The sequence below is a fragment of the Corvus cornix genome, chromosome 2 (genome assembly GCF_000738735.6).
Source record: "Corvus cornix cornix isolate S_Up_H32 chromosome 2, ASM73873v5, whole genome shotgun sequence".
Classification (NCBI taxonomy): domain Eukaryota; kingdom Metazoa; phylum Chordata; class Aves; order Passeriformes; family Corvidae; genus Corvus; species Corvus cornix.
Genome location: NC_046333.1, coordinates 29,511,479 through 29,655,657, shown reverse-complemented (window position 1 = coordinate 29,655,657; position 144,179 = coordinate 29,511,479). Strand labels below are relative to the sequence as shown.

The 144,179-nt window shown below is 39.1% G+C and overlaps 2 protein-coding genes across 7 annotated transcripts; one reads left to right on the top strand and one right to left on the bottom strand.

Moving 5' to 3' along the window:
• The first annotated feature begins 34,212 nt into the window (after window positions 1–34,212).
• On the top strand, window positions 34,213–82,635 carry EZH2 (enhancer of zeste 2 polycomb repressive complex 2 subunit). 5 transcript variants are annotated; one of them, XM_010398658.4, is made up of 20 exons: window positions 34,213–34,297; window positions 53,533–53,656; window positions 54,158–54,259; window positions 57,248–57,364; window positions 58,710–58,848; window positions 60,992–61,135; window positions 61,701–61,803; window positions 62,368–62,531; window positions 69,103–69,194; window positions 70,152–70,392; window positions 70,820–70,989; window positions 71,357–71,451; window positions 77,046–77,086; window positions 78,245–78,370; window positions 78,694–78,872; window positions 79,705–79,800; window positions 80,426–80,507; window positions 81,300–81,380; window positions 81,493–81,577; window positions 82,300–82,635. In XM_010398658.4, exons 1-20 carry the CDS (start codon window positions 34,260–34,262, stop codon window positions 82,358–82,360), a joined length of 2,280 nt encoding a protein of 759 aa, XP_010396960.2. In that variant the 5' UTR covers window positions 34,213–34,259; the 3' UTR covers window positions 82,361–82,635. The 5 variants fall into 5 exon arrangements, with proteins under 5 accessions (XP_010396960.2, XP_010396957.2, XP_010396961.2 ...); XM_010398655.4 differs by having other exon boundaries at window positions 54,158–54,286; window positions 60,992–61,123; XM_010398659.4 differs by having other exon boundaries at window positions 34,214–34,297; window positions 58,710–58,830.
• Window positions 82,636–84,547: 1,912 nt separating this feature from the next.
• Window positions 84,548–138,094, bottom strand: CUL1 (cullin 1). Of its 2 annotated transcripts, XM_039570973.1 has the most exons (22): window positions 138,014–138,094; window positions 121,076–121,368; window positions 109,267–109,441; window positions 108,418–108,585; window positions 107,304–107,354; window positions 106,258–106,348; window positions 105,379–105,542; window positions 101,931–102,093; window positions 98,193–98,323; window positions 95,382–95,489; window positions 95,176–95,282; window positions 93,987–94,035; window positions 93,326–93,457; window positions 92,677–92,794; window positions 91,626–91,702; window positions 90,877–91,008; window positions 89,951–90,043; window positions 88,738–88,785; window positions 88,565–88,647; window positions 86,986–87,091; window positions 86,107–86,220; window positions 84,548–85,181 (listed from the first exon to the last, which is right to left on the bottom strand). In XM_039570973.1, the coding sequence occupies exons 2-22, from the start codon at window positions 121,213–121,215 to the stop codon at window positions 85,101–85,103; spliced, it is 2,331 nt and encodes a 776-aa protein (XP_039426907.1). In that variant the 5' UTR covers window positions 121,216–121,368; window positions 138,014–138,094; the 3' UTR covers window positions 84,548–85,100. The 2 variants fall into 2 exon arrangements, with proteins under 2 accessions (XP_039426907.1, XP_039426900.1); XM_039570966.1 differs by lacking the exon at window positions 84,548–85,181 and having other exon boundaries at window positions 85,188–86,220.
• Between the last annotated feature and the right edge of the window lie 6,085 nt (window positions 138,095–144,179).

The following is a 144,179-nucleotide window of genomic DNA, read 5'->3' as shown; positions in this document are numbered from 1 at the left end:
AAAGGTTTGGGCAGCCATCATGCGTTTCTGCTATTTATCCTTTTGACTATTACATTAATCTGTGAAAACCGTGCTGTGTATTAGAAATGAAAACCATGTAACTAAAGCAGAATCTCAGGTAAGTGACTCCTCTTTCCTCCTCTGCCCCCAACAGTGAGTAACACTTTCAACTGCTGTTGCACAAATGCCTTTGAAGCACAGTGCTTGTGTTGTTAACAATGGCAAAAATCAAGTAAGTAGTGGGTACTGGCTGTTCCATGAGGGATTAAGATTAAAATATATATGCTTGACTGGTTTCTCATTTATTCCAGAAAATCAGAGGCTAACAAAAGAGATTATCAGCTTGCAAATTAAAGGGAATATTTTAAAAAGGAGGACCTTCAACAACAAAAGACCAGTCAAGTGCAGCAGTGGGTGTGGAGAAAGAACAAAGAAATCTGTAACTGACTGTGATCAATTATAAATACCACTGCCATCGGACCAGCCGAAATGCTGTCTGGTAGGATAGGTATTTATAGCTCTGAGAAGGGAGAACTTCTTTGCTACGATGGCATTACTAATATCCCGATCTTGCAAAACCAAACGGTTGCGGGTTTCTCTTTCAAAACCAACACGCGGAATTTCTCCCGAAGTCCCGTGAGTGTTATATTTCGTGTGGGCATCCTGCCGGCAGCATCCCCGGGCAGCGCTGCATGCTGGGTAAGCGCTATGCAGATGAGCCGTGGGCTGGAAGCTGCTGCGGGAGGATGCTGAGCGGCAGCTCTTCCTCCCGGCGGCGGAGCTGACATCGCAGGTGATCTCTGATACAAGAAAAAAAGCCTGCTCACAGATAATCTTTAACGAGTGAAGCGTGCAGAGTTTACTGTGTGAGTTTACTGTGTGGGCGGAGACAAACAAGCCGTCTCACAGGTGTATCTGAACGATTATATTCTTCCAGTTGCCTCTGCTGTAGCTCGTAACAAACAGCGCGCACCTTTCTCTGTTCGAGAGAGGCTGCCGAAGCCTTGGCTCTCTGCTCCACACCACATCAGTGCTGCAGATGAAAAGATGCAGAGGCCAGGAGCAAATGGGCCTGGGTGGGATCCGAATCTCAACAGCTACTAAGAAACTATTGTTGTAAAATAGAATTTTTATATTAGGGGTAAAATAAACACCTAAAAAAAAAAAGTCGTGGTGAGGTTTTTTGTTTGTTTGTTTTGGGTTTTTGGGTTTGCTTTGTTTTGTTTTCCCTTTTCTGACATTATTAGAACCAAAGGGCATCAGTGGAAAAGCAAATCCAAAAGGTAGCGTTTCAGTGAAATGCTCTCCTTGCAAAAAAAAAATCAGCTGCAGAACAGTCTTCTTCTTGCCCCAGGCATTCCCACATCCACCTGCCCCTCAGCAACTACTTCTGCAGCAAACCCTCACACCCTGGGAGAAAGCAGTCTCAACTTTGCAAACCAAAACCCCCATGAAATATGTGGAGGGTCCTGGTTAGTGCAGACCAGCTCAGCCACACAGTTTAAAGTCCAAAGGAGCACAGCTGCGAGAGCAATGCACCGCAGCACTGGGTGTAAAGGTTTTGTGTGGGATAGGGTTGATTTTATTCCTAGCAGCTGGTACAGTGCTGTGGCTTGGATTTAGTGTGAGAATAACACTGATAGCACACTGATAGGTTAGTGGTTGCTGAGCAGTGCTTACCCTAAGTCAAGGACTTTTCAGTTTCCCATGCTCTGCCAGGGAGCAGGTGCACAAGACAGGACAACTGACCCAAACTGGCCAAAGGGATACTTTTTGGCAGAGAATGTCATTCCCAGTATATAAACTGGGGGGAGTTGGCAGGGAGCCATTGATCGCTGCTGGGGGATGGGCTGGGCATAAATCAGTGGTGGGTAAGCAGTAATGTGCATCACTTCTTTCTCTTGGGCCTTTTTCCTCTCTCTCTTCTTCTCATTATTATTAACTTTATTTCAATTATTAAGTGATTCTTACCTCATCCTGTGTATTTTATTTTTCCCATTCTCCCCATCCCAGAGGAGGGGTGGAAGAGTGGGGGGTGAGCAGGCGGTTGCGTGGTACTTAGCTGGCATCTGGGGTTAAACGTCAACACTGAGACAGAAGTTCTTCCACCTTCCAAAACCAGCATCTCACTCACTGCTGTTTAATTGTGCTGCAGTTCTTTTCATGTCCCCTTTCTGGTCACTTTACAAAGGAGACCTTTTGAGCAGCTCTACAGCCTCTTCTGCTGACCTACATCTGAGCTCCTGAGGTCACACCTTTGGTTCCTGATTTCCCACCTGCAGTCCCACCCTCTCCCTTGTATGGACACATTTAATCTTGGAAAGTGATACAGTGGCAAATAGAAGTTCAAATGTTACCTTTTCAACCCAAGAGTGCACAGTAGCAGTGAGGAAAAGAAGGAATTGCCTTGGAAAATCTTCAGGAGCCTGATTTTAGATTGTCTTCAAATTGCTGTGTACACAGTAGTTCACTGTCTCATCTCAGGAGTAGGTTTAATAATCCTAAAGAGAGTAAACATCACTCCTAGTGATTTTGGAGAGACTGGCTTTAAGTATTCCAGAGACTCACTTCAGCTTGATGTCTGTGATCTATCAGGATTCTTTGGGCTACAAAAAGTGAAAATACAGTCATTCCTTGCTCCAAAAAGAGAATAGAAAATGGAGTTATTTTCAAAAATTTGGAATAATGTCTGCATTTCAAAATTTGGGCTATTTGGCCTCTGAATTTGTAGCATTAGTTTGGAACCAGAAGAAGAAGTTTTAGGTTGGGGTTTTCTTGTAGAAGAATACTGGTATCCTGATGGCACCATGATTAATGGCTGAGTTTCTTCAGAGCAGCACTGCGCTTTCATTCCAATACCCACTGAGTGCCAGAATTTTTATATTCTGAAACCAGATAAGCCAGGAAGTGAAGAGTCAAAGCTTCATCCAATTTGTTCTTTTTGAATGCATAACATTCTGCTGTGCTTGAGACCCAGCAGGTTCAATCTGGGTTTGAGAAAGCTTAAAATAAAACAAGCAGGGGCACCAAAGCAGTGTCTCTTTCATGGGAAAGTAGTTTCCAGCCATAAACAACAACCAAATCTCTTGTCTTTGGCCTTCCTCCTTAAACTGAAGACATTACCTTTCCTGATTTATCAGAAAATCAAAAGTGGTGGTTTGGTTTTTGTTTTTTTGGTTGTTTGTTTTTGTTTGTTTGTTTGGGTTTTTGTTTTGTTTTTTTTTGTTTTGTTTTGTTTTTTGGTTTTTTTTAAGTCCTGCAGAGTTCTCTTTGGGTACATAAACATACTGAGCATAAAGGGAGGCAGGAAAAAAAAAAGAGCATGTCATTTATAAAATCAGCTAAAATGCAATGCAAGGGATGCACACATGTCCTGGGTTGCAGTGTATTCTATTACCATCCTCAGGAGCTGTTGAAATCAGGTGGGGCAGTGTTTCCTTGCCTCCTCCCCCCAGACTATCTTTCTGTTAATTGCCCATCATTGTCCTGCCGCCTGACTCAGAGATAACTCCCTCCGGACCATCTTCTGTTAATGAGCCTAATCAACACTTGGCCTCATGACTCATTACCCCATTGTGAGATGCTCCACCCAGAGGGAGGAACCAAGCATCCCATCGTGGATATAATCTGAGGCTGAACACCAGAGACACCGGCTTCCCACTGGATTTCTAGAGGACAGGAGCTACACAGCCACCACTGGACTTCCTGAGGAAGAGCAGACTGTTTTACTACAGGATCACTGCTTCAGAGGACTGCAGCCACCATTCTACCAGACTGCTACCACCACCCTGCCTAACAGGGACTCAGGTTGTACCTTGACTCTGTCAGTTTGACAGTGTTTTCTTTTACCTTTTTTTTCCCCTTTTCTTTAATTTCCATTAAATTGTTATTCTGACTTGGTGCCTCCCACTGGTTGGTTTTCAAACTAGTACAACACACAATTTGGAACAATCCCTGAGATTTTTTGCTACGTCTCGTTTCTGTCAAATACTTTAGTAATGATGCAAATATGTTTGGTTAGGGATTTGTTTATGCAATGCAGCCTGTTCGCACATGTTTTGCATCAGTAATATTGTATCCAGGCTTTTTCAAACAAGTTCCTAATCTGACAACAACTTTTTGGACTTTATCACAGTTGGAATCCGTTTCACTTGCTACTACTTCAAAATCGGTGGGGTTTTTTGGTGGAATTTATTTTCTCAAAAAAGTTACAAAATTGGGCCACTCTCAGCTGTCTTTCAATGCTTTTGTGCCATTGTTGCAGCAGGCTCCAGCAAGTGAATATGACTGGAAGTTATCTCTTTTCCCCCTTGAGAGGGACTGTGTATTTTCCTTGAGTTTTCATACCCTTTCCTCATGTGTATTGTTTTATAACAGGGCCCTACTTACCTTCACAGATACATCTTTTAGCTATTGCAGATATTTACAAGGGATTAAATCCTTGATTCTAATAATCCCTTATCATGAAAAAAACCCAAAAAATTTGTTAACCCTGGCAGAAAATGGGAACCTTAAATCAGCCCAGAGGGTTGTTCTGAAGGCTTTGTCTTTGCTCTCCTTCCAGCCACATCCCCCAGGCCTCAAATTTGGTATTATGTTATCACACTAATTAGATACCCAGCAGTATGAGCTGGGCTTCAGGGTTAAATTTTGGGGTATGTGTCGTCCTCTATATCACCTTTTTGAATGTACATTTGAAAACACAGGCTGGAGCCCTGCTATGTGTTCCAGAAGAACTCATCTACAGTGGAGACCCACTCTGAATGTAGTAAGACAAGTTTTTCTAATAAGAGCTCAAGAGGATTTCTTTATGTGGCTTGTGTTAGTTTGCTTGCTGTGAAACACTGCTCTTCTGACTAGCCCTGTTTGATGCTGACTTCTTGTCTCTTGTGACCCACTGTCTCTGTGTTTAGCTGTGTCTTCAGAGACTTAACACACAGTCAAAATATTTGACATGTTAAGTCAGAGGGTTAATGCTGCTACAGGAACCTTTATGAGTACTCATGTAAGGTTACTTTTAATTAATTTTTACAGACTGGAAAAAAGGTGACAAAGATTCTACAATGTGCTTCAAATACAGTGCACCACAGAGCACTTAAAAATCCAATGTTAGTGACGGCATTCACTAAAATGATTTCATGTGACATTTCAACACATACTGTAGGCAACATTCCTAAGAGTGTCTGAGGAATGCAAGAAGACACACTATTCAATGAGCATCTTCACATCATCTTTACACCTGCCAATATAAAGAATGAGAGGTGTCTCCTTCTACTGTGTAGGAAGGAAAAAGTAACTTACGTTAGTCAAAGCATTTTCCTCATGAGAAGTAAATCCTAGAAAAGAAATGCTTGATGAATTTTGCTGATTTTAGCAAACAATAGTATAGCTAGTATCTCAGAAAGGAATTTTGTTAATCAGGATACTCATTCAAAGCACTGAGAACTAAAACTTCCTTGATTTCCATACAGCTCTAATCTATCAAAAGAAAATAAAGGAAGCCAGTGACCCTGCCAAGGGATTTATGCTGGATTTTCCCAAGTGAACTAATCTGGCAGTAGGGTTGCACTGGGTGGAGAAAAGGTCCCAAAACCATCTCCTTCCTCCTTTACCTTATAATTCCTAAGAGAACCATGGTTTGGTTTGTTGGTGGGGACATTTTTTGGGTTGGTTTTTGTGGGTTTTTCCCCCGCAATGTCCCTGAATTCATAAAGTTTTAAAAAGCATCATAAGTGTAGCCAAGAAGCAGTAGTAAAACCAGTGTGCTCGGTGATTAAAATTTTTCCCACTGATGGCTGAACTTTCTGGTCAAAATCAACTAAATATTACTGTATGGCATTCATTTTCTTTGAAACAACTTCTTTTTGTTCTCTGTAACATAAGCTCTCTAATTCACTGCAGAGTTGCAGGTGTCCACTGAAGACAAAATGATTTACTGAATAACTTAATTTCTTGCTAGTGTATACTGCTTCCGCCTTCTTCCCAGGAGTTTCAGTAAGGCCATAACACTACGGAATTATCAGAGGCCATATGTAGCAGCAGAACAACTGCTCTGCTGTTCTGCTTTTGGTTTGTGCCTATAAATGCAGTAGTAAATGGCAGGATATTTCAGAGATTGAAGAAGTGATCAGACAGGGACATGATGAGTTGGGCAGGGAGTCTTTGTTTTTTCACCTAAGGGAAAAGCCTATTAATTGGCATTTATGTTATTGGAAATTTGAATACTACTTTTCAAGCTTTTCCAGACATGGGGAAAAATTATTTCCTGATTTCTCCCTTTCTGTTTAAAAGGTACAGCACAATTTAGTAAGGTGAGTAAATTAAACGTTGCAATTTATTAAGAGTATTTAATGGAGCAACAAGTTTTCTCACCTCTACAGGCAAGAGATCACAAGCAAACATTTAAAGGCTCGTGATGTTCATGGTTATTAGCCACTTGAAAATTATCTTCTCAAGGATTAAACCTAATTTTCTTTGCTTCTGTCCAGACAACTTTAGGAAAAGTCACCTGAAAATTGATTTCTATCAATTTCAAATAAGAAAATGATTATGCTCTTTGTTTTCTTCTGACATCCCTGGCCAAGTCCACTCAGAAATTTTTATTGCAGTTTAAACTGCCTACCAAGAAGTCTCTTGATAGTCTCTGTACTTCATCTTTCTAATCCAACTTGTTCTTCCAAAGCTAAATTGATATTGCAATTTCCTAACTTATGAAGTCATGTTGTCTTATTCAAGAACCGACAGATGCTGAAATCTTAATGCAGTAGTAATGTTACATCCTGTATAAACTGGTACATCAATTACATTTGTCATTTGGAACATCTCAGCTGAATTGCTTTGGATGGGTCTGATCAGGGAATAAAGACTGTTGTGGTGAGAATAGGAATTTAAATACAAAAATATAAATGATTGGCAGGGATGCCAATACAATAATGTTCCAAAATATCTCTGTTCCAGCTAATAAAGATTTAGGGCTGTCCTTGAGAAGTGCTCAGTATATCATAGTTTTAACTTAGTGTTTCAAATAATTTTCACTCTCAGTACTTGGCACTCAGCTGGCTTTCAAGTAAAAAAAAAAAAAAAGGATGCCTCTTTGCATTTATAGTGTATTTATTTATTTACTGTTTTATTTACACTACATGTCCTTATTGAAGTTGCCACCTTTTACTCTACAGGCAGTTTATGACCGTAGGCAAACAGTTCAATGGCTTATGGCAAAGCATCACTTAATCAAATCTCATTTAACCACAGTGTCAACTGAAGTCCTGATCCAGCAAAATATTTAAATATTGGCAGTACTGTAAGCATGCAGCTATTCCTTTCACTTTTGAAAATATTTTGCATGAGCTTAATCCTGAATCAGGGCCTAATAATGTTTCATCTGTGCTGGTTGTCTAGACTCCGTTACAGATGTTTTCCTGCAAAGGCTTTGGCATGTTGCGTATTTGTGCTACAAGTGGAAGCCAGTCCTCCTCTTGCTGTTCTCACAGCATCCCTTCCCAGAGGATTTTTTTCCTTGCTGCTCTCACAGCATCCCTCCCCAGAGGATTTTTTTCCCTCCGCAGAACCAGAGTGTTAGGAAAGGTCCAGGCTTAGAGACACAAGAAAATTAGGATAATTTAGTCCTCAGCAAGCAGATGTTGAGTACTTCCTAAATTTTATATGCCTAAATACCTCTGCAAAAGTGGGTCCCAATGAGTTCCTGAGAGGCTGTAATGTAAACAAAACAAAAATAGCTCTTATTTCTCCTTTCCTCTTATCTCACCTGCACCTTAGGTTTATTGTTGACATCAAAATTAAGACATCTGGTATTCTAGAAACCTAAATAACAGCTACTTTCTGCACTTCAAGAAAGCACTATGGAATATGAAAGCAGTGTATTTTGACAGACTGCAGTGAACTAGCAAGGAAGGATTCAAATTTTACAAAGATACTACTGTGTTTTTGTATCAGGGGAAAAATAATAATCAGTATGTTACCCTTAAAATAACAGCTTCATTTAAAAAGCTTTTATTATAAGGAGTCAGTCAAGGCTAATGAGGAAATTTAACATTAGTTGAAGGTCCTTGAGAAAGATAAAGTTATGTGATCCTCGAGAATGTACTTTAATCAGGCATTGAATAGCATTGGGCAAGCACATACACACACATTACTGCATATATTTGAGCACAAGTAATGTTTGTGTTGCTACAACACCCAGGAACAACCCAAGGAGGCCTCATTTGGAGTTTACTTTTTATAGTAATGTAGACTGTTGCCCAAGTTTAAGCCAGAGATTCTTATTCTGAAGGTTTTCCTTCCAGACTTTCTTTCCTTGTATTGTAAATATTATTTTTTTCCTGATCAGTTACATTAAATTAATGAGAAATTGAAGTTCCTTCTGAGTTTCAGGATTGTGATTTCTGCTGTCTTGCACCACTGTTGCAAGGGAAAAAAAAGTCCCCAAAACTTTGAGATATTTGATACGTTTTAGACTACTAACTACAAACAATTTTCCTTTATGTGTTTGTATTTCATTTCCCCCCCTACCTAGCAAATGCTACCTGACACTCAACTGCTGTGAGGACAACCAAGTTAATTAAATAATATACTCAGCTCATGCTACTGACATTTAGAAGTTTTCATTAATTTTGCATGGTGGTCCCTGAATCTTCCTGACTTCTGGAGAACAATGTAAGGAATTCTTACATTCTTAAATTCTTACAGTTTGAGGAATTCTCCAACTAAAAATCACTGGAAAAAATCAAAATGTGTCTGAGAAAACAAAGATATTGAGAAACAAGCAAAGTTTTTCTCAGAGATCTACAGAATATTTATCTGGTATGATAACTCCTAACCCAGGCAAATAACCTAGAGACCAGTTCCTACAGAGGCAGGCAAGAATCTCTAATCAATAAAAAGATATTTTTTTCCAATCCTCAGCTTTTTGTTGTTGTATTAAAAAAAAAATCTTCTGTGCACGATAATTACCCACACAAATGCCACATCAGTATTGTACCCTTGATTCTACTTTGGTCACAAAGCCAGATTTATCATCTCTATTTTTAGGTAGTCTCCTTTATTGAGTATTATGCCCCAAGTACCTAGAGTCATGGAGTTATTACTTCTGCCGAAGAACCATAGAAACTTGGAAATTCAGTGCTCCTTACACCATATGTGGAACTACTATCCATTTTTGTCGCAGAGGCAAATGCACCACACAGTGAATTTTTGCGTTCTGTAAATATCACAGCGGGTAGCGGGACTTGACAGTGGCAGCACAGAGTTCACCTGGGAAGCTACAACCTCACTTTAACTACAGATTGATGGACGTGACCGGCAGCTGCCAACCTGTTAGGAAGAGCAGGTATGTAAAAGGCTTTAAAAAGACCAGTCGAGGTTAGCAGTGAGGTGGAATAGAGTTAGGGTAGTTTAACTGACAGTAATAATTTCTGTGTACCCACTACCATCGGACCAGCCGGGGTTGACGGTGCCCTGGCGTTTATATAACTCTCTCAAATCTCTGTTCCACTCTAGTTAGGATGATCTATTCAATTCAATATATACAAGCAAAGAAGATGATTAACGGAGAGTATGTACTTTGTGTCACGAACACCGGTAAACCACGCCCCTGTCCCCTCTGCAATTTCTTTGGCAGTTCAGAGAGCAGACCTCGTTCTTGGCTTGCAACAAATTTGCATGATGGGAAATATAAGCAAATGACTGAGTTGTAAACCCTCCTGTGTGTGCTGTGAAAACATCGTTTGAGTTGGGCGAGTATCGAGAGAGAGGTTTAGTTACCGAATTAAAAAGAATACAGGCTGCTTTGAAACTGCTGCGGAGAGATGGATTTGTGGGGCTCGTTCTACTTTCTGAGCTCTTCCGCATATGATTAAGAAAAAAACTCACTCCACGAGCCTGCTGATGAAATGCAGCAGATGGCAGCAATGCACAAAGGAAACATGGCCCTGGGCTTATCTCGGGATCACTCTGAGCGCACAGACTTCGCCCTTCCTCACACCGACTGCCTGGCCCAAAAGCTACTAAATGTCTCCATTTTATTGGTCTGGATTTCAACTCACTCTAGTCTATTTGTCAGCAAGTGTTTTAAATCAAGAATCAGACAGGAAGATTAAAAGCTGAACGCCTTTACAAATTCAAAAGAACGTCACTGAAAAGTTATCATTATAAATAAATAACCTGAAAAGGAAGAGCTGCTGACATTAAGACACACCTACTCAGAAAAAGAATGTCATCTTGACTTCATTTTAGTAATATTTTTAAAGCCCCTGTGCCAGCAAAAGGGTGAAGCAGATAAATTCCATTTTATGGCTTTTAAGAAACAGTACCTCATGGATTCACGTTTATTTGAAAAAGAGCAGTACAGCTCTCCTCAATGCCATCAGTTACAGAATTTCGTTATATATTTGCTGCAAAAAAGTATAATAACTTTCAGCAAAATAGGGTGAGACTTATAGAGAAACATAAAGTATTATTGACATGTGTTGGGAGATTATTACATAATTTTTAGAAATATTTGACTAAAAATGGAGGGAGAAAAAGAAATCCTCCTTTTGATGCCACTTAGAAGACCTTCAGCAGGTAGGTGTCCAAAGTCATTCCCACTCCCGGTTTCCATGCTGTCCCTGCTCATTCTGTATTCTGTCAGATTGATAACTCTGGGTTCCAACGCACAGCTGGAGCAGTGCATGACCCAGCTTTATGCTGCAGACAGATTTAGAAGAACTAGCTGAATGGTGCTGCATCTGATCTTCAGCCACTGCTGAAATACACATCAAACCTGAGATCAGTGATGCTCTGCGTTTAAAGGTTGGGCTGTGACCTGTGACAAGAGGGTTGTGGCCACCCTGGTGATTTGGCTCTGGAGTGGAGAGAGCCAGCACTGGCAGGGGTGATGAGCTGCAAGGTGGCTTTGACATGAGTTGTCAGGAATCATGAATTACGGGCTTGTATCTGCTCAGATTTCAGCCACTCTGTAGCTGCCTTTTCAACTGCCCATGATTTACACCCTGGCAAATCTTACAGCACCACTATGATCTCATTGCACATGGAGGCAATTGCTTTCAGCACAGCAGTGCCTGAATTCCCTATAGAGGGATCCACGTGGCCAGTCCCAGAAATAAAACTATTACCAATCTGTCTCCAAAAAAAGCACAAGCATGGCTTTGAGATCAGGAGCTAGGAAGGAAATGGGTTAAGAGTATATACTGCAGTTTTCTGACCTCTTTGGGCTCCTGATTTTGTCTGTGTTTAGGACGGAAACAAACTGTTGTGAGTTAGCAAAGCCCAGGCAGCACCTAATGGAGGATACTGAAGGTCCCTTGCTTCTCCCCAATAAATCTGCCCTTGATTTTAACCAAGAGGTCAAGAAATGAGGTTTAAAAGAAAAGGCAGATGAGGTTCACTGTTAATCACAGCTCTCATTAAAAAGCACCCACAAGGAGTTAATTTTCTCTCCCTGCCTCTCTTTGTACCTGTGGCCCAACTGCAGGCGTGCTTTGACTTTCTCTCGGGAATGCCACCAGTTTCCAGTGCTTGAGTAAAGTGCCTTAACACCTGGAAATGAAACCAGTTTTGGTTACTGTATTTCTTGAGATTTTTTTTTCCTTAAGGAACAGTGATTCTTCTTTCTCTTTTTCAGTGGCCAGGAAAGTAAATTAATAGAAAACAAATGAACACTAAATAAAAGCTTAGTTTCTTTTTCTTTCTAAAATGACATCCAGATTTTTTTTGCCTCAGACAGCCAACTCCACTGCAAAATAGACAAACTAATTAAAATCACTGGATGATAACACTCATCTCCTGCAAGCCAGTGGCAACTAAGATATGACAACAGAAACTATGCTGCAGGTAAAACTTAGGAGTATAGAGCTGATTTTCATTAGGTCTATCAAATCTAGTAGGTACAATACTTAGAATTAAGTTTAGGCAAAAATATTTTGATAAAAGGAAGCTGATCTGGAATAGTTCTGCAGAATTCAGTCCCTTTCAGAAGGGAATCAAGCAGAGCCCAGTCCCAGAAACTTCAACGCAGAAAACCGTGTGTCTTTTCTCTCTGTCTGGCATCAGCTCATCTCACTGATAGTTCAGCTCATTGTGGAGTACGACACTTTCCTTTTCACAATAAAAAAAAAAAAAGGTGTTCTTACAATGAGTCTTACTTTTCATATATCTACATATTGGTTGCAGTTCATCAGAAAAGCAATTTCTGGAACAAACTAGTCAATGAAAATGAAAGTAATTATTTCATGACTCTAACAATAACCTGGAGGCCAGCCTGTTGGCATCCCATCTAATTACTTCATATAACATCTTTTATTCTTCGGGGCTTATTTGCTTAAAAATTTCACTGTAATGTTATTCACACTTAGAGAGAAGCAAAGCTCTAATTTCTGCCGCTATTGTGACGGATGTAAAGCAATACTACTGGCTGTGAAATAAATTAATTGAAATTATGTACAACCCTGTCTTGTTCAGATCTGCATTCAGAATGACTATCTAAGCATTTATGTAAAATCATCTACAGGCTTCACATTGAATAAAACAACAACTCTTTAACCTTTACAAAATGTATATCAAACAGACACAGAGAAGATACAAAGATTACTCACGTAACCTCAGCTATCTTGGATATGTCCTTAACATAAAATTTAATCTTCCCATTTTTCCCAGCCAGCAAGGCATATAGAGTATGATCTGCTGCTGCTGGGCAGAATGCTGAGGTACATCTCTGTTAAGAGAAAGTGCTCTTCCCATATTTTGGGGATTTTAATTTCAAGTTATGACTGTCACTTAACCTTAATGTCCTTTTATGGCCTATTTTTTATTTTTATGAGGAGCATTACACGATGTTTTCTCAAAACCCCAAACCAGTTATATTCAAAGAGGTATCAGAGACAAATTCATAGTCCAAATACTTTCAATTTTTTTTTTTTAAATAAAAAATTCTTAATTTTAGCTTTCCTTTGAATATGGTAAAGCAGAAACGATTTGCCAGTGATAAGCCATACTGCAGAGTAGTTTCTCTGGGTCATTCAGTGTGTAAAAAATAAGGCAGTGCTCAATTTCCTCTGCAGATGAATCCAGAGATATTAGAAAGGATAATTACAAGAAATGGTGACTCAAAGAGGAAGAATATATTCTCTTAAATACAGCAAAATACCAAAAGAACAATAAAAACCCCCAAACAATGAAAAAAAAAGTCAAGTTAAAAAAAAAATAGGATCTAGAGTATATAGTCTTCTTGTATTTAAAATTATTTACTCCTTCTCTGCGGGAAGCAGGGAAAGAAAATAAAAAACAGGAAATGCATTGGCTTGCAGGAGTTTGTTCTGTGGATGTAAAAGGTATGCGTCATATGGAAATTCTACCTGCTTATTTGATTACTGTTTTAACTGTTTTACTTTAAATCATAGCATGTACTATTTATACAGGCTTAAACAGAATATTAATTAGAAGTGACGGTTAAGCCTGAATATAAATCAAGATGTTAAGTGAGTAGTCTCAGTGGACATCTATAATTAGCATTCGAATGTGTAAGTAGATATTAATTGCAAGCGAAGAACCGTAGATAAATCTATAGTTGTGAGTATGCAGGGGGTTAGATTTTACATGACTGCGTTCACCCACGCAACACATTGGGATAAACATGGATTCTCTCGGCTCTCAGTCTCCCCGAACCCACAGAGAGCAGCTTTTCGTCGTGTTCGTCCAGACAATGACTGGGGGTTTTTTCTCAATCAAAAAAGAATCTGGCTGGGATTCCCTTGAGCCGGGGATGCTGGGTGGCCTTTTTACAAGCCCCGCACTGAGCGCAGCTGTGCGTGTGCCGAGTGGCATTGGAGGGACACGTTTCAGCAGCGCCCAGCTCCCGGCGCCCCGAGCAGGACGTGGCGCGGGGGCCCGAGCCGAGCCTCGCAGCGCCCCTGCCACCACACGGCCTTGCGTGCTGCGGCCTGACAGTGACGCCGGCACTCTCTCTGCTTCACCTATTGCCGCTGGTAGGGAGGGAATTGGGGATTTAAGTGGTTATTTCATTAGGGATTCATAAGTCTCATTAAAGCCCAGCCGACTCTCCATCAGCTCTGCAGCTCTGTGAGTGCTAACAAGTAGTTAAGGGTACAGTTTTGTCAGCAGTATAAGGATGCAAAATTCAGGGAGAGATGAGATACCTCACGATGCAAAATAGCGTTCTTTAATATTTTGAAAACAAATACTTAAAATCCTTTATGTTGTCTAAATATCGATATTATAAATACAGTATTCTAAAAATAATGTTTTAGTTATTAATAGAAACATTTTAACTGCATTTTTTGGAAACTATTATTTTTCTAAGTAGAAACCTGCTTCCCAATCAATTTTTTAACACTATGTTTTTGTCTGCACTAACAGAACTCAAACCAGAAAATAACGCTATTATTAATTTAATCCCTTGTCATTATTACCACTGCGTAACTTGCAGTAATTCACCATATATGTGAAAAATTCCACTTTTTTAGAATATACTATAGAAGGAATAGATTATAACTTTCTGCTTAATTTCCCTGCATAAACCAATAACTGAAATTTATATGAAGCCAGTCTGAGCGTTTGCATTCTGACATATATCTAAATTTTAGTTTCATTAAAAAGAGATTAAAAAAAATAGAAAAAAACTTAAGTGCAGTGAGCTGTGAATTTTCATCATCATCTTTGCTATTATTACTACTACTACTACTACTACTACTACTACTACTACTACTACTACTACTACTATTTTTGTAGGGAATATTTGGTATTAAAAATCATGTTGGAAAATTAAAACAATTTTTTAGCTAATAGTTATGCTAATTTTTAAGCTAATTATGTTTCTGATGTTCTGCCAGCCAAGGTTTATGAGGTGTTTTACAAAAGTCTGCATTTCATCTGTATTTTCTGGTAAAAAAAATAAACAAAGAGGTGTAAAAACTGAATTTCCCCAAAAGCCAAATATGTCTGGGGAAGTGAAGAACAAACCCAAAGCCTCTGGACTTGCATCCATCTCCTTTGTTGTGTCAGCAATGAAACAGAGCACCAGTGAGAAATGAAAAGGATATGTACGCTTTACATTTCTATGACTGGATTTGAACAGGAGGTAATAGTGAAAGAGTGCTGGAACTTATTTTCTTTATGCTTGGTAGACAACCTTTTAATTTTCCTAAGGCCCATCAGCACAGACTTATTATCAACTAGAGAAAATGAGACCAAAGGCAAAGAGAAAATAATCAAGCAATGCTATACCCCACAAAGTAATCCCCCAAAGACTGAAGTGCTACTAAGATGCTATATTTAGGACAGAAGTCTTCAAGGTATTTTCTAGCTCATCAGGTCTTACAGTGGCTACCACAAGCACTACATCTTGCAATTTATATTTAAACCCTAGCTGACTCCATAACTCTTTCTCCTTTTGCCTATTTACAGCCTACTCAACATCTCAATGTCTTCTGCTCCCCTTTCTGTGCATACCCCCTTTTCTCTGTTTTTCACTGATTTACACTCAGATGTTTGTATTTCCTTCTTCTTTTCCACACTGACTTCCTGACAGGGGTGCAAAGAAATCCCTCCCTTCCTCCTGCTGCTTACTTCTCTCTTTTGTCGTTAGCCCTTTTTGGTTGCATCGGGGCAGCTCCATTTCAGGGAAAGCTCTGCATAACGTTTAACACTTCACTGTATTTGAGGAACACCAGAGCCACCTAAAAATGCTGAAACAAACTGAAACGCTGGAAATGCCCAGCTACATAATTAATTCTTAAATGTGTACTTGTACTAGACAAAACTTACCTCAGGTGGCTTTCCTCGCACACCTTGCAGCTGAAGTGACATCTCAGTTATCTATGGGATCACTAAAGTAGGGGTTACTTCACATTTGACACAGAATAGAATCTTATGATTTATTAAATGCATTCATTTACTGCTAAGTAGAGTTTTATTCCACCAGTTAAAGACAGACTTTATTTAAAATTTATTTGCATTTGTACTAAATTAGAAACTGGACTGCTAGTTTATCTACTAACTATAAAAACAGGGTCTGTAACAAATGTCCTTTTCTGTTTATACCTTCACTGATATATACAGGTACACAGAAGCACGGCTTCTGCTAAAAATAGCTTCTTTCTAACATTAAGACCCAAGTTTTGATATTGTTTCCTGATCCCCTAGAAGTATGCAACTTTCCTGTCTTCTCCTGATCAGTTGGGGACTAGCAGAGCTCTGGGCAGGTCTCAGCATCTGGAGCCCAAAGTCTGGGCATGTGACTAAGGTACTGGCTGGCTCTTCCAATAAAAGAGGTGAAGGCAAACAACCTCGATTCTGTAAATTAGAAAGCAAATCAAATGGTAAATACCTCTTTCATTTTCCAACAAAATCTGGCAGTCTATAACTGTTTTAAATCTGCTGCACAGCAAATGTGTGCTTCATACTGCAAATAACCTTTACAGTTTATGCACTTTGTAAAATATCAAAGTTGACCAGCTGTACTACAAACATCTTCAACCCTTTCTGGTCTATTATACATTTTATTGCATATTTTGAATGTGCGTGCAACATATGGAAACAAGTAACAGGTGTTGGTTCCTTGTTTCAGACCACAGTGTAATCACATCATTGTGGTCCTGAAGGCATTGTTGACTTGCTAAGCCTGACCCACAGTGCTCAAGAGCTGACTGTGAGGATACTCAGGCAAGAGAGAAAAGATAAGGTGTGGATTCATCTATGCTTGGGTAAGCTTAAGTAAAACGCACCAGAAAAAAAAATCGGGGAGAAGTAACTGGAAACCAGTGATTAGAAAGGACAATAATTGAATAAAACAAGAAATCAGTGAAAAGCATGAGTAATTCTAAAACTGTATCTATCATTCTCATTTAACCATAGAACGAAATACTTCATGAGAGCACCATACAATCTGACAAAATCATAGCTTTCGACGTTTCAGACCACACTGGTTTTGTAAATTTTATCTTTAAAGATAAATGCTGTTCCTCTTGGCTCTTTTTCCAGTAGAAAACAGTGTGTGTGTGGTTTGCACAGGTGTGATAATCCTGCCAGGAAATGGGTCTAACAGTACAAAAGCACTTGAAGAGATTAGTATACAAAAAAAATTGTCAAATGGTAAATGCTACTAAAAATACTTTTATTCGTAACTTGGAAGACATTTTTGCTTGCTATCCAAAAAGCCTAAATTAGTTAATACTTATAAAACAGGTGTAGGTATTAGCACAAACCACTTAGCCAATAAAGCCACTAAACCCATGGATGAAGAGAAGTGTCATATTCTTACAAGATAAAAATTCCTATCAAATATCAAGGAAGACAAATCTTTTATATTGGACACAGTATGCTTGTAATTTTGCAAATTTTGACATTTCAGCTGGTTGATCTCATTCAAAAACTGAGGCATTTGGAAACAATCCAGAAAATTATTAGGATTGTTCCATTTACACAGCACTATGGTTTTATTGAAGCTAGGCAGATACCAATAATTAAATTAAATTTTGAAAGATGCTGAACTAAACTGCTACATCTATTACTGCTTTCCAGTAATAAGGAGATGCAAAGTCCTTTCCCGAGTTTGTCGTGATGTCTTTGGCTAACAAATATATTGCTTTCTTTTTTTTAATAGGTTCTGTAATTAGAAGTAAGCTGTCCCTTTTATTACAAAGATACTCATGATTACAGAAAATGTTATTGACCTCAAGGATAGAAAACATGCATTATTTTTGGTTATTCCCAGTGCTAACATTTTGGTGTAATCCATTTTAGATCACTGGCAGACATTATTTCTTAAATCAGGACACTAGCAGCTTATGAGGTAGGATCGCATCTCACTGCCACATGTGATGCTGAAAGAATTTAAAATCAGACTGTGATTTCATGACAGCATAAACTTAAATTTAACACTTAGACCAGTGCTGTATGAACCCCACAATGGCCATTGCAATTTGAAACACCAACCCAGTATAAACTCTCTCAATGTTTCAAGAATGTTGATGGCCTCGGATGAAGAAGTTTGCAGTGGCAGACTTTGGTGCCAGAGCAGGGAGTCCCTCTCTGTACTACTCTGACCTTGAGGTGTCTTATGGAGCCTCTGTTTCACCATGGCTGATGCAGAGCCTGCACAGAAAACAGTGTCAGAATAGGCACAGCTTCTCAGTAAGCCAAGAGCAATATGATCACGGGCCCTTTCACCTGGGTTGAACACGCACTCGTGGAGACAGCGCAGTGAACTGATGAGAGAGTGATGGCTGCTTTTGGGGAACCACTGCTTCACCAAAAAATATACTCAGTTCAACAGCTGCTCTTCTGAAAATAAGATTACAATCTTAAGTGGTTGCAAGTCTTTCTGCAGCCTCTGTCAAAAGATTGCAGCACTAGGGAAAAAATTAAATTGTTTAGGCTTTTTTACATAGAGGGAAAAAAATGAACGGCCAAATAACAGCAAGGTCTCCACTTGCTCCTGCAAGCTGCATTTTTTTTTAATCAGCACTCACAGCAGACTTACACAAGAAGCTTGGGACTAGCTGTTAATTTGAAACATTCACATTTTCGAGGCAGGCTTATTTGCAAGCTAGGTTGCAAATCCAGCTCTAACATACGACTTTTTCTTCTAAACAGATCAAAATGATGTGACTCTTGGCAGACTTGACCTCAACTAGAAGACAGGACTGTAAGCAGGTTTTGGGATCAGCAGAGCAGTGTTTATCCTAACATAATTGGGGATTGTTTTACATGCTATTTCTATTGGTCCTTTCAGTCAAATGAAATATCCTCTCTCAAATTCAAAATAATAATAAATAGTAAAGGTTCAGATGTTTCCTCCCTTAAAAAAAGTAAACAAAACCAGGGACCACACTCCTCCCAGGGGCTACCCTTCCCCCAATACCTTCTTATAAACATACAATATACACTGGACTAAACCAGTTAAAGTAAAATTCTTCGTATATTTGGCATTGTAAGACATTGGTGATCAGTCACATTATAAACATGCTGTAGAAAGATTGTTAACCAGTTAACTCAGGTCTCAAACATTTATTTATACATTATTGTGTTTCAAAAATTGTTCAGATAATAAATTTCCAAATACTGTACATTTTTTAATGAAGAACATGCTAATTAATGAAGATATTTCAGCAGTCCTTAGAAGGATATATATTTTGAAGCTCCTTCAGCAGAGAGGTGCTGGAATTCCTCTCTTTGTTAGTAACTTGCTGGATGTTGTTCACTTTGGGCTAATGAGTAGAAGATAATTAAAAAACCCAAATCTGACAGCACAGAATTGTTCTCTAATTCACTAATGCAGGATGTTAGCAACCAGAAAATGCAAATATCAAGCTTCTACAACAATATTAATTTGGTCACAATATACATCTGCTTTCTTTTACAGCACACATTAAACAGCAGAAGTATAGCAATTAATGTATTAATTTTATTGGAGTTCTATTTTATTATTAAGCAAAGGCTTAATCACATTTTTCCAAACAAGTGTGGGCAGTTTACTTGGTTTGATCCAGATGTTAGTATTTTTTTCTCAAAAGCTGTGAAGTTTGTGCAGTTTGAAAGGGGCCACAATCTTGAATAAATGTAACAAGGAAAACAAGAGGAGAGAACTGTCTCCTTTCAGTGCAGCATTGCTGACACAAGAATATTAACTTTTGCATTTCCTGACTCCTTACATTTTAACTAGGTAACTGTATGTGTGTATGAATGTAGGGCTTCATTTATTTATTTTTGCATCCAATTACCTAAGTTTGATGTTTTTTTAAATAAGAAGGAAAGCGAATAAAACCACAAAGCCTTCTGTTTGTGCAGTCTAATGAAGCTGATTTAGTGTTTTTGATGTGGTATTCTCTGATTCTCTGGGTAAGGCACACAGGGATAAGTGTTTCTCAGCTGTGCAGTTTAGAAAAGCCCTCTGAACAGCCAGTGTCCTTTGGATATAGCTTGAATCCCAGGATTAATAAAGCTTCTCTTTACCTGCCTTCATACAGTTTCTCAGGAAAACACTGTACATGCTATAAATAATTGAGCTGCAGCTCTGAGAACATGCAAAAAACATGGATCTGAAGCTGTTCATGCTGGACATTCCTGTAGCATTGTACAAACGGGTTTTAATGATGCAGCTTCTGTAGCAGTTTTCTTGTCCCTTGAGTCTATACACAGAGAATGGCAGCAAAAGCTGGTGAAATAAATTTGGATACTCATGTGTCAATGAGCAGCTGTCAAATGACAGCAGTTCTTTATTATTGATCCTCTCTATCTTCACAGTGATGTGAACTTCTCGACCTGTGAGAGGCACTTTGTGAAAGAGGGGCTGGGAGAGAGTATGTGACGTGCAAAGCCTACGCATTCAACTTCCACGCTCTGAGGGAGCACGAGGAGAATTCTGAATAGGTTACATGAAGTATGGGCTAAGAAGGTGGAAAAGTGCAGCACTTCCAGATGGTAGTCCATTATCTTTAGTAACCTCATGCACAAAAGTATTCATGAGGTTCTCCTTTTGTGCAGGAAATACTATAAGGCCAAATATAAAATACAGAATTAATAATTCGGATTTTGATTTAATTTTGTCTATTAGTCTAGTTTAAGAAACAGAGTGCAATCTGATAGCTTGTCACCAGAGGAGGAAGTAACATGTGCTGAAGAGGCCCCACCGCATAATAAATTATCAGAAAGAGAGAAGCAAAGTGCCCTGTTTACTGATGGGTCCTGTCATATTGTAGGGAAGCATCAGAGATGGAAAGCGGTTGTAGAGAGTTCCCTGTGACAAGTCACAGAAACTGCTGAAGGAGAAGGCTTGCAGATGTGAAAGCTATCCAGCTGGCTTTAGGCATTGCTGAATGAGAGAAATGTCCAGCATTTTATCTCTACACTGACTCATGGATACTGAAAAATGCTCTGTGGGAGTGGTTGCAGTGATGGAAGCAGAATAACTGGCAGCACTGCCATTGTGGCATTGACACTGCTGTGGCAAGATACTGCTGCCTGGGTGGAGAACCCGGGTTTGAAAATACATCATGCAGATGCTCCAGTACCCAAGAGTTGGGTCACTGAAGAAAATCAGAATAACTAGAAGATGGATTAGGCTGCTAAGATTAAAGTGTCTCAAGTGGATCTGGGTTGCCAACATAAGTGTGAATTATTTCTAACTCAGTGGGCCCATGACACCTTGGGCCATAAAGGAAGGGATGTTACACACAGATGGGCTCATGACAGAGGGGTGGAACTTATCCATGGACCCTCTCACAAAGGTTATCCATGGATGTGAAACATGAGCTGCAATGAAGCAGGACAAGCTTGTGTGGAGGATGGTGTCTGTGGTAAAACCTGGGAGGGCCTGGCAGATTGGCCATAACACACTCCTAAAACCCACCAGGGCCAGGGCCATGTGCTTGCAGTGATGGAAGCAGCCACTGGATGGCCAGATAGAGATCCTGTGTCCCATGCCACTGCCCAGAACACTATCCTGGGCCTTGAAAAGCAAGGCTTATGGTGACATGATACCCCAGAAAAAAAAGTGAGACTCATTTCTGAAACAACTTCATAGACACCAAGCCTAAAGAACGTGGCATGGAGTGGGTGTGTCACATCCCCTATAATGCACCAGCCTTCAGGAAAATCTACTGATACAATGGACTGTTAAAGATGAAACAGAACAATGGGTGGTGGGACCTTCAAACGTTGGGGGACACTGATCCCTGCTGGGAGATGGGCTGGGCATCAAGCAACAGGAGGTGAGCAAATATGTTGTGCATCATTTGTTTCTCTTGGGCTTTATTCCTCTCTCTCTCTCCTTTTCATCATCATCATTATTATTATTATTATTGTCATCACCATTATTATCAACTTTATTTCAATTATTTAATTGCTATTAGTTCATGGAGTTTATCTTTTTTTCCACTTCTCCTCCCCATCCCACCAGAGAGGCAGGGGAGAGTGAGCAAGCAGCTGTGTGGTATTTAGCTGCTGGCTGAGGTTAAACCATGACATAACTTCAAGAAGCAAATGCTCCTCAGTTAACCTCCATGATCCATGGTGGATGTCAAGCCACAGCCCGACTGTGACCTTTTGAAGATCTGCAAGAATTACATGCAGACAAGCATTTGCTTGCTCTATGGTGCAACATTGCCCTTTCTTATCTGAAAAGTTGACCCAGCTGTGGGCAGGGTTTCTCTCTCCATGTATTTGGTCACCCAAAATAAATATGGCATGATTTAACTCCTACTAACCTTCCAATACTGTATTTCAATATTGCATTCAAATTGTCCAATACAGAATTTATTTTGAAAATAATTTAAATGTAATTTTCCACTCTAACAATCAGATCCTGAGATCTAAAGCATCCCTTCCTCTTGGCATGAAAAGCACTTTATAAACATTCATTAATCCCATCCTCATCTTGAAAATGTGAGAAGTAGCACATGCAAATGTAGTTGCAAAAAAACCACAAAGTAAACTAAAGGAAGAGTAAATCACATCTGTTCCCTGGACCATCTACTCCTCATACCTCAAGCTCCCAGCAATTAATCCTCAACTGAAGAACTAGACTGAAATAACCCACAAAACTTCTCCTTTGAAACACAGTACATTTCACAGAAATGTTGTTCAGCCTTCTCTATTCAGTAGCACTGTTTGGAATTGGTAGAAGGAGACTCAGAGTCTCAGAAGAACATCTGCCAATTTTCAGTTTTTAATAAAGTGGCTGCTAATGGTAGCCTTAGATAGCAATACATGTTTTGATTGAAGAAGATTTTCACCCTTTATTGCTCAGTTTAAAACATAGACTGATAATTCACTGTTTTCTATAACACAGTTTTGCCATTTAAAACTTTTTCAATAATTTTAACCTTTGTTTGTTCCTGAGTTTGATCATTTTTGTCATGAGACCTGAATGAAATCCTACCCTCGTTTTACCACGGCCTGGAAAACTAGGACACTCTGCTTCCATCAGAGCGTAAGTCACAGATTTTTACCTTTGGCATTGGGCTTAAACACACATCAGTGACAACTTTGTTTGTAAAGTCAGGTAACTCTTTTGGCTAGGAAAACCCAAGAGAATCTGAAAACTGCTACTCTCTGTAAAGCTGGCCACATAGTCTAAGGCATTCAAATCAAGACCAAACACACTTGGAAAAAATGGCAGTATATGCAGATCATCAGCATTTTGCTTAATCACTTTGTTTGCCAAATCATGTCCTTCTCTGGAGGACTGCCATCTGAACCTGGAGGATGAAAAAGCAAAGGATTCGTGCTTTTTAAAGAATGGCAAAATGTTGTCAGATCATAAGATATATGAAAAAATACTGCCAGATGCTCAATTTACTGAAACATTCTGAGAGAGTGTAGTGCAGATGAGAGTGCAGAAATTGGCTTAGGATCAGGAAATATCTTGTACTAGAACAATCAGCCAACATACAAGAAAGACCCTGAAAAAACTGTAGGATTAATTACGTAATATACATATGTTTCCCATAAACTTGACTTTCAAATTCAGAATAATTTACAGCAATTAAAAGCATTCTCCAACTCAGGTCAAGACATCAGAGTTGTTGAATTGCTGGTAACAACTAATGCTTGATATATTTTCTTTGACCGTTTCTACTACTGGAAGTTATGTTTCTTTTTCTTTTTTTTCTTTTTTATTTTTTCTTTTTTTTTCTAATCTTTTTTTATCTTTTTTTTTTTTTGAGAGAAAAGGAAAGATAAGCAAGCCTTCAGAAAGAAAAAAAAAACTATAGGGGTAAAAAACTGTAAGTTTTTTCAAAATCCTAGACCATTTCTTTATATCCCCGCATCATACCTATGATTTGATTGGATTTTAGCATAGTGTTGACTCCTGTTTTCTTAATTGCATGCAGCTATTGAATGAGAAGTGACAACAGAACATGATTTATATGTGACATAATAGAACAAGGTTTTATTCTGCTTCTGTTTGTGCTATTTGAAGGAATAAGTTTTTAGGGTGCCAAAATTATTGCTAGCCTTGTTAACTACTTTGGAAGCAAAATAGTTGACATAAGGACAGCCAAATCTGTTCTTTTATGAAAGTGTAATAAGACAGAAAATCATTTCATTGTCAGATAATGCTTCGGTTTATATGACACAATTAGATTTGCAATAAACTACAAACAGATTTGATAATGTCACTTGCAACAACAATCCTGGAAGAAGCAATAGTGTAGCATTCAGCTCCCTGACGCCAATGAGCTGGAAGCAACCTGCCAAGGAGCAGCTGATTACCCAATCGAGAGTTACACGTATGAAACCGAAAACAGACTTTGACAGGCTATAGATCATATTTTTTAAATTTGTCTCCCAACTACATAACAAGCTTAGCTCCAGTCTACATGCATTAATATTCCAAACACTCGGCTCATTAGTCTAATCAAGGGATGGGAAGACCACACAAATGTATGGATTGTTCAGCAACTCTGACCCCACTCATTCACACACATGTAATAGCCCTGCCATTCACTCATGCATAGAAATGATCACAAAAGCAAACAATGCCGTGCTCACTCATTCACTTAATTAGTTAGTCACTGTTTCACTCACTTGGTTGACTCAGTCCTTCATACTTACAGCCTTAGAATCTCATCTCACTTTCCCAGTGAGTAATGTCAATTAAAATTCACTTAAGGCCCACATAGATTGAGAAAATCAGAATGACACCCTCGGTCTGACAGATACTAAACTTCATGAAGCAATCCTTCAATGTGACTTGGAGTATTTTAAGATCTTAAGTAGAAATTTAGTGCTTCACAGGCCTTGCACAGCCTTCTCTTTTTCTCCTCTTTAACACTCCTGCTTTGAAAGCAAAAGATGGGTTTCTGCCCTCAGTATTATTTAAGCAAGCACTATTGAGAGCTAAATCAGACTTTTTGTATGCAAATTATAGACAAGGTTTCAACACTTATGCAATTGTCAGCCATCTATCCTTCAAAAAACATTTCCCAGCGTCAGTTTGCGCAGACATTCAGTTATTTCATAATTTACTTGGCTAAGGTCCAGCTCCCTTAATTTCTCTTAGCTGTGTGTTTTGTACCCAGCATGAAGACTTCAGAGAGAAAAGTGATATGTAACATTTTTAAATTGTTAAACCAATGACTTTTTTTTATTCTATGATACAAGTTGGATATAAATTCAGATTGGTCATTTTTTCCATTACATATCTGACCAGCATATTCAGCTGACACTTAAAATGTAATGTCTGTCAGTCTCTTGACCAAGTCTTGCATCCCTGCATAACAGAGTTTAATGTACAGGTCTGTCTGTATTTGTACATACACATAAATCACTGCAGCAGTGATCCTTTCATAAAGCATGGTCATAAAGCATGAAAAGCTTACCAACTTCTGGTTTTAGAAATAGATTATTTTCCCAGTAAAAGCTTTCTCAGACCAGCAGAAGAGTGTACTTTTTTTACCATTTTGATCTTCAGAGGTGTGTATATTACAAAGACCTGCATATTTGGCAAAAAATAATTAGAAATAACTAGAAATCCTTTTACCTAGGAAGTAAACTCACTGACACAATGTCACACTAGTGAATGGGTCTGTGTAATCCCTTTTCTAAACCTGCATTGATTTGGATGTTTTTATTGGGGGCTAAGACTGGAAAAGAAAAAGTCTGGGGTGCAAAAGGGATAGACATTTTGTACTTTGTACATCTCCATAAACTTTTGTGAACATTTTATTTTCATGACTTGCATTAGACAGTTTATTTAATGGGTGGATGAGTATCATTATCCTTTTACTTTCACTGTGAAGTCTTTACTGTACATCTTCTTAAACTGATTTTTGATGATATCACTTATGAATCCTGGCTAGATATAACAGTTTATCAAATCCACTTTCAAATTATAGGTATTTCTAGTCTTATCCCATAAAGGCAAGAAGACTGGGTATTTTTCTTTCAGTTTAATCAAGTTTATGTTGATAAACATTATTTTCATTTTTACATTTATGAATTTACCAACCTTGAATATGTCAGATCTCATGTGTATATATATAACATAATATGCATTATTGTAAAACAGGCATGTAGGGTTGGCATAAGTGCAAATACCTCCTACTATTTTAGATGTCAGGATTAGGTGACTCTAGGACAGGACAGGACAGGACAGTACCTTTACAAAGTAGGATCTGAAAGTAGACATGACATAAACATCAAAGAGAGAATGGGGCGGGGGGTAAATGATGCTAAAAATGGAGGCATATGAATGGCAAATTCACACAGAGATGAAAGGGTGGTTACATTTGGAGGTAATCCTTTGGAGGCGAAATGATGAACAGAGGAAAGATTTCACGACTGTATTTGCTTTTGCAAACAGTCTGACTTATCCCCCCATGCATGTTGCATGTGGCTGCCTGAAGAAGTACCTTCTGCAGCCAAACATGATGATTTGATTCTAGTCCGTGAACCCTGTCCCTCTGCTAGGGTAATTTAGCCACTGCCACCAGAGAACTTTGACACATCAGAAACACAATATTCAAATAGAGATCAGGCTTTTAATCTTGGATGTGGTCTGATGGGAGACCATTATCCATCAACACTCATTGAATACCCACTCGAACCTTTAAATTTGCAGCAAAATTCTCACCTGTGAGTGGCACACTCAGCAGTATCATACAGCTACACTGCCAAAACCACCTGGAAATGAGGCCAGGGCTTTGCAATTTAAGTTCTCAGGCATATATCTTTGTGGCAATTTTGTGATATGATACCATTTAGACCTTTAAGTGGTTTGAATATAAGAGTAAATGCAGGTCAGGTAAGGAATAAAAAGAAAAGGAAAATGCAAGCAGACAAGGATGAGAAAGTACTTTTCTCACACAACTTAAGCAGCTTCTGTGACCACTAAAAAATCAGAAGTAGATTCTTTGAGGTGGAAGAATTTCCTATAGATAGTCTTAAAGACAAGTTCATTCCCAGTTGAAGGCAGGGGAAGCCAATTAATCCCTTTCACAAATTGAAATGGATGATCACATGCAATAAGGTTCATCTCTGCGTGTTAAAGAAAATTAATGGAAAATCACTTACATTGCTTCAGTTGTATAAAAACAGCACTGGAGCTTTTCTTCAGCAACATTTCTGCTTAGCCAAAAGGATACTGTCCTGCATTTAATATATAACCATAGTTTGTGTCAGTTGTTTGCATCACTCTTGCTCCCACCTTTATTTGTCTTGCATCCCCGGTAAACTCTCCTTGAACACAGTATGACAGAGCTGAGGTGGCCCAGCATACTGAAAACACTTAAACCCAGTATAAAATATATTACATACCTTTATCACAACGCACGAGGCAAACATTCAGTGAAAGGTCAGGTAGTTTTTCTGTTACTTGGGGGTGAGTGTGAGGTGTAGGTGTGTGACTGATGCGTTTGCAGAGCTAGGAACCAGCTGCATGTTGTTACCATTCACAGCATCAGATGAGGGCAGCCCGTAAATGGCACAGAAATCTATGCATTTTCCTGTAACAGCACTGCATCAAATCCTGGCTAGGTTTAGCAACATACTCCCCGTTAAACCTTTTTTTCATGCATGCAGTCTGTCTAACTGTCATGGTGCTCTGGTGTTAGACAATACACCCACACTTGCTGCTGAACACATTTTGCACCTAGACTGAGAACATCTCCTTTGGTTGGGTGAGTTTCCAGGTACTGGCTCTTGTGACAAGTGCATCAAGTGAATTGGCAGCGACTCCTTTAGTTGCACAGCAGGCAGAGAGTCCACAGCAGGAGTAACTTCTGCTAGCAGGGACCCTTAGAGCATGGTGTGGTGCTTCTTTTGGGGGCACACCTTTGGTGGTGGCTCTGCGCTGCGGTCCTTTCCAGGCCCCAGGCCCTGTGTCTTCAAGCCACAGCACTCTACTTTCAAATGTGAGGGAAGACAGAAAGGACAATGCAGGACCCTCAAGCACCATTCCTGAGACGTGGCAGGTCTGACAGACACTGGTGTATGTGTTTGCAGTGTTTGCATGTTTGCAGTGACTCGTGTCCTCCTCATTTACCCTAATGAACACCATGCCCAAAGTTACGTTGGCCTATTTTCTGATTATTAAATTCAATTCTGCAGAGAAGCATATGGCAAACTGGGAAAAAAAAAGAGGTCAGAAAGGGTGTGCGAAACAGTTCATAAGGTTGCATTTCTTTCAGGGAAATTGGTCCATAAGTACCATTAAGATACTAACAGAAAAACCTTTTAAAACATAGCTGATCTCAAAGTGGCTAGTTACAAAACATAGTCCTTAATTGCTTGTTAGAAGTTAACACAAACCCCCTGCTTTTTTTATAATAATGTTACAAGAGGCCAATTCTTAAAGAAGGGTAGGGTAGACTGATTTCTGTGTAATCATTGCTGTGCATAAAAGATACATGTTATTACAGATTTAGACCGTACTTACTTCAGATTTTAGATTGTACTTATATTTCCATGTATGTAAACATTTTGTAAAATCTCATCAAATTCACATGGACCAAAATGCAGAATTTCAGACACACAACAAGCTGGGGTATCAGGAAAAGTACAGAGTTAGGAAATGAATTATTAGTGTATGGATGGCACTTTTTGAATAAATAAGATATATTAAAAAAACCCCGAAACACAAAGAAACAAAGATCATGCTCCTTAAACGTACTGCTGGATGAAATATTACTTGCAGTGCTATCGGCTTTGATTGTAGGGGTAGGTGTAGCCAGGACAGGTTGTGCATCCTCCTTCCCTCCCCTCCAACGGGAAGAGAGCTCAAACACAAGCAGACGGAACCTCTCGTGGCTGTGTGACTAACCCGTGGAGCCCACCAGCCCGCGCCACAGACGAGACCCAGCTCAAAGCTGCACACAGCTTTGTTACGCTGCCATTCCGGAGCACAAAGAAAAGCGACGCTGCCATCAGCAAGTCACCAGCTTATCTACAAGAATTACGGATGCAGCTACCGGCGTGCCTGCTCCAGGCTGCTGGTGCTGGGGGCAGCCTTGCTGTGCCTCTCTTGAATGAAACCGGGTGGGCAAGGGCAAAACTGGCCAACATCTCTTGTTATTCCAGGCCAAGGTAGTTCCCAGACAGATCTTGCTTGGTTCCCCCAGCCAGCTATATGAAAAAATACCATATGATTCTGACTACAAGGAAGTATTAGGATAATAGTGCATGAAGAATAACCTATGCTTAGGAAATACTGCCTTATTTGAGATATAAAAAATACCTAAAAGAAACCAGTTAACTGTTAATTTTGCTTTGCAGCAAAATTTTGTTCGTACCTTTTTTTGCCTGGACTCGAATTGCACTCTTTTAAAGGGTGAAAAGAGGCACATAAGTATCCCCCCATGGAAGCAATCATAGTTAGGAACATTCTCTGATGCTGTCAAACAATAATTTTTATGTCTAATTGATGCTGGTGATCTAGCACTGACAAATCCTTATTCTACTATTTAGTCATACATACAATATGAATGTACAGGTTACATTCATGAGTTGGGAACGTGGAAAAAGCTCTTCTACAGTGTGTTAGCTATAAAAAAAGGGCAAATGCTTTCAACAGTTCCAGAAGGGTCTAAAACTGATATTTTTTTCTTGAGCCTGATTTGATTTCATTGTCATGTAACACGTGTATATTTCTTCAATGTTAGTCACTTTTCTCAAAAGCACTGTCACCAGAATTCACTCCTTTCAGAAGGGCTCCTCAAAATACCAGGTTTTGTAATTCTTTCAAAAATTGTTGCACTATTTTTTCCTAAAGATCCAATCTGAATGTCTCTGCATAACACAGATCCTTGTTCAAATAGTCGTTCTTTAATCACAAAAATACAGCAGGAACAGAAAACCACTTGGGTGGTTTACTCTGTGAAAACAGAAAGTCTGTATGGAGCTCGTTGCAGCATTAAACCCCTGTGTAGAGAATCAAACAGTTGCTAAAATTCTCCTGGATTTTTGAGACAGCCTGAGCTATGGATCAGGAAATCAGCACCTCATGGAGTTTCTCGACTGGAGTGCATCAGTTTTAGCACCTAGATTGGAGCCTTGGTGGAGAGGTTGTTTTGCTACAGTGGAAGGGAGAAAGAGTAACTCAGTTCAAAACATGTTAAGTTTTCTAGTTTCGGGTATAGCAGATGAATAACCTTTTGTGCAGGAGAGGAAAAGGACGTGATCAGTGCTGAGGTCTAGTTCACAGGGTAGGTTCTACAACGCAGATTTTTCCACCTTATGACTGAGTGTACCTGTTACATTGTTACCTCATGCTTATTTAACAATTGTTATTTTTCTTGCTGACTACAACCAGATCACTTGAAGTGCAACTTGAAGGACCAAAATAAATTACAAAACCTAAGTTGTGAAGGTTGTGAATGACTGGGTAGCCATTTTGGTGGTGGCAGCCATCTTGGTGCAGAATAGATTCAAAATAGCTGAATTTCCAGAAATGACTAATATTTTTCAAATGTAATATTTTAAAGACAATCTTCCCAATTGTCAGCCACTCCACTAGAATTAGAGGAAGGATATAGCTATCTACTACACTATGACATGTAACAGTAACAGGAAATAATTTCTGCTGCATGGTTTTTTGCTCATAACTCATGAAACCCCAGAGATTAAAAAAAAAAAAAAAAAAAAAAAGAAAAATGAGCTATTATTAGAAACCCTTTTCAAGGCCATGAGGTAAATCAAGAATGTACAGTGTAGGAATGCCCACACTTGAGATCTCACTCCAAGTTTAATACACAATGAAGTCTGGAAATCTTAAGTATTTACACTTAGAGATTACAAAAACACACGAGCACATTGCCTTTAAGCAGAGCACCAAGCCTCACTTGACATGTAAGCCAACTGCATTATTTGGGAATGAAGGTGCATTTGTGATTTATTTCCCCCGCAAGAGACTTTTATCACTCAGGATCTCATTACCGTGGCCGCTGCTCATTTTTGGAGCTTTGACCCTGTAGAAGCACTAAGGTATTCACACGAAAAAGGGGAGCTGATATTTGGTGAGGGGGCATGACGGAAGTAAGGATGTGTCCATTGCTCCAGAGCACATCGGAAGTGGCACTTGATGTGGGGACGCATCTGAAAGGGATCTAGTGACAAGGGAGGTGCAAGCACCCATTAGAAAATGTATCTCGGCATTTTTATTTTTCGCTGCTGAAGAGGAGTAAAGGCTGGAGCGACCAGAGAGCAGGACCGCACCAGAGTAAAGGTGCACGAATCCTCCAGGTTTAAATACAACCTCGGCAACAAGATTGATGAGCATGGTTCGCGGACTAGAAACGAGGGAAAACGACAGCAACCTTAGAGGCTGGAGACAGCACGTAGCGAGCAACAGGATCCGAGCCTGATGCGGAGCGAGCACTTCGCTGCTGCGATTTATGACATCCCCCCACGACAGGGGCAAACCGCGCTGGATGCGGAGCAGCGAGGGACAGGAAGCTGCCGGTGCGACCCACAAAAGGAGGGCTGGTGGCGGTAAAGTTTGGGCAGGCAAAGGTCAAACACGCGGACACGAGGCAGCAGAGCTGCAAAGTGACTCAGCCGGCCGAGACATCCGCCGGGGAGCGGCGGGGCTGCCCCGCAGGCGTGTGCGCGGGCTGTCCCCTGCCTCCAAGGCTGATACATCCTCGTTCTTCCTCGTTTCTAATCTGTGAGCCACGCTCGCAGATCTGACACGTAAGCCTACGGCGTGGTTTGGAAATGAGGGCGCGTTGGTGATTTATTTCCCCCGCAAGAGACTTTTACCAGTCAGAACCTCCTTACAGTGGCCGCTGCTCATTTCTGACCCTGAAGATGCTCTGAGGTAGCCACAAGGAAGCGGGGAGGCGATATTTGGTGAGGAAGGATGACGGCACTTGTGGAGGCATGGATGCGGCGATTACTCCAGGGCATCTCGGAAGTAGCAGTCGATGCAGGACGCATCGGAAAGGGATGCGGTCACAAGGGAAGGGCTAAGTACCCGCTAGGAAAACTTATCTTGGCAATTTTATTTCTCCCTGCTGAAGATGGAGAAAGGCTGGAGTGACCTCCAGGGGCTGAGCTCCCGCGCCAGGGGAGCAACAGGCGGAGCGGCGGCGGGGACGGAGGGCCCGCTCCGGGCATTCCCGCCCCCCGGGACCGTTACGGCCGTTACGCCTCTCCCGCTCTCGGACCGATTCAAACTCGGCAGCGGCGCCGAGCGGGAGCGGCAGCGCGGCCCCTCCCGGTGCCCGCCAATCCTCTCGCCTGCCTCCCTCCCCTTTCCCCTCCCTCTGCCCCCTTCTCCACGTGAGGCGGCCGGAGAGTTTCAAGCCTCCCCGGCGCAGCGCAGCCCCGGGCCCGGCCCCGCCGCGCGGCGCGGGGGGAGCGGGCGCGCGGGGGCGGGGGCCGCGGGAGCGGGGGGAGCGCGAGCCCCCCGTCCCCCCGCGCGGGCAGCGCGAGAACAAAGAGTTCTCCCCACCCCTCCCTGCCCCCCCCGCACGTGGGGAGCGAGGCCACGCCCCTCACCCCGCCCCTGCCGCGCCCGATTGGCTCGGCGGGGCCCCGGCCGCGTCCGTCCGTCCAATGGGGGCGGCGCTCGGCGCTCGCCAATGAGCGCGATGGCGATTGGGCCGGCGCGTTTGGCGCTCGGTCCGGGAGGGTGAATCCGGCAGCCGGAGGCGGAGGGAGGCAGAGCGGGAGCGCCGAGCGGAGCTGGCGGCGGCACCGGCGGGAGTGGCGGCGGCGCGGAGCCGGGGCGGCGGGGGGGCGGGTGAGTGAGCGGGCGAGCGAGCGACACCTCGCGGGCTTGAGGCGGCGGCGGTGCCGGGAGCGGCTATTTATACCCGGGTCCTTTGTCATGGGGGAGGGGAGGAGGGGAGGGGGTGGCAGGGAGGGAGGGAGGATGGGGGCGGCGGCGGCGGCTCCCGAGGAGCAGCCGCCCCCCGCGTCCGCTTCCCGCGGGGCGCCGGCGGGGAGACACGCGCGCTCCCGGCCGGTGACAGCTGGAGGGGGGAGACATGGAGTCTGGAGTGCCCTTTGTCTAAGTTGGCTCCGTCCAGCCCGGCCGGCGGCTCCGATCCCCGCCTGGCGGGGCGCAGACCCGGGCTGGGGGCGAGCTCGCCGCCACTCCTCCGAAGGGCGGGGGGCGGCGGGCGGGTGGGGAGAGGGAGAACGGGGGGGAGACCCGGCGATTCCTTCCCCTCCTCTCCGCTCCAGCCGGCGGCACGCGGCGGCAGCTCCGGCGCGGGCAGAGGGAGGTGTGTGTGAGCCCGGCGCACGCCGGGCAGGGGAAATCCGTGCGCCCGCCGTGGGCAGCGCGGCACACAGCTCGTCCCTCTCCTCCCGGGAGGCTGGGACAGGTCCGCCCGGGCTCCCGGAAGCCGGGGCGAGCCGGGCGGGGAGGCTGAGCGCGCCCCGGGCCGCCCTCCCGCACCCGCGGGCCGGCGGGGCTGGGCTGGGGGCTCCCGCCCCTGCCTTTGAGCTCCAGGCTCAGCAAGGGAGCTCAGGAGGGGCCAGGGGGTAACTCAGTCTGGCGGCTGCTCCGGCGAACTTCCTAATCGTGAAGGACACCGTACGATCCCGATCTTCCAGAGCGCCGCAAGAAAGTTAATAAATAGCTGAAAATTTGGGGGGTTTGGGTCTAATGTCGCCAAGCATGGCGATACGGAGCGCTGTCTAAAACTAGGGTGTCTGGGGAGGTGCGAAGGAGGGCACTGGGCTGAGCCGTCCCTGAGCAACAAATGGTTGGCTAAAGAAATTGGTGTGTTGTGGCATCACGCACATGTATTTAACATTACCAGGTCTTCATGGTGATTCAAAAATTCTTACTCATACACAAAAGAAAAGGAGTGCGTGCATAGATGTGTGGCAGGAATGGGATAACAAACTTGTATATTACTCGAGATACTTATTTCTAACTTACAAAGCACCACACTGATTTTATTGGAGCAAGAGAAAAGTTTTTTTGCATTTTTAAAGCTGGAAATTCAGATTCTTGGTCTCTCTGATAAGAAGCATTTAACAGTTTGGACAATGTAGTTTAATTCTAGCAGGATAGGTTTGTTTTTGCTTAAGTCTATCAACTCTAGTTTCAGCTATTATGAGTTTGGTTCTTACTAACACAGATTTCAATGGAGAGTTTTTACCAGCACATTTAGTGTAATCTTCACTTCTAAGTGGGGATTTTTCTCATAGATAGGTTAATATTTTTTTAGGGGTTGGCACATTCAGATTCTTTATGCAATTTATCAAAATTTAAAGGTCGTTCTTTGTTTGTCCCCAGTGTCTATATCAAATTGAGAGTCCGGGGAATGTTTATTTGTGGTAACAATAAAGCATCTTCAGAAGGGTGAGTATTACTTGTACATAGTGTACTACAACTAGTCTCACTAGTGACTATTAAAATGTGAATATTTGAAAGCTACAAAATCTTTCAGCAAACACGTGGAATTCCAGTATTTTAGGAGATGTGACTCAAAAGTTTTCTGTGATGTGTTGAATGTTTTTAAGAGCTAGTACTTTATGAAGTACTGGGTAAAAAACCATTACATTTATTGTTCTGGGGTTTCCTTTACAAGAAAAAAAAAGGCAGAAAAAGAAAAATATTTTTTTCTTTCCTCCATCTCCATGAGAAATGAAAGTAACAATTAAAGTTAAAAAACCTGTGGAGAAATCTGTGACAGTATAATATTCCATGAGATGCCAACTGCTATTTTCGTTTGGAACTCTGGAAGGATTCAAGACTTTAATTTAAGAGAAAAACTGGGAAAAACTTTCAGGTTCTTTCATAGATTTTTTTGATATGTAATTTCACCTTGAAAAGTGGCAGACACTGGAAATCTGCACCTTCAAAAAGTCATAAAATGTCACTGCTCAGTTTAAAATGAGCTAAAGTGGTGGTGTGTAATCTTAGGCCAGAGATTTGAAATTCAAGCTCAATCTTTTTGCCCCCTGCTGTGTTTTTTTCCTTTCTTGCTAAAATTGCCAACAAGCTGAAATATGGTGATTTCTTTGAAGATATGCTTTCAAATTGGTTTTTGTTTGCTCTGTAACATTGCAACCTTCATAGGTGAAATGTAAATATTCCTGCACTACTTCTTACCTGCAAAGAAACTTTGGCTTTGGGAGAAGGGAATTTTTGTAGTGCATTATTGAATGCATGAGCTGTATTAGATATAGAGAGAATGCAAGCCTTTTTCTGTAAAGCAGCTTATGTCAGAATAACCTACATCTAGTATCCAGTGCAGGCCAACAGTGCTCCCAGGAAAGTTGGTGCACTCTAAAATTCCTCTTGCTATTAGTCAAAAGAAGTGTTCTGTCACCATTCACAAGACAGTTCAGCTTCCTTAGCAGTATAGATCATTGATGCGTTTTAATAAGTTCACAGCTGTAATGTTAAAACTGAAGAACAATTTTAGATGACAGTTCTATATTTATGTGATTGAACAGTGAGAGTTATTTTTAAAAATGGCTGCAATACTGAGAGAAGGCACATTTAATAAATGTCTGCTTTATGTTGTGTTTGAGCAAAAGTGCTGGGGAAAAACTTAAGTGTTGGCTGTAATCTGGAAGTTCTGTAATTCTACTGTTAGTACTTACAGATGGATCTTAGCTGACTTGAGGAAAAATATCTGTGAAGCTTTAGGGGGAATAACATTTTCCCCAGCAGGGATGCTGAAGATCTCAGGAACAAAACCTGGCCTTTGCTAAGCAAGGAAGTTCACCGAGTCGAGAAAGTAATTTTGGCAGTATTACTTATCCAAGCAAAATTCACTTTACCAGATTTTTTAAAGAGTGAAGGAAATGGGCTGCATGCTGTAAATACAATTCTTAATGATTTGATGGAGGCGTTTGCGTAATACTTACATTAACAAACAAGACCACTGTTAACAGAAGCTGTAGGACAGTAACAGGAGGTTTATTTTAGTGTTAAAGCTGCTTCCAACCTTCTGTTCCTTCTGTCAGCAAGGACCATGGAGAGCTGTGCTGGGCCTGTTGAAGTGTTGTCTGATTGAAGACAGCATCTGTAAATGTATCTATCTATAAATGTATCTACACATTTAACACCTAAGTATATGACTTGTACAACTGCTCTGGAGTGGCTAAGTTAGTCTTTAAATGGATGAGTTACTCCTGCCCTGACATAGTTTAGGGAATAGTTTTAGTTAAAGTAGCTGCGTCCGTGAGGAGAACAGTGAGGCAAACTAAAATCTTGTATAAAATGTACCCAAACCAACAAAATCTTGTATAAAAGGTATGCAGAAGTGAGAAGGGTGCTTCACAGGGAGATGATGAAAACACTTGTTACAAGTTAGTCAAATGCTCAGGTTTGTTTTTTAGCTCTGAGTATATGCCCAAGGGTTTTGTTGAGCTAAAGATTAAAAGGAAAACAATGTACAGAATTACTAAGTAGCTATCCTATCTGTTCGCACAGAGATCAGTTAAAGACTTTGGGATAATGCTGTGTATGTCTATTTATGGAGGAGGTGAAACTAAAAATGACGGTTCTATTGAGCTCCAAGCAAGAAACAGGGAAGTTTTCTAAAACATGCTGCTTTCTCTAACTGATAGTAGTAGGCAGTTTGGTAGTCACAGTCTTTTTCTAATTGTACACCTAGATTTCCACTAAGATGGGTCAGACTGTGGACTTGGTTCTGAATTAAGAGGTATAATAACACTAGTAAACTTGAGTAGAGGCAACTCTTAAGAAGAAGAGTGAAAAGTATAATTTGCATATAAATTTGGCAAATTAAGCTTCTCTTAAAAATACTAAAAAAAAAAAGGAATTTTTAAATATATAATGAATTATTTAGCCACAGGTTTGTAAATTGATTATAATTTAAAAATATTGAGAGAGAAGAGGATGTCCATTAATGCCCCTGCTGTGTCCAAAAAAAGGTAAACAAACAGTGCTCACCCCCAAACACTCTTATTTACAAAACCATTTGGCTACCTGGCTGAAGCTTGGATTTGGATTTTTCATCTATTGTGCCTCTGCTTTGTTTGTGAAAACTACTGTTGACTTGGAATGGTTTATAATGCATTCCTATCTAGTGCTAAAATCAGTGGTACTCTTAAGGTAAGAAGGCCATTTGGACATTTAGATAGATACTGCATGTGATCTGAATGCTGTGGATAAAAATAACAGTGTAATGATGTGAGTGGATCAGCACAGTGTTGTCATTTACTTGAAAATGTGATGTAGTACTTCCAAGGCTTCTAATTGGGATATATATGATTTCATTAGCAAATGAGGTAAAACTGGTGTCTTACTGTGTGCAAATAAAGACTTCCTTGATACACAATCACAGAATACTCCAGAATTGCTATTAGTTTTCTTTTTTTGTATATACATATGGTGCCTGCTTGAATAACATTGTATGTGTAATTATGCAAGCAAAGTAGTACAAATTGCAGTCCATGTCCTAGGTTTTTTTAGATATGAACTGAAAACAAACCTTTACAGCAGGGTATGATTTCTTTGTATTTTTAAATTGTTTTTTGATCTAGAACCAGGCCTATTTCCCTTGTCAGTTTTTTGTTGTATCTGGCTCCTTTCCATTCTGCCTTTAACATGGTTAGTTCAGTTTTTCCTGCCATGCATTCTCTTTTCACAGCCTGCATGTTCGGTTTAAATCCCAAAGACATCAGATGTAATTTAAAGAAACAAAGTATTTGAAAGGAAGGAAACTGAAATCTTACAACTCGCATATAATTTCAATTTTTTTTAATGTGTGCTGGTTTCCTTTCCATGTTTCTTAGCATGAGTGGATCTGGCAAGCTTTGTATTTTTGGTGTGTAGTCTGATTTCGTTTTTACTAATAAGATAAAAAATTCTAGAGCTGGAATTCATTTTGCTGCTTCTTTCAGAAGTCTTATGGATATGGGTTACAGATACTTGATTTACCCATGGAACTGTACCGTGGCAAATGGATTAAAGTCATTATTATCATCTCTGTTTTAGTGTTGGAGTATATAACAAGGACAGTGTAAATTCTGTCCTTTGTGATGACTTCTTCCTGTTGTGTGTCCACTAGTTTGTGCCATGTTTCTAGTGAGTATTTATTGCCAATATGTTTGGTGCAAAGCTAAATTCAGTAATAATTGGAAGAAGAGATTGACATATGTTGTTTTATTCTTAACATAGTTTAACCGTTACTGGTGTTCAGTACATGGTTGCTTTGAAACTGGGAGACATAAGGTTCCAAGACCTTACTTAGTATTTGCAGTTCTCTTCCACAGCCTAAGGGAGATGTTTTCTTTTTCACTGGAGAGTGGTGGATTTTTTTGTGTTTGCATGCTGGGTTTTTTTCATTTTGGCTTTTTGTTTTCAAGAATAAACTGTTTTTTTCAAGATAAACTGTTTCTAATTAGTTTTCTGCATTAAGTCAAGCTTCTGGAAAAGTAGTATCTGTGGTTTTTTTCCTTTATAAGCAACATCTAATGTAATGTGCAGGTGGGTTAATTGCCGTATTCCTTACATAATAGGGATGATGTACAGCAGACCCAGTTATTTCGTGAAATTTAAAATGATCATTTTTAAAATAACTCTTATGGTTACTTTTATCATTTGAAGCTCATTTTGGAGTTATTCAGGCAAATGGCAAGAACCAGTTCAGCTTCAAATTTGCCAGACTGCTCTGCAGTAAATTCTGCATACGTGAAAGCGTAACATCTTTCAAAGTTTAGGCTGTTTGCCTATGCAGGGAAAGAGTATGGAATAACTATTGAACCTGAATCGTTGTGCATCAGGGTTTTTCCTGTATGGACCGTGTGTTGCTTTTGCAACTATGGTTTGAACAGAAGAACCTGTGGCTATTTTAGTTTTAGAGTATAAAAGGTGTGTCCACAAAACAAGTTCAGGTGGAATAGTCTGTGCTCTTCAAATTCACATCATAAATTATTTTGCCTGTGGAGACATGTCTTAAGTGTTCCCAGCAAGTGTTACTTTTTCTGCCAGATTTATCCAGGATATCAAAAAACTAAATTTTTAAGAGATGGAGGTGTTAGGCAACAGAGGTTAATTGCAATGTATGTGGGAGTCATGTAACTCCTCTGGGTGTCTGTGAGTGAGTGTGAAGAGAGAAATTCCGGAGGTACGCATTTGAGCGACTCAAAGGTGAAGCTCAAGTTTTATGCATAAAACTCTGCTTTCTCCTGACAAATAGCCAGGCTTGGTCTGCTGTGAGGAACGTGGGATGGTTTTAATTGTGACTTGTAAAAAGTATGATCAAATTTGGGCTTGAAACTTTTTGTTGCTGTGGTGCTGCTTGGAGTTTTAAAATGTTTTATTTGTTTTTTGAGCCAAATAGTCTTACTCATGCAAGCAAATGTTAGAAGTATTTATAGATGCAGATATCCAAGTGAAAAGCAAATAGTTGCATTACCTGCTGCATGGTGTTCGGCTCATGTTGCCCAAAGTGAAGTGAGATGTCAGTCAGTTTCAGTTACTGCCAATTTGGTTTAGCCTTTAATATAAAATAATTGGTTATGGTCTCCCTGTTCCCTCTTCCCCCTCCCCCCACCCAAGTGGATAAGTACTTGAGCTTCTTATTTTTATTTCCAAACTGGTATTTTTCTAAAAGTATCAAATGTTGAAATGTGCTGGAAGAAAGTGGTAATGTAGGGAATTTAGAATTTTTTTTCTTTGAAATAGGTTACTCTTATTCCTTAAGTGGTATTCAGTAATGATTTCATGTCTGTTTTTGTTCCTCTAACTGCTGAAGTAGGGACACAGAAAGATTTTTTTTTTTGAAGGGAAGAATAGCTTTGCAAGTTGCAGGCTTGCTTATACAGATAGACAGAACACTCCAGTACGGATTTATCTTTTTCTTTTAAGGGCTGTCTGAAAACAAATTATGCTGTGTTACTTTTTGTATTCTGCTGTTGTATTTGTTTAAGGAAATATATGGAAACACTAATTATTTGTATTGAAATCTTGTTTTCTTATAAACAGACATAACATTTTTATTTTTCTCTACTGAAGAGAATGAAGCATCCATACCACTTTCTTGATGAGTAAATGTTCTAAATGAAGAACTCCCACAAAATGAGATAATGTCAAAATAAATCCAAAGGCAGTGTGCTATTAGGAAAAAAGAAGTCATCAAACTGATGCCCTCCTTCTTTGTCTCATAGAAAATCTGAAATAAGCTTGATTTCTAGAACAGTGCTGTTGTGGGATCTTGCTCAGGTACTTCATGCTTAATCCACCTATAATTAGTTCCAAAAACTTAAAATTATTGGGGGTTTTTTGTCGTGACCAGGTGAGTTCTTGTGGGGTTTTAAAATGATTACTATTATTTAAACTTCTGATTAAAATCATTTTAGAAGTTAAGGAACACAAATTTGACTGTATTTTCTGAAGTGCTTCTGGAAGATCAAGTGTTACTTATAAACTGTGAACTGCAAAGTTTTTGACATGCTGGCAGATAGAGTAAAGGGTGTTGAATACTGGCAGTTGCTTTGCTTTGAATTAGTTTTCTAATGCAGAAAAATAAAATATTCTCATTTAAAAAGAGCAAGAAGATAAATTAAGATAGCTCATGTTTTTCCAGGAAGCAAAAGGGAGTGAGGCACCATTCCTTTCTATTTAGTATCCAAGAGCTGCTTGACTTCTCATTCTTTCCTTTCTTTCTTCCTTGTCCATGGGAGTTTTTAATATCTGCCTGGTCAGTATATAATAACGGTAGAAACTCCTGAGAAGGATTTTAATGCAACATAATGTTAAACTATGTATTGTGAATGAACTGTTAGGGGAGAAAGCAAGAAATAAAATGCTGGAGGAGGCAAACTAATATTTATATTAAAAAAAAAAAAAATCAGACAGGGTTCATGATTGAAGAAAATGTGAGTTCTGTGAGCCCTCGAGCTGACATGTTTCCCTCCTGCCTTGTATGTCAGTAAACTGAACTGCTCTGACTTACTAAGTGAGGAGAGTATTTCAGAAAATAAGTGGTATGAACTGCGTACATCCAGAAACTGATCTGCAGACGCAGGCATTTAGTACTGAAACAAGGAGCTGAAAATGGAATGCCTAAGGCCATGGGTCAGTGTCTTTAGGTGGGGCCAGAGTGGCTGGATGCTCACTTTCTTCAGTCAAAAGCAGCAAGGTGTTTTCAGCCAGAGATCTTCTTTGCTTCTGTCAATGGCTGCAGAAATGCTCCTTCTGTCAGGAGGGAAATGATAGCACGGGTGCAAGTAAAAGTGCTTCTTTTTGTAGCAATGCCAGCATAAAGTAGGGGTGATGCTTGAAAGTCAAAGCTGGCAGTTTTTGTCTGGTATGTTTGGGCAGTAATGAGGAACTGTGATTGGAGAGATTACTTTCACTGTTAAAAACAGACTGGAAACAGTAATTGATGAAGGAAAGTATGTGTTGTGATCAGGGCGAGCCAAAGTCAGGAGTTAAATATGCGGAGGGGAAACAGGTGCTCCTACCAAATCTGGACCGAAGGTGAGAATTCCTAATAGCTCAGATAGGAGCATTCCCTAGCAACATCTAGGCATACAGTGCAGGATTGTAGCGGCTGTAGAATACTGTATGTAATTATGTTACATACTGGAGCAGAGAGCAGTGACAGTGAGCCTTTGGAATGGTGACTGGCTGCAATGGCATTGCTTGGGGAGGGGCTGCTCTCTGTTGACACATCAGTGTCTGCAGCCCTAAGTGGTGTTTCTCCCTACTAATTTTCTTTTTAATGCCTCCCCCAATCTTTAAGTGTTTTATTTTTTTATGGAATATATGTTCATGCTGGAGCTTTTCATAATACTAGAGCACTTGTAGTCCTTCATGAAACTGTTGCAGAATGTATATGTAACTTAGTGAACAGTAAACCATGTCACATTTGGCTTATGTTTGCCACTTGCATCAGCAGTTCCTGTAGATGATATATGCAGAAGGGTGCATCAGCCTTGTTATCACAGGAAGGCTAAAAATCAGCCGTTTTTAGAGGAAATTCTGACACACTGCTTAGCTCAGATTCAAGGTATTGCCTATGTTATAATAATTTAATAACCCCTCCAGTGGTAACTAGTTTTAGTTTGGGGAATAATACTGCAAATAAAAATATAGTCATTACAGTTAATAAGTTAGTTTCATAGTAGTACTACTACAAAATAAGCAGTTTAATTGGATTAAATGTGTTGTGAGACTGTCCTCTTAGTTGACTGATAGCCACTCGTACATAGCTGTAAGAGAAAAGGCTGTGCATAGTCATTTTGTATATGACAAATCAGGTAGTATGTGATGACCAGGTGTGAATTTGCCACAAAATGGGGATTTTTTTTTTTAAGCCTGTTTTGAAATTAGCTGAGATTTTTACTCAAAAGACACAGGGAAGCATGTCATTAGTCTTGAATATCTTGAAGTATGAATTGAGAGCTATTAACTTAAAGAGCTATTGGGGTAGTAACAAGGCCCAAAAAACCATAGTGTTTGGGAAGAAATAATTGAGGTGGCACATCTTTCAAGGTTTGGGGAAGCAAGTCATAGACTAGTTGTTTATTGTGAACATGTGTACCTCTTGACTCGCTTAGTGATTTCTTCTAGAATATGTTTAAATTTAAAAATTAAAAAAAAAAAAAGGTGGAAAAAAGCCAAAACAAACCCCAAACCAAAAGACTATCAACCATTTAATGTTCCAGGGTAGAGATCAGGCTTCTGATCTTAAGTATGACAAGTGCAAGCTGAGGCTGTAGTCGCTTAAATGGCAGAAAGTAAAAGGTCTGAAAAGAGTGACACTTCAAAGACACAAAGGTTGGGCTGTAAGAGAAGCAGAAACCCGTTAGGATAAGAAGACAACTAATTTGAAAATAACAGCCTGTATATGTGGTCTCTTATTTATGTTATACATAATGTTAAGTTTAGGCACTCTAGTTAGACTGCTTTCTTAATTAGTGAAGAGCTTTCCAATCTGTCTTTTTTAATTACAGTTTTTAAGAGAGAGAGTTGAAAGTTCCAACTGTACTGTTAACCAGACAAGGCATCTTTCAAGTGAACCAACACATGGAATAGTAGTGGGAAGGAGTATGTGAACTAGCTAGTTGATGGAGATGTTAAAGGAGACTAATGCTTCTACTGATTAATAAGAATTGGTGATTGCACACCAAACTGAAGAGTTTAATCTGATTAAGCTCTTAAGCATTTTAATTCACAAATTATTGTTCCTTTAATGGTAGTGTTTTTCACAGTGTGTCTGTAGCAGATTGAAATACTAAGAGTGTTAGCGCTGATTGTTTTCATCTTTTGAATATTAACTGAAATTTAAAAGGCAAACAAACTCCCTAGCATGAGCTTTAGAAATAGCGTGGTCCTTGTTTTTGAGATGGTGGGCCCAGCTGAGAGATGTGTTGACTTGTAGAATAGTTTTAGCTCTAGAAGTCATCTGATCCAGTCTGCCACTTGGGTTGGGCCAACACTGAAATCATGTTTTCCAGACCACTTTTAAAATGTTTTCAAGAGTGGAGATTCTAACACCTCTGCTTAATACATTCCTATGCTGGACCATACTCACTGGAGAGAATTTTCTTCCAGTAATGAAATGAAATCCCTTGCTGAGTCTTGTCTGTTGCCTCTTGTATTTTCCTTTTAGCATAGATTAGAATGTTTCAGTAGAAGAGCTAGAACAGAGCTCCAATTCTGTGTTTGTCTGGGTTTAGCTCTGATTTATGTAGGAAAGCAGGCTATTCAGGGAGTTAATTCCATTGTGTAGTGGTTGAAATTCTCGGAGGGACTCGTCCAATTTTGATAAGGCCCAGAAACAGACAAAAGTATGACACATTCCTAAGAATGTGTTCAGGAGTTTGGGGAGCTTACATGTGGTATTCTAAAGAATATTGTGAAGAATAAATAGAACATGCCTTGAAGTCTTTGACTTGTGCTAATACTCGTTTAGTGGCTGTTGTGGGATGTGGGACATAGGTATGAGGCAGAAGGAAATTGAAGGAACCTACACTAGCTTTTCATTTGTCTTGCACTGGCAAGTAATCTAGACAAGCTTGCTGCTATTGTCTGCCACTGACTACATCTTTTCAGAGCAATCTTTAGTTGATCAAGAGATAGCAGGAAACAGCTTCCTGAAAGCTACTCCTGCAGAAGTAGTTAACACATTAACTGCATTGATTGTGCAAAGTGCTGTAAAGAACAAAAAACTACACGGTGTGAATGTTTTACATGGTGTGGAAGATAAATGTTCTAGTTTAAGACAAGTGGATGGTATGCTGTAATGGTTTGCTTGCATTGAAGAGGAGAGGTTTTTTTTGCTTTCCCTTGACTCTGGTTTCATGGTTCCGCTTCTTCCTTGCCAGTTTGGATATTTATGATACCAGTATGAACAGCTTTGGTCCAGTTAGAAAGCTCTGCTTCTTTTGAGTGCAGAAAAGATATGAAGTAACTGATCAGCACAATCAAACGTACCATATTTGCTATGTAAAGTCCCTCTGAGATGCTAAAGCAGTGTAGACAAAGAAGAGAGGAAATGAATGCCATTTTAAGATCCCACTTCCTTTCCCGGTTCTAGTTGAGAAGTACACTAGGATGTATTTGTCATCAGCTTCCAAAAGCAAACAGGTAAGTGAATGTGCTGTTTAGTTTTGGGTGAGATGTTCTTCTTAGCACAATTCTGTTAGGTAATTGCTAATAAGCTAGTAACCATTGATTGCATCAGAAAGGAGAAAGTACACTGGCCTTGGATTTAACAGCAGTTCCAGTGGAGGCAAAATCTTCAAGTTGTTGGTAAATAAACAACCCCCTAATATTGTAGTGACAGAGTATTGTAAAAGGGATTCTACTAATTGAAATATATTTTAGTGTTGCAAATAGTAATTGCAAATAAATAGCTGTCACAATAATAGGAGCTTACTTGTAATAAGACTGCTCATAATAAAAGCATGCCTGTTTATAGCAGCAGACCTTCTGCTTTGGGAGCTGCCATATTACCTGGGAAGCCTATAGCCACCATCAGTCTGTGTTGGTGTTAGGGCCGACACTAAAATGTCTTGGATGTGGTTGTTACCCACACTGCAGAAGAGGTTTTTAATTCTACTTGCAAGCCAGGGGTTTTCTGCTAACTCGAGGAGGAAAAACAGGAAATATTCTGAATTTTCACACACAGTCATTGCTCTTCAGTTTGGGGTTGGCATTGGTACATCTGAGGCTGTTGATGGTTCTCCTCCTTCCATCAGATTAGTTAAAGTTAATAGTTTTGTCTTTAATAATAGCTTATAAAAGCTTCCATCTCTTGAGTGATCAAGAACATTCCTGCAAAGCATGTAATCTTGTCAGAGTTGATAATGAGTGTTTAGTTAACCTACGTCATCCACAACCACTGATGACTGGCAGAGTGAGGAAGGACAGATGAATTGTTTGGAGTTACCTGCTTAGATCAGTTAACAAACGGATCCTTTTCTTTCAGATACTACCAAAGAGAACCCAATCCTAGTTAAGCCTTTGTAGGCAAGTACAAGCTGCTGGCCTTTATCTGCCCAAAGAGTGGTACAGCTGGCATGGATGGCTTAGTAAATGTTTCCTGTTTCTGGTTTTTAAGAATTATTTTTCTTTTCTCAGTAAAACTGAGTGTCAGAGGGATGGCATGGTTTGACAAACACTTACGTTGAAGCCTGAACTGTTGCCCTCTCCAGTTTTAGTTCTTTGCCTCTTGTTTCTACCCCAGTGTCGCCCCTCTGTCCCTTGTGTGGATTCAAGAATTCATGACTTGAGCAAACTTGAACAAATCTGTGGCTGCCGAACAAACTGGCATGTGGAGCTGATTTTGTTGAAAAAAATGTATTTAAAAACTAAGTATGTTCATTTTCTGGGCTGTTCAGACAGAATTTTTTTTTCCTCCTGACCTAGTTTGATTACAGAATCATAAGCACTTAAGCACTCACAGTAGAGAAGGCTGTGTGGAAGTGGAAATGAGTGATCACTGATACAGTGGACAGATGATGTCTTTTCCAGGTCAAACTGACACCAAATAGCATTTGAGGAAGGTAGTTGAACTGATGTAAGATCTTTCTCAAAATTTAAACTGCCTTTAATGATACAGTAGTTCAGCATATGGAATAACAACGTGATACAAATATATAAATATTTTTAGGTATTTCTTGTTTAAAAATAGGTTGAACTGTACTACAAACTTAAAATACCACATTTCTGTGATATAAAATAATAAAAACATACCACAGTTTACTCCCATCTATTTCTCTGATTATTTCTGTAAAAGATCAAATGTGCTGTAGGGCTTTTTTTGTGTGAAATATTAATAATAAACTATATTAATCCTTCCTATGTTGTATCTCAGAGATAGAGATTTTTGTTAGTTGGACTAGTTTGGGAAATACCCAAGGTGACAGTGGGAATTCCCAAGTTGGCCTTGGAAATATTTTTCTTCCGATAGAAATGAGAATGTGGTATTTTACATAGACAAGTTTGAAAGAAAACCATGGGGTTTTTTTGCTTTAGAAAATCCTGAAAGCAGAGTGGCAACTATAAAACTTATAGCCATATCTTTTTGTGTGTTTTCTGTAACAGTACAGGTAAAAAGCCCTTTGAGATTCTGTGAGCGTCATTTTTGCCCCCACACCTACAGCTTGCATAACTTTATGTGGAAAGACTTAGTAGCTCTGAAATCATAGCAGTGAACAATTTTTCTTAATCCAAAAGAAGAATATTGGGTTTTGACCATTTTTTCCCCCCAAGAATCCCAAGTTTGGTATAAATGTAGAAGACAGATCTGGTAGATTAGAGCATTAATTTATAATTAATTTTTAAGTCAGCTCTTTTAAAGTCTGGCAATATGTATGTGTTTTATTGGCTTGATTGCTTTTTTCAGGTGCTTGATAGTTGTTGTAAGAGTGCTAGAAACTGCTTACTCTGGAAAGGTTTAGGATAGGTTCGTAGACTGTATTATCTTGTTTGCATTTAGGATGCACAAAGTAGAATACTAAAAGGAAATTTCTAAGAGTTTCTAAGCAGTAAAGTTTAGTTTAACATATCTGAAAAATAGGTAGCTGCAGTTGAACAATCATTTTGTTGTATTGTGCTGTGTAAAATCCTGTAATGAAAAGATGATATGAGTCCTTTGTGAGGTAGTTGGGTAAAACTAACAACTTCAGCTCTAAGCTTAACACACTGGATTTGATACCTGAAATGCATTCTTTTTGGGGGTGTTTGGTTTTTTTCTGTTTTCTAGCAAGTATTTTTGCAGGCTTGTGGAAAAATCTTGTTAATCCTTTCGTTACTGAAATTCTGCTTTTTTGGTTGAATGTGAAAGTTGTCCTAAATTCTGCTGCCCAAGTAAAAGTTTTGTTTTAGTTTGTGAAAAAATGTAGAAGAGTGTGGTGGGGCGTGGCTGGTTTTCTTTGTTTTTTTTTTTTTTTTTTTCTTCTCTTTAAGTTTTGTAGATGCTTGAAGGAGTTCTGTGTTGACTTAGGATAGGGTTTATTATATAATAATTTATCCATTAATAAGATTGCATAAGCTCAGGCTGGAAGACTTGTATGCTGTCTGGATCTGATAACAGCTTACAGCTGAAGAGCATGCATGCCACTCCGGAGCACATTGATGTATGAAACCAGTGCCTGTTTGTGGTTTCATTGCCTGCACTAGTTTTTCTCTAGTGTTGGTCTGATTTTTTATAAAATTCCTCCTGCTTTTTAGTTGTGCAGAGGAAGCCACCACTATGGATGGGATCGTGAAACTCATCTGTATTTCAGGAAACAATTGCAAAAGTGAGCTTTTATTTATCATTGCTCAGTTAAATCCAGTTAATGAGCTGTACTGGGGTGAAAATAAAGAGTTGGGAAGGGTGGGATGATGGTAAGGTGCCATCCCTGCTGAGCAAGTTACTTTGGTGAGTACCTTCATGATGTAGTATTGTCTCTTAATCAGTAAGTGTATAGTGTTTGAAATGACAGCTCCTGAAGCCAGCGCAGGTGCAGGCTTTGAGCTTTGCAGTCAGTGGCAGTAGGCCACTGTAGTCAGGGCTGTGGGCATGCTGAAGGTGAGCTGGAAGAGAGATCAAGCAGTGCTGTGGTATCGTCATTGAGCAGGGTTCTGCAGTAAACACATTCCTTTGGACCTACAGCTTCTGAGAAGCACGTGTAAAAGCATTTGGGCTTTGTGGGAGGTGGAAGCAGTACTTCTCCCCTACATGCCCCATGCCCCAGCTGAATTTTTTCATACCTTCATTACTCTTCCATTACTCTAGGCATCAAAAAAACATGATTACTTATTTCATTATTCTATATGCATCAGATTTCAAATTCAGTTTCTCCACTGGGTTTTATATTCTCCAACCTCACTGTCCCCCCACCCCCTGCACTGAAACTGGTGGTTAAGAGTGCTCTGAAGTGCTGTATTGTTAGTAGCATATATTTAAAGTATGTGAATAACCTTATGAGTGTAGATAAATTCACAAAAAAGAACTTGTAAATTATACTATACTGTACAAAATATGTTTTAATTCATAAATATCTCCAAACAGGAATCCTGAGTAGTGGGAAGATAATGTGATGTTTCTGCAGTTTAAAATGTTGTGTAATATTAAGCACAATTACAAACTAATAGTGTTCTTTCACAAGGGCAGGCCCCCTCATTTGTTCTCCCATGCTTCTCAGTTGAAAATTTTCATTAATTTATCTTTTTTCCTGAAATTTGGCATGGTAGCCAGAGGAGCTTAAATATAGTTTTTGACAGCCGTATGACTGTTTGAATAGGCTGCCTAATTTAGAAAATTATCTGTGTGCTTGTCTGTCACTGATGGATATTGCCAAAATGATCAAAGAAAAATAGGAGGTTGTCTTTAAATAAGGCTGTTTCTATGTTCTGTAGGCAAAACAGGAGCAATTTGAGCTGAAATTGTTCTACACTTCTTTGTCTCATTGTGAATCCTAGATGTATTGTACACAATTTGTCTGCTGAAAGTAAATGTTGCCTGATTTAAGCTTATAGGCATGAATTTTCTTAAAACTTACTGTAAAGAATGTGGGTCTTGTAGAGAATTAGGAAATGCTAAGCATGGTTTCTTTAAAAAACACCTGTATATGGTTTAGGACACTGCCATTTTTTGTTTTTCATTTCCAGCTGTGCAAGTATGAGTAGAAACTGAAAAGAATAGTCATGTCTTTTTTTCTATATTCTTGTAGGTTTTTCTTTTAAATTGGTGCTTAGGAGGCTTTAGTATGTCTCATTCCTAGTACCCTCTTATTGTTCTCCTTAAGAGAGGTTAGTTTTCTTATTTTTCTTGTACTTGGTGGGGGTCTGGAATAACATTGTTAGTATAATTATCTTCTTTTTGCTGTGGCATTGGGGTGATTGCCCAGTGTGGATTGAGACAGTCCACAGTGTACTCTCATCTGCAAACAGGATGCGAGGAGGTATGGCAAGGTTTCCCTCCTTACTATGATGCCAGGCGAGATCTGTGGAGGTTAGCTCAGGTTTTGCGTGGAAGTCATTGTGCACTCTGGGAGAAGAGCTTTCTCTAGAAACAGTATCGCCGCTTTGGAGATAGGATTGCTTTCTTTGTTCCGGAGATGCATAACTGAGTTGGCTGCTACACAGTTTCTTTTTTTTTTTTTTTTTTTCCTTTTTTTCGGATAGAACTTTGCAGGACTTGGCTCTTTGGCAGTTAGATGGTTTCTCTGGACCATTTCAATCAAAAGGATTTTTAAAAAAGGGAAAGAATAAGATTTTAAAACAATACAAATGCTAGCAGGATTCAGAAGGGGAAATGGGGACAGAGAAGAGGGACAAGGCCTAGGGGCTCTCGGAATCAGGCCATTGCACTAAGACAGTCAGTATCATGTTTTATTTATTACATGGAAACTGTTTCAAACTGTGCTGTCTTAAGACAGGCTTAACTATTCTCAGACAGATGGGATTTAGCTTGTGCCACTTCGGCTGCTATAGGGAATATTCTGAAACTATATGAAAAGTTGACGAGTTCTGACAAATTGATCTTAACATTCACTAGTTTCTCTGCTCTGCAGTCCTAGCTGTGACTCCCATACAATGTAGTTTAATGATAATGTACAGGTTTTTTGTCTTGTCTAGCCAAGTGGGAACTATGTAGTCTGTTACAGTTCAGAGTACTTTCACCATTTCTACTGTTAATGTGCATGAGAAAGTGATTTGGGAGAGGTTTGTCTTGCACAGAAATACTAGGCAAGTAGACCACTAGTAGGCTTGAGACAGCATCTACACCCCTGAACCTGCCCCAGAGATTATGTTGATGTTTCCCTGAAGCCTTTTAATTCTCCAAATTACTTTTGCTTTCAGGGATGGAAGTAGTGTCCGGCACCCTACTTTCATAGTTCTGTTTCATTTTTTGCTTCCCAATGCTGGCTGTCCTTGCCTGCAAAACTTCTTATCCCAGTTTTTCAGGTCTAGCTTCTTAAATTTATAGTTTTGGGGACAACCTTTGAACTGACATGAAAAATCATCAGTGGCATTTGTCTGTAGTCCTAATGAGAGGATGATAGATCAATTGCACTGTGAGAATCAACTTTATGAATATGCTCTTCCTGCCCTGCCCCTGCCTTGGTTTATTTTTATTCTGTACTTTCTTCTGAGATTTGTGACACAAAACCGATTGTCTCCTACCACAGTACATATGTTAGCAACACTGCAATTCTGCTTTGGTTATGTTAGACTGCCCAAAAACATGCAAATGTGGTTCACTTGGCTCTGCTGCTGAGAGACCATTAATATATTAATTTTGACAATCCCTGAAAATTTTTTACAAACATGCATCCAGGACACTTTTTTTTCCTTAGATATAATTTTTCTATACTCTCTTTTTGCATATGCTTCCTTTCCACTCAGTGCTTTTTCTCTTAATATGGACTTGCCATTTAAGAAGTAGTTTCTAATTTGTTTGTACATATTGGACTTATTGTACGATGTATATCCCACTGACTCTTGCACATTAACATTATGGCTTTATGTAGGAGAACTTTTTCTTGCCGTAACTTGGCATAAACAACAGTACATTTTTTTTTATTTTCCATCATGTGTTACTTGGTGCCTTGACCATTAAGTTGTCTGTGCTGTACCCCAGATAGCAACTTGAAACCAATGCAAGGGGAGAGTGTTCTTATAAGCTGTGTTTGTTTTCAGATGAATAACCTGAGTGTGTTTAAGTTATGCTGTTTTAAAAGGAAGTATTGATGTTCTTATAAAGTATTATTTTGTTACTATTTTAATACAACAGGTAACAATGATGTTCATGACTGGAAAATTGAATAGATTGGATTTTTTTGGGGGGGGGGATGTATTTCTCTCAGGTCTTAAATCCTTGTTTGTGGGGCCTTCATGGGGCTGTATTTAAGTTGTATGAAAGAAAGATGGAAATTCTGTTGGGTTTGTCTGTTTGTTTTGTTGTTGTTTTTAATCCAATTATATGTGATTTCTATATAGATCTGCTTCTGATGAGCAGGGCTTATCCGGCAATTTAATTTCAGTTAAGAAAGCTTTTTTTTAAGCTGGAGTAATTTGTTATTATCCAGGAAACTAGAATAAGAAGGGCTGTGGTTGGTGCAGTATTAGAGTAAGTAAATGTAATCTGTGTTTCAGTTGTATGGCCTATGTTACTTCCGTATTGTCAGCTGAGCTTTCATTTATCTTTTGAGTTCATTGATGCTTTTTCCATGTCTTTCGGCTGAATCATAACTGAAGCAATTTCGATGTTCTGTATTGCTTAAAAAATGAGATTGTCTGTTATTTAATGGTACTTTTTCTATGTCTAATTTATTTCCAGTTAATGGGTTGATTTTCAATATTTTTACTTTGCTTAGTTTAGCATGTAATACAGTGTGTTTTCTATACTTCATAATGCTTTTATGCTGCTCCTTAATCAATATCATTGTGCACTTTGAATCACTGAATGTCTTGTCTGTGTTCTAACAATGAATGGTCCAGGATTATTTTTTTATTTATAGTTTTATTTTTTATCTTTTGTAACCACTGGTGTTGTGGCAAATGAGATGCAGGTGGATTCTACTTGCTGTCTTGTACATGGAAGCAGGGTAACTGTGTTTGATGCTTTGTTCTAGATTTACCTCCCTATGTTGGTTCTCTGTCCTCCCCCTCTGTCTAGTCAGGTGCATTATGTAGTTATTTGTATCCTGTATCTTTTTTCCTCGAAGGATATTTCCCATGATCTGGGTTGGCATTTATGCTATTTGCTTGTAGATTATTTTTCATTCTAAGTCTAAAACCCCAACATTTTTTCTTACAAAATGTTATTATTAAATCTTATTAAGTCTTGCATGAAAATGGGTTCAGGCTCTTATAGGCTTACTACCTTTTTGTTCACTGTAAATGAATGCATAGTCTTGAGAGTAAGCAGGTTCTGTATTGATTTCTCCCTCTCATCATCATCATAAAGTCTGATAGAACTCAAATCTGACCTGTACAGAACTGCTGAAAATAGAACAGTAAGCTTCCAGTAACTTGGATAAAGCTGTACCTGTGACTGTCAGGGGAACCGTAGTGTGGGGCAGTGGAGGTAGCACTGGGCATTGGATTTGAGCCCAAAGATGACCCCTCTGTTCATGTTGACCTGCCTTGATAATTAGAAGGGCTGGAATTGTTTGCGCTCGAACTGGTTATGCTCGTTTGATAATGTATTAAGCTTGAGCAACTGGATGTTTCAGCCTTTCAGTCCATCATGGCTATTGAGAATGATATTTTGAGCTATTGAGTGAAATATTGTAGGTTTTACAGTGCAGCTCTTAAGAAGAAGACCGTCTTTGATGTAGTGGTTTAGTTTCAGGATGCTGTCAAAATAGTCGTTGCCAGCATCGTCGTAGCATACGGTCGTTGATTTTGAAAAATACGGAGCAGATTGGCATATTCTAGCAAGGCATTTGGATTATAACATAAAAATACAACTTCATTGCCAACAGTTCCGTAACATAAAAATGAACCACTTGGCACTAGGAGGGTGATCTGTAAAGTGGAATTAGTGGGCAGTTTGTGGTCTTATAGAATACTTGACAAAAGAGCAAAGTCTCTTATTCTAGCTGTTTCAAAATTCATTGTCTGAATTTCTACAATTTTTTCACGCTAGAGTGGCTTGGTGGGAGAGCTGGGTACTCCTTGGGGTACCTCTTTGTACTTGAGGTCACCTTCAGAAGTCTATTGTAGGAGTTGGTGTCTTAGTGAAGACAACCCCTCCTGCAAGGAGGGAAAGGTTTTTCTGCCATGAATGTAGATCTCCAGAAGTTAATTTACAAGGCTACTTGCAAGAATTCCAGCATGTATCTTTGCACTGGGAATCTTGATTTCTTCCTCTTCACCCCTTTAAATCCATCAGATACCTTTTTGTATAGAGGTATTAGAAGTGCAAATGTGAAGGGTCCACTGATTTGCAATCAAAATTACTCTTTTCTGGTGCCTATCACTTAAATATGTTTTCCTTTTTTTTTTCTCTTGGATTGGGATGGTATTGCAAGTGTGTGATTGAAAGGAATTAAAGGAATTGGATATGGAAGATATTAAAGGAATGTTGCTCTCCTGTCTAACTTCTTCTGTAGGCAGTGGTGTCAGATTTGGTAATACTAACATGGCATTGTCTCTTGTAGGATAATCATGGGTCAAACCGGAAAAAAATCTGAGAAGGGACCAATTTGCTGGAGAAAACGTGTAAAATCAGAATATATGAGACTGAGGCAGCTCAAGAGGTTCCGACGTGCTGATGAAGTAAAGGTACTTTATCTTTTGGTTCTATTGCTTGTAAAATTGTACAAGTATTGATATTTTCTGAAGTATGTGTCCGATGGTTAACACCTGCTATAACAATTTCATTGAATACTTTGTCAACCTACCGAAAACTTGTTTTAACTCTATGGTCTTATAAACAGGTATAATACATTATATGTATCATATGGGTCGAGAATGTTAAGTATCAGAAGAGGTTGTGGAGAGCTAATGTGGCAACTTCTTTAGCTGCACACTCTTCCAAATTCCATTTAGAATTTAGTTCCATGCTAAAAGTGTGACTCTCTAAATGTGAGAAAATGGTATGAATTGAAGAAAGGGATAATGAAGTATATTGAACCTCACTGGCATTTAAACTAAATTTGTATGTTTGAGTTTTGAGCAGTTTTTTTGTTATAACATGTCTGGTTAAATGTTATAATGCCTTAAGATGCTAACAGATAAACTTAGAGTTTTTCATTTATTTGTAATGTTGTGGTTAATTTTTAGAGTATGTTTAATTCTAATCGTCAGAAGATACTGGAAAGAACTGAAATCTTAAATCAAGAATGGAAACAACGTAGGATACAGCCTGTTCACATCATGACTTCTGTGAGCTCATTGCGCGGGACCAGGGAGGTTGGTTAACATGTGTTGTGGTAATTCCACTTACAAGGTTGTTAGCACGTTTTCGTTTTATTACTGGAAAGTTGGCTGTTCTTTATATTTTTTTTTTCAGCGTGATATGACTTGGCAGCTCAATGAGTTTTGTATGAGTGTCTTAAAGAATTTATTTATTATGTACTTTGATCATATGACTTCTGTAAAGCAACAAATAAATAAATATGTAGCAGGCTACCTAGCTTTGAATGACACACAAAAGTGAAACTTCTTTATTTCTGATAATGCTTGGATCATACCTCAGCATCCTTTAATCAAGCTGTTCTGTCTCCATGGTACTGGGAGTTTACTCTTGTTCCTGTTGGAGTTTCCCCCAGTTGTACAAATGAGTTGCTACTTTGGTTCTTCCTGAGTTAAAGTACATAAAGGCTGTGAACATACCCACTTGACAAAGTCTTCTTTATATTAATTAAAGTCATTTAACCACAGAGGTCCTAACAGGAGTTAGTTAGATTGACGAATCCTTGTGTTGCACAAGCAGACTGGATGCTAAATGTTGAAAAACACTTCCATTGTTGTGGCATAATTTGAACACCTAAACTGGTTTCCACAGAATTGGTAGGGTTGGACGGGACGACTGGATATCCTCTAGTGCAACTTTACTGCTCAAGCAAGGTCGTCCTAGAGCATGTTACTCAGGATTGTGTCCTGTGTCACAGTAGCCTCTACAGTTATTTAAGCCCACTCCAGATTTCAATATTCATCCCAGATTGATTTACCTTCTTTCTTAGTTGCTCTTTAGGCACTTCTTCAAACTAAACAAGTTTGAAGATGTTTTATCTGTAAAATCTGAAAAGCTAACTCTTTTTAGTAGGGTGAGAATGAAAAGACTTTACTGTGAATAGGTTAAAAAAGGCAAACCAAAGTACTTTAGCTTCAAGGAAATTTGCAGAGTTTCTTTTCCTAAAATTTTAGTGGAGAACTGGGAAGTGGGAGTGTGTCACAGAGGTGCATTTGTGTACATGCACGTTCAAATGCAAGGAGGTGAGGACCTTCGGGTGTTCTCTTTTAAACATTCTTGAATATGCAAGTACTCATGTACAGCTCTATAGCTATTGTGTGGGATCAGAACTGATAATAATTGACACAGTACACATCCAGTTTTCACTTTTTTTTTTGTTACTAGAAGAGCGTTCTTCACCATTCCTCTTTTTTCTTTTCTTTCAAGTGTGGTGTTCACTATTCTGTATGTTAATTTCCTGCCTGTATTGATAGAACACACTAATTACTGCATTCAATCCAGTCTCTGTCTCATGAATCAGAACTCTAATGCTTGATTTAAGGTTGCCATAATTTGTAGTGAGAGAAGCGAGATGAAAAAATGGTGGGGACTTTAAAAGATTACTTTAAAATCTTCTTTTCTCAATATGCTGAATTTCTTCAGAGTTGCATAAGACACTGGCTAGAAATAGAAAGGTTGTGTGAGAGCCTTCCTGTGCTTGGTGAAGACTGCAGGGCATTGCTGGTGACAGAGGTTTTCTCCAGTCGGCATCAACTGGAGACCATAACATGTTCTGTGCAGGCCTACCAGACATTAACCTGAGTTCCATACCAGAGCAACAGAGCTGCATAACTGAGGCTTAGTACTGAACAGAGTCATTTTGACGTAGCCCATTTGTCAGCCTGAGACTTCTAGTTCCAAAGATAAAAGTAATTAATTCTTTTACTTTTGTTTTTTTCTTTAAAAATACATGAAATATATGCTTGATGGCTGCTAGCTAGAAAATTAAACATTAACCTGAAATGGGAATAAAGCAGTAGCATAGGACAGTGTCTAGAATATTAATATACACAGCAGAAATCTAATTTCATTTGCTGCAGATTAAAAAGGAAAGGAATAAATCTGGCTTGTGTCATTCTGCCAGGGTACTGTCTCTGTATATTGTTTGTTACATTACTTTGTGTATTTCTTTAGAAATGTGAAGCTCTGTTCATCTTTCCCTTCTGGAAAGGAGAAAGATCTTTTGTCTCCACTTCCTTTTTTCCTTTCAGGTAGCTATGATAGCTGTTCTAAACTTTGTTTGACCTACCTCCAAATCTTCTCTGTTGTACTTCCCCTAGCTTTGTATGTTCCTGTCTGCTTTTGCTTGTAACTTTTTTCCCAGAGCTCTGCATACTGCAGTCCAAGTATTTGAGAAAAGTTGATCTGTGTTTGTTAACTGTTGATTATTAGATGCAAGAATAACCTAATTGTTGTCTGTGTTTCTATGGATTGTTTATCCTTTGGAGGCAGCATTAATCTCTGAATCTCCAAAACAGAAGTCCTGTAGCTGAAAAATTCATTGATGTATCCATAATTTAATATTAAGAGTTAGCTTTCATTTCTCCTTTGCAAGCAGTGAGCATAATAAAAGACTTGAGGATAGGATAAACAGACAATAATGGGGAAACAAGGCAGGAATTAAAAAGACATATGGAGGTTTTATTTATATAAGGTGTCTTGCTGGTATTAAAGTAAAATTTTATTTGTTTTTATGACATAAATAATACATGATTTCTGCAGTGTATTGATCTGAAGCCAGGGGAATTCACTTGCCTCTTAGATGGCCTGAGTAAATACACTAACATCAATGTAGCAGCAGCAACAGGTACTAAATCTGGTTTGAGATACCAAACTTAATTTGTATCGTAGGTTGAATAGTTGGGGTAAAATACTATCACAGCCACTTAATAATAAGTGTAAAAAACCCATCATGATCTATTAGCAAAGCTATTGACATAGAAATAATTCTTGAGGTTCTTTTCTTGCTAAAACTATTTTCTATTATGCCTTAAAAAACTGATGCATTTTTCAAAGGTTGATACGGCTAATTCTGAGGAGCTTTGAATTTTGTACATTGTAGAGTGTTCTGTGATTTAGTTTTGTTTGGGTTTTTTTTTCTGACATTGCTGTGTAAGTGTAACTTCAATTTTTTTCAGTGCTCTGTTACGAGTGACATTGATTTTCCAAAACAAGTCATCCCACTGAAGACTCTCAATGCTGTTGCTTCTGTGCCTATAATGTATTCTTGGTCTCCCCTTCAACAGAATTTTATGGTAAGTTTAAACAAGTGTAGGGAGGAGAAAGGAATGGAGAAAAGGGAGGTGTTAAGTTTAGAAGCATGCCAGCAAAAATCTATTGCCAATTGCCCTCCGTATCTTAGGTATTGGTAATAGGGCAGTCATAATCAGAAATAAGCTCCCCCAAATAAAATAAAGAGAAAGGTAACTTTACAAACCAAATCTCTGTCCTCAATGTACCTAGGTATCTCTAAAATCTTGCTGTAAAGTTTATTTAATTCAGGAGATCTATTGTCTTGTGAGGCTGTTAACAAATGTAGTTGTATTTGGAAGTATCCAATTAGAGTAGTGAGAAAGGTTTTTCTGAGGAATATGAATGCTTTTATGTAAGGTAATTAACCAACATATCTGTGGCAGAATATGTGGGACAAAGGGAACTTAATCCTGAAATAGTCTCCCCCTGTAATGATCATTCTCATATTTGAGTATAGCTTTTTTTTCCAGATTAGCTTCACTCTATGCAGAAGCTATAACATTAGATTTCTGATGTAGGTATTTGACTTTTTGAAAAGCTTAGCTTATTGCAAATCTTTGTCACATCATTTTGTATATGACCACCTGTGCTGACTGGCTATTTTGATAATAATTGTTACAAAGTGGTTTAAACAACCATTTTTTTATCACTATACGTACAGAGTTCTTCCAAACATTTTTCTTCTTGCTTTCAGTACATCAGTATTTGGATATTTTGGACTGCTGCAGAATCATGATCAGTAGGAAAGTTTATTTTCTTAACAATAGAAGGTTCTTTTGTAGTATTGGAAGATACAGCTGAGTATCAAGGTCCATAAATTCCACTGATAAAACATGGGAGTATTAATGCATTTAGTTCTTATGCAGTCAAAAAAAAAGAGACAGTGGAGTTCAGATTAAATTATCAGGCATGTTTTTCTGTTTGCTCTTTAGACAACTTTAATTTAGAGTCTTTTTGTAAAATATTTTCTTATCTCTGGCCAAACAGTGGAAAGGTGGTTCCCATTGTGGTTTCCTACATTACAGTAGGAGAGAACCAAGGGAGGATGAATGAATTTACCAAATGCAAGCTTCCCAAAGCCAGGTAACTTAATGAGTTTCCATAGTAGAGGCTTTGTGGAAACTTTCTGCTAACCTTAAGAATAGGAGCTAATGTTAGTATTTTGAGCCAGCCACCGAGAATGCAAAACATTGTTGAAAGTCACTGAGGGTTTTGTTTTTAATTAATGGTAGTGAAGCCAGTTAGTTTACTATGATAGCTAGACTCCTGTTGATTGTGAAAGACAGTGCAGAAATGGTCACTTAGCAACACAATTTAAAATTGTTTGATCAAAACTGTTGTTCCTAGGTAGAGGATGAAACAGTTTTACATAACATTCCGTATATGGGAGATGAGGTGCTTGACCAGGATGGTACATTTATTGAAGAACTGATCAAGAACTATGATGGGAAAGTGCATGGAGACAGAGGTGAGCCCAAACACTCAGGTATACTAATCACTTCTTCCTATATAAATTATTGTTGTAGTGTTGCTTAAGGCCTGATGCTTGATTGTTACAGTTAAATATCTAGAATCTCTGCATTGTGTAAACATTAGGTATAACAGACTTTCTTATTTAAATGTATTGTTCTGCATTTTCATAAGGCTGCAGAGTTTTAAAGCAGTAGTCTGCAGAAATAAAGCACATTAACTTTTTCCCTATACCATACAGTGATTCTTGGTATTCAATTTTGTGCTCAGAGCTTTGGAATATGATATTGTAGTGTGTCCTGCCTAGCATAAAGTGGCAGGAGAATTATGCAAAACTCTGATAATGACAACATTTGCAAATGTGATTCAACAGAATAATCCCTTGTAGGTTTGTGGGGTTTTTTTTACTTTCCTTTCTTTAAGGAACTTGCTAGCTATTAAAAAACCCTCTCTCTGTAAATCAGCTTATAGAGCAAAGTTGCATCCTTCTGTTGGTACATTATATATATTTATTCTTAGGTGTAGTTTACCTGTTCTCTTGTGTGGGATCTACAGGCAGTGTAATCTGTCTCTTACTTTGTTAAAGTCTCCGTGAAATGGTGACCTTTCACTTGCTCTGTGCTCCCTCAGAACTGGCTTGTTTGAGCCTCAACTTCGGAGTTGTAAAGGTTTCTCTTGACTAATGTAATTCCCTCTTCACAGAAATATTACCCACACTCTCCACCCCTTCACTCAAACAGAGAATAGCTTCTTAAAATTAATTATATACCTGTTAAAGCTGAGTGAAAAAGTGACTGAGAGAGAACCACATTTTTTGAGTTCATCGTGTACCATTCATGAAGGTTAAGCCTGTGATTCAGTAATAAATGCTACTCAGCCCTACACTAGACTTGTTAATGTCCTCAGGATAGATGGTGCCTTTGTTTCATAAGGAACATGGAATGTTTCATGGGCTTTGGGTATTTTTACAGATTTACGGATTGCTGATATCCCTGTCAGAAAACTGGTTATGTCAAAATTATGTAAATATCTTCTATTATTGATTAATTTATTATCAAAGGAGTTTAGCTTTAAAATTAATCCTGTTTGAGTGTCTTGAGACTCACGTTTATGATGGCAATTAGTGTTATTATGGGTTCTTTATATTGTAAGTAGAAAGACTTTTTTTAGTCTCCCAATGACTAGTATTGTGTGACTGTAATTAAATGTAAATACTGTGGGAATCTGTTATCCAGAGGCATTCCCATGTAAGAGTCAGAATTCTAAACTAGCTCTGTAATTGCACTTTTGGGAGATAATTTGTACTAACCTGTGTGTGTATATTAAGAGTCTGTTTAAAACATCCAAGTGGTGTCTTCATTGTCTACATAGTAATAAATCTATTATTTTCCGTCAAGGTGTTTTGACATCCAAACCCAGTCCAGGTTCAAAAGGATGGTGATAAGCACTACAGTTCCCACACAGTTCATGGTTATTTTGTTTTTTTGGAAAAATAGTCTCTGTCAGCACTAACTATGATTTTTGCCTTGTGCAGAAACGCCTTGTTATTTAATCCGTTCTGCCATCTGAATGTCACAGCAGAATATAATCTAATAAATAGATATATGCAGCATTGTATCTTTCAGTTTTCTCTTGAATTTTTTGTATATAACTGTATTATTTTTTTAGCACACAGCTGGTGGGGTATATTGTGGGAAGTGGATGCTAAGGAACTACCAACCAAAAATCTCTCTAGAGATTCCTTAGCTGTCTAAGGATTAGTTTATAGACTGCTGGCATGCATTTTCAGACTGGCTTAACCCAACCATGTTGGAACTGGGATTCTGGCATAAAATCTCTTAAATGATCTAGCTGGTAGTCTTTTTTATCTTGCAAGGAAGAGAGATTTATATATATGTACTGGTATGTAGCACAGGGAGTTGGGAACAAAATTGTTGAAATTTTTCTTCTTCCCTTCCCAGTTGTCAGTCTAAGAAATGAATAATAAGCACTTTTAACTTGTCTTGGTTCATACACTGCAATTTAAGAGGGGAAAACGACAAAATTGCTTTTCATAAATGACAGCATTTCCCTAATTTAATTAAAATGTAGGGAGGATTAAAAATATTTCATATACACCTTGTGCTTTTTTGTTCACTCCTAATTTTGCTGAATTTCAGAATGTGGATTTATCAATGATGAAATATTTGTTGAGTTGGTCAATGCCCTTGGTCAATATAGTGATGATGAAGATGATGATGATGGAGATGACAATCCTGATGAAAGAGATGACAAGCAAAAAGATCGGGAAGGTAACAGGATGGGTATGTCTGTCTGCAGACTTTATAAATTAAACCCAAAACTTTTTGTTTAACCACTCAATAAATTTGTTCAAACCCATCCTCCTATGTGATAGTTTTCAGGTCTAAAGTAGCATAATTTTCATAATTTCCTTTGTCATTCAGTTAAAGATTTGTATTGAGAACACCATGAAAGGCACTTTTGCCAATTTTTGTTTATTGGCATACTGAGGCAGTCAAATGCACCAAAAATCTGTCAGGTATCTGTCTAATAAATGCTTTGGTACTCCTCAGAAAATGATGTATCATTATTCTAAAGCAGGCATAGTTCTGAATTTCCATCTCCATCTGCTGGTGAAATAATGGTTTCTCCAAATTTTACCAGTAGATTTTTCTCATCAGGAAAGATCACTGAACACAGTAAAATTAAACACACTTAAAATTGTAAGGAATTTATAAATAAAAACCTTTACTTCTTTTTTACATTAGAGTTTTGGCAAACTCCCCCTTTCTCTGAACATCTTCTTGAGGTAGCAAAGGAGCAGAAATATATTTCTTTTGTTGTCCAAATTTTTCTCTTCCTTCACAGAGAAAGAAACCCACCCACCTCGGAGATTTCCTTCTGACAAGATATTTGAAGCCATTTCCTCAATGTTTCCAGACAAGGGTACAGCAGAAGAATTGAAAGAGAAGTAAGAATGTATTTCTTAGGGTATATTGCTGTGTTGCTTTATGAAACAAAGATTTCTCTATGAAGTAAATCCTTCATTAAGTATTTGTCGATTAGGAATGGTCTCCTTTGCAGCTAGTTCTGTAGCAGTTGTGTAACTTCTGCAAGTGACACTGGAAGGGATTTGGCTCCTTCCCCCAAGTCAAACAATACAGAAGTGTTTATTAGCCTTCCTTTTAAACTATTGAAAAGTGGGTGTGTTTGTGTCTCTTATAATCTGTTATTTTTTGAAGTGGTAAAATAAAAGCTACTGCTAAAAAAAAAAATCTTATCTCCTTTTCGGAGTTAGTGATACTATGTATGAGGTGATGTAGGTCTTGAAAACAAATGCATTCTTTCCTAGCCAATTTGTATTAATGAGTATGGAATTAATAACTTGTATGTCACTAACAGGTTGACCTTTTTAGCTGGCACATATTTCTTAGGGTTTTTTTAAAGTTGTCATTGAAAATGCAGAGTGGTACTGGAATAAAAAATACTTTTATAAAAAAATTATACTTAACAAATAACTTCTTTTCCTTTAAAGATACAAAGAACTCACCGAGCAGCAGCTTCCTGGAGCTCTTCCTCCTGAGTGCACACCAAACATAGATGGACCAAATGCTAAATCTGTTCAGAGGGAGCAAAGCCTGCACTCTTTTCACACACTCTTCTGTAGACGCTGTTTTAAATACGATTGCTTCTTGCATCGTAAGTACAATTAAAGTGTGCTTGTATATATCTTACTTATTTTTTTGTAAGGAAACTTAAAAATACTGTAAGATGCAATGTAGAAGGAAGGAAAGAGAAGAAAAAATAAAAGCAGGGATATCTCTAAAGTTTATGAAAACAGCTTGCACACGTTGATACTATTTTGCAGTGAAAACTATGCCTTAGAAAAACGAAGGCACCTGTGTGGGTAGTTTGTTATCCTTTTTGCATTTAGGACTTTGTATAGAATTCCTGACTTGGATGAAACTGAAATGTCACTTCTCTTTATATAGTCTGCAAGAAAATGACATTATTTTCTACTACTGTTTCTGTGTTACACTTTCTCAGTTTGTGCATGGAGAATGGGATGTATTTTTCCATTAAAAATCCTGGTTATTCATCAGACTTGTTTCATTTTCTAGTAGGGAGAATGAACACTCATGAACAGTTTTATCTTTTAGTTTCCCATGTTACTTTCTAGCCACTTTACTTGTAGGTGGTTATTTCAAAAATTGTTTCAGAGTTGTTTTAGAAATTGTGTTGTCCTTTCCACAGAATTGCTTTCATGTTGCCCCATTGTTTTGGGCCAACAAGCTAACAAGAGCTTAGCAGTGATGTTGGCTTTCACTTGCAAAGTGTGAAGAGATTCTGAAGTGCTACTTGAGACAATTATTCTTCTGGACAGAGAGTTAAATGTAAAGGGGAAACTAACAGTCAAATATGAAGTGGTTTCAACTTGTAGCAGTATACTATGATGCCCTCTATATCAAATTAGTTTTCTCTTTTGACTTAGCTGTTCATTTGCATGTTCCACTGTGAGTGTGCGTGCATGTTCATTGGAAATCCTTGTGCTTTGTCAGCAGCTCCTCATCCAGCACACATGCAATCTGCCTGTATTTGTACTCCACACTGAAGGCTTTGCACAGTGCTGCTGCTTTTTTGTATCCCTTGGTTGCCTTTCAGTTTGAGGAGGAATTGGAGTTGTTCTCAGATGGTGGGGAGGGGGAAGCTTTTCATGTTCCTAGTTCCTTTAGTACTTGTGCGTTTTGGAGTTAGGTCTGTTAGTTTCACTTTCTCCTTATATTCTCTTGACAGGCCTTGCTTGAAAATACAAAATAAAAAATAAAAGAAAACTTGTTACTTCTGCATAACACTTAGGAACAGTTTCTGGAGTAAGCTGCTGCCTTGTCCAGCCAGCTTCAACACAATGTGTTCTGTGAAGCTGTAGGTCTCTTAGTGTCTTAGTTGCCTGGAGAACTCATTCCAAGAAGTGCTGTGTGCAGCCTTATTCTGTAGGACAGGGAGGTGAAGCTGTATGCTGATTCTTGGCAATCCATTTGTCTGGCAGGGGTTTTAGGCGTTCTTGACACTCTCAATAGTCTAGCAGAGAGATTGGGTGCCATTTTAAAAGGATTTTGATTATTAAGTCAACAAAAAAACATTGTCCGGACATAGTGAGAACAGTCTTGTTCTAGTGGCACCTCTGAAGACTTAAAGGTATTTCTGCTGCAGTGATTTTAGACATTTTTCTCAATGATTTTATAAACTTTTAGGAGTTCTTCAATGAAGGTGGGGGCTCCTCTAAAACACACACATATTTCATGACTCTATTTCATTAATCTATATAGATTTGCCTTTCATGGTCATTTTTGCAGACTGCTAGAAGTAGAACTGAAAGGTTTTGTTGATCATGTTTGGTACCTGCTACCTGGGGAACCTGGTATTACTGGACCACAGTTTTGAGGCACCAGCTCTGGGACCCTTTTTTTTTTTGTAAGTGCTGTGAAGAATGGGTTCACAGTCCTGTACTTTTCGTCATGTTGTTGGGTGCCAGGTTCAGCCAGTGAGAATGTCCGGAGCCATGTCACTGGCTGGCTGAAGGACCTCAGTTCTCACACCAGCAGCATCCCTTAAACCAAAAGCACTGTGCCTCCTTTCTCTGTGTTCATAACCTTGAGATGGAAGACAAAGTGTTTATACTAAAAGATTGCCTAAGTTCTTGTTGCTGGTGATGTTCTTGATGCAAGTTGGTGTTCTTTCCAAAGTGGTGTATGTCCAAGGCCTTATTGAAACTGTGCCTCGTACTTAAAAGTGCCCAATCTTTAAATCATCCTTTCAGGATGTCAGGGCCATAGCAGAAAGAGGGATGAATAGCACTTGCACTGTGGAGGCATTCAAGATGTACCTTTGTGTCAGATGGAGGGTGAAATTACTGGTTATGACAATGCTCTTTGTGGCAGCTTATGCAGCATGTGCATTGTCACTGATAACAATGTATTTGATACGTGATCACTGCAAAGAGATCGCTTAATGTTCTCTTGGACTGGACTGTGAATGTAGTAAACTGACTCTTCAGTTGCCATTCCCTGAAAACATACCCAAATTCCACCGCAACAATGACTGCTCACTGCTTTGGATGCATTGCTTCCTTTTGCTTTTTTCTGTAGTTACATCAAGGAAAGAGGATTGTTTTCTGTCTTTGTCTCTGTCTGTCTGTATGTCTGTCTAGAGCACGGAATTTTTTTGTTAAAAACTGAGAGAGTCAGTTGTTTGGCCTCTTTGTTTTCTGTGAAATTTTAAGACTTGGTCAAAATTCACCAGGCTCATTGTTGGGAATAAGTAACTCATCAAAAAAAAAAAAAAAAAAAAAGACTCCTTTGGTTATTGGAAGGCTGCAGTAGCAATTTTCAGTGTCTCTGCAACAATTTGACAATTTAACTTTTATTACATTTCTACAGTTGCCTCTATGTTCTGTTTCATGCACATGCCAAGTGCTATGGGATGATGTCCTGGCTTCTGCAGATGACATTTTTGATGAATTACTTTGGTGATGTGGTGGGCTACAGCGATCGGATTTGTACTTTGAAAGGTGTAAATCTCTGGAGAAGGCATAGAGAATTAATAAAATCCAGGAATTCTATTAGGTCTGGTTTTGCTTTTTGTATTTCCCCCTCTTAGATCCCATTTTTGTTAAGATTAGCCTTATTTTGTGGAGTTTCCAATCTTTGTTCTAGAACATTTGAGTTAAATATAGGAAAAGTTATCATTAGATTTTTAACGTGTCAAGTCCCCTTGACGACCTGGCAATCCCTTTATGTGCAGGTGATGACATAACTGAAAAAACTTGTGTACCGACTTCATTTGCTGACAGCAAGGAATTATGCCTAAATGTCTGGACTAACAAAGAATTTAGAAGAAGGAAAAATATCAGGTAGGGAGAATTTCCCAAATAGCTTGACTGTGAAGCAAATGTACATTTCAGGCTAAACTGTTGCCTGTGTACTTTCCACATTATGGAAAATGAGAGCTGAGCCCATTGGGGATGAGACAGATAATAAATCTCGAAGACAGAAAACTTGGTCAGTGAAGCCATTTTAGAATGATTTCTCTTAAGGAAATTGTTAAAGAAATGAAGATTTCAGGTGTTTAGGAAATTCTATGAAGTCTTCTGTGATTTTTTTGAAAAAAATTACAACTGATATTTTAAAAATTCATAATACAGCTATACAAATAGTTTTGTTCTTGTCCTGGGTCCTTTCTTTATAACAAGCCTCACAAAAAAATACCTCACAACAGAGGTGGTAGATTTTGACTGTAGTTGTCTTTACTCTACCACGTTGGGTGTTTTTTAAATAGTCAAACACAAGATATGATTCTAATTTTAAGTATCAGATGTAGCCTATTATTGAAGTCTCACAGGTTTAAAAATATCAAAGGTTGGTTTGCTTCATTATATTACAAGTTAAGCATTTCTTCATTTTCTAAAGGAAAACAAGTTTTAAAAAAATACTCATTTCAGGACCTTGCAGAAATGAATTTTTGAGAGAAATGATTGCATCTGCAAGTGACATATAAAAAGAATAGCTTTGATTTCTGTACATTGCAGCAGTCTGGTATAGATCATGACTTGCAAATGTTTTACTGGTCTTTTGCATTGCTGAAAAATTATTTTCCTTGTAGTATGAAGAAGAGGTAAAACAGTTAAATGGAAAAAAACCCTGAATGAAATGATACACTGTGCAAATTTAAAGATGCAGTGTTGAAAAATGTGGGGGTTTCCCCCGTACTTTTGGGTAAAGGGCTCCCATCATCTCATTGTTTCTTAAAAGATGAAAAAAGGTGGAATAACTGCATTAAATTGCATGGTTTCTTTGTTATTGTAACAAAGTGTAACATATTTTACCTACAGAATATATGAACACTTGAGGGATATGTGAAACATGAGAAGTGGTGTAGCAATAAAAGCTTTTAACTGGAATCTGGGGGAAGAAAGAGCACTAATGGCAAAGATACACATAAATTACATTCGTATACTTGCTTGTAAATAATTTTTATATATCTATATGCCCATATATAGAAGAGGGAAGCTTTTTTTGTGTTTCCAGATTTATAAAATATAACATATTTGTCTGGAGAAAGGGATGTAATGTTTAATTAGTGATACTTTTATATTGTTTATACCATTTTAAGAAAGCCTTGGAAGAGTACATTGCTTTCCTGGGGGGGTTCCCATGTGCTGCTATCATTAATACAGGCACAATATTGCAGAATTTATGATCTGATTTTTCAACCCACCCTCCTTTATGGGAGGGAAATGTGAAGTGATGGTTCTAAGATGGAGCTGGTCACCCTCCCCACTGGTGCCAAAACAAGTGTTTGCAGAGCTATGCTGCAAACTAGACCACTGAAATTAAATTTGCTTTTAAAAGCTTTGTCTGGGAAGACATGTGGGCTCTGCCCCCCTGCTTTAAAAGGGAAGGAACTGTATTTAAAAAGTTGAGTCTTTAAAGCATAGTGACCATACAGAGAGAAGCCTTGAGCATGATCGGGAAATAAGATGAATAGGAAAGCCTATGGTGGTGGCTTAATGAAGGAGGTGTGTGAGGTGTTGGTGTGGAACAGCACTTTTAGATTAATATGGGTAAGAGGGGAGGGATTTCTTCTTTAATTTTGAATATTAGCGCTTTTTATTCACTGAATGTTTAAAACCTTCACTGTAAGTTACAGTTGCCCAACTGCAGCTGTAGTAAAACTGCAGCATGAGTGTTTCTACATAGCTTGGAAATTGTACATTTTCAGTTAAGCATCTTTTCTGGGCCTTCATGGAGCATTAGCAAACAGACAGCTAGCACTGAGTAGTCTCTTTTTTTTTTAATTTAAAATTTCTGTCCACTCTTCATTTTTGTTCCTTGCAGTTCTGTATGCCACTGTTAACACATTTAGAGGGAAAAAATATTGATTGATATCTGTCTCTCTCTCTCTAAAAAACAATTTTTCCTTGAGCACAGATGAGTCGTTTTTAAAAAGAGAATTGCAGAAAACTTATAGCAGTATCTCAAAAAGCTCCTAATATAATGTGGGAGCCTGAATGTATGAGTTTTGGTGAGCTTCTAGTGGCAGGTTTTCCAGGCTTCAGAAAAGCTGTCTAAGGGGTACAGAGGAGTTCCCAAGATTTCCGGCAAAACTGTGAAAAGTCAGTCTCTCTGAAAACATCCTCCTGGGAGACAGGGCTTGGCCAGGAGGAGAGCTGGCTCTGGCAGAGAGAATGGGTAGGAAACTCTGCCCTCTTGTTAATGAGGTGCTTGTGTTGCACGTGTAACATAGCCAGTCCTGCTCCTTTCTGAGTCACCATTCTGCAGCTTTTACAGAGCTGTACAGAGTCCATCAGATACAGGACCAGACACTTCTCTGCAAGGTGCAGGCTTAGCTCACTTATCCATAGTGACTGTGCAATGCTAACTCATTTTTACCCTGCAGCTGGGATACAGGAACTGAATTCTTATATCCTGTCAGCTTAGCTGTGGTGTTGATAAACTAATAGAGCAAAAATGCTTATGTGTCCTTCTCACTATGTGAGAAATGCAAAGTGGCTTCTATTACCTTTCCAAAGTGTGCATGGGGTTGGATTTTTTGACAAGATAGAAATTTAACAACCGAATCTTACACATTGAAGAGATGATCATTAATAGGAGAAGCCCTGAATAATTCCGTTTAACATGACAACAAAGTCAGGTCTGTTCTTTTGCTGGAAAGGGTGATACACCAGATCTTCCTTGATACATGAAACAAATGTGATGATTGTCTTTGCTGATGTAAATGGGCATAATGGCTTTCAACTGGAAGAGGATAGGTTTACATTTGATGTAAGGAAAACATTCTTCACTATGAAGGAAGCGAGGCACTGGAACTGGTTGCCCAGAGAAGCTGTGGCTGCCTCATCCCTGGTAGTGTTCAAAGCCAGGTTGGATGGGGCTTTGAGCAACCTGGTCTAGTGGAAGGTGTCCCTGCCCATGGCAGGGAGGGGTTGGATCTAGATGATCTTTAAGGTCCCTTCCAACCCAAACCATTCCGTGATATGTGAAGCTTACCTATGTGCTGTCTCTGTGTATTTAAGTGGTAAGTCATATGTCACTACATGGGGTTTATTTTGTGGGTTTTTTACTATTTGTTAATATTTTTACTCTGGCTTTAGTGATGTCTTGGTAATACTGTGTTTTTGATACTGTTTCAGGTTAGATATTGAATGTATTTTTATTTGAAAACTTAAAAATGTGATGTTTTGATTCAACAGCATTCCATGCAACTCCTAATACTTATAAACGAAAGAATACAGAAACAGCATTAGATAATAAGCCTTGTGGACCTCACTGTTATCAACATTTGGTAAGATAATTTTATATATCACAATTCACTGAGTGCTGGTGCTAGCTGCAGTATAGCAGGATACGCTTAATTTAAGGACATGCTGGATCTAGGATAGTGCATCTGCTTGTGGGCCACTTGCAGTCAAATATATTACCTTCAGCTGGTGTGAAAGAAAAAATTTAACTTCCAGTCATCTTGAGTAGGAATACTTGTAGATGTAGCCTGAGATATTTGTAGGGAAGAAATACTACTATCCCCTAATGATGATGTTTCTGCTATTGTGTCCAATCTAGTCAAGGAACTTCAGATTTAGCTCTCTTGTAAATTATATCACAACTAAAAATTATAAAGCTTTTTTAGTTTGTTAAAGGCACAGTCCATCCAGGACTTGTGCTCTTAAGAAAAAACAGGATGGAAATTAATAAAGTGAAATCTTCAGTAATGTAAGTTTAAATCTCTCTCATAATTCCCCTAAATTTTTTAGTATGAGAAACTATGCAATTTTCCCATCTAAAAACTTGCTACACAATGTCATACCCCTTTCCACTAGAAAACAAATTACCAATGCTTGCATTTTAAAAAATGCAGAAAACATATTGTTTAAGTACAATGTGCAAGAAGAGTTCTTGTATTTTTACAGGTATTTTCTGTGGGAAATTCTAATTTTTTTCTGTCATTTGAGAAAATAGAAATTTACACTGAATTATTTTTTACTTGGCAGCCAAAGTAAAAGGTGAACTGAAATAATGACATAAGTACTTAGTAAGTGTAGATTTTTTTCATGGTATTATCAAAAGTGCTTGTGTTCATGGTTGGAGGGCCTTTCACTGGAATTTCTGTGCGCGTGATTATTTTGTAGAACAATGGGAAGTTACTCAGTATGCAAGTAGAAGGTGTTCTCCCACGAGCCCTGACCACAAGTGAAAGAAGCACTTCTCGCTTATTTTCCTGTAAACTGTGATGTTTTGTGTCCAGGAAGGCGCAAAGGAGTTTGCAGCTGCCCTGACCGCTGAGCGCATCAAGACCCCGCCGAAGCGCCCCGGTGGCCGCCGCAGGGGGAGGCTCCCAAACAACACCAGCAGGCCCAGCACGCCCACCATAAACGTGCTGGAGTCAAAGGACACGGACAGCGATCGGGAGGCTGGCACTGAGACCGGCGGAGAAAACAATGATAAAGAGGAAGAGGAAAAGAAAGATGAAACATCCAGCTCCTCTGGTAAGACTGGGCAGTGCTGCTTCATTCAATGAGCTGCAGTGCTTGAGAGGATGAAACAAAACCAAAACAACAGAAACCCCAACCCAAAAAACCTCAAAAAAAAAAAAAAAAAAAGTTGAGCCATGCAATCCTAGAAAACATGTGTTTGGAATGTATGGAACTGAGTGAAAAGACAGAGTAATAATAATATGAGTTTAATCCAACTGAAAGAAAATGTCTGTATTGTCTCAATTTATGTACAGGCCATGTAATTTGAGTAGCTACTATTAGCTTCTGTAAGAGGCATGTGAAAAGTGCTGTTTTTCCTGGCACTTAGGAAACAACAACAAAAAACCTGGGGTAGTTTTTAACTGCAGTTAATGATTTGACATTTTTGAGGGCAACGTAAATTTTGAAACATAGCCTTACTCTCGATTATTTATTACAGAAGCAAATTCTAGGTGTCAAACACCTATAAAGATGAAGCCAAATATTGAGCCTCCAGAGAATGTGGAATGGAGTGGTGCAGAAGCTTCAATGTTTAGAGTTCTTATTGGCACCTACTATGACAACTTCTGTGCAATTGCCAGACTGATTGGGACCAAAACATGCAGACAGGTAAGAAGGGAAGCTACTTGCTAAGAGTGATAGCAATTTGCTTTTAAAACTAAACTATACAAATACTAGTATTGATTACTAAAAGGGAAAAGTAATTAATATTCTTGGTTTTCCCAAGAATGCTATGGTCCAGAATTCATACCACAATTGTTTTAAAACTGTTTTAAAATGAAATTTACAGGAGGTTTAAATTGGACTATCAGTTCTTAAATGACAAAAATAATCAACTTTAAATGTATTGAAAAGAGACTATGACTGGATATAATCTGTAAGTTTTTGGTTGGAGGAAATCATACTAACTTAGAATATGAGCAACTTTGTACTAGTGAGAGATTTATCGTGGATGTGTTATGGTATCTCTTGTTAGGTGTATGAGTTTAGAGTAAAGGAATCTAGTATTATTGCACCAGTCCCTGCTGAAGATGTTGATACTCCTCCCAGAAAGAAGAAAAGGAAACACAGGTAAATCTGTTACTAAATACCCTTAGCATAACAATAAATTGGAGATACAGGGGATCAGAACAGAAAGTTTTTTGGAGGAAAAGTTGTGCAACTCTTCTGCTTTTGCTTCCAAAACCAAAAGCTGCAGCAATAAAACAACATGGTGTTTTAGTTTCAGACAAAAGTCTTACTGCCTTGGCAAGTATAACCTTCCTCTTCTCTTTCCCTCTCCCTTATTTTTAAGCTCTTTAACAGCCAGGTTCTTGTAGGTGTATTACTGCAAGTAGTCAAAACTCTGTTTAGATTAGAAATCACCTATGCAGCTTGTTGCAACATTCAAGATAGTGTGGTATAATTATTTTTTACAGCAATAAACATAAAATTTGGAAGCGTTTCAATGGGATTGAGTAATGATTATATGGTATTTTAAGATTAAACCTTTTTTTTTAATGATTAAGTGTATTCTAGCAAGCTAGTAGGATTGCCTTTTTTTTTCTTTAGGAGAGACTATTCCTTTGTAGCACCCCAGTTTCATTAGCACTTAGAACACCAACTAAAGAACCAGGTTAACAAGTTATTATTTGAAGTGAAGCTGCAATGAAGAACAAAATAAAGCTTTTTCTGGAGCCACGAAGACCATATGACATAATTTCTGTTGAAACTGCAGACTCGGTGGCTGCTGTCTGTCTGTGAAGTGCATTTTTCTTTGAGAATTTCGAGGCTTGGAAAATGCAGCTCTGCATTGATTATTTTTATTTCCAGAAATAAGAACATAGGAGATAAAAAGCTGACTGAAAATTAGCAAAAACATTTCTTTAGCAAGCAATAAGTACACTTTTTTCCATATAATTTCCTATTTCTCCCTTTAACTTTCCTTATTTTCCCCCAAGTTTGTCCTTCCAGTTCTTCTCCCATCAATTCTTGCTTCTGTCTTAGCTTGTCTATTTATTATTTCCAGGCCTAGTGAAATTCCTGAACTGGTTCAAAGATCCTGTTGATGTGGAGTAGAATATTTCTGCTTTGTAGCATAGAGGCAGGCAACGTGAGCTGGGAAAAGATTCAGTGAGCATCTGGAAGAGATTTTGTTCTCAGCAAAAGCTATTGATTTTACTGCTCTTGGCACAGTTTTCAAGTGTCTGGGCATTTGGTAGGCTTGGCTGTTTTAAATTTAGGTTATTAGCCATGGTGCAAGTTTGGAATATGCAGCTGAGAATTAGCTTGCTGTCGGATTCACACAAGTTGCTATAAAAATGGTGCCACTACATCTATTTGAAAAGAGTAGCTAAAATGCTCAAATGTATTTTTGCTGCTGAAATGTATTGTATGATTACTAGGCTGACATTGTTGGAGGAGTTTTCAAACTTTTTTTAGTTTATGGTATTTTTTTCCCAAGTAAATAAAAGCACACACTATTGCACGGGGTTTCTTGACTTTATTTTGTTTTTATTAGTTGCCCATATAAAACCTGTCATGGTAGCAATTTAGTTTTGAAATGCCCTTTAATTCTTTAAACTCTCATTGAAGGAAGGAGATAATTTTACAAATGTCATGTCCCAGAATACGTGTCAATCAAGCTGTCTCCATTCTTCTATGGGCAGTAGCCTTTTCAAAAAGGAAAGCAGTTTAGCCCACCTACATCCTGCTGTAACCTTAGCACTCTGAAGGTCTCCCACAACCAGCAATTGGGACAACCATTTAGAAGTCTTCCCCTGTTTCTTACCTTTCTTTTACTTGAGTTTGCTCACTCTTAGAGTAAATCCAGTCCTAGAGCCGGGGAGGCCCTTCCCTTCCTTTTGCCTTTTTCCATTGCAAGGGTCTTACCTGTTGGCAGGTTTTCCTCGTGTGTGTGTGGCTTTGAGCTAAAGCAGAGTTACCAAAGAGAAAAGCAGCAGCAAAAGGCTACCTTTGCTGGCCTCTTGTAACTGATTTGAGAGCAGATAAAATCTTTTCTTGCAAGACTTTGCCTATTTCCCAAGTCACCTTGGTGCCCATATGGGCATACTGAACAACTAGCTGGCAAGACTGCACCCCTCTTGGATAATGAAATATCTTGTCTCCCTCCTTCCTGTGTCATTCTTGCTAAGATAGCTGTAATAAGGGTGATCAGTGGGAGAAGACGACTTTTAATGTAGTTGCTTTTTGGAGAACCAGTAAGTGTCAGAGCCTCGCCTATGTACCAGATTAATATGTTATTTTGAGAAGACTCTGCCTTGATGAGAAGTGAGTACTTTGCATAGAAGCCAGTCAAAAATCTGAATGAAGAAAGAATTCTGAAAAGCATGGGTGTATGCTGGAGGGAGAGTGTGCTTCAGTAGTGTTCATTGTTTCATCTGTATGTTTTTCTTCCATTGTTGGGAGCTGAGTTGCATTTGCTTTAACTAATTAGCACTCATTCCTCTATTTTGGAGCTGATTTTAAGGCCATGTAAAACTCTGCTTCTTTATTATTTTGGTTTTCCTCTTCTCCCTCATCCCCTATTCAGAGGCCACTTAGTAAATTTTATTTGAAAGTATTTTCTTTTTTTCCCACCAGTTTCTCATTTTCCTTCTCCTGTCCTTACCTTCTGCTGGACTGCTGTTCACTGCATGTGTTTGAATAGCTTATGCAGTTCTGCCAAGAGTTCAGGATGCCTTTTTGTAGGGATTTAAAGTCTCACTGTTATCAGGCAAAAGGTGCTGCTGAGGTGTTGGTGCAGATGTTCTTATGTGCCACCTGGTCGGAAGGCTGAGTCTTCAGTGGTGGGGAGGCTGTGGATAAGATGATCTGGGAGACTGAAGTCTTTTGAGTGATGCCAGAACATCAAACACTGCAAAGATGTATTGGACATAATTGGCATGTATTTTGAACTTTCAGTGCTCTTTCTGATAGCAGAGTATCCCTGTGCGGGGCAAGAAATGCTGGAGTAGCTTCTTCCAAAGAGTGTTGTTAGTGTTGGGTTGGCTGACACCGCTGCTGCTTAGAACCCCTGGCAAAGTCTAGTAGGATGTTAGGAGAGAAGAACAAGATCTTTGACTTCTGTCACGATGCTTCTGCAAACACTTGTTTTCTAAGCTGGCTCTCCTGCAGATGTCAGCAACCAGATGTACAAATCCACCAGCTTGCTTGGAAACCTGCCACGAAGTTTCCAGTTGGCTTTTTTTTAATAAAGCTTCAAGTTGTGAGTGCTTTTTCAACTTTGTCTTTTCCTTGCCTCTGCTTCCTGCTGCATGGGAACAGGTCTTGCCTTTTGTTTCTGTTTAAGATGGCAGATTATAGGGCAGATACGAAAATGGTTACCTTTAGTATGGTGCTTACTCAGGCTTCAGCTTTGTGCACTAACCAGGGGAACTTGCAGTGCTTTGTGGCAGTTTTTGGAAGTTACAAGGCAGTGAATGCACTATTGGATTGTCGCAGTCAAAGCTCCTGTCGGGTAGGTCAGTGTTGGCAGCCTGCTGCCTGTTGTCTTGTGTCATTCCCCACAATTCCTGCTGCCACTGCGTGTCTCCAGCCCTTCTCTCACTGGCCTCTCTCCCTCCTGTGATACCAGTCTCTCCAGAAGAGGGGCAGAGCAGATGGATGCCTTTCCCATTGTGACTGCCACCTGTAGTTTTCTTTCTGCTTTGATTTGTTACTATTAATGCTTTGTTGATGTGTGTGTACATTTAAAGTATTAGGATAGTGCTTACTTCAGGAGAAAAAGTAAAGCTGCTAATTGCTAATGAAAGGGTATTTTAAGAAGTCTGGCCACAGAATGCTTTTAAAGGTTTGGTGTGCTAGTAGGTCCTTATTATCTGGGGGTGACAGACAAGTTTCTGTGAAAGACTTGTTCAAAAATATGGTATGTTACATTTTCCAAATACCAGGCAGACAAGAAAGAAAGTAGTTTGATGTGCATTAGAGTAATTTAAGTCAAAATTGCACTCCTTTCAGGTATATGGGAAGTGTCTTCTTGCAGAATCAGTCTCAAAATTCATAAATGTATGTTGGTAGCCTTTTCTTCTAGAGTAAATCACTCTTAATAGGAATGTCATCTATTTATTACAGTACCCTGTGATGCTGGGCTTCTTCCTTCCCCTCAGCCTTAGTTACTTGGACAAATCTGCCTTTGTTGGTTTCTAACTTGTATGGGCTCCTTCAGTGCTTGTAAGAAAGTTGGTTGTCGAGTTAAAAGCTCACAGTAAAGCTTTAAAAGGGCAATTTTATAGAGAATCTTATTTATCTGAAGCTGTTGGAGGGCACAGCACACCATTTGGTTGAAGTAGAAGCTGCTGTGGTTTTATGAAAGAAGTAGCAGCTAAAAAGTCCAATTTAAGTAGTTACAGTGGGAGATATTTTTTCGGAGTGCAAACTTCTGAGGAGTGTTGCGGTCACTGAAAGGCAGAACGGCTTTCTAGGTGTTCTGTGCTGGGGATCTTTTAGTACCTGTGTTCATGAGTGTTTTGGGCTGCTCAGTAAATCTGCAGAGGAAGTGAGGTTGCTCGATGCAGCTGGCAATGTATTATTTGGCCAGGGAATGAGGCTTCTCCCATGTTGGTGTCATGTTGTTATATGATATACTAAGGAAGTATAAAATAAAGTAAGAAAAAATAAAACAACTGCTTTCTCCTTTAATTTTAGGGCTACTGAAATTAAAAGTCTGGTTTTCCTTTTGGTACCAAAGGTCCAGAGAGGTGTTTTTACTTGATTGTATCTGACATTGTTTGTGGAATAGGTGACACTCCCTGGCCAAAGAGCTTGCAATATGAAATGGATACAAAATAAAGGAGGAATTGTAACTTGCAAGAACTTTCAAGTATAGTGAGTTATGTTATGATAACCAAGAGCATGTTGTTCTTAAAAAAACATGGCAAAGCAACAAACGCAAACAATAAAATCCACCACACAACAAAACCACCACTTCTGGCAAAGGGCGTGCTTGGCTGAGCTACCTGAGAAGGGGGATGCTGAAGGAAAACTGTAAGGACATGAGAGAAAGGAGTGTAGACTTTAAAGTAGAAGGGAAAAGGCTCAGTGCAGCACCACCAGCCAGGACAACTGGGGAAATGTATCCAGCCAGAAAGAGTACTGAGGTCCCAGCAGTGTGGCTGTGCCAGGCAGACATTGTCTCCTGTGCTCGAGTACTTGGAGCTCCTCAGGTGAAGGGTAGGACCTGGCTGTGGTCCGAGGTGACAACCAGAGTGGTGCTGGGGCCAAGTCCTGTGAAGCAAACAGCTGTCCCACTTTCACCCCCCTGTTTAGGCATGACCCTGCAGATCTGCACCTTCATATCCTTCCTTCGCTGCTGCTCCTGCCTGCCAGAAGCAGCTCTTGGCAGGGTTTCCTTCAAGGCCATCTGAATTTAAGCATCTCTAGCCTGGGCTGGGTGGGGACTGCTCGTCTGTACGATCCTGGGACTAGAGGAATGATGTGGGGAATGGGGGGAGCAGCCTGCAGGGCTCTGATCTTGTCAAGCCCGAGAGACTGGGACAGGGTGGTTCTGCTGCAGCCCCTCTGACTTGTGTGCAGTTAGCAGGTGTTCATGTCTCCAGAAGCTTTCCCATCTTAAGTCAAGTGTGAGTACAAGATGCAGCTGCCTTTCCCAGCCCACTGCAGGAGGAGTTCCTGTCAACCTTCTTGTTTGTTTTGTGTTTTTGCAGGTTGTGGGCTGCTCATTGCAGAAAGATACAGCTGAAAAAGGGTTAGCATCTTTCCATTCAATTTATGTCCTGAACTTTTAAGAATCTACTATTGCTTTTTTTGGTTTTGGTTTTTTTGGGGGGGGCCTGATTATTTGTTTTTTTTAATGTTAGGCCATTATATATGTTCTGTGGGGAGCTAGAAATTATACGGGAGTGAAAAGTAAAAAAAAAGTAAACTCTCCCTACCCATATTGTAGGGACAACAGGTACTCTTCGGTTTACATAGCTGGAAGAGCTCTGTGTAATTCAATAAAAAGGGAAGGAGGCTGAGTTTACAGTCTTTCCAGTATGGCCTCATTGAAGGAGAGGTAAAAACAGAATTAAGGATAGGAGCTGCAGTAAAAAGTGCCCTTTTTTTTTTTTTTTTTTTTTTTTAAATTAATTTAGAAATAGTTCTCTGAAAATTTGTTGAGAGTGGTTGGGACTTCTAGCAACATAAATAATTGATCAGTTTGTCTCTCTCCTTTTTTGTTGCTGATTGCTAACTTGAGCATTTTTACAAATTTACAAATTCATGCAAACCCAAAACAAGCTCAGGAGTATTAATAGAAAATATAATTTATATAGCACCAAATTTTCCTAGCTGCTCTATAGGTAAAGCTCTAGACTTGTCCCTGGTAGTTCCTTTCTTGCTTAGAAGACTTCAGCATTGTCTGTACTGGAAAATTGACTTGGGAAAGCACAGTGGTATAATAATAATAAAGGGATTACATTGCCAGTGTTACCTGTTTGAAAGTTGACTGTTGTTCCACATTAAAAATTGCTTTGGGTATTTAAGCAAATTTACTTTGCTGAATAATATCAGTGCTATTCCAAAACACGTTCAGACAGGAAATTATACCATTGTAGTTTCGTTTTTCAGTTTTCCACAGAAACAGCTTTCAGCTCTGAATACTCAAAGCAGCTGAGCAATGGCAGAATGAGCTGCACTAGGAAGCAGCTAATGGTGTAAAACACCTCACTAATGTTACAGTTCTGGTTTGGTGTCTTTTGGTTCTTAACCCCACTTGCTGTGGGTTTGGGTTTTTTGTTCATGTTTGGGCTTTCTTAGTTAAATGACTAAAAGGGAATTTTTACCTTAGAGTGAGGGGAACTGTATATTGTATATTGTTTGTTTGCAACTTTCAACTTTACAAAATGTTGCTATTTTTATTCAGATGGGTCATCGAATCACGTTTACAACTATCAGCCATGTGATCACCCACGTCAGCCTTGTGATAGCTCATGCCCATGTGTAATTGCTCAAAACTTCTGTGAGAAGTTTTGTCAATGCAGCTCAGAATGTAAGTAAAACATTTTAAAGTTATCTGTAAACTTCTCTCACTGTCCCACCATCGAGCTCTGTCCTACCAGTCTGTCCATACTGCAGACAGTGTTACAGGAGCAGCAAATTGTGTCAAACAGTGCAAGCATGTGTAATTAAAGTAATTAAGTGCGAGGAAGAGTAATTAAAATCGGGAAAGAATTTACAGTACTTCTGAATGTCCTCTGCAGATATCAATGGCTTTGTTGCCAGTATTCTGATATGCTATAAACTGCCCAGTCTTAATTTTATGCTGTACTTTTTCATACGTGCTCTCTTCCTTTCCCACTCATTCCTTTGTAGGCCAAAATCGTTTTCCTGGGTGTCGTTGTAAAGCACAATGCAACACCAAGCAGTGCCCCTGTTACCTGGCTGTCCGTGAGTGTGATCCTGACCTCTGTCTGACTTGTGGAGCAGCTGACCACTGGGACAGCAAAAATGTTTCTTGCAAGAACTGCAGCATTCAGAGAGGATCCAAAAAAGTATGTCCAGAGTTATGCAACTGCATGCCTGTTGCCTGGGTTTTGAGGTGTTCTGATATTTTCAAGCCAGAGAACTTGAAAATATTTGCCTTCATGCTGTCAAACAGGAAAAGAAAACACAAAAACCCAAACCAAACCAAACAGCAAGGAAGTTGTCACTTGTTAGCTTGCTCGTGTGCTGCTGTTAAGCTCTTTCTACATTTTGTCATGTAACAGTTAGTTTTCTGTGCAGCACTGCAGCAGAATATCTCCTTTTTCCCATTCAGGCTTTGCTTCTTAGTTGCAAATAGGCTGCTGTTCTAAAGTGATCCCTCAGCAGTCTTTCCCCAGATCAGCATAAAGAAGTTTATCCCAGAGTCTGGAACCTGTTCCTTTCTTCTAAGGCATAAACTTGTATACAGTCTACCGAGGATATCTTGAAAGCCCATTCAGTTCTGACAAATAAATAAATCAATAAGCCAAAGTTTATTTCTACTCTGGAACATCTTCTCACAAAACAGTTGATGACTGAGCTGAGTAGTGGGCTCCTATCTGCAGACCTTTTGAGGCTGAAGCCTTTAGTAAATAAGTTTTTATGTAACACCCTCACTTTAAGGTTAAACTAAAATTTTTAGTAGTTTTCAAATACTTGGTCATTTTTCTTTTACATACATCTTCTGATCCACAAACTGTAATTTTAGTGTGTGTTTGATTATTGGAAGACTGGATTTGTCTGCTCTCCTGGAGTCCCAACATACACATTTCACTAAGTGATACAAAACAAAATGGAAAAAAACCTGAACTCAAATCTAAGCTAGGCATGTCTAAACTTTTTGGTTTTTCTGCTCCACAGCACTTACTATTGGCACCTTCAGATGTGGCAGGCTGGGGAATTTTTATCAAAGATCCTGTACAGAAGAATGAATTCATCTCTGAATACTGTGGTGAGGTAAGGATGGAGAACACTGGTTATGAGCTTAATTGGTGAAGTTCTGCATTGACAGGGACCAGCCATGGGATACCACTGTCTGTGACCTGGTATCACGTTTAGACAGAGCCGACTAAGCATCACAGGCTGTAGCTGCTGTCACAGGCTCAGACCCCAGGAGCTACACAGCTGAAATGTCACAAACATTTTGAAATAGGTCCTTGTGAGAAGGAGAGGCTGGAATGTCATTTTTATCTTGGATGGAATTTCAGTTCAAGCATGCTTGGAATTTGGTGGCAAATCATTTAGTATAGTACTGAAAGTCAGTAGGTGCTTTAGCTAAGCTATATTCTGTAGCACTAAAACCCAGAATCAGGTATGCAGTCCCGATTTTGAGATGAGAAGCAATTCTTCCTTTTCTTCTGCTCTGAAAGAGTTAATTTATGCTAAGAGCAAAGCATGGATGTTTGGTAAATGCAGAATGCTTGCTGAAAACAACACTGCTTGGGAATACTTTGAATCCCAGAGAATAAAAAGAACTCCCACCTGTCTTTCAGAACGCTGTGGGGGGGGGGGTTGGCATTAAGCTGCTATGGTTACAAAACGGAGGAGTGCTTCTCTTTTTTACAAGTACTGTTTCTTTCAGATTATTTCTCAGGATGAGGCAGACAGAAGAGGAAAAGTGTATGACAAATACATGTGCAGCTTTCTGTTTAACTTGAATAATGGTATGTATGCATTAGTTGCAACCCTTGGCAGCATACGCAAAGTATGTATGCTCAGCATTTCACTCAGCCCTGTTTTTCTGCAGACAGCAGGTGACAATGAGAATTTTTTTCCACACATCTTTCCCTGTCAGTGTGTGGATTCATCCTAGTGATGGCTAGTGTTTGGGGTTTTCTCTCAGTGCTAGTCAGCTAGATGTAGTGATGGAGCCTATTACACAAACAACTATACAAAAAGAGTAGAACTTCATGGAGTAAAATTACGTGCAGACATTAAGTAGACTAAAGAATTTAAAAGGCTTGCCAGGTATTGTCTGAAATAATTTTACTGAATTAAATCAGCAGTAAGTTATGATGGTAATTGTGTTGGGGGGAAAACAGCCACATACAGATTATGTGGCTGCTGCCACTAGAAGAGAAAAATACAGGTTGCACTGTGTCAAGCATAAAATACTAAAAAATAGTTGAAATGAAGAAAAGACCTGCTGCTTTATGTCAGTGTTGACTTAGCATATTTATGGAGCTTGTCCTTGTGGAATAAAGGTAGAGAAGCTTCAATGAGAAGTTAAGGTGCTGGTGCCACTATGGCAGGAGATAAAGGGGAAGCACAGTGCGGAGCAGCAGAGTTCAGCTATTGTAGGGTGATGGGCCAGCTCTTCTCTGTGGGAAGCTGTGCAGTTGTCTTCTCCAGCTGCTAAGATCCAAACACACTAGGTATTTCACTCAAAAATGTGTTTTTAGCTGACCCATCCATCATTTGTGGGTTTTGTTGTTTTTTTCTGCCCCCCCCCGTAGATTTTGTGGTTGATGCAACACGCAAGGGCAACAAAATTAGATTTGCAAACCATTCAGTAAATCCCAACTGCTATGCAAAAGGTAAGTTTCACATTTACTTTCTTTTCATCAATGTATGAAATACTATGAGCTACTTCTTTAGCATGCATTTTATCAGTATTTGTACTAACACACTTAATTTCTTTTAAAACAGTTATGATGGTTAATGGTGATCACAGAATAGGAATATTTGCTAAAAGAGCCATTCAGACTGGTGAAGAACTGTTCTTTGACTACAGGTGGGTAGATGGATTTCACAGGTGGGATTAACTTTCAGTATCGCCACACATCTCATGGTTAATTCCTGTGCCTGCCTGATCCTTGCAAGCTCAGGTCTCAGCAGCTCAGAAGCAGCACTCCCCACACTGGTTTTGTTAAGCCAGATGCCATAGCAAGACTCATTTAAGCAAAGCAGCTGGTTAAGAGCCTGCAAACTTGGAACAGCAGCTCGTGTAGAGCGAAGTGTAGTGACAAATGGAGACAGACTTTCTCTGGTAGGGTTCCCTTGGTACCAGTACAGGTTAACTCCCCCATCATTCAGAAATAGGCAAGAATTTCAGAGAGTGAAATTTCAGAATTACAACAGAGAAGGGCTTGCTAAGAATGTGTTCTTACTTTCCTCTACAATCATCTCACCTGACAAAAACTAAGCTGTCCAGTGGCAATACTGTGTAGGTCAACCTTGAGAAATGCAGTGCTTTCCAGTACTGAAAATGACTGACATTCAAGGTGAAAAAGCATGGAATTTTAGTGATTTGTCTCTTGATCAAACACCTCTAAAAGTAGTTTCTTGAGTGGTCAGCAGTGTTATGCACCTGCAGATTCACACAAGGAGGAAACACCCCAGCTGGTGAGGAAACTATGGAAAATCTAAGTATGAGAGGATTCTGGGTTGTGGTGCTGAAATGTTCCATGATACTGTTTTTTCATTTGTGATTTTGTTTTTTTTTTGTAATTTCAGATATAGCCAAGCCGATGCCCTTAAGTATGTGGGCATTGAAAGAGAAATGGAAATCCCTTGACACCAGCTACCTCTTCTTTTAAACAAACAGCTGCCTTATCTTCAGGAATTTCTAGTACTGTGGGCAATTTTAGAAAAATAAAAATGATGCAATTTGAAATTCTGTATTTGCAAAGTACTGTAACAGTAATTTATAGTAACAAATTTAAAAAAAACCAACTTTTTATTGCCTTCTCACCAGCTGCAAAGTGTTTTGTACCTATGAACTTTTGCAATAATGTGGTGTGGTACATTTTTCAACCTTGAATAAAGGATACTTGAACTTCTTCATTTTTACTGGAACTGAGTTGGAATTTTGTGTCAGCCCCTTGAGGAAGCAATGTGAATTTAACTTGTAACTTCTGTGCAAAGGCAGCTCCATGCTTGTCTCCTTCTGTTCCTGTTACTCTGGGTCATTTACAATAGTGTGAAGATGGAAACAGTGTAGCTGTCAGGTGCTTGTGGTGCTGCAGTGCCTGAGGAGGTGTGGTCGTGCAGCTTCTCCGCTCCCTTCGCATGCAGCTACATCCACGTTCTCTGGAGTAAGTGCCAGAAGAGCTGTAATTTCTGTGACACTGCTTTCAAGATAAAGCTGTAGTACAAGGTGCCCTCATTGTGGCTTCTCTGAAGCACCAAACTGAATGATGAATACAACAATAATTACAGAGACATTAAAAAATTAAGAGATGCAGAAGAGAAATGTATAGTTTATATCCAGAATCATTTTAGATAGCAGCTAAATGTCTGTTTGGGTCTCATACAGGGCTACCATATTTATTTCTTACTTGCCAGTGGATTGTGAACTCTGCAGCCTCTTGTGAGGTAGAACACAATGCTCTGGAGTGGGAGGGCAGGCACAGGCTGGCATTATTGCCAAAGTGATTCCAAGAAATCTTGTCCATGGTGACCATTTAATTTTGCACTGAAGGGGCTCCAAGTCTGGGGCTGAATTCAGCTCTTCCTGCTTCCACACTCCATATACAACAGGCAGCTGCCACATGCCCTCTGCCTTGGTGGTGGCCCAAGTAAGAACTAAGAGTTCATGAGGAAAAGAACAGTAAAAACCTGATTTTCTCCCTGCTTGGGTAGAGCACAGCTCCTGGTCTGAAGCTGGATGCACTGCTTTAACCAGCCCAGGGCTTTGAAAGGCAGCGCAGAGTAGGTGATTTCTGGCCTTCCACCTAAGAGAGGAATTCAGGCTGCTTCTTTGTCATCATATCACATCCTCCTACAAAAATCTATTAGCCCTGAGCTTTCTGCAAGAAGGGTTTACAAAAACAAAGCAGCATCTTAAAAAAAAAGAAAAACTAAAGAGGCAGCACAAGCTCCACTCTTCTAAATTTCCAGAAGCAATTTTAAAACTGAGCAGCAAGATGCTTCTATTGCCCATTATGGCAGTCTTCAGCTCTTTCAGAACAGAAATAGCAAACATACAAAATCTCAAGCGCAGATAACCCCCCTCCCTTTTTCCAAATCAGTCTGGATCACATCGAGTACTGCTCCATAATTGTTTTTTAAACCCAGAGTTCAACTGTAACCATTAGTTTCCCTCAACAGAAAAACATTAGCAACACAAAACCTGGCTCCCTTCCTGGGAGAAGAAACACTGAACAAATCACAAATTCTAAAGGGTAAAATGACCACAGAAGTTAAGTTCTTTTCACCATGAAGATTAGAAAATACAGATTACCAAAAATGAGACCTGTGAGGATGTCAGCATTTTGCTTGTAGCATGTGGAAAGCCAATAATTCATTTCAGAAAATGTTGTGAGAAGAACGGAATGAGGCCTGGTCAATCAAGATAGGTGTAGTAACACTCAAAAATATTTTAATTCCCATCACAGGTTGCATTTAATGGGAATTAATCTTTAGGAACACACTCAATTTTCTGTTCTAGTCAAAGAAATGGGCAGCCTAAACCTCCTTTATTCCAGGCAGCATTTATGCAAGAGTGATGCATTTTATAGCACAATGAGCAATATAAAACCAGCTCCAATTTCAGATGACCAAGCATTGCCACATATATTCTGAGTATTTTCTGTTCTGCATATCTTGTGAAATCATCACAGATTTCTTTTATTTTCAAAGTGCAGACATTTCCTCTTCAAAAAGAAATAACATGCACAGATAATAGATGACAATTTCTTCAGAGAACAAAATGTTCTTAAAGCACCAGAAAATGGGGAGGAAAAGCAAAACGAATTTCTAATAGCTTTCATAACCATTATACCTTTTATTTACATTTAGAAAGATAAGTCATGAAACTTAAAACAATAAAACCAAATGCAACTTGTACAGAAATCTTTTAATTTTTTTTTATTATTTATCACACATTAAAAAATGAAACACACTATACAAATGGTTTTTCATAGCAGATTACACATGGGTCCATTCAGACTCGCTCTCCAAGTGCTGCCAACATGTATAAGTGCTGCCTGTGATGGCAGCTGTTTATCATATAGCCAATGTATTGATTTAAATGCAGTAGCATGCAACCCTCAAACGAGAAGGGTCTGATTCCTTTCTGTTCTTAAATTAGGTTAAATGGCATTGGTGTCCATATTTACATACTTGAAATGTATCAATCCTGAGCAGTTCTGATGTAAATCTGAGACTGGCTGGTGGAGTCCTGGTCTCAGTCATTAAAAAGGGAGGTCCAAATGGCAGCAGGGTGGCTGCTATGAAGTTCTGTTGCTTTCATTCTTTCCATCACATACCTACTTGCCGAGTGTCACACAGTCAGGTAATTGCTAATAAAAATGTTAAGCCAAGTAACTGTAGGTGTCCTTCTCACCATCTACACGTTCCAAGTACTCCTTCTCAATGAGGATGTCGATGCATTTCTGTGGGAGGAACAGAGGTAAGTGGTGGCACACGGGAACAAAAGCCCTCTCTGAGGGTTGCTACAAACTTTGATTTTGACCCCCGAGGGAGTTCCCTGCCAAGCAGAGGAAGGGACTAGGCAAAGGACACAAACCATAGCAGTTCGCTCTCCTCTTTCTGACCACATCCAAGCAGAGGGCTTTGCTAATGCACTAAACTGAATTACACTTCCTGGATGCCATTCCAGGGGTGTGACTGGGAGATCATCAGTATGCTGAGCAACTTCGTAGTAAGACAGCAAATGAAGAATTACACCAAGATGCAGAGAGCTTATGTAAGGTCACTAAAGACAGCAGCTGCAGTGAAGAGCTGCCTGTGTCACTGCCCAGGACCAGTGCCAGTTTATGCAAGTGCTCTCACTGCCTGTTCTTTGCCCCACCTACCCTTGGTTGTGGATATAAAAACCGCTGCTGAGCTCACTTAGACAAACTGATGAAGAAATTAATATACATAAATGAATAATTAATATAATTATGAGTAAATAATTAAATACAATGCCCCCCTCCCCAACATTTTTATTGTAAAAGAAAGCAGGAAACTGTTTTATTGAGCCAACCCTGTGGCTGGCTGTAGTCCCACAACTGGGAGAGCAGGAACAAAAGGTAAGCGTGGATCAAGGGCTATGGTAAACTGACAGTGATGTGAAAAGATGCAATCCTGCTACTATTTTACCACCACTGCCAACAATGTGAAACATGGATGTTACCCTAAGAGAAATAAAATATTTCTTGTTAAAGTATTTCCTGCTTAGGACTCAAAAATATGTCCTTGCCCCTCCCACCTCATCACCTTAACTTTCCTTTAATTCAGAAGCATGTGTTTTGTCTGTACGTATATCCTCTTCACCTCCTGGAATCCAGGTTCAGAGATGTGGTTCTTACATACCTTAATTACAGGAACTCGTGGCTTGAACCTTGAGGACAGCTGTGTTAGCACTTCTCCAAGCAGTTGCTGGTGTTTTAGAACCTTCCTCATTTTCATGATTCTCACAATAGCAGCCTGCACAGCGAAGTCAGGAAGGCATGTTTAGGAGCAAACTACTTGTCCCTCTGCATAAAGCCACTTCCCTAGGAGATCATGTCTGCTCGTACAGAAGCACCACCACAACCAACTCGAGCACCAGATGGGGAGAGGCTTGCCCACGAGTGTCAGCTACTCACACAGACTTCAAGAGCTCAGACTCTACCCAGCACACAGTCATCAAAAGTGGTTTTGACACATGAATTTTTAGAACTGTGCTTACAGTCAGTCAGTTGTAACAATAGCACCAACTGGTACCAAGAGCCACACAACACCACTTGTGTAGCAAAGAGACTTCTTTATGTATTTAACCTTACTGTGACACTCTCTTAGTGGTACATCTGTATTTCCTTCCCCTGCCTCTCGAGTGGATTCCAAATGAACTGATATAAAACTGCTGTTAATTTCATACTACCTGGGTATTACTGTTTTTTTATTATTCAGTTTTCACCCAGGACAAGGTCTGGTGAGTGTGTGCATCCAAGGAACCCAAACACTCATCAACATCAGGTTAGAACAAACGTGAAGAACACATCCTATCTGTAGAAATGCTTCCTCCACTTTCTATTACACACTCCAATCACCTTTAAGAACATTTTAAACACATTTTTTGAACTCTAACATAGTGCACTGTAATGGCATGTTGTCTTCTAATAAAAATTAAGAAACCCCTACAGTAACTTCATTAAATGATTACAAAGTTGTGATTCTGAGTTCATGGCAGCATTCTGCAATAAAACTCACCTGAATCAGTAGTTTCCTATCTTCCTCTATATTTTTGTGTGTAGTTTCTTGCTCCTGCTTCTGTTCAGTCTTCATTGGCACATTGATGTTTACCCTTAATTTTTTGCTGTAAAGAAAAGCAGAAATTAATAAACAATTGGACTGTTTAAAAACTGAAGAAACACAGAAAATACTGCAAACAAAACCCAGCTCCAAAATAAAAGCCACATCACCATAATTACTTAACAACAAAAGAGGACTTTGGCTCTTCTGAAAACTTTAGACACTCTAATGTTCAAAAAAAAAAAAAAAAAAAAAAAAAAAAAAAAAAAAAAAAGAGAATGCCCACAACCAACCAAAGAAACAAAATACCTTTCTGGTGAGTGTCTATTTCACAACTTACTGCATCCATCCTAGTGATCTGTGAGGTCTAACTAGCACTGTACAGTTACACTGTATTCAGAACATTTCTGTGTGTAGTAAAAAGCTTGGAGTCAGTGAAGGGGACAAGGGAAGTCAATGGAAACAGAATCCCCTTTCTGATCTACAGACTGGATTCTCACAGTAACATGGAGAGATCTGTTCTGTAGAACTGAGTTCTGCCCTTCTTTCACATGCTCCCAGCACTGATGGCTGTGCTGAGGTGAGCCCACTACCACACGCGGCCACTCTCAAGACAAGGTCCTGTGGCACAAGTGGCGAGCAAGCCTCAGCATCAGAGCACCAGGGAGCACAGGGCTCTGCTCAGCCTGTTGGCTGCACTGGGGAAAGGATCTGTTATTTATTTAGCACAGTGTTCTCTATCATAAATTGGGAACCAGCAGCTGCACAATGCAGCAACACTGAGCTGTTTCCATCACTGCATTAATGTAACTGACCATGAATTCTCAAACCTTTAATTATTGGTAAAGGGGGATAGAAAGCAGATAAAGAGTGAGGTACAAGGAAAGGTTTTAAAATGTTTCTTTCACTTGAGATTTTATCTTCAGGAAGTACTGAACTCCTCACTGAATTTATGTGTGTTTATATCTATGCTCAGGTAAGCATGACAAAACGTACCACAGTGCTGTAAACAGCTTAAAATATACAACTGTTTAAAGTAAGTAATAAAACCTACTGAAAATTGTGTTTATTAAGTCTTCAAATCACTGTATATTCTGTGGTTATAAAATGAGCCTGATCTTCTCGTGTTAGCAGTAGTGGATGAACATTTATGCTTTTGACCTTTGCTGGTCACTAGACACTACTGTAACCTTACAAAATATCATGGATTTTGCTGAGTGCATGCGAGTCATGCGCCTTGAAGAAACAGCAGCACTTGAACCAGTTAGTCAAGAATTAGACAAGAATCAAGGAACAAAAAGGACATATGAAAATATGTCAGGCCTTGACAGACTTTATGACAGAGTCAAAGAGCTGAAATCATACCCATCCCCCACCACTTGCCAGCCCTCTCCCTTAATGCTGGTACACATTGGATCTACATTTGAATTGGCACTTGAACCCTGAAGCTTTCATCCCAAGTATATTAGGTTCCACCCAGATTTTGAAAGCAGAGGAGGATGCTACCCATTACATCTAAGTGATGTATGCTGCTTACTTTTTGTAACCAAGATAGAGTTTTATTAAAGTATCTGGTTTTAACTCCACTTCATCAACATTTGCATTTTCATCTTCCAAAACCTGCAATAAATAAACAAACAAACAAATAAATAAATAGTCTTTAGCATATTTCACTGTATGTTAAGCAGGTTGTAAGAAAGGAGTACTTACAAGCAATTTTGATTTCAACAGTATCTGTAGAACTTGTGCCAAGATATCCTACAAAATTATAGAAAATATCAGCGCAGATAGACAGCACCTTTGTCTAACTTAAAAACTTGAACAGGAACACATATATTTAGACTAAGAACTATTGAGTGCAGAACACTGCAAAATGAGGGGGGAAAAAAGCAGTAAAAACATAGTTCACAGAAATAAAACATAATGTCCTTTTTGGATGTTAGGACATATCCTCCTTGTGGTCGGTCAAAAACCATAAAATTCTTAAGAAAGACTAATTCCAAGCAAGAGATCTTTCCAGTTGCTGCTTTAGGAACTATTTTGCAAGCAGATTTATTGCCTAAGAAATCATTTTTCCCAAACCATGTAAATATATATACCACGGCAAGCTTAACCTTCAGAAAGCAGGCACACTCTGCTTTCGGATTAACATCTTTTTCTTTTAACAGGGATCTGTTCTGGTTGCTGTTGCTGGTTGGTCAGCCAGAAGGCTACTGGCAATATTCTGTGCAGGCCTGCAAAGCTGCTATTTTACCACAGTCTATAATAAAGGGCAATCCCTAAGACTTCTGGGTTTGCTGTAAATCATGAGCAACAGTAACTTTCTAGATACGTGTTTCTAGAAGTAAAGATCCTGCTGAATAGGAACACCTAACTTTTCAGAAGGCAGAGCAGACCTCATTCAAACCTATTACTAATGGCCAAATAAATGCCAAATTGTGGGCCATAAAGCCTGCTTGGAAAGAAAAGGAGGGAACCTTTTCCACACGGGAGAGTTAGCCAGTGAACTGCAGATTTTACTATGTTCATGTAAAAAAGTCTTGAGATATAAAAGAATGACAGATGCATGCATCAATCATTTAGTGAAAACACTGTTTTTGCTAGAATGTTGTCTTGTAACATTAAAATGTATGCATTGAAACACTGAATACTTCCAAGCAGAGCTCAGCAGGAAGCTAGACAATTCACTCCAGTCATGAACAGGAATGCACTAAGATTCATCTGAAGACCAGGCAGTTACGATTACAGGAAAGTAAACCAGGAAAGTGAATTGACCAAGAACAGAGCACATCTGTCTCCTTCAGGACAGAAACTGATTCTGGTTCCAAGCAGGTGTAATCCAAATTTCTTATGATAGCAGAAAGAGCCCTGAAGACCAAAACACTTGTTCACAAGAGTGTGGTAAAATGTGCAAAGTCACTACCATTTTTATTTGAGTACTGTCTGTCAGCTGCTGCACGGTGTAGGCATCTTCTGTGTTGTACTGAAGTAAAATCGCCATCTGGAATGTGGATGCCTGACAGAACCAAAAACAGAGAACAGAGGGGAGAGAGGGGAAATCAGAAAATGAGAATGAACAAACACTTTCTGAATTTGAACAGCCTGAAATCCACCAGTTAAAGACATACACTGGAATATTTGGGCAACAGAGAATACCCAACTGGTACTAATAAAAAAAAAAAAATCTAATGCTGCTTATACAGCCAGAACTCCCCCCCTACCAGCATTATCTAAACATAAACCCCAGGATTAGGATCATTCAGCTTGCTCACAGACACTTCATCAAATCATCTACTATGGTATCAAAGCATTATCCTTCTACTTGCTAATATAGTTTTAAATTGTTTTGCTCTGTCACTCCGACTCTTACCCATTTAATCTTCGTTAAACCCAACACAAACCACTGAATTCATCCTCACAACCCTCCCAACTCCAGCAGAACAATAAAACCAAATTTATAAACAAAGCAGGTATCAGTGGCTTATCCATATCTACCACCACAGGGTTAACATATGTTGATGACAAGGTCAAAGTCTGACATTATCTTGTTTCTTCTCACTGTTGTGAACTCCCCATCCCATCTACTTTTTGAGAAAAAGCAGACAGAAAACTGTAAGCAGCATGAGATCCTAGGCAAAGAGGTTGTAGTTGTCTCACAAAATGCAGTTCAACACCTGTTTAAACCACAGGCAATGTGTTCCATTCCATAAGCCAATTTTCTTTTAAACACAGACCTTTAGTATCAATACAGTAAATAAAATAAACATACAATAAATGTTCTACCAGCTGCATCCAGTCCTCTGAATACAACCATCACCAAGTGTTTCTACTGGCATGACTTGTCCTTACCTGTAATGTGTATCTGTTTTTGAAACAGTTGGTAACCAATTCCCCTTTGGACAGCTGATACAACCACGTTAATTTTCTTCCACTATGACGACTGGCATAAAATGCAGTAAATCTCTGATAGCTCCGTTCTAACTGTATAAAAACATCAATAATAAATAAATAAATAAATAATACTACTTACCTTCATTTACCATTACTAGAACATGCTATGGAAGCAACAGAGGATCATCAAATCTTATCACCCTCAACCACTACGCTGTCTGAACAACACAAACAGAAACTTGAAGTATTCAAATTTGGCAGACTGGATGAAAATTTCCCTCTGTTACAAGTTTCCCCTTTAAAGTATCATTAACAGTACAAATGTAAACAAGCATTCAAGTTTCATTCTTCCTTTTAGGATACATTAGGCATGGCTAGAAAAGCGGATTTGTTTTAACCACCTTCATTCTCCGGGTAACAGCAGTAAACTTATTTCTCATGTTAAATATTCACGTTCTGTCTCTTCTGAATAAATCACTCAGCAGAAAACTAGTGATTATAATATCTAAAGATTTTACTGGGCAGAGCTGAAGTACTACCTTACTCAATTATCTTGTTCCAAATATTCTCAGGCTAAATAGGCAAATAGCAGAGACACTTGTAGTCCTCTCTGATACCCAACAGAACAGAAGGAGACACCAGCCTTGTAAAACAAATTTCTCTCATGATCATTCCATGCTCAGATGAACGAAGTAGAAGTGCCTCACCTCAGATGGCAGAGCAAATGTGCAGGACTGCTGAAACGGCCACGATCCAGAACTCAGCACTTGGATGCTGAAATCCACTGAAAGAGAGGTGAACAGGATGAGATGCATTATCCCACTTTCTCCTAACCCCTCTTCAAACACAGTCCCAGCTCCAACAGAGAAACGGTTCTGGCCTTGTGGTTAAACTAACATGGTAAAAAATCATTAAGCACTATTTTATTTTTGTCAGACCATAAACCAAAGCTATTCATGAGAGATGTCACTGCAGTTGGAGAGCTTTAGATTTACTGTTACAGGCACTCAATTTTCTCTCACTTGGAGATGTTATTACCCTGTTTCTATCCCCACAATGGATTTCTCTTTTAACACACAAGTGTGAAAATTTTAAGTGTTCATCATCACTCCACAGTACACAACTGCAAGAACAGACCTTTCACACCCGAACTTGTAAGGCATTTTGGTCAAGTCAAGAATAATAATATAAAAACTAAGTAAAATTTAAGCCTGACAATACACTTCTAGAAACTCTAATTGTAATCCAAGAAACAATTATCAATTCTTGACAGAATTTGGTTCAACATGCTTGAATTAAAAAAAAAAAAAAAAAAAAAAAAAGTAAATAGGGACATCTAACAACCTGGAACACAACATACCTTTTCCCTTAATACTTTCACATAAGTGTGAACTTAGGCCACATTGTGTTCAAAATCAAAACTGTTCAAAGAAAAATGTCTCTCCAATCAAACATTAAAAAAAAAAAAAAAAAAGAAAAAAAGAAAAAAAGAAAAGACAGGATTCAACTTAATTTAGTTATATACCTAAACATGAGATGCAAAATCAGGAGGAAGCTACTCACAAAAGATATAAAGAGATACTAGAAGACAAAGAACAGACCTAGAAGACCAATTTAAATATGTCAGCTATCTTGGTCAGAAGAACACTAACTTGTGGCAGTATGAGTAAGTCAAATATTTCCCTCACACATTTAGTTCTGTAGAAGTAAGGGGACGCTAAACTATGCAACAGTAACTTAGGTAAAGGTATTACTTACAATCTAATGGTTCTGAATTGGTCAGGTGCTTTTTAAATTGCTCATTCAAATCCTTGCTTACACCAATATCTTGGAACATCCGCTGCAGCTTGGAGGTATACTCAAAACCACAAGCTTGCTGTATTTTAAAAGCACAGAGACATCAGCAAGACACATTTTTGACATTGGATAATGAGAATAACAAAGTGTTGGAACTTATTTTCTTAACAGAAGATGTACAAAGTTCCATATTTCCCTTACTCAAAGTGCCGATTCCCACTGGAATATGAGCTTTAAGTGCCACTGACAACTGAAGAAAATTTTGTTTAAAAATCAGGCAAAACACAATAAAACAGAACCCAAAGGGGAGGAGATTGTATTTTGCTTAACTCTGAATAAATATGGGTTAATGAAATTAAGCAAATTTTCAGTAGTCATTCCTTTGAATAATTAAATCCATGTCATTCATTTGGTTAAGAATAATTAAGCTTAGATCCAACAGACAGACATGCACTAGAAGTTCCTATGATTAAAAAAAAAATACAGAACAAAAGATTGCATATTTTTCTGTGCATAAAATAAACAAATGAAAGGACATATATCAATGCTTTCCAAAACAGTCTGAAGACCTGCAAGGCAGTAGATGATGGGGCAGTCATGGAATACTCACTTTTAGTTTGGAGATCATGCTTGCCTCAGCATCATCACTAGCACTGTTCTGATGCACAAGTCTCTTTGCCAGCATTTTAGCATAGAATTTTTGAAACACATCTTTATCCTCAATGTACTTGAAGACAACCATCTGGAAAAGCCAAGATAATTTGTAAGGGAAAAACTATTTAAACATTTGTCTTGAAAAAGCTGTAGCAAGAGCTACTTCATTTGCACTGAAATTTTTAAGATTGGGGGTTTTGTTTGGCTTTTTTGGGGGAGGGTAGAGGGTCTGGTGGTAGTTGTTTGCTTTACATATGGATACTATTTTAAAAGAAGAACTGTATATTCCACATGTACAGCATTTTATATATACATGGATATATAATGATACAAAAAGATGTTGTAAAAGTTATACATATTTTGTATGTATAGACAGATTAAGTAAAAGCATTGCTTCAATACAGCCACTTTAAATCTCCTGTAAAGGGGTTTTTAATAAACAAAACAAAATCATTTAAAAAAAGCCACACAGAGATTATTACTGAAAAGCTGAAATACTAAGCAATGAAATAAATATACCAAAATTTTTTTTTCTCTTATCTGCCTTGTGTGACAATTGAATATTATTAACTTGCCAAACCTTACACAGAAGAGAACTGTATTTATAGACATCTTACCACTTGATTGAGTGTATCTTCCAATTCTGCTTCTTCTGGATTCTTTGAGCTGCAATTAAAGAAGAGCATTTTTAATCAGTCCCAAACCAGCAGAATGAAACCAACATATGGATATATATGGAAACTTCAGAAATAAAGGAATGCAGATTTGAGTAGTTCTGGGATCAAAGGCTCTTTAAAGAGGAAACAGTGTAATGAAGTGATCACTTCACTGCTCCACCTGTCAGCAATTCCGCAGTTCCCGACTGTCACAGGTTGAAGTCCTGGACCATGACTTGCTTGGGACTTCTTGGTAGCTTGATACTTCTCAGGATTTATGGGCTTAAACAAGGACTTCTCTCTTCCCACTGCTAAATGCTATCTTTATTTCTTAGATAGCACAGTGAGAAGAAACCAGCCCACAGCGCTGAGACTTGACTGGGTGAAAGCTCGGGTGGCACCACGTTGTGCTCCTCCATCTCATGCTTATCCACCAGGCAAACCCCAAACCTACCCTGCACACAGTCAGTAATTGTAAAGGAGAAAATTAATCCTTTGCTGAAGGAAGGAGGGGGTGGGAAAGGGAAAAGCGAACAAGTTCTCACATTTTTGGGTTGTTTGATGGTGGCTTTTTTCCCTCTCCCAAAACAATTAGAAATGTTGCCAGGGGCGAAACTGACACCAATCCAGTATGAATTGAGCTGATACCAACTCAGTGTATGAGCTGCTAAATCATTTAAAGCCAAATACCTTGAATTAAAATATGAACCATGAGAGGTTAGAAAGCAGTTTTTGTCCTCCTCAATTTCTGCCCAGATGGAAGAAGGTGTAGAAAAAACAACAGGAGGAAAGCAGCAGTTTTAAGGGAAAAAGGGAATGTGCATATCTTTACAACATACGACCCAATTTAAATTTTTCAGTGTAAAAAACCCCACCTAAAACCCTTCCTTCAATTTTACTGAAAGCCCAAAACTGAAGATTCCTATAAGGCAAGAAAGGTTTGCTTATTTCCTCCACTCTTCCTTAAAAAGAAAAGTAAACAACAGAACCTTCAGGAATGGTCCCACTGAAATTTTCATATCCAGAATTTGGTACAATTAATTTCTTGCAAAGTGAAGTTCTGTTTCTGAAGACAGTATAAAACTTCATAGGCTAAAACATTTTAAAACAAAAGCCAACATGAAATAATCATTCGTCTTTGAGGACATACCTTTTCTTTAGTAAAGAGTCACAGTATCGTGCCAGTAGCTCTGGGGATTTACTGGATGATTGAGCCATTTTTGTCACTGCATTATTATTTATAAATCGACCACAAGCCTATAAATCAAAAAAGATAGTGAAATTTTGGGAGACAATTTTTTTTATTTTGCATGGAAATAAAAAATAAGTCCAGCATCTGCCACTACATGCACTTACTTTGTCTAGCGCAGCCACGAAGCCAGCATCATTGTTGAATGCAGACATGACTAAAGCATTGTACTTCTTATGGACATCCAACACTGTCTGTACATACATTTTTGGATCCTGCAATAAGGAGAGACTGGATTTTGCAAGCTGTTGACTTTCTGCTTCCTACTTCCCCCAAAATGGAGCTATTCACTGGCCCAAGAAAATTTGTTTGGGGAAGGTCCATGAAGTATTAGAAATAACCAGACTGGTTCAGGTCCTGTGTCCAGGACTGACTGATGTTACTGCAAGCTTTGATTTACAGCAACCAGAGTGCAGAGTGTACCACATCACACAGTACAAAATACAACAAAATATTTACTCAACCACTGCAAACATTTTCCAAGACTTAAACTTATTTCAAGTCACACCTGAGAGAGCTGGACAATCATAAAATGGCAGCTGCTATAGAGGAAAATCTCTGTAGTAAGAATTCAACTGGTGTATATCCAATAGGTCCAACTTAGTACGGAAACCTCAGCCACTGGCAGTTCTTAAAAATTATCTGCACAACACCCAGTGGCAGCCAAATGTCAATAAACATCAAGTTTATTGCACTCATACTGAGTTCTATGTGCAGTTACTGATCTTTGTTTCTGAATAAAGATGGAGTGGAGTGAGTGTAGGGACAATGATGGGCAAGTCAATCATCAGGCACACAGGACAGCTACTACACAACAGACTAAAAAAGGCTGGAAGTCTTCAACTCGGAGATCATAAGGTCTTGTTGGCAAAACATGGTGGAATACGGGCAGGGTTTTATGAGGATCCTGAAAAACATTTCCTGTTGCACTGAAGAGAGACATAGACGACATGGACCACCAATCTAATGCCATGCTTAAGATAAAGAACTGAGATTATTGAGAACTTCTGAGATAAGGAATGCAAGCGGATTTGAAAGACATTCAGAAAAGTACTGATTACAAAGACTAAAAAAAACCAAACCAAAGGCATAAAAAGCAGCAAATCTTCTCACTGAAGAGCAGTCTTGTTAATACAGTAAACAGAGACTAGAGTGCAACTCCTTCTGCAGTAAAAATCTAAAATAGGTGAGATGAGTCAGGCTGGTATGACTATTTCTTTGCACTGACTACAGAGAAACTGAGAAGCATTTGTTCAGCTGATTGTCTGTTTAGACACGGTACAGGTAAGTGAAGTTGGGCAGAATCAACCCTGCCTAAGTGTGACAGAGGGCTAACAAGGCAACGATGAACAGCAAGACAGTGGTGTGAGGGATACCAGAAGAAAAGGCAGGATGGTTCCCAAGGGAAACAGCCAGAGATACTGCTATAAAAATGAAGAACAAATGTGTGGAATAAGAAAAGGAACAAAAAAGAAAGATGAGGAAACAAGAAAAAGTGTCAGAGGCAGGAAGAGTTCTGTAAATGGTTGGACACAAAAGAACTAATACATACAAATTCTGGGCCTCCCGTCTCTGAAAGATGAAATAATACCTGGAGAAAGAGCTTTCATTTTTTTCTGGTAAATTCTTCAAGGCCTAAACAGAAAAAAACCTCAAGAGTGACGACCACTAGGGGGATGTGTCAAGCATGGAGCAGATCTGATTTCAAAATGTAAGGTGACATCTGCAAATGAAGCTGAAGATGCCTGAACTTGCTTCATGATTACTTTATGATTCATAAAAGATCAACACTGCTAAAAAGTTACGCACTTAAAACAATAGAAGTGAACAGCATCCTTCAATACAGATTACTGCTTCAGTATGAAGCTATATCAAGAATTTCTCAGGACAGCAACAGGTTAAAATGAACTTTGTCAAAAATTGAAATTAATCATAGAATCATAGAGTATCCTGAGTTGGAAGGGACCAACAAGGATCATCAAAGTCCAACCCCTGACCCTGAACAGGACCACCCTAAGAACCATGCTGATGATGTATTCATCAGTGACAGTGCCTGAGAACATTGTCCAAGCGCTTCTTGAATTCCACTTTAAATAAAATTTACCAGAATCTATATTCTACCCTGATCTTGCTTTGTGCTTTGTGCAGTGTTTAATTCTTTTTTTTCCCCTGGAAAACATCATATTGTCTACAGAGAAGAAGGCCAGCAAAGGATTTTAACACCTTCATGCTGCCAAGATGCAACCCTGATCGATACAAAACTAGGTTTGAAATTACAGTTATGGGATAAAAATTGAAAAAGTAGCCTTTCCAAAGACCTGACCTCCTCTTATATTGTGACCTTTCCAACCATTTCAGTTCCTTCTTCTTCTTCTATTTCTCATGCTTTTCCAAACAGAAAAAAGACATTATCAAAAAACTCAAACCAACAGAAACTTTCTCTAGTCCCATCTAAGTCAGAATTCCTTAAGATGATGAAATAAAATACAGTTGACTGGAGATAATGCTTCTTGAAACAGTGGACTGTTAGGTGTATTTGTATTGTAAGTGCTGGGTGTTGTATTTGCACAGCCAGCTTTCCAAGCAGCATGACATCCTGACAGAGAGCAAAAATTCAGAAGGAAACTCACTCTTCCCCCCAAACAAAACAAAAACCCCCACACAATTCCCCCCTGCCCCAAACCAAAGAAAACCAAAAAAACACCCCTAAAACCCCTCAAAATTCAAAGAACAGTAAGAAAGTGATCTAGGTTTTATTTTAAGCCTACTGTCAACATTTGAGAATCGCCTAGTCCTTACAAATTAAATTAGTGAGAGGGAAAACAAGCAAACTGGAAGTTTTATCAGGAAGAATTCATTGTCCCCTAATGTAGAAGTGTCAGCAACCACACACAGACTTGTTTTGAGGGGATACTTGCATTTAGTGCAGCTTCTCCACATTTCTCAATTGCAGCTAGACCCTGATTATGAATGTGGGTTTCCAGAAGTTTTTTCAGCTCTCCAAGGCCATCCTGGATTCGAGATACAAGGTTATACATGCGACCCAAGTCTGTAAAAGACAAAAAAAGGAAAGCTAGCATCTCCCATCTGTACTGGCTATTACTTAAATTTCTCATTTACAAGTTGTCAATAGGAGCTAAACATCCATTGTCAACAAGAACCCACATGCAATTGTTCCTGCAAAAAGCCAGAAAAAATGACAGTAAACAATTATACAGTACAGCAAACCTTTGCACTCACCTGGAAAGCTAACACTAGTTAAAGAGAAAACAATTTGTTATACTGAGATCTGTTCTTTACCTTCACAATGCAACAAATCTCAATTATAAAAAAGTCACCATTTGAATGGTAGAAAATCTACTTCTGATTTTTAGTTTTCACAGCAATGAATTAAAAATGGTGTTAAACCTCCCTTATTTAAATAACATTTTGAAGTGCTGCCATGAATTCGAGATTGTTATTAATATTATTGCTGTCTGTGCTACAAGTACGACATTTTCCAGCTGACCCCTGTCCTTTAAATTGTATTCTTAACAGGACAGTTCTCAGAGATCTAACACTACTTGTAGCCCTTTGCATACAAACACTTTTACTTTGGGCAGCATCAATGCTAACAGTTGGAAATTTAAGGCAAAATGTTATGTATTGGTATGAATTTAGCAGATAAATTGAAACATTATAAATCAAATTTCCTTCAATATGTCTTTTATTGTCAGTAAAAGACATATCTTAAAAAAAAGAAGTTTAAGTAACCGATTACCAGCAGAAATAACTGTATCTGTAAGAAAAAAGAGGTTCTGAAAAGCATTACAATAGAGCAAATGAAGGTAAAAATAAACTGCATGTCATTTCACATATCTTAAGGCTAAATCTCATCATTTTTCAGCCAAAACTTTCCACATCAATTAGCAATTTTGGAAAGTCTAATACTGAAGAGGGTTTTGGTTTTTATTATTTAGTTTCAACAGGATAGAGGCTTTGTATTTTCTGAGTGCAGAACTCTTTAAAAAAAGAGCAAACTTTGAATTGGCCATAAACCAGGTACACAAACGTACCAGTCACCTCTTGCAATCTTGCCCTCACTGAACAGGCACTCCAGTGAAACAGTAAACAATCAGATTATTTACTGTAAACTAAGGAGGATATTTTACCTTGTGGAACCCATCTTAAGGCTGACAGATGCATTTAACTCTTCTGAAGTGCAAGGACTTCTCTGAAGGGCTTGTGAGCAATTTATTACCACCAGAGGATTATCAGATTAAACAAAACAGAGCAATCAATGAGCTGGTGCTCTACCTAACTCTGAAATACAACACACAGAGTTTGATGCCTTCTAATACTGAAGGGAAGACATTTCAGTTCAGTTAGGTTTCTGTGTAACACTTTCCTCTCCTTAAAACTTTGTCAATCTTAAACTTGCAGATCCGAAAATGAAACTTTTTTTCTCTCTATGAAAACCACAATTGCAACCTGATGTTAACTTTTATAAGAATAGAAGAATACCCTACAGAACTTTAGAAAAAAGGGAGGGAAATAATGCCATACATAGATACAATAAGCTGCTGCTAGATTTACACACAAACAAGGGTTCACAGGTTGGTTGGTCTATGAGGATGTCTGTGTTAGGTGAAATAAGGAAAAGATGCTACAAAGTTTCATGGAAGATTTGCATGGTAACTCCACCTACATCATTACAACCTTCTCCTAGTAAACCGAATTGTTTCCTACATGTATCAAACTGATGTGAGTCTGCAACACATGAGCAATGTGTCCCACAACCTTTATAACCAGCTTATACATTAGTTGCACAATGTGATTAAAAAGTTACAGAACACCAACAGGAGCAGCCTGTAATACCGTATGCTCAAACATAGTGTGCATGGGAGGACCTCAAAACCACTGTACTTTCAAGAGCAAAGCAGTAAGTATTTTAATCAAGAGCAACCTTTTATTGTAAGTTTAGGTTAGTCTACCAAAGGCTGTGTTATTATATCGCAAATTTGAGAATGAACTGATTACAGTGATTAAAGAGTGAATTATCAGACTATTATTCAAAATAAATTTTCTAGTCTTGAAATTTCATGGATCTTAAAAAGGGCAAGGGAACTGCTACAATTTCCATAAGTGAAGCCCAATAACAGAAGAGAAAATATTTTGAAAAAGAAGAAAAAAAATCAAGCGTCTTAAAAAAAGTCCAGTTAATCTTAGAAATAACCCACATGAAAGTAAACCCATACGTAACTAGACAGTGCCCAAGACACAAGACACATCTTTTCTTTTTTACCCTGACAAACTCATGGAATTCCCTCACTATGGTACTAAGGGCTGACATAACCCATGAGCTTGATAAAGTAGGAGGAAAAAAAGAAAGTCTGCAAAGGCGTCCTGAGTCCAGAAAAAACTTTGTTTGTTCTATTGCTATTTCAATTTCCAGAACTATTTAAAAAGTCATTTCACAAATCAACACCCATCAAAATCTCTTCCAATTACGGAGTAAATATTTACAAACATAAACAACATCTGACTCAAGGACTAGTACAGATTATTTACATTTGAATCAGCTAACTTCTGACCTACTAATCACGCTGAATTGCCCTTTTTGATTCTGAAGCATCTCTTAGTTATCAACATGACTATTACAGTAATAATTCATAGTTTCTATTTTAAGACTGATCCACAATGAGACAGAGTCATAGTTACAACTTAAAACTCTCAAATAAACAGTAGCATCATTAGTAACTTAACCACAGCATCTCTTACATTCTCTGCCACTTTCTTAAGAGCAGTATTTCAGCTATACAGCCTTACTCTAACTTGAAATGCAGATTTAATTAATTCCCCAACTGGGAAATCAGAATCATCATTCATCCTTATCACCTGTATGATCCACAGGAATTAGTTCTGGCTGTTATTTTGTGCTCTGTATTAACTCCTGAAGAAACTCATACAAATCAACACAACTGACAATTCCTTAAAAGATACCTAAACTCTGATAATCTTCACTTATTTTAGAGGAAGTGCTGAAGAAGTCTTTATTCCACGTATTCTCTATGACAATATAAACTTGATCCATTAGCAACACTTAAGAATCATTTTCACAGCTAAAATTAACTCATCAATTAATAATTTCCACGCTTTTTCCACCCTTTCCTTGTGCTCTATATGCAGTATTACATATTTTATATACTCTATTTTAAAAGCTACTTACTTGCTTGCATTCCTCTTTTAACATTTCCTATACACACTTCTAAATACTTTGGATTTTAAAATTCTCAATGCTGACTCAAGAAGATCCATGGATTAAACTGAAATAGCTGGAAAGAGTACTGGTCTGTTTTTCACCTCCCATCTCTCCCACAAGCTTCAGCTTCTGCTGGAAGGGTGGCTCAAGTGCTCTTGAAACTCTCTCAGCCACATTAAGAGAAATCAAACTAGTGCTGTTCTGCCTTAATAGCAGGGATTGGGGTAGGGTCCTTGAAGCAGTATTACCAGCTATCCTAATTTCATCAAAACCTGCTTGTCCATCAGTTTAGTGATTATCTTCTCTCTTAATCTAATTCCTGAACAAATGACATTTAGCTAGCAGAAGCTTTTACATTCACAGATCATCAAGGAGGAGAGCTCTAAGCCTAATGCCAGTGTTTGAACCTCCTTACCTTCATTTTTGTCAGCATCCAACAAATTCTGAAACTCTGTATGAAATATCTCCAGGTGTTTTTCAATAAGTACTTGCTCACACTTTCGTGCTAACTCATCTTGTGTGCTCTCATGAAGATACACCTGAACTCTACGCTGCTCCTCAAGAAGGCGAGCTTCGGCCTACAGAAACACAGAGATAAATATGAAACCTGCAGGGAAGGCAGAACGCGAATCTTACAGAAAACAGATGACTGTTCAGTAAATTCTAGAAAACAACAACAAACAAGCCTCTCTAGTTTGGTGTTATGGACCACCTACCTAAGCAGTTATTTTTTCTGGGAATCATAATATGCATTGGGAATTGATGTTTAAGTTGATGAAAATATTATATACTGTTTAAACGGTGGGGGAGATTCACAGCAAGACTGTTTTCCTGTTGCTTCTGAATAAGAAGTTTACAGATGGAAATCTGCTGTCAGAAAAAGAGAAAGCTGCTGACATGAAATGCTGGCAGTTTTAGAATCAGCAAGCTCTCCAGCTACAGACTAGTTTCATTTAAGACAAACATGAATGTATTTCATGGCTCCACAAAACTAAAAGGCAGGAAACTGCAATTTAACACTATGCCCATGACAAATTTATTTGAATATTCTCATTTACATTCTTACACAGAAAAGCTTTCCAATAAACTACAATCATTTAAATTATACTAGCATTTAATTTGGCATATGAAATGCTACATATGCGTTTCTCCCTGGCAAACTAAAATTCTAAATGTCACTCAAAGAATAGAACTTATGCCAAAATGTAAAATGGAAATTGTTTATGTAACAATTACCTCAATTTTGTTAGCAAAAGTGTTAAGGATTCGCATTACAAATCATTTGTAACTGCAGCACATTATTAGGGATAAAGTGTGTATGTCCTCTTATCAGACCAAATTATTTAAATTAACAACGTCACCAAGAAAATGAAATTAGGTTAATTTGTTTTCCTAATATGCCAGAATATCAAGTAAGCATGAAAGATCATATTCTGGGCAATAAAAAGGGAAGAGTTACACTGCAAGTGCACTGCATCATACGTAGACAGCTTTAAATCATCTCAGCCACTGTTAGCTTCACTCATTCTGTAATGATTTTGCACTTAGCTCTTGTGAAACGGTCCTGGATTACTGTCTCCTGGAGCTAAACCAGTACTGATAAAAATATAGGAAATGAAATCAGTAGGTTGAGAAGGGATATAAGCTCCAGCTCCAGAGTACTTGCCAGTTTCTTACCAGTAAGGAATAACAACCAACTTCCTTACTGACAGCAAATAGCAGCAAATCTTTCTTATGAACATTGGAAACTGGCATCAAGATGGGCAGGACTGTTTATCCTATATTTAACCAATTCTGTATTTCTGTAGTTCAGAAAATTCTGCCGCTTCTAATGCTGCTTCTTAAAATATCCTTAGACCTTGCTTTTAATGCTAACAGTTAACTCTTACTGTGAGCTCTTGTATGAAAAGAAATATTTACTCTGACGCCATGTTTCCTTATACTCTCACTCTTTTTTTGTGTTCTTACAACTTTATTTTCCTTTAAAAGTCACATTTCAGAAACAAGGGAAAAATAATTAGTTCACACCACAGTATCTTCACTTGTTTCAACTATAAAGATCAAAAGTTCAGTTTGAGGCTATATTTCAAGGGACAGTCTTAAGAAATACTGACCTTTTTTCCCTACAGCACATCAGGCTATGCCAGCTTTACTCATGAATTCTGGCCTGAGAAGAAAAATTCACAATCCTTCTAAACTCAGTAAGTCCGCCTATATAACTACATACACAAATCCTAGTTCTAGTACAGATTTCATTGAGTATTTTACAAGACACTACCACAATTCTACTGTAACATGGTAACAGTGATGCTATGCTGGTGTGCACTAGGGTACTCCAAGGTTTCTTTTTATTTGGCAATGCTATTTATCGCAAGACAGAGCATAAAGTACAGTGCTCCAGTGAGAACGTCAAGTAAGCGTACGAACAGCAGGTTACTCTGTTCACAGTTCATGCTTCCAACAGATTACTTGTAAGATCTTATAGCCACTAGTCTGTAAGGAGATGCCAAGAGTCCCCAAATGGCTTGTACACATCTCTAATATCTTAATCTGAGCAGAGACATAAGGCTACACACTTTCTTGCTGAACATTTTCCCTGCTGTCTGCTAACTTTGTACGTGCTTTGATCTTCAACATCAGCTTCAAGCAAAGCAATTTGCTGTTTTGTGGATTTCTGAAGCCTTGAGGATTGTTTGGGGGTACTAATAAGTTATTTCTACTTGCCAGTAGTCTCTAGTTCTTGAAATAGCAATGACCTTCAGACAGCTTTTTACTGTCCTGTACCAAGGAAGTCTGGATGAGCCAGTCATTCAGGTTCTGAATGACTGAAATTTCCTTACTCTCTCTTCTTTATACATGTATTAGGATCCAAGTTAAAACAAGAACTTGAAAGGGAAGTAGCAAAAATAATTAATTCAACAACAGAAAAGTAAACATAGGTTGGTCTGGTAATTATTGAGAAACTACTAAAAGGCACAATTCCTTTTACTGTGTTATTTCTAGGACTTCCCCTCCCACTTTTTCTTTTTGGGTAATTCATTGACTTTAATGACAAGGGTTAAGAAAGGATGTGTTCTGTGGTAAAAAGCATTACACAAAGAATACTGCAGGAAGGGATGTGTATCTGCATATTACATAGTCAAAAAGCCCTCTTATTTTTTAACTAAGCTGAAAGGGAATAAACAAGCAGCAATTCAGAAAGTGAAGAAATGTGCTGAGAAAAAATATATAAAGCAGCACTTGTCCAAGATGGAAGATGACCTATTACTGGGTCAGTAAAACTGACCCAGTAACCAGGCTAGAAATAGTCAATGTTTATCCTGCTTGCTCTTAGTTGCTCTGTCTGGCATCCCCAAAACGAGAGACTAGTTAAGAATTTAAATCTGACCTCTGTTGATCAGAGGTACTGTGTAGGCGTTCACAACACTAAAATATTCTGAGAGAATTAAAGCTAATTAATTATGTATTTCCTTAGACAGCTTGCTCAGGAAGGTATTTCAATAAATGTGTTGACACACTGTTCCTTGTACAGGAATGGTAAACTTGTGGGATTAAAGCAGACACTAAAACAGTAATTCTTGAAGTCTAACAAAATCTGAATTTATTTTAACTTAATCTTCTGTTTTGCCTGTTTAGAAAGTTTCAAACTTCCACTGTACTCACTGAAATGCAGTAAGGAGACAAACTTCAGACCAGATAAACACAGAAGCAAATTACTACAGGGAAAAACAGCTAGCTGTTTCTGTAAAATAACCATCATTTTAAGAAACTGATAATAAAAGCCTAGAATTCATATTCCTTTACCTCTAAAAAATATCTGTATCCAGAAAAACAAAAATCACGAAGCAGATTAACTAATTTACCTTCTTCATGTACTCTGTGACTGGGTTCTGTTGCAAGAATTCAGTACTTTCTCGTGTATAAAATCTCTCTGTGTCAGCAAGAAACTGAGATTCAAAGGATTCTTTATAGACAGTTAGTGTAGGTCCTTTTGCAAATGCATCATCTTCATTCAGCCCCAGCTCCACTACAGGAAAAAACCACAACCAAACAAAAAAGACCAAGAAATGACAAAATTGTTTTTTATGAAGTGGTATCCTGCAAATAAACAAGTACACTCCTTCTAACTTAGATGAAAGCAATCAACTGGGACTGTATCAGCACCACTTTTAAAAATGTACATTGATTTTGCACTTAAAAATTTATCAGTACAAGACACTACTAATGTAAACTACACTTTTAGATACATTTCTTAAATGTATTATAGGATTTGGAGAACTTCACCATCTCATAAACTAGTTCAGATTCTCCTTTCATTTTTCCCTCTTAAGAGTTCCAGATTATATGCTGTGTCTGGTTTTATTAATGAAACTGGTCAGTAATTTGGATGGCAATGCTCTCAGTATTATGCAAAATGGAAAAAAATACCCCACTCCGCTTTGTAAACTACCAGCCTTCCCCACTTCCAGATTTAGGTCCTTAATAACCGATTTGTAAACAATGAACACTCTTGTCTATCAGTTGCACTCTCAAGTTTTACAAACATGGTATAATCAACTGTAATTGTATCAAGTGTCAGTTCAAATATGAAGTTAAACAATACATAACTGCATTCATGTTACTGTAAAAAAAATATTTACTGGACATCCGAGGAGGTGGGATGTTACTTCTGGGCTCTGATAGGGTACACAAATTTATTTATTTTTAAGAAAGTAATAGAATCTTAAAGAAATCACATTTACCATAGGATTGTACAACTCCACTGATCAGCCTTGTATTGATAGTTTCACCATTTCTTTCCTTTTCAATCAATTTCAACACTGCATTTGTTACCTTAGGAAACAGGGATTAAAAGTTAAGTCAAGCACAGAGAAAGCAGCTGGTAGATCAAGCACCATACTAAATTAGGAGTGTATTTCTATATTCAAGAAAAGTCAGGCCCCTTGAGAACAACATTTACGGAGCTCTGAACATATAAAGTTCCTACAGAGAATGATACACCTTTAAGTTATACAACATAGTTACAGTCTGATTAGTGGCAAGGTGTATATGGGTATTAAAGTGAATGGTATTTTTTTTTTCTTTAATTTCAAAAAAACATCTTCTGAGCCAAGCTTCTCTTTGTTTTATACCTGAAATACAAAAAAACTTTGTAGCAAGAGCTGAGCTAGCCACCTGTTCTTGGGACAAATAATCTGCTGCAACTACTTCATTAGGAAGTACTGGTAACAAGCGAAATCCACATACATGTACCTAAAAATTGTGATGGAATGTCTTGTTTTATATTGTGCTGATTCACTAATTTTAAACATTTGGCTGACCTGAATCTCCCAGGCATCAGCATATATGTAACAATTCACAGCAACATTAGGAGAGACCAAAATACCAGCCAGTCACTCTCTGCTCTCATCCAATCTCAACTCCAAACCTTAAGACATGACTGCCATCAGCCTGTACTCCTGCCTAGCTTAGAAACCACTGAACTTGCTACTTCATTTGAGTCCCCTTAGCTTTCTAAAAAAATAAGAAGCCAAGTGTCCTCTCAGCAGAGAGATAACAGAACAGTCTTGGTATCAAGGTTCAATCACACACACAAAGGCCTATTCCTTCAAATACTTTTTTTTTTTTTTTAATATCACAAAGGAGAAGTAGAGGGCTCAATTTTGTTTTCTGGGTCTGTATTCACCCCCCGCCCCCCCCTCTGCAAACTCCTTGAAGCAGTTACTAACGATATATGAAATGAACCCTATAAAATAACACTATAGTTTTAATATATTTATGTATATACCTGCTTATTTAATGGCCTGAATAAGCAGTCTCTCCAGGTCACCAAGGCAAGCTAGAAGCAAAAGAAGGGAGAAGATGGATGGAATAAAGAAAATATTTACATATACACATATACATGCAGGGTAACTCCCTATTTAAGGAAAGCTGATGTAGTATGCTAACTAATCAGAACTTTCAAAATTATATTTTGGCACACACATTTCTCAAGCAATGAGATTCTCTCACACTAAAATTACAACCTGCTTTACTACTAACTTTACTAAGTTGTTCCTTTTTCTACCAGAGGATCCACTGCCAACTCTGGAAACTAACAAAACCCCCTTTGAGTTACTTTGAGAACATACAGCTTTTTTTGTTGGCAGTTTCCAAGCTGACACAGTCCCTTATAGCATTAGGCTAGTAAAGTGAAGAGGAAGGGAAGTAAGGATACCAACTGTTTTTCTACCATATGCAAAGTTATTTTAGTGAAGCAGGAGAATAGCACAGCACTTTCCTAATGCTTCACCAGTAAGGACAGTAATTACCCTTTATTTAAAAAAAACCCTTTTAGTTATCTGAGATACAGAAGCTCTGTTAAGTTCTACTCTTATTTATATTACTTTTCATTAAAAAAAAAATTATCAAGATCACATATCAATCTTTCAGAACTGTACCAAAATAAATTACACTAAAAACCAAATGTTGTCTGAATCTTAGCAGCTTGGCCGCTAACAAATTTGTAGAGATGTATTAAAGTCATCAGAAAAAAAATACTATTTCCTTCTTCACTTGGTGATTGAAATGCTTGGCTAAATTCTAAGTGGGATGACAAGGCCATGCTGAGGCACACAGATAACACTATAAGCAGTAAATATTCAGAAACAGACAACCCTCAACAATCTACTACTGGAAGTCCCAAAACGTACAAGGCAGACTGAACATCTCACAGGCTTAGACCCTTGGAATTTTTATGAATATACTGGGGTAGGAGTAGGGGAAGGAAGGAGAATGCCTCTTTGACCACTTCTTCAAAACTTCTATGGACCTCCTACAAGATTCAAGGAGTGATCTGCAGGATGATAACGCAAACATGGCAGATGGAATGGACAAATCACTCACTTCAAAAAGCTACTTACTGAATAAATTTCATATATTCCTTTACGACCTTCATCGCACTCACGACGAACCCAATGTCGATTGAGGTAGGCACATATCCCATTCAATACTTTGCTTGAAAACCTATAATCTTCCCACTGTTGAGTGTAGAATTTCAGCACACTCTCATCCATCAAATCTTCACCATCCTGAAATTACAAGTTTGCCAATACTGTAGCGCAATTTTAAGGTACAACCAAGATACATAAGGGTATACAAATTGACTGTATAATAAATCTGCACCATGCAATGTATTTACAGGAAACACACAGCCAATACATTTAGTTCTACATTATTAAAGCACAAAGCCAGTAGGAGATTTTGAAATTAAAAGGCTGGGAAAAAAAAAAAGGCACAGCACAGATAAAGCTCCAGAAGACATCCCTGTCCCTATGGATACAAGACAACATCCAGTTCTATTAGTGGTTTATTTATTAAACTAAAATAAAGGCTATCATCAGGCATTTTCAACATGATAGGCATCCATTTTTTCGGCATTCCTAATATGCTGGTTAATTGCTTGTAAAGTCTAGCTATTCTTGCTCAAGTACAGGACAGCTTAAGATGTCATGTAACATTAATTCTATAAAACACAGGAATGTTGTTTTGGCTTGAAGAGGAAAAGCAGCTCAAAGGTACAAACATAGGAACTGATCTATGTCTGAGGTAAAGCCAACAAAACATTCTAATGGCTATGGAGACAAAAGTACATTTTAAGATCATTCAATTTACTTCCAGTAGCTGCATACACCTCTAGGTTTGCTGATACAGCTTTTCTCACCCCAGTTCATGTTACTACAAGTGCAGATCGATCTCATACCCCATCCTACCTTAAGGAGATTTGTCAAGTAGTTCTTCAGAAATTCTTTTAGCCGTTTGTACAATTCCAAGCCAACAAACTGAGCGCCTCCAGGTGTCTGGCCCTTTTTCGATTTAGAAGGAGGTACTCCAGCTCCCCGTGCTTGATTAGACTGGTGTACACTGGTACAGTAGTTATAAACATGACTGACAGGAAAGTTAAGGAATACATTTGTACCACCTTAAGACATTAAAAATACAATGAAAAACGTTAATTTCAGTAGGCAATTATTTATACAACTGTGAACGACTTAAACATAATGCATTACAAGATGCACTAGCCCACATCAAATCAAACCAAAGCTAAGAAAATTAAGTAATTTTCAGCAGAATTATCTGCAGCAAAACGGTGTCAGACTGCTGAGGGCACTGCAAGTACCGATCCCAACATTAAATTCATTTAACGCTTACTTAACAAGACCACCAAGAAAACAAATCAGTGGAATTTGCTGATAAGATTATTTAAATGGAATTTATTTGATCTATTATACTTCTCTTCTACAAATACATAAGCTTCCATTTGAACTGAAAGAAATTTCAATACTAGCCTCAAGCAACACCGAGTAGTTGAAAACACAAGAGAATAAATATTTTTGCTCTCTTTCAAACACCATCTCCTATAAAAGATTTGGCCACGGAAGATTGGCACATGGGACAAACCTGGAAAGCAGTAATGGTGAGACACACACATATTTAAATGTACATTATAAGATGAGATTCACTAAAAACCAATTTTAGGCTACAAGATAATCCCAAAATTTCAGTGCAAAAATTACAGTCAGAGAATTGTTTCAATTAGAAAAGACTTCCAAGATGAATCCAACCATTATTATAGCACTGCCAAGTCCACCACTAAACCATCTCCCTAATCACCATGTCTAAGGGTCTTTTAAATAGTCCAGAGACAGTGATTCCACCACCTATCTGGGCATATCATTCCAATGCATGACAATGCTTACAGTAAAGAAAGCTTTCCTAATATCCCATCTTCATCTCCTCTGATGCAACTTAGGGCCATTTCCTCTTGTCCTGCAGCTTAGTCCATGGGAGAAGGTGCTGACCCCCACCTGGCTATGACCTCCTTTCAGGCAGTTGTAGAGGGCAATGAGGTCCCCCCTGAGCCTCCTTTTCTCCAGCCACAGCTCCCCCGGCCCCTCCTAATCAGCCTTGTGCTCCAGACCCTTCACCAGCTCCTTTGCCCTTCTCTGGACACAATCCAGCCCCTCAGTGTCTTTCCTGTTGTGAGAAGCCCAGAACTGGACACAGGATTTGAGGTGCAGCCTCATCAGTGCTGAGTATAGCAGGACCATCACTTCTCTGGTCCTGCTGGCCACATTATTGCTGATACAGTCCAGGATGCCATTGGCCTTCTTGGCCACCTGGGCACACACTGGCTCACGTTCAGACAGCTGTCAAACAGCACTCCCAGGTCCATGGGAAAGCACCCTTTTCCACTGGGAAGGTTTCCAGCCACTCTTCCCCCAACCTGCAGCACTGCCTGGGGTTTTTGTGGTTGAAGTGCAGGATGCAGCATGTCACCTTGCTGAACCTCATATCACGAGCCTCAGCTCACTGGTCCTGCCTCTTTGGATCCCTCTGCAGAGCCTTCCCACACTCCAGCAGATCAGTACTCTCCCCCAACTTGGTGTCCTCTGTGAACTCACTGAGGGTGCACTTGATCCTCTTGTCTCAGTCATCGATGAAGAGATTTAACAGAAGTGGCTCCAGCATTGAGCCCTGGGGAAGGCAGCCTGTGACTGGCTGCCTGCTTGCTGCCTGTGCTGCATGCATTCATATAGATGCCCTTGGCTGGGCTCTTGATCCCACCACCTTCTTCTTGGGCTAGAAGCCCTAATTCCTGTGTGACCAGACAATTCTATGGTTTCTAACACATCAGTGACCCCTTTGCTGCCACGTGGATCTCCATCCCCTGCCTCCACTGAGATGTGAGATCAAAGGACCTCACTAGCACACCATCCCCCAAACATCAGCATGCTGCCCCCTGGTTTTATCCTTTTCCCTTTTCAAATCTAGTTTAAAGCTCTCTCTAGGCGACCTCTAGGTAACTCCTCTGCAAAAATACTTTTCCCTTTTTTAGATAGGTGCACCCTGTCTGTCACCAAGCAGGTCTGGTGTCATATAAACCAAACCCTGATCAAAAAAAAAAAAAAAATTCTGTTAGTGACACCAGGCTCAGAGCCAAGTATTGATCTGTCAGCTCTTCCTGTTTCTTCCCTCATCATTCCTTGCAACTGGAAAGAGAAAGGAGAAAACTTGTGCTTCTGACTTCTTAACCAGTCATCCCAAGTCCCTGAAGTGCCTCTTGATTACCTTCTGATTTCTTGTTGCAACTTCACTACTGTCTACCTGAAAAATCTGAGAACCGTCCTAGGGTAGGAAGTTTGCTTTTTACATCTTTAAGCCAGGTACCAGAGAGGCAGCAGATGACCCTAGCAAGTAGCAGCAATATTCTTTACTCTTATACTAATAAGTATAAGGGGAAATATACTAATAATATATATATAGTAATATAACTAACATATATACACTAATATAACTAATACATATACTACTAATATATATATACACACTAATAATACTAACAGCCTGGAAGACTCACTGTAACTATCAATGTAGCATTTCAAGAACACTTTCCGTTTTCTGATCCAAAAAATTCAAATATTCAGAAATTCTTCCAAAGTAATAAGTGGAAGTCACATTGTCCCAAACACTTCAAATAAGGCAGCATCCTTAAAGAAGCTGCATTCCACAAGCATGAAAAATAAACTAGTTAAGTACCACCCAAACTGAACTTGATGAGGACTCAGATCTGACAACAAAAATCACCCTGACACACAGACAACAATCAGCCAACAGGAATGAAACTACTGAGCACTCACTCTTCTACTGGCAGTCCAAGGACAGGCTATTGAGTCACATCCCTCACTAGAAAACACTGTATTAACCAATCCAGAAATTTTAATTTGGTTTTAACTTGTGTTTTAACACAAGTGGACCCAGCTTTAACCACTAGACAGGTTTCCTGCACAGCACACCATGAATTAGAAAATTAATACGTTGCAGAGACTTAACTTTTATCTTTCCCTTCACAAAGTCCAGCACAGTAAAATGGGAAGATATTAGCACAAATACATACCAAGGAAATTATAAACCACAAATATATGATGCATTACAGTCATTATAAACAGACTTGCTTCTAAATAGTAAAGCTCAAGAAGAAAAATGTCTCAAAATATCCAGTTAAATTCCTTGTAATCAACTTTATAAAATGCTTCATAGACGAATCATACCCTTAAACAGGGTTTAACAATCAGAGCATCCTGCATGCCACCAGCAGCAAGGCTTAGGGTCTTCACGTCAAACTGAAGGGAAAGCCTTCTCACAGTCTATATTTACATGCTTGTTCAGAAAGTCATTGCACAGTGTGCAAAGAAGTAATGCCCTTTGCCTAAGATTAACCCTTTTGGAAAATACACAGTGTACATTTATTTCTTATCTGTTACCTCATCCAGGTGCCTAATAACTGTATTTCCCACAATGTCAACCAATAACATAAAGCCTTCATTTGTATTGAATTGAAGCAATTGAACTTCTAATCAGCCTCTTATCTCTATCAGCCACTGATTTCCTGGACATGAATGATTTTTTCCATCTCCTAGTAATTTGTTCAAATTCCCTGGCACTGTTGCTACTTTTACCATCTACACTTCGATTTCAGAATTCCCTGTTCAAGTGAAGAACACCACACAGCGCAACAATTTTCCTCTAGATATGCAACTTACTTTCTTGTCACAGACAAGAAAAGCAGGGTTTACCTCACAGATTAATTTTAAAATAGCTAATATATAAATTTTTCTAAATTGTTTATGGAAAACCTCTCCATCATGATATTAAGAATTTAGGGCTGATTCACAAATACCCAGTTGACACCCCTGCCTCCTTCTTCCCCTAGCTCTCCTATCCCAAGTGGCTTTGAGCAAGCCTGAAAATATGAAGACTGTCCAGACGAAAGGCAATTCTTGCAGTTTTGAGAGTACTGCCAGACAAAAACATTCTATTAATCTCTACAAAATATCACAACAGCCTTCAGAAAAATAAAAAGCAAAGATTAGAAGACATAAGCCTTTTTCTAACACCATACATTTTATTACTAAACCCACAATTCCTTGTGAAGTAAACACTGAGAGACAGAGACCTTTTGTCCACGCATGACAGTAATCACCTCAGAGCTGCAACAAAAGTAATTCCAGTAACGCCCATCTTTACCTTTTACTCTGGCTTGAGATCTGCTAGCCAAAGGGTCCAACACAGCACTTCTGAAGTGCTCTAGTTTCATTGTTCCATACAAGTCAAACTGAAGTTAGTTTCCCCATGCAGAAGGCAGTTTGCAAGTGTAAGTAACTCGTTGACATATTCTACATAAAAGCATGCTCTCTCACACTTTGTTTACAATCTGTGTCCCCATCTGCTAGAGCCAGCCACTGACAGAAAGACGGACATATTCAAAACAAAATCAGATTTGCGCTGCTTACAACAAAGTGTATGACAGTCCATCTGAGAATCACAAGGGGAATGCTATGAAAAGAATTCTTAGTTGCAGAAAGCAAAATAAATCCCTCAATGCTTTGTATGCTGGAAGCTATATACATACTCAAGCAGCTACCAGGAAACATTTTTGGGAGCATTTGCACAATTCTGTATAGCAATTTGCATACCATAACAAGCAAAGAAGTTAATTCATCCATAGAAAAGTTTGAACCACAGTGAAGCTGTGCTGGTCCCCAAGCTTCTGGCTGCTGAACTTCAGATTTGGCCTAGAAGACAAACCATCTACAGGAGGAACTGATCAAGATCAATCTCCTCTAAACCTTCCATACAGTGAAGGAGAAATTAAATTTACTTGTCTAAATTAAAATTTGAGGTAGAAGACTGCAAGGAAGTTTATAAAATAATTCAGCATTGCACTGTTCAAGATGAAAAATCTTTTCAGAACTTTATTCTCCTTCAAAAGTCTTCAGAACAAAAAACAGCTAAAGACAAATTAATTTTACCACCTCTGTCATCAATATAATTTAGACTTCTTTCTACAGCCTTAACTCAGTTTCTAAAGGTGGGCAAGGGAAAGAAAAATCCTGTGCTGCCACACCGTAATAAATTTAAGGCTTTGTGTAAGATCACTTCCACCGAAGGCAATGGTCCTAACATACAACCCAGCTGGAGAGCTTACTTGCCACCTGGTTTCCAGTAGCATGGGAGCTCATGCAGTCAGTCAGTCATGTGGCCTGGGGAAGTAACTGGCACTACAACTGTTGTCCCTGTCCCCAGGGCCTTGGTGACCAGATACGAACTTCTGTGTGCACACAGGGGAAGTGAAACAGGCTCTTTCAGCAGCACTGCATAAATTTTTTCAGCAAGTATGCCAACAAAACACAAGCTTGTGCATACTATGGTCAACTCTAATCTGCCCTCTGCCCTCAAAAAGTATCCAACTACTCCACACAGGTGTTTTTTCCTCTTGGAGCAACTGCAAACCAAAGTCACATAAGAAAAATGATCAGTTTTGTAATTCAACACCCAAGAAAGCACTCAGACTTTACACTAATGAGTATAAATTACTCAGTTTTGCACAAGTCTAAGTTTTTAAAAGAAAACAGTTCTGCTGAGGTAATAACTGCTTCACCTTTCACCAGCACAGCTGGGTCCCCACAGTTCTTCCATGTTGCTATGAAAAATTAACGTAACTGGAAGAAGTCTGTGTGAGGAACAGATACGTAAAATTAAAGGAACTGAAAGGGAAGCAGAATTAACACAACACAGCAGAAAACTATAGTGCAGAGATGCCCACAACAACACAAGCTGAACAACTCTCCAACCACAATTTCTCTCTCATTACTTCTAGTCTCTTTATTATAAAGATCAGTTTTAGGCATAAATTTGCTATTTCACAGACCTTAAGCAGTAATTAACTTTATGCTCAGTGCTTGACAGCTGGCCTAGAGGACTAAACTGAGATTAGCTCCACTTTTGTCAAAAATCTGTATTTTCCCAGATTACACTAAAGGCATGCAAGAACATCATATAGAGAGTTACTGAAAATACTGATGGGAAAATGGCTAGGGAAGATTACAGAAGCTTTGTATTATTGTAGAACCTCTTCTAATACAAACAATACAGCTTATTATATTTACTAAAGAACTGCTATACCAATTTTCTTCAAACTTAAAGCCATTCAACTCCTGTTGAAAACCCCAAGATTAGATTGGATTTCCCCTAACATAAGAGAAGTTGCAAAGAGAAGTGGACATGTCCATATGACTTTAATGTTTTCTGAGTCAAATGACGAAGGAATTTTGCATGAGTTTTTGAAATTATAAGGTTGTCAAAAAACAATCACTTTTTAGAAAAAGTGCTTTGGACACTCACTTTAACTTTGTGAGGAGCAGCAGTAAAACAAAAACCCCAGAAACCGTCATTCTTTTCAGGGAGGTATCAGCAAGAGATTTTATGCATGTTCAGTTCATCATCCAGTAAAGAAGGGCCACCCCCACAAAGCAATTCAGAGAAAACAAACAAACAAAATTAAGATCCTGTACCCAGCCCCACACACCACTTGTGCTAAAAAACTACTAAATTTTAATTGATACATTTAAGTCTTTTGATTTGATAAAACTACTCTGCTAAATCACTCCATTTTAGACAAACTTTTAGTCAGGGAAGGGCTGAGGCAGAGATTGAGGAGCTATTACAGCATCAGCCATGCAGCTGCTATGAAAATCCAGGCATACCTCAGCTCAAACACATTTCTACAAGTCTGAGATCAGAGACACTTTCAGCAAAAGCCATCTGAAGACTAATAGATAACTTCTTGTTTCCCTCTTCATGGCATAAACTCAGCAGAATCATAGAGAAGCACTGAGTTACAAGGAAAACACAAAATTTCAAAGCCAAATGCATAAACAAAGTGTACAGTCTTTATGCCAGGGAGTGTAAGAACCTCCGAGTTGTGTAAGAACCTCTGAGGTTGCTTTTAAATTTAGCTTTCTTTGCATTGACAGAGGTTGGTTTTGAACAGAATATTATTGGTTACTATAAAAAGCAAGTGGAACAGCAAGCAATCATTGTGGAAGAGTGCATAAAGAAAGGAAATGATTGCACAAATATAAACATATTCTGCCCTTCTTTCAAACTGAAGATGCAATCTTTGTAAAAACACACAAATGCATACAATTATATGCACTTTCCACACAAGAAAAAGTGTATTATGCACCCTTCAAACATGTCAACAAATAAATTTACTTCTACCTTCATGTTTCACACAAGCACTAACTGGAATATGAGAAGTGCTATGAAATAGGATATTGAATATAAGCAGGACTAATACTAGCAGACAGAAGAGGCTGCCTTGATGTATCCAAAGTGACCTTAAACAATTTGACACTGAAGTGAAAGGATGGCTTAGAGTGACAGAATCTTAAGAGAAAGTGGAACAGTGTTTGAAATGTAAATAAAAAGTGCATGCTTTAACACCTCAGTATCTTTTCTGTACAGAAAGAGCATAATAATCTGTTCAGAAAGAAAAAACAAGAGCATACCATGCTGCCTGGTAACAACTGATTCATGTGATTAGAAAATAAAATATTTTCACAGTTTTAATATGCATCTGCTGATCTGAAATCCTACTAAAATACAGGAATTCAAGTGAAAGCCACAAGGAAGAAGACTGTATTAGAAGCAACTACAAAAGACCTTGGCAAATGGATGCCAGGAAAAGGGCTTCATGGTTTTGCTTTGTCAACATGTACTGCTGGTGCTGAATCTACTCACAGGAAAGAAAAATTAAATATATTTATACTTTCTATTTTATGAACAGATTATCCTGAATCATCTGGTATTTTTAAAGTGTAAGCATACTACACAATTATTTAATGTTCAACACAGTATTTTCCTATATCACTTGCTAATATGTGAGAAAAAAAAAATTATAAAATTATTACAGTAACCTTTTGTGATGTACAATTACTTATATTTAATCCAATGGATAATCAGTAGCTACCGCTTTGTTAAAATAAGTAAACAAAACTGAATCACAATAAGCAAGGACTTTTCATAAAATATTGAAACGTGACAGAACAGCCTAGCCTTTACCTAACCGGGACAAACTTCAAGCAATTATTTTGAAAATATTTACTAATGATGGCTAATAATGGAATAATATACGAAACACATTTGTAAAATCCAATTTACTGATGTAAGACTTGAGCAAATTTTAAGTAATAGTAAATTCAGTAATTTTCTTCAAATTTCCACATAAAACACACACGATAACGATGCCAACCAACTACTGAAACGTATTCTAGGAACTTGCTGAAATCAACAGTGTAATTTTTATGTACATAACATCTGAAAGACTTTGAAAGCCAATCTGAACACTGCAATCTGGACATTGCAATTTATATCTTTGTTAAACAACCACACCACGCCTTCCACAGTATTATAAACTCTTCTTATCAATGAAAACATTTTAAGATATCCTCATGCAGATATAAATCTTATTTGTTATAAATTAATAGCACTTGGAATCTTTAAACTTGTCTTATTTTTCTCAAATTTTCTTTAAACATTAAACTTGGACGAAAAGATTAATCTGTTCTGTATGGGCATAAATTAACTACATCGTTTAAAAGAATCCCTAAAAATGCTTCTCAGATTATGTGTTGTAAATCAGGACAGTGAAAGCATGAGTTTATGTCAAAATGTTACCATTTCAAATAAACACTGCACACATACAAAAGAGAAGCACACCACTAATCTTTCCATTCATCAATGCTATCTGAAAGTTGTTGATGTGTGTTTTGACAAAAAAATAATATTTTAGAAAGCTACTCAGTTCTTTGTCTAAGTCACTGTGAAAAATTACACAACTTTGATACAGTGCAGGAAAGTTCTCTGACATTTCAGTACCTGGCCTGAGAATCTTAAGATATATAAAAGAAGAAAGAAAAGTCACAAAATTCTTTTGTTCTCCCCATTGCTGAGTTTAAATACAAATGTTAAGTAAATCCCAATTCATCCTCTCATACCATGAGGCCTGAGGAAAATAAATTGCAGGCTCACCATACAATTAGTTTGAAAAATGGACATCACCACCTTCCAAAAGAGAAGAAAATAGTACAAGATGTATGAATATCTTATCACTGCCGAACGGAGTTAAGAAGAGGTGGCTATAAAGACAAGAGGATTACATCAATATAAATAAGTTGAGTAAGAATAATTCTAGTAAACCAAGTAATAGGTTTTCAATCAACAATTCAAAACAAACTCAGAACTTGCTACACAAAAGTACAGTTCTCTCTTGGACAGACTAACTGGAAGTTTCCTCCAAACAGACTGAATGCCATAAGGAGACGTTCTGTATACATATACCACTAATGCTGACTTTTACAAGTGAGTCCTGTGGCTCACAGCCTCCAAACTAACTGTTACTAAATGGAAAACAGGGTAAACAGGCCCATCCCCCACAATATTAGTAGTGCTATCAGGTCTACTGCTCCTAGAAATCTAGTTAATTTTATTGCCTATTTCTCTCTTTAGCATAAAGTCAATGCTTGGCATGTAATTCTGAACTAGCTTGTAATACTGGTTGTCAGATAATGTTAACTACTGTTGTAGAAATGACTAGGCTCTTCAGTACTAGGTATTACATAATAAGTTGGTAAGGAACAGCACAACATCCAGATTTCATTTTCTGAGACTCTCACATGTGGGGAAAAAAAAAATGAAACACCAAAAAAACAAACCACACAAGGAAACACATAATCATCTGATCTCACAGAAAAAGGTACCTTGCAACTAAAAGCACAAATAAATCTAAATTACAAAAAGTACGGATGAGGAACTTGGTAACCACCACTCAGAAACAAAATTTTTCGTTCACCTCTTCAATATTCTCAGATCTAGAAAACTCCTGGAATAATCAACTTCTTTCTGCTCTCACTGAAATGAAGGGGAAAAAACCCACCTTAAGTACAAGCTCCAGCCTGTACTCAGAGATTGAATTTAGTGTTTCACAAAAAGAGATGCTCTGAACAAAGAAAATGAGTGCAGGTGTGAGAGGTCTGAACTGCTTTAATTATGTAACTATTCTAATTCTTTTCCAGAGGGACTTGACCAAGGCACAACAAAATCTTCTACATCTCCAATCAATTGTGATTGGAGATATAGGACTGAAGGTAGGTTTGCTGGTATGTATGGTTCTCCTCTTATAAATTAAGAGGGATGAAATGAAATCCACTTCAGGAGTGAGATCATGAAAAGAAAAAAAAAGGGGGGGGGAAGAGAGAAAGAGGGCAAAAGAGAATGAGGAAAAACTAAACTGTCCATTGGGCAAGACATTCTTGTAAGTAGGGCTGATCTTCAGATCAATTACAGCTACTGCTGAAACTCATCTGCAGCTGTTCTGCTTTCCAAACTAAGCTGGTTGATAAGCAAAGCTTCCTGAAATAAAAGTCCACCAAACTACTAGACTTGCTGTACACAACGACTGAGAAAACATGTTACAGTTACTGCTTTGAAAGGGGTGTAATCTTTTAAGCACAACTTCTGAACATGTGTATTTGGTATAAGGATGCAAAATGCATTGCTATCTTCATAGTAGATTAAATACTCAGCCTAACCAGTATCAAATATTCTGAGTTATCAAACTATTATATTAATCCAAGTCGACCACCAAAACTACCCCCTAAATTAATTAACTTATGAAATTAACAAAAACAGTCCTTAGTTTCGAACCAACAACTCCTTGAAGCAGCAGCAAGGAGGAAATGAGTAACTAACAGACAGCATATCCCTTTTACAGCTTCATTCTGAGCATCGTTGAGAACATCAGGAGAGGGGAAAAGTCAGTGCTTTACCATTACCATTATAATCAGTCTTCAGCTGCCCTGCTTAATAGACCTCACAAACAAGAATATATTAAAGGCACTCAGAAGAAAAAACTCTCAGAGGTTCTACTATGTGTCAAATTTCTATCAGACATTCAACTTTTGCAGATTTGTTTCACGGAGTCAGAACCAACATTGAACCTAGTGCTGCAAGAAATCACTGATTTTAGGTCTTAGGAAAAGTTCTGACCCTAAACAAATGTTATTTCATCTTCCCATCACTATTGAATAAGTATCCTAGAAACATACAGCAGGCTGCTCAGGGTTTCTCCCACCACACCCTGGAGCATGGATTCTGCAGGCACAGATAGAAAAGATTATATGTTGATGCTGAGATTACATGTACAGAAAAACTCTTCTACCTCCTTAGAAAGTCCAGGGAAAGTATTACTTAGAGAATGACAACTGAAAAATTTTCCAAGTAGCTAGACATGATTATCTGTAAGATCTGAAGCATAATGTGAGAGACTAACAGAAAAAAGAAAAAGAATTTCTGTTTTCTTTGTGTGCATTGTAGACTCAAAATTTGACTATTAATAGAATCTCTTTAAACATGTGCTCTATTAAAGATAATAGTGAGCAAACCTGAAATACAGAGATAGCCTTAATAATTATCGAAGTCAGTTTTCCAGACAACAGAATGTTCCTGCTACTTGCCAGTAATATTAAACAGAAAAGGCCAATCCTCAAAATAAAACCATGTATTCTTAAAAAACATTAAGTGAAATAGCTATGAAGCAATTTTGTGTCTAAAAAAAGTAAAAAGCCATCTCTAATCTACTAGCAGTGAAAGTACTAACTGCCATAGGCACTAGGATACGTGTAGAGTTCCATGTATCTGGATTTCGCCATACTTTGTCTGGTGTAAACCTGTTGAATTCCAGCTCTTAGGTCATCCCATATCTGGTCAAGACCAATCTGTTTAAGTCCATGCGGGTTCTGACTCCTATTTGATGACATTTTGTATTTCCTGTAAAGTCTTCCAGTGCAACAGCCTGAGATCTTGTTATTCCTCCATTAGAATCACAAGTCAAGTAACATTCTAAACTCAGCTGCAGCAACTCAGCAAGATATTCTTTACACACAGAAAGTGATGTCTCCCAGGAAGATAACCTGCAATAGGAAAAGAAAATATACATGTTATATGACAGTCCAAATTAATCCACATGAAAGATAATTATTTCATTATTATTTCATTGAAATATTGTCATTTACACAGATGAGAAATACCAAAACCAAGGAACATAATTTTGCAATTCAGCACAAAATGAGACAGTTAGTACCCAGAGCTATCCAAAGGCTGTAGATACTCAGATCAATGCAGTTGACAATAAAACCCTAATGGCTAACAACAAAACATAGCAGTAAAAAGATTTCCAAGCAGCAGACACCATTTACCAACAAGTGTTTTCTTCCCATTCAACAGTAAAACCCCAGTACTTGTGAGCAACTCTGGGTTCTGTGGTAGCTCATTGTTTAACAAACATCCTGATGGATACCAAATAACCAGAAGGTACTACAAATAACTTTTTCTTCAGTTATCAGTAACTCTTCCAGACTTGAGATTCTATTACAGGTAACCTGAAAGGCCAAGGTATTTTGGAAGCAGAGAATTTTTCTATCTGGCAAGCATATGATTACATTAATTTGTTTGCTAAGTAGAACACCACTTCCTTCAATGTCATTTCACCAGCAAGAGAACATGCAGTCAATAATGGTGGAAAGAAAGAACTATTAATAGGAGTACACAGAATAAATATTGAATGAATTGTGAATGAAACAATCAGAAAGTAAGAAAATGCACTACTCCCATGAGTTTTAAGTGCACAAAATTTGGGACATAGTGAAAAGATGGCTACCAATTCATCAGCCTCGTGATATGATGGAGAAGAAACAGTCACCTGGAAAGGTCTACTGAAAACATCAAGCAGAGAAGATCCATTTTTACACAAGTCCATAAAAATATTTTTGCAATTTTAACATGTCTTATTGTCCATAGCAACAAAGTTAAGAATATATCAAAAAAAGTCAATGTAAAAAATTAGCCCACAAATAAGAGAGTTGTACTAAGTCAGGACCAACTTAATCTTACTGCAGTCTCCCCATATAGGGAGCTTATAAGAAAGATGGAGAAAGACTTTTACTAGCAACTGTAGTTACAGGAGAATGGTTTTAAACTAAAACAGGGTAGCTTTACAGTGGATATAAGGAAGAAATTCTTTACTGTGAGGGTGGTGGTGAGACATTGGAACAGGTTGCCCAGAGAAGTTGTGGATGCCTGATGCTGGCAGTGTTTAAGGGGATGCTGGAAGGAGCTTTGAGCAACCTGATCTAGTGGAAGGTGTCCCTGGTCAAGACAAGGAGACTGGACTAGATAGTGCCTTCCAGCCCAAACCACTCTGTCATTCTGCATACTAGAGCTCATTGACTGGAATATTCAAACCACCGTGAAACATTATGGTTTTCCATTTTTCTACAGACAATATAGTTTTATGATAAATCTGTCATCCAAGGCTCATATGAATCCCTCCATAATTTCAAGAACAGTATTGGCTGAGACCAGATAAATCCTATTATTTGTTCTTGACCTCTGAGCAGCAGAAAATAAAATATATTCCTTCGGGATCTATAGTAAAGTCATAGGTGCTTTGTCACAGCCACTTCTAGGCTTCTCCATGTTCCACTCCAGGCTTCATAGAGTTTTGAAGATTAAGTATTCTGTTATACCCTCCCTGACACCCATCCAATTATTTGAAGTTTCCTTCTGCCTTTTCTCCTGGACACTAAAAAGAGCTGAGATAGAGACATTTTTTCATTCTTTTCAGTCAATGACTGTCTTACTACAGTAACACAGAAATTACCACTCCTCATAGTCCTTTGCTTTCCCATCACCCATACGCATTTAAATATCAAGCTCTAAGTAAAAACACCAAGAAGTATTTTCATTATGTCAGTCTCAGCAACAAGTACTGTCTCATTTTAGTCTGACATACAACTGCTTATGCAGGTAATTTTCTTTTTTACAGGGGTAACAGTTACTCAGAGGATTAGGTGGAAAAACAAGAATTCAATCAATATATATCTTAGAAAACACACACCTAAAATTCTACCCTGCTGTTTTTGTTTCTCTAATTACAGCAAGCTACTTACTAAAGACACATGACAATCATGCATCATAATGCTGAAATGCAATCTCGATCGTACCTTGCTTGTACTTAACTTCTTAAATTTCTGGAAATCGAACCTTCTGAGGTACTACTCATGATGGACTTTCAGGACTGAGCAACAAAAGCCAGGAAGAACAAAGGTCCACGAGTGGCCATTCACCTCCACTGCGGGAAATACTCTGTGCATGTTACACACCCATAGTCTTGGACTACGATCCTAAGTCAGCATTGCAATAAAAGCAGGAAAATTAATCCAATGTCTACAATCCAGGAGAGCAGAAACTCTTTGATTCCTTAAATCTGGTACTGTCTGAACTCTCTGTAGAGCAAAAAAAGACACGGTTCTGAATCTGCAACCCCACAACTGCAGTAAATGTAAGAACTAGCTGTCACTCTCTTATTAATCTGCCAATAACAAGCAGCCTGGGTTTAGAGTGCATTTGTGTAAAAACATTTTGGTGTACCTAATACAAAATACTTCACTGCCCTACAAAAGTTTCTAACAAAAGGCCAACCCTTTGCTAGCTAGCAGAAAGCATAACCAGCAGATGTTGAGTTTCCCTCGCTATGATGATGGAACTATTTCAGTCTCTTCTCTAATTAAGCATCTCCTAGTTTTTATGTACCCTGGAGCATCTACGAATACTACCTTTTCCCAAAGTCTTTTCAACTCAAGGTGTTCCTCATTCACACTGTATTAATTTTCCCTCCCCTTCCCCAAAAGTAAACCTCTGTATTTAGGTCAGGATGTAGCTACAACACTATGAAAAAGAACTGAATTTTGGTTTTTATTTTCTCATAAAATATGTGAACATATATATTTTATATAGTCCACTATATAAAGATATTTATAAGTCTTAATTCCACTGCATTTGACACTACCTCACTATTGGTAAGCTTCCAATTTGAATTTTGCAATTAAACACACGAATACAGAATGACAATACCATCTCACTAACTTCCTAAACTCAAACAATTTACTTCTTCCAGTTAAATACTAGTTAACAATCAGAAAATAGAGTAATAGATGAATAATTCTATAAGCTACTATGAATTTTTTTTCAGATTTATTCATGGCAGAAAAATAGAAAGGTAATTATTAATATATAGAAGTAAAGTTTCAATACTTAAGAATACTTTAACTACAAAAACGTATTTATGAAAACAACTATTCGTACTTAGTGGTTAAACTAAACTATGGGATTAAATTTATAGAAAGAGCAGTGGTAACACAAAGCCATGTTACTTGGCACAGTTGTTGTCACACACAAACACATGAAATTCTATTTCATGTGAAAAGTGCTATTATTGTGATTCGCACGCAAAAAAACCTTTCCCAGGCAAACAATTCTCAAGGGTCAAATCGAGTCCACAGTAGTTGCACTGCATCTCTTCACCCAACATTTCAACTGCTAAAAAGAGGGAGAAAGAGCTCCTAAGCCAGATTTCTCAGTGCCCAGGCCATGTGCAACTGCCTGAATTAAAACCTCACCTTTAAGTAGTGACCTTTAAATCAGTGAGATCTCTTCCTTGCAAAGTGCTCTTGGCAGGACTACGCACAAGCTGGTCTTGAGCTGACCATCACCATGCTTTCTCGCCCAAACAGATCAGACTTGCTGCTGACCTGCCTCAAGGATAAAACCAGCTGCCTGAGTTGCAACATCCACTCTGTAGCTTTGGACCAGAGAACCCAGACTTCATTATAGCTTCAGCACCAGCTATATTTGCATGAGAAATATTACCCCTGCTGTTTCCAGACAATATATGCACAATTTGATGCAGCACTATGATAAGTACTCAATGACACCCAATCTTTCCACCCTGCACTCAAGAACTGCGATTAAAACAGTCCCAAACAAAAGGAGTTAACACTTCTGCCAAAACTTTAAAACAGCCTTGAAGGACTTAAAAGAAATGTTACTCCCTCTTTTTCATCACTTGGGGACATATCATGATAGATAAACCTCATATACAAAGAAACACATTGCATTAGAAAACACTGGGTTTGTTTGTTGATAATCTAATAATCAAGACTATTTTCTTAGATAGCCCCCCTCTGTGGAAAACAATGTGTAGGCCAGAAGAAGCCTTCAGGAAAATGTGAAAGTTAACCCTGCTTTTATCTAAAAAACACAATAATCCCCACCAGATTTTCAGCATCCCAAGCCACCTGCTGGAGCGAGTACCTAATTTTTACATCCTAACACAATACAATTTTCAACTTTACAGCTCCAAGGCCTGTGCATCACCTGCTGTTCTCCCACAACCCCTTATTTCTAAATTACATATTTCAAGATAGTTTACTTCAGTAATTACAGATAGAATTTGAACTTGTCAGCTTCTTGCACAGTAAGAACTTAAAGGTTCAGAGCAAGGTTTCCCAGCTGATGCAAGAGCCCAGATAACGTTGTTTTAAAGGCACAATAAAGAGGCATAATCTCTAGATTTATTTTCTCTCTTGTCTAATTTCAAATATGAGGAGAACATTCTCATCATGTCCAATAGCATGAGTTTAAGTGACCGGTTTTAATCATACTAAGCCCAAACACCTTTGGGAAGAGAAGCAAGTTTCACTAATAAGCTGTGGTAGAATGAATGTCACGAAAAATAAGTTCAAAGACCTTCAGCATTATGAAGTTTCCAAAGTTTACAAGTCTGCGTATTAAAAGTCAGAATTTCACCTCTTTACATTACGCAGAATTTACACTGCCTCAAATCCATTTTCTAAAACTGAATGCAAGTTCTCCAGTAACAAGAGTACAGTACTAGTTCATTTGGACAGTGGCTGCAGGTATCTTTTGTAAAAATGATGCAGTGACCATGCTCACTTTAACGGCCACTAAAAGCAAAATATCAGCCCTCTGTGCTGAAAGAACAAAGCATAATAGAAGTTAAGTCTTTGACTTTAAAAGTCAAGAATTTAGTACAGTCACTCCCTAAAAAATGCAGTATGAAATTCCTCTTGCTGAACTCTTTTCTCCCCATTTTTCCAGCCCAACTCCTCTAACTTACTTTGTTCTGCTCCCCTGTTGCTGTATTCCAAGCAAGTCTGATCCAGAAATTCAACAGATGCTCTTGTGTTCAACAAACAGCAGCACTCAATAAGATTTCCGACCAGTTTTATTCCCCCAAAGTCTCTGCACTGAGCCAAGGCAACTTCTCAGGTTACCCAAGACATTCAATACTGATTGAACACTATATGACACAAGCACACAAGTCCTTTCAAAAAACTGAAACAGAAGCACACTAAACACTACCCTTCGTCTAGCACAAGCTGTGTGCTTGTTCTTATACTATTTTAAAAACAACTCAAAACATTGCATGCTACTTTATACTCTAGCTGACATAAATTTCAAAATGGCTATAATTGAAGTAATACTTAGGTATCACCATATCAAAATATTTGGCAAGGTTTTGCCTTACAATATGCATCGAAAGGTACACCTATTTCTTCAGTATTAGGCTTGATAGAAAACATACCAAAAAATAAACCAAACCCCTAGTACAACTGAAGTTGTCAATTCAGTATTCATATATCCACTCTTACAAAACATACACTGTTTCAGAGACAGAACACTGCCAACAATCCATCCTACAAACCAGGTTTAAGATTCTTCTTGAAGTCATGCAAACATCTTTTGAAAAAGGCATGCAAATGATAAGCACAGAGCTAAGAACAATATACCTCCCTCCACTGCTGTGGAGTTAGCCTGTAAGATACAATCTACATGATTAATTAGATATAAGTGCTGGGAGCCTTACATAAATATATACTTGTACACTTATATAGGTATATACTTATATAAGTATTTAAGTATAAGGTAGGGACAGATTCAAAAATTGTTTGTTTTTTCACCTTTTACTTCTTTGCCTTTACAATTTATAAGCTACTTCTTTGAAATTTTTTCCAGGTTAAAAAATGCCTCTTGACTCCTAAAGGAGGCAACCTCCATTCCAGCACATATTTGTCTGATGGAATGGAAAGAGACAAGAGAAATAATTCTATTTTGTCCCTATAATCACTTGCACTCACAATTTATGATTTCAAAGACACCTTTCATATCCATGTACCCGCAAATTAATTTTGTCTTTACTTGACTTCAGTTGAGGTTAGCATTATGAGCTCTAAACTGTAACACTGCTTAGTTGAGCCATGGTCCTGCATGCAACATTATATAGCACTCACATTTCTGTCCAGAATTATTTTAGGTCACTAAATATAAAGGCTATAAGCTAGGTAGAGAGTTTATGCATTTCGTATGACACAATCCTTAAAGCAAGACTAGGAACAAGCACAGTGTCCTTAGCACTTCATATACTACAAATGTGTAATTAATCAACATCTGGAGAATCTGCCTATACCAGTCATTTTCCCTGTACCTCAGCAAAATGACACAACTATTGTAAAAAATGGTTATTCCAGAAATCAGTACCAGAAGAGTAATACTAGAAGTTTTTCTCCCTTTTCAATAAAGATTTTTAAGAGAAAAATTACAAAATTTACAATGTTCAGTTCCTCTGTATTATTACAAAACACTGAGTTACATGTAGTATGAAAAGCTTTAAATCATCTTATTTTCAAGGGAGTTAAATTCAGTTCATCATGAGAAAATTCATTCATTATGAGAAAAGGCAGAGATGTATGCATGCATTCCTCCCTTCCAAAAGTTGTCTTTGGGTGGTAAAAAATTCTGTGCAGCATAAAAAAAAACCAGAAAGAGCAGAAGCAAGTGTGTGTAATTTGGCAGTAATTTAAGACCATGTTGTGTAAATCTGGTGTAAATTTTGGGTGATTAATACTGTACCTCCCTAACGATGACTTCATTTAGGGCTTCAATGTTCTCCCCACACCCTCTCCTCCATGTTTTACAGCTCTGATCAGTGATATCTCAAGCACTGTAATTAATACACTCCTACATTACTTCATGTGCCAACGATACAGTTGCCAGCTGAAAAAATAAAACAAAGCCTGGACACGTTCTTCACAGCTAGAAAGATTCTAAAATTCACTTGTACGTTCAAATTTAAACACAATATACGGAAGTAACTTGGAATTGCGGTTTTCACACTTTTCTCATTTACTTAAATTATCCATGATTGTGCTCACTAAAAGCCTTTTTAACTGGCATGGTTTATCTGCATGCCTGAGAACAAGGATTTTTCCAAAATACCAATAACTATTCCTCAGAAGAACACCAAGAAACTTGGAGCGTGCTGCTTTGTCCCTTCTTTTTGCCTATTCTTTTACCAGCTCTTTAACATTCATTCTTTATTTCTTCCTTTCAGCTTTACCTTTGTCTTCCTTGACCAAACAATCCCAGCAGCTTTTGACAGGTATTTTCCTACAATAATGCTATAGCTAATACAAAAAAACCCCAAACAACCCACACCAAACCCCAACATATACATGCTGCCTCATAAACAAAAGGCTAGATCGAGACTCAACAAGGTTTGCTGTTGTATTCTACACAAGCAAACTCTCCCTTTTGCAATTTCAGTCAAAGTAAAGTTTGGTCAATATTTAGAATCCCACCAACAACAAAAGTTTCATGGTCGTTTTACTGCATCAACATCAAGTTGGAAAACAGTGCAAGGGACTACATCCTTAAGTACTATACAGGTAAAACTTTTCAAGTTTTGCTTGGCCATCTTCAGAGAGAGTTCACTTTGCTGTTGATGAAGTAATCCTTATGTACGAAGTTTGTAGATTGCTCCCAAACTGAAATGTCCTTTCTAACCTAAGGTCTTGCATATTCTGTGTCACAAACAGGATGCAGACCCTACAGTATTTTTTTAACTGAGCCTGCAGTAACATGCTTCACAGCCTCTTAAAACACTGATTATGCTCAGCTTTTACACCTTGGAAAAAAGACAGTTGCTGATTATGAAAAGAACAAAGAGAATCAAGTCAAGATATGAGTGCACTGAAAAGAAGGAAGAAAGTTTTACAGAAGTGAAGTGGGTTTGTGTGACCAGGTTTTGGTAGTGGCAGGGGGGCTACAGGGGTGACTTCTGTGAGAAGCTGGCAGTAGCTTCCCCCAGGTCCAACAGAGCCAATGCCAGCCAGCTCCAGGACGGAACCATCGCTGGCCAAGGCTGCACCAACCAGAGATGGCAGTAACATCTCTGTGAGTACATATTTAAGAAGGAAAAGAAGTTATTGCACAGATGTAGTTGTGCTCAGAGAAGAGAGAAATGAGAGTATGTGAGAAGAACAACTCTGCAGACACTAAGGTCAGTGGAAGAAGAGGTACTGGAGTGGAGATTCCCCTGCAGCCTGTGTGAAGACCACAGTGAAACAGCTGTGCCCCTGCAGCCCGTGAAGGACCACAGGGATGCAGAGACCCACTCACAGCCCATGGAAGTCCACAGGGGTGCAAATTTCCACCTGCAGCCCATGGAGGAGACCCATGTCAGAGCAGGTGGATGCCTGAAAGGAGGCCATGAGCCCATGGGAATCCCAAGCTGGAGCAGGCTCCTGGCAGGGACCTGCGGACCCATGCAGAGAGGAGCCCATGCTGGAGGATATTTCCTGGCAGGACTTGTGACCCCGTAGGGAGCCCACATTGGAGCAGGCTATGCCTGAAGGACAGCACCCCATGGAAAGAGACCCACATTGAAGCAGTCCATGAACAGCTGCAGCCCATGGGAAGGACTGATGAAAGATAAATTTATGGAGAACTATCTCCCATGGGAGGATCCCACACCAGAGCAGGGGAAGGACACTTCTCCCTGAGCTGTGGGAGAAACAGCCTGTGGTAAAATCACCATACCTCAGCCCCTGTCTCCCTGTGCTGCTGGTGGGGAGGAAATAGAGCCCGAGAAGGAGGGAGAGGTGGGGGGAAGGTGTTTTTAAAATTTGTTTTAACTTTTCATTAACCTGCTCTTATTTTGATTACTAATAAATTCAATTAATTTGCCCAAGTCCCATCTGTTTTGCCCATGATGGTAATCAGTGAGAGATCTGTACCTGTCCTTGTCTCAACTCATGAGCCTTTCATTGTATTTTTCCTCCCCGGTCTGCTTGAGGGGAGTGATGGAGTGGCTTTGGTGGCTACCTGGCATCCAGCCAGGGTCAAACCATCACAATAAGTCAAAGAGCCTTGACTATTCCCATTTTGTGTCTGGCTCAAATCATCTATATGATAGAACCTGCATAAAAAACCCAAACAAAAATAAAAACAAACAAGAAAGCAAAAGACTAAACAAAGCCCAATGAAACCCAAATAAACATAAACCATGAAGGACAATGCATGTGAAGATGCACTTCTTGAACCAGTCAAGATGCAGAAAAGGAAAATGAAGGAGGACAAGCCATGATGTTAGATACCCAATATGCCAAGCAGAAGACAGAGTAACATACCTTGTTTCCTTGGAAAGGGAAAAAGGAAAAAAAAAAGGAAAAAAGGAAAAAGAAGCAACAGCAGCAGGGAGTCAAATCCCATGCAATTTAGAAAGAACAAGCACAGAAGACTGGAAACTCTGAAATACTTTGGGCCAGTTTAGAGACCTCAGTGATCCTGCAAGGACAATTCTTACCCATAACTGCTTTCCCAAAAGATCTTACCAGACATCAAAACTTCAACTAAATCCAACTTAATAAGCTAAAACATCATAATCCGACTGATCTCCACCAAGAAAATGTTGGTATTGTCTTACAGTTTGCTTCAGACACAGCGTGACCTCCACCAGAACACACAGGGCAAGCCTCTGAACCCTAACACAAATCCCCCAAAATTATAACAGCACTCGATGCACTGCAACAAATACTTTCATATTGCCCTGTTAAAGACACAAACAGGAATTTTTCACGTGCAATAATATTTCCATACAGAGTTTTTCCATGCTCTTGGAAGGCAGCAGTTCTTACCAATAACTTTAAAACTACCATTAACAGATTGTTAACAAGCGAAAAACAATTCTGGCTGGAATCTTTTCCCAAGTGCTTGCTAATTTTACAGCTTCTTCCCTCTTGTTACTTGTGCAAGAACTCAACTGATTAAGGCAATCCAGTTTGCCACTTCAATTTATAAATAAAGATGATGGTCACACCGATTCATCTTGCAAGCAGTCTGGTATTTTCAGACATTCAAATGTACCACAAGAACACAGCTTAAATACTGAAGAGCTTCCTCCCATATTCACCTTCATACTAATATTTCAGTCTGAAGTGACAAATAATGGACAAATCAAGGACTGCTGCAGTTACTTACATTCATTTCCTGCATGTGACAAAATCATGACCTGTGAAAGCCGCTCCCGCTTTATTTTCTTATTTTCTTTTTAAATCGTGTCTACATTAAGTGCACAGATATATGTGCTAGTGATCTTGATTCCTACTGTGGTGTAATGCTGCAAACACTGTTAGCAATGAACAGTACAACTCTCATATGTTTCATTCCAGATGCCTAAATACAGCCAGCCCAAAAAAGAATGGGCTTTCTAAAGCTTAGAAAGGGATTCACATGTAGTTTTTCTGGTTCAACTACTAAATCTGAATTCTAACAGCCTTAACTTACAGCAAAGAATTTACACCTCACAAGAAGGCAGTTCTGCTTAAATTCAGTATCATTTTCAGCACATTTTAAATCAGTTTTGACCTCTAATGACTGCAGCAGGCACCCTTGCTATAGAAGTGAAACAATTTAACTAATTTTGCAAAAGTTAAAATTGCCACACATCCTTAACACCCACATTTAAATCCTCCTTCTTGTTGATAAAGCTTACACCATTAAGGTCTAAACCCAACCCTGCATTAGAATCTAACAAAATCAATTTAATTACTTAAGGATATCAATTTTGATTTTATACAACTCCTATTAATGATGGCATCCTAGCATAGGCATACTTTCAGAAATAATAAAAGTAAACTTTTCTGAAGTTATCTCTGGGAAAAAAGAGAGTAAGAGAAGAGCCTATTTCCTTAAGAAAATGCAAAACATTCTAAAAAAACATTTTCAATTGTACAGTGAAAAGTTTATCCTTTGGCTACCCAGAAGCAAGCAGAGCATTCGCTCATGAAATTATTACCATGAAAAGCAAGATGAAAAGACTAACAGCTAACAAAACAAGAACTATTTCCTATAACTCTATTTTTCCCCTAATTCAGTCCTCCAAACTTCAGATAAAACTTCCAAGTGAGTCTCCACTGTCTGTGAGAACAGATGAGCTTGCAAATTTTCATATGAAATTAAGTTTAAGTTACAGAGCAAAACAGGGTGAACTAAGGTCACACCAGCAGCCTTAGTTCTGAACTCTAATCCACATTAAGATATTGTCCAAGCTGAAATACAGAGCAACAAAAAGTCAAGTTACATCAAATGCATATTAAAAATACAAACAAGAAGTTTCTGAGTTCAGTTATGGCTGAAATTGCGTTACTAATAACCCAAATTCTTGTAGGTACCTGCTTTAAGGTCAAAAACTTCACTTCTACCTTGTATATTAATGAATCAAATACATCTGGGTCCCAGTAGCAAAGCCACCAGTCTCCAATAAAACGGGAAAAGCATGTGCATGTGTTCAAAAGATAAGTACGTTACCAGAGCAGAGTGAGAAGCCCCCTGCACTGCAAAAATTTTCCAGCATCATGATCCTCACCATCCTACATGTAAATCCATTTCTTCTTCACAATAACACCAAGCTTGAGCCATACAGCAACATAAACTACAGCAAATCTAATGAAATCCAAAGACAATGAGAATTTTATATCACCTTCAGGTACTTCTAATCGAAAAAAACCCCAGAAGTCAATGGTATCAAACTGATACTCAAATCCAGTGCATAACTACAAAGATGTTGGAGAAAATATATTTTCTTAGTCCTTTATTCTTAGTCCTGCTGTCAAGCAATGCCTTGTACCTACCAGACCAAGCTAAAACAGGGAACCTTTTGACTCCAAAACCAGAACAATCCAAAGGGGAAGAAAAGGAGACAACATAAATTTTTTTTCTGAGATTTTGGAAGAACATCACATCGAAGTTACAGTGCTTATTCAAGAACCATAAACTGGTTTGGGTTGAAAGGGACCTTTAAACATCACCTAATAACCACCCCTCTGCCACAGACAAACATCTTCTACTAGATCAGGTTGCTCAAAGTCCCATCCAACCTGGCTTGAACACTGCCAGAAATGGGGCATTCACTTCTCTGGCTAATCTGTTCCAATGCCTCACCACCCTCCACAGTAAAGAATTCCCTCCTTATATCCAAACTAAATCCACACTCTTTCCATTTAAAACTTAAATCCTTTGTCCTGTCACTACAGGCCTTGGTAAAATGTCTCTCTCCATCTTTCTCATAATCCCCCTTTATAAACTGAATGAAAAGCCTCAGTAAGGTCTCCCTGGAACCTTCTCTTTTCCAGGCTGAACAAGCCTAACCCTTTCAGCTATAGGAGAGGTGTTCCATCACTGATCACTTTTGTGGCCCTCCTCTGGATCTGCTCCAATAGGTGCATGTCTTTCTTGTGCTGTGTGCCACAGAGTGCTCCAGGTAGGGTCACTTGAGAGCAGAACAGAGGGTGATAATCACCTGTTCCTTTTGACAAGTTCAGGATACAACTGGCAAAGAAAGTAGTGCAATTCTGGAGAGAAAGAGATCCCAACTCTGGCAAAAATTTACATATGAGTCTATACCCATTTCCTGAAATGCAAAATGGAATTATAATTTTCCTATTTTCACTGTAGCCTATATGCATTTTTCTAACGTTCATAGATGAAGAAGGATTTGAAAAACACTACATTAAATAAAGTGGAATGTAATCAATGCTTGGTTTAGTTAAAAAAAAAAAAGTATTTGATTTTGACTTGTATCATTTATGAGAAGAGGTAAGCCAGCAACAGGAAGAGGTTCTATGGGTAAAAAGCAAACTGACAGAAAACTACCCACTGGGCCACATTATTTCCTAAACCAGTGCTCTTTCCAGAAGCTGGGATACTGCAACGAGCGTTTAAATCTGACAAGGTTCTATCTGTGTGGTTACAGTAAAGGCTTCAAGTTACAGCACTACAGCAGGGCACATGAGCTCAGAACAATTTTATTACCAAGTCATTTAGTCATGTCTGTAACAGGTCTGGACTGCAGTGCTGTAGAAACATGAACAGTCAATCTGTTCTTGTTCTAGTAGTTCTTCTATTGAAAAACCTACAACTCTTATAATAAAACAGCAAGTCACTCATGTAGACAAGCTCAACATGTCTCTATAATTTTCCAATCATTACATTTTCTTACTGAAAATTCTCCTTCATCAAGCAAGGGAAAGTCAGTGGTCTTCATAACAAATCAAAAAAAATAGTAGTTTAAGTTTGCATGCTGTACAGATTATAATTTGTACCCAGACCTCAAAATGTTGGTTCCAAGAACCACTTCTTTACATGGAGATAAGCTTGAAAAACACAGTAACTAAAATTTTTCTATTAGTGTACCTAAAAAACCTAAAAAACATGCTAGCACCTAAGTAGTCTGTTCAAAATGAGATCATGCATTCCTAAAGCACATGCAGAACTTCCAAGGCCAAGTTTTCCATACTCTTCTTTCTTCCAGGTCTGTGCAGCAGGATTGTATCAACCTGCAGGCTGCTAAGACTGCCTGTACACATACTCCTGATATCCCATCCAAGTGGGACATCTGCACTGTTTTCCTTCTGACGCAGACCCTGTTGGACAGCACGGGAAGTACAACAGCAGAGTTGGTAACACACTGACAACCTCTTACAAGGAAATCCCTCACTTCATGTTCATAATACAAATTTTTGATGTTGAGAGTGGTGTAAGTGCAAGTGGAACATCTTTAAAGCTGTTTCATTCACTAAAATTTCGTAGGGTTTTTGATTAATTAAAAAAAAAAAAATCAAGCTTCAGTGGCAAGAGAGAAGATTCTAGGTATTCCCAATTCATGCAACCACTGGCACCTGGGATATGACTCATCATTAAGCTGGGCCCTACTGAAATAATTGTAACTACACAAAACTAGGCGCTACCTAAGAAACACAACGGATGAAAAGCAGTACTCAGCGATCTTAACATGTAAGTTGTAGGACGACACTTTTTAAGCTGAGTATCTGAGAACCTTCTCAAAGGACTCAGTATTGTTTTCATAATAATACATCTAAAATCCAGGAGCTTGCACCAAGACTAAGAATAAGCTAAACCAAAAAAACAGGCACCCCCAAAGCAGTATCCAAATAAGGGTGTGCATCCATTTAGCTGAAATGAATTTAAGTTATTTAAATTAAAGCAATGTGATTTTCTCATGCTGACAGTTCAAGTAACAGGCCCAAGTTTTAAGGCCAGTTCAAACCAGTGTACAAAGGAGTAAGGTGGAAGAAGAATCATTTTGCTAAACCAGCACCACTATTTCATCAGCCAAGGAGCAGAATGCATATGCCTAATTTAGGTGCCCAAACTAAGACACCGTTTTCTATATGATCTCTGGATAGGTAGTGGAAAGTTTCCTCCAGGGACATTGTTAACGCAAGGCACTGAACTGGGATTCTAGAGTTAGGTGTACAAATTACTCACGAGATCAAATGTGTTCACCATGCCTCCCTGGGACAAGTATGCCCAGTGTTTCACCTGCACCTCAAATACGTGGTCAAGAGGTGACTGTGAAATGTATCCAATTTTAAGAACCAAAACAACTAAGAAAGACACAAAATAAGAAGTTGGACAACAAATACGGAAAACAAGAAGTTACAAAGCAGAGGCAAAAGACTTCTTTCTAGTTAAGTCACCATCAGAGACACAAAGTGCCGATGCCACATGGACACCTAACCATCAACACACAACATTACAGCAGTTCACTGTAAGTAAAGACTACATACCATGGTACCTATATAGTATCTTAGTACTTCCCCAAAGAGGAAGCATCCCAAATACACTCCATATCAACTAAGTACCAATTCACAGTATGGTATTACAAACATTATTTGGCCTAATTCAAGTCATGTAGCCACTAGGTATTTCTGGCCCTTGTGGACCATTCCTCCCAGTCCTGCCGAAAGGATTTCCAATACAGAGTTTTCTCTCCCTGAGTAGCATCAGGGTATGTGTGCCTATAAGGGCTGAGGTATATGATTATATATGAACACATATACCAAGGGAAAGGTTGCTGAGGAAGTCAATAAAAGACCAAAACAAAATAAGGTAAAACAAGTAAGTCATCTCTGCCCTTTCAGTGTTTAACTCTACCCCAGCTGAAACCAGAACACAAGTATACAGATAACCTCGGGTACAATTCCTTTCTCCTCAAAGGCATAGATTTAAATACAAAGTTGGGGAGATAGCACATGACTCTACAAAGGAAAGGAGTATGTAGAAAGAAAATAGTATTAGGTGAGATCACAAGGAAGGTTTTAATGACAGGAAAGTAAGATCAGAAGGGCAAAAAAAACACAAAGAAGGAAATGGTTACTGGGAAGAAGAAAACTGGAAGGGGAAAGATAACAGAGGGATAATGACGGTGCTGGAATATAACTTCAAGAGGAAACAAGAAGGATGGAGAAAGGATCCCAATCAGGACACAGTTAGCTCTCAGTGGCAAAGTTACTGGGAAACAAATGAGCTGGTTATTTGAAACAACAAATAATGCAGGACTAGTCATCTTGATAGAGACAATAAATACACAAACAGACAAACAAAAGGTTACACAGGGCACCTTCTCTGGTAAGGCCACAACAGTAGGTGGCAACAAGGGGAAGCCTGGTGCACAGTCCTTGAGAGCGATAGAAACCTAGAGAAGGTGACAAAGATGAACTGTGGCAAATATCCCCCAGCCACGATGGTACTGAGGGCACTAGGGAATTTCTCTAGGTACAATTAAAAAGCTCCTAGACAGACCTGAGTATCACTAGGGCTATGGGGATGGATACAACAGGGTGAAAGGAAGCAGCACAGAAAAGGACAGGGGGGACAGAGAGCAGGTGAACACCCCAAAACAGAGCCCGCTGAGGTTACGGACAAAAGCTCATAGGGAAAAAAGAGAGCAGAGGCGTGGGACGACCAGGGCCTGGGAAGGCTGGGGTGGGCAGTCCCGGGGCCGAGGGGAGCACAGGGAGGGCTGTGGGGCTGCGGGAGGTCGGGCCCGAGGTCTGAGAGCCGTCGGGGCGGGACGGAAAGGCTGGGGCAGCCACAGAGGCGCCCTGGCCATGCGGGGGCCGCGGTCACGGGGGAGAGCCGGGGAAGGACGGACGGACGGAGGGAGGGAGCGGGCAGCCCCCCGGCGGCCGGGCAGATCCTGCGGGGCCGGGGCAGCCAGCGGGGCGCTCCCGCACCCCGACGGGGGCGATGCGTTCTGAGTGCGCAGTTCGCGGCCTCCCCGCTCCGGCGCGGCCCGGGGCTCCCGGGCCGGATCCACGAGCGGGCCGGGCAGCCACCACCGCCGCCCCCGCGCTCCGGGGCCGGGAGCGCGCCCGGGAGAAGAAAGGCGGGCAGGCAGGCGGACGGGCGGGCCGGGCCCGACCGCCCCTTCCCCCGCTCCCCGCGGCGTGACTCAGTGCCGGGCCCCGCGCCGCCGCCTTCGCCGCCTGCCGGGCCAAGCCAGGCCGGGCCGGGCCTCGCTGCGACACAACGCCGCGGCCTCCCCGCACTCACCAGCATCGCGCGTCCCGCAGAGTCAGGGCCGCGTCCGCCCGCCCCTTCCGCCTCCGCCGGGCCCGGATCCGCCGCCGCCGCCGCCGCCGCCGCCTCCCCCCGGCGCGGCCCGGGGATCGCGGAGGCGCCGCCCCTCGCACCCGCCCCGCCCCGGCTCACGGCGGGCGGGGGACCCGGGGCTGCGGCTGCCCGCGCCGACAGGGCCTGGTGGGGCTGGGGTTCGGCCTCTTGGCGGAGCCTGCGCCCCCGCATGAGCTGCTCGGCAGGGGAGGCCGGCCGACCGCCCGCCATCTCCTTGGCTGCCAGGCCCTGCCCTGCCCTGCCCTGCCCGAGGGGTCGTTGCTCCGACCCCTCCCCAGGTTAGTCCCGTGCCAGAAGAGCTGACGGATGAGCTGAAAGACTTGGGAGTGATGGTCGATGACAAACTCAACGTGAGCTGGCAGTGTGCGCTCGCAGGCCAGAAAGCCAGTCGAACCTGGGCTGCATCAAAAGCAGCATCGGGGCCAGCAGGGCGAGGGAGATAATTCTGCCCCTCTGCCCTTCTCTGGTGAGACCCCAGCTGGAGTGCTGTGTACAGTTCTGGTGTCCCCACCATAAGAAGGAAATGGAGTTGTTGGAGCAAGTCGAGAGGAGGCCACGAAGTTGATAAAAGGACTGGAGTACTTCCCCTATGAAGACAGGCTGAGAAAGCTGGGGCTATTCAACCTGGGGAAGAGAAGGTTGCATGGAGACCTTATAGCAACCTTCCAGTATCTGAAGGGTCCTACAGGGACGCTGGGGAGGGGCTCTTTGTCAGGAACTGTAGTGAAAGGACAGGTAGTAATGGTACAAATTCAACGAAGGGAATTTTAAGTTAGATATTTGGAAGAACTTTACTGTGAGGGTGGTGAGATGCTGGAACAAGGGAATAAGTTGTGCAGGGAGGATGTGGATGCCCCAACTTTGGCAGTGTTCAAGGCCAGGTTGGATAAGGCCTTGAGCAGCCTGGTCTAGTGGGAGGTATCCCTCCACATGGCAGGGGGGTTTGGGGCTAGATGATCTTTAAGGTCCATTCCAAATCCTTAACGTTCTATGATTCCATGTGTTTCAGGATGACATCATTAGACATGATAAGACTTTCCTTCATCCATAGCTAAGCAGCTGCTTTTTTGTTTATGAGAAACATGGGTTTCTAAAGTGCCCTCGACATAGTGAATGGCACCACACTGAGTCTGGGAGCCTGAGTGGATGGTACAGCTGTGTGTTAACAGTATGTCTTTGTCAAGCAAGTGTTAAACCAAACTGTGAAGCTCCTCTTGAGTTATTCACATCAGGAATTATTGCCTTGAGGTGCATGAACATTGCCTTGAAAACTTTGATTAAAGTGTGGCTTTTGTAAGAACATAGAAATCTTTCTGTAATTGTGAGTTTCAAGAGTAATAACAAAACAACTTGGAAACAACACTGCAGAGAGAAGAAGAGGGTAGAAATTGAAAGAAAGGAAATTTCATTGTTTAGATGTGAGCTGCTTGGAAGATGTGTGAAGGTATTTGGTCTGACTTATTGAGGGATAAGAAGTTACATGGACCTGTTTGCAATCTGCAAATAAATTTAAGCAAAACTACCTAGTGTAGATAACTTTAATGTATGATGATAAAACAAACTGCTTAGCATATTTGCATCACTTATATGTGGATTGAAAGTGGGGCAGTTAATTTTTCTTTCTAAGAGTATGAAATTGATGATACAAAATCATACCAAAATTAGGGCAGATTTCAGAAAAGTAGTATTTTGGAGCGAGTTCTGTCTTATTTATTCTTGAAGACAGGAATTGAATTGCTGGAGCAGTGTTGCGAAGGAAAAGGTTTGTAAAAGATGTCATAAAAAGTTCTTATCCTTTGTATAAGAGTTAAACCCATGAAATTCAGTAGCCTCATGGGAAAGGAAAGAGAAATGGGGAAGCAACAGGAAGAAACAGAAGATTTCTTTTCTTTGCAAAATGCTTCACTTGCATTCTGGTTCTACCAGCTGTTCACCTTTTCTGAAAATTTGCCTTCTCAAAGCTAATGGTCCTTAGTCATGTAAGTGCTGGAAAAATTATTTCCCTGTATAATAATGCCTTACCATGGCACATCCTACTGAAGTGGACACAAGCAAAGTCAGTGACACAGCTCTTCCAATGAAACAGTGCTGACTAAGGAGCAATGTCTGAGGAACTGGTTTAATGTGTAGCAGGGACACTGTCTCAGTTGGCTGGCTGGCATCACGACGCTTATATTAATTTTGCCTGTGTAGATATACTTTGCAAATACCATTCTTGGGCATGACTAAATTTCTGGTTTGCTGACATTCACGAGTTGTACTAGAGGAGAGTTTGTGTTGGTTGGCATCAGCATGGCTGGTTTTGCATGACTGGGGACAGTGAGGGCAAACAAAATAGTCTGTGGGAGACAGGAACCAAATCCAAAGGAGGGTGGACTGATCATGAAAAATAAGGACTGATTTTTCAGTCTTGGAAAGTTAAGTTTTGGTGCTCTATTTTACAGCAGTTGTCTATGCAAGAGGTAAAGGCATCATGGTTTTAAAGCCTACACCAAGGAGACAATAGAGCTATGGATAGCAAGGAAAGTGGAAGAGAAATGACAGGAAGGGAACAAAATAAGGGGAGAAGGAAGGCCTGAATTGGCATCATTTTGCACTAAACTGGTTTGTTTTTTTTTTTTTTTTTTTAGCTTTTGTGATTAACTGCAGATGAAGCTTGAGATCTGACAGTTTGGAGTGTTAAAATTTGTTTTTTTCCCCTAGGGTTGCATTATGATTTGTGTTCACTTTATAGAGGCAAGACACAGTTTTCTGATTTCATTCATGGTAGTGGTAGCTGAGTTGACACTCTGGAAAGGTAGGCCATAAAGAAAGCCTTGATAGATGATTCAGACATGGTGCATAAACATGGCTCCTTCACACATCCATTGAAAGAATTCCAATAGCAGGGTAAGTGGTCCCAGAGAGAAAAATGAATTGAATTCAGGGATTTGAATGCCAAAATACGTATTACCAAATTACTCATAGCAGGATGGCTAATGCATTTTAAATTGTCCAATGGAATTTATGTACTTTGCATGAAAGGAGAGAAGCTTCCCCTAGGGACTGAGGCAGCCAGAATTTCAAAGACAGAGTTCATGAGAGAAATCCACTTTTTTTTTTTTTTTTTTTTTTTTTACTAAAATGAGTTGGCAGCGCTGCTGAGAGGGGCCTGCTTTCAAAATAACTTGCAGGTCTCACACTTGTTGCATCAGCAGTGAATCAGCACACACTAAGCAAGAAAATTATCATGACAATGTTTGCTGTCAGTTTAAGTAGGTAGCTCCCTCAGCAAGGAAGAAAAGCCTGAGTCATTCAAAGACACAGAGTTGCAGCGCTGCTAGTTTATGACTACTGTCAGGAGTCTGGGCTGATTTGGAGGGATACTTTCCCTGCTAGTTACATCTGCAGTGATGGTCTGAAAACAGTAATTATATCACCCCCCTCCATACAGCCCTGAGGACAGGCTTGGTTTAGGCAAGGTAGATGACAACCAGATTTGGTAAAGGTTGCATGGCTGCATTGAACATGTCTTTTTCTGGCAGATCTATTTTCCTCTGTGTTTTGGTCAAGAATGTTTGCCTAAGCTTGTAAGTGGTGGTTCCCCATTTAAATGTTTTATTCCTGCTTTTTGAGCTGAGCACAGTTTGCTCCCTAGCTCTGAGAGCCTCTTTTTTGGAGCTAGTGAGAGGCTGCAGGCGTGTTTTTCCCTTTACTGTTCCTTCTTGGGGGGGTTGCAGGCTAAGATACAGGAAATAAAAAACAACATGTTTGGGAAAGGGGTATGTGGTTGTGTACAGTATGTGAGCATACTAGCAATTTCTTCAGCTTTTTCGAGTAGAAAATTTGGGTTTCAGGATTTTCCATGATTGCTTGTAACTCAGCCTTGGGCTCAGTCTGTCATGCACATTTGTATAAAGTAACTGAGAAGAGACATCACCTGTGCTTCCAAATTCAAAGGTGCCCAAAAGAATCTGAGTGACAGATGATACTCCACTGCTCTGCTGCTTCTTGTGCTGTGAACCTTTGCAGGAAGGTAAAAAATCATTTTGCTGTGATCAAATTGTTCTTCACAAAGGCCAGTCTCTGCATGTGTCAGACAGGTAGTGCCAGACTCCTGTAAGGAATAAAAAGGCAGCCCAGGAATGCTGCACAAACACCATAACCTTTGGTTCATCTGCTTCTTTTAAAAGCACAGGCCAGTGTATTTATTGTGAAGCACTCTGGCTGTATCTCCAGCAGGAATGATACGATGTGTATACAGATGTATAGAAGGCACAGGACAGCAGGTCTCCTCAAGCCTTCTGGTTTTTCTCTTCTCTGACTAGCGTCACCTGGACAATTGATTGTTTTAGAGGTTTGCAGCAGACTGAATTCCAGCATTATAGTAGAGAAGAGGAACAGAGAAAAGAAAAGTTGAGTTAGAAGGGAGCTACAACCATATTTTGGTCCATGAGCATTTTGGTCTAATCACTTCTAACAGTTCTGACCTCAGGGGGGGATGTGGAGATATTATGCAGAGTAGGATCACAAGAAGTGGAGCATCATTGCCCATCCAGAGAAAAGACAATTTATGTCTCTTTGGGTGGAAGAGCAAATATCTACCTTGTTCTCAACTTCAGGATATTTAAATTTCCAAAATGGAAATTTGGCTACATTATTTGTTCACACATCTAAAGGCACACATGTGCTCTGGGAATTCATAATAGAAAGAAGATGGTGGTAGTTTTTTTGTTTGGTTGGTTGGGTTTTTGTTGTTTTTTCCTTTGTTCTGTTGTTTTGTTTTTTTCTTTGCAATAATTTTGAGATTAAAAGCTTTTCATCATAAATGGTCTCCTTCTGCTAATGCCTCTGCTGTCTACTGTGGCAAATAATGCACTGATCCACTGCCTTTTCTTTTTCCATCTTTTCCTTCACTGGGCTGAAGGTTTCTCTTGGGCCTGAGATCCAAGACTTGGCAATGGTTTAACGCATTATAGCTCTTTCTTTGTAGGAGTTTTTGCAGACTGAAAGACAACCTTGGTTATGCTTCTCTCTTTTTTTTTTTTTTTAAATTTTGAATAGCAGCTAATCTGCTGCTAATGTAGCAGAACTCTTAAGTTTCATTTATCTTTAGTAAAGTTAGTATTCCTTTTGTTTGTTTTCTGTAGTCGTTTGATATTTTGTGATGATGAACGGGCAGCTGTTCACAGACACAACGTTTGTAATGAAGGAAATTGACGTTGCGTATGAACATTGTTCATAGAAGAACACTGCTTTTTGGGCTTAACTTGTTTCTCACAATATTTTTACCTGAGGGGAGGAGAACAAAGAAGAGCAGTGTCACAGGAGCAAGCCACAGCTCAACTTTTCACACTCAGCAGGTTCAAAACAAGAGTTTATCCTTACACATTCTTCCTCAGGCTGAAACTTCAGACCTTCCAAAGCTTGCTTTCCTTAGTTTGAGCCCACTAAGACACTTCACAGGACACATTCTCTTGTAGGGTAATTAGCTTCTCTCTGATCAGTGTTAGGTTTAGCACTGTACACAGAATTCCTACAAGCAGGAAGGTCTAGTAGGGAGCATGACAGGAGATTTTTCGTAGTGTATTTAAATACTGATAAGCTTCTGATTTTTCCTTCCCTGCCATGATACTTCAGAGTTTATGTGCTTAAACCATATGGTTTAGGTCTTGTAGAGGTTTTTAGTGGAAGAAAATAGGGAGGAAACATTTGTATCCTAGCTCGACAGGTAAACCCAGTGAATTGTAATATATTAAATATATGGGTACAGATTGCAAGAGGAGAAATTTAAGTCAGATATTAGGAAGAAATTCTGTACTGTGAGGGAGGTAAGACACTGGAACAGGTTGCCCAGGGTGCTTGGGGATGTCCCAACCCTGGCAGTGTTAAGGCCAGGATGGATAAGGCCTGGAGCAGCCTAGTCTAGTGGGAGGTGCCTGTGTCCATGGCGATGGGGTTGGGATTAAATGATCTTTGCGGTCCCTTCAACTCCTTAACATTCTGATTCTGTGGCAATCACAAAGAGAATGATTTGTAGTAAGTTGATGTGTTATCTGCATATGTCAGTGCATGGCATCAATGTAAGATGGATGTTGGCAGGAAT

Bases quoted from the DNA above. Each gene is read 5' to 3' on its own strand.
- EZH2 (XM_010398654.4), top strand. From the start codon at position 34,260: ATGTTTATTTGTGGTAACAATAAAGCATCTTCAGAAGG. The intron at 58,849-60,991 runs GTATACTAATCA...GCTGAATTTCAG, and splicing joins AGGTGAGCCCAAACACTCAG to AATGTGGATTTATCAATGAT. The intron at 80,508-81,299 runs GTATGTATGCAT...CCCCCCCCGTAG, and splicing joins TCTGTTTAACTTGAATAATG to ATTTTGTGGTTGATGCAACA.
- CUL1 (XM_039570966.1), bottom strand. From the start codon at position 121,215: ATGTCATCAAATAGGAGTCAGAACCCGCATGGACTTAAACAGATTGGT. The intron at 102,094-105,378 runs GTAAATTAGTTA...GTGTTTCTGTAG, and splicing joins TCACAGAGTACATGAAGAAG to GCCGAAGCTCGCCTTCTTGA. The intron at 86,221-86,985 runs GTGAGTTTTATT...TTCGCTGTGCAG, and splicing joins ATAGGAAACTACTGATTCAG to GCTGCTATTGTGAGAATCAT.